Consider the following 144,179-nt stretch of genomic DNA (forward strand, 5'->3'; position numbering starts at 1 on the left):
AACTCTTACGTCAGTGTTCACTGGTGCTAGGGAAGCTCGAAAACTTGGGCGACCTTAACACAGTGGATACCATGGTAATGCTGGCTGCCAAGTTGCCGATGGAAACGCAGAGGGGCTGGAGGCGCCGCACTGCAAACATTATGCTGCAGTCAGGGAGGCAAGCTACATTTAACGACTTTGTAGGGTTTGTGGAAGAAGAATCGAGAGTATTAAACGCTTTTGGAGGTTTACTGTGCAGGTCGGTGAAACGAGATCAAAGGGTCCCAGCCAGCCCCCGATATACCCAGAAGAGCTCTTGTTCTGCCGTTGAAGCGACGGTTGCTTCATGGCCGAGGATGGCATGCTACCTTTGCAACGGACCGCATCCAATAGGTAGATGCAATGAATTTCTGAAAAAGTCAATTTCTAATCGCAGGGACTTTATCAGATACAAAGGAAGGTGTTACAACTGTTTCAGCGACAAACACGTTGTCAGGTTCTGTGATAGACCACCGGCCTGCACTGTAAAGGGTTGTGGACGTCGCCACAACACTCTGCTGCACGAAGAAATGAGACCTACTGGCTCGAGGCAGCAGATTGACCTTTCACGAGGTCCCAGTAACAATGATCAAACCATAGGAAATAGCAACAATGGCAGGCCAGCCACCATTGCTAAGTGTGAAACGCTGTCTGAGGGACGGAAGAATTTCTTTTTCTGCGTTATCCCGGTCAAGGTTTATAACGGAAATAAATGCTTGACCGTTAACGCATTTCTAGACACAGGAAGTGACACCACGTTTTGCACCACGTCACTGGTCAAGAGATTGGGTTTAAGAGGTCAGCCAGACAGAATACAATTGACAACTGTAGGTCAAATGCCGAGATCGGTCGATTGTCGAAAATTAGATTTTAGAATTCGGCCACTAGATGACACTAATGAGCTGGATATAAGAGAAGCGGTGTCGCTGGACGATTTGGCGTTCAGAAACAATCGTCTTTTAACAGATTCAGATATAGAAGCATGGCCTCACCTGAAGGGTATTCAGTTCCCTCACCTGGATACTGAAGAGGTTTCATTACTAATAGGCACTGACGTTCCATATGCTCATAGGCATCTGGATTCGAGGTATGGAGGGAGAAGAGATCCCTGTGCATTAAAGACTCCTTTAGGATGGAGCGTGATTGGACCCGGAATCAAGCGGGAAAACTCAAAGCAGGCAATGGTTAATCTAATAAGCCAATATCAGGTACAGAACTTTCCGATAATCTTCAGGGACGTAAATTTCCCTACTTCAGTGAAGGACAGAAAGGTCCGTGATAATGAACGCGCAGATGCGGCACGATACCTCCCTCATGACCCAGTGCTCGACCAAAATAAGTCAGACGCAGAACAAATTGTTTCCGATGGTGTGGCCCAACATAGAGGAATGCCATTAGACAATGTATTGATGCAAGGGCCATTGTACCAGCCTGATGTAGACGAATGGAGGGAGCGGTTCCCTCAACTCTTTGAATTGCAGAGTTCCACTTTGCAACATTGTTTAAAGCCATTGCAGTTAGGTAGGGTGAGCATAGACCGACTGCATTACTTTTCTGACACTTCCAGTCAAAATTACGGCGCGATTTCGTATCCGCACATTGTTAATGATAACTTTACAGACATCTTGAGGGTAGAAGGACGCTTGGAGAATACAGCGAGTCCTTGCAATGTCAAACATCCAATCATTCTTTCGTATTCAAGTCAATCTAAAATTTCGTTTATTTTGAAGCAGAGTCTCCATGTTGGTCATGCAGGAATAGCACACACTTGGACGTCTTTGCATGAGCGGTTTTACTTCTTCAAGGATTCCGCCGCTGTGCGGAAGATCGTTAGCAGCTATGTGACAACAGGAGAACAGAAGATGGCTGATCTACCTGCTGCTCGTCTACGCTCTGATGAACCTCCTTTCAGTTCTGTCGGAATCGACTACTTTGGACCCTTCATGGTTAAGCAGGGAAGGAGCATGGTAAAAAGGTATGGATGCATTTTCACTTGCTTAACTATGAGGGTTGTCCACTTAGAGATTGCCTATGACATGTCTACTGACACATTTCTTAATGCTTTTGGACGGTTCGCTGCCAGACGGGGAAATCCTAAAGAAGTGTTGAGTAATAATGGCACCAATTTTGTGGGTGCATATCGCGTATTAAAGGATTGTTTGAGATCTTTACAGGACCCCAGCATTGAACAATACTTTCGACGAAAAGCAATGAGGTGGAATTTCAATCCACCAGGGGCGTCTCACTTCGGAGGCGTTTGGGAACGAATGATCCGCTTGGTTCGACGGATTCTCGACTTTATGCTCTCCAAGTTCGGCACACTGACGGACGACACGCTGAACACCTTCATGATTGAAGTGGAGAACATCCTGAACTCACGACCGCTGGTTCCAGTAAACTACAATTCGACGGATCAACAACCACTGACACCAAATCATTTATTACGACACAATTAGGAGAGTGATCCTCCATTGCTTTCCGTGAAGGCAAACGAAAAAGACTGCTATGCGCGACGACAATGGCGAAGAGTTCATTTCCTAGCCGATGAGTTCTGGCGAAGGTGGAAAAAGGAGTATTTACCGACAATCGCTTTGAGACAAAAATGGCCGGACAGAAAATGCAACTTCGAGACGAATGACGTCGTCTTAATTGTTGACGATAATTTTCCACGACGACGTTGGACTATGGGAAGAATCATTCATACATATCCAGATAAGCACGGAGTAGTTCGACAAGTAGATGTTCGAGTCGGTACCAGCATCCTGAGAAGGCCGATTGCAAAGCTGTGTCTTATCTGCAAGCCAGCCGAGGCCTCAAATGATACTGCAATCAACGCAAATTCTGTATAGATCGAAGCAGTGCAAGAACTGCATTTTCATGTGCTTCTACGAAGCAATTGCCTGGATTCGAGGGCAAATAATAGACGCTTTGCTGAATTTATGAACACTCTGCTGATCCGTTGCTGCGGGGAACCCGATGTACCGGAAGTCAATTATGGATTGTATTTTATCGCGGTATCTAAGCATTGTCGTTCCTGCATGCGATGCGGAGACAACAATGCGTAGATACATAATGTTTTGTAATGTTTCGTATTTGTGTTTTATGGCTCGCTTCGGTATTGCAGCCGTAGAGTTTTTGCCTTTAACCTTTGTAATTGCGAAAATATCTTGTTTCACGTTAAAAATAGGCTTGCATAGTTTTCCTATTTTTGGAGGGAGTGTAAGATATTTATATAGAAATATATATAGAAATCCCTGTGATAGAAATTTACCGGGCTTTTTAATAAACAATACATTGTTATTGTACGGGAACCCGGAGATTCTGGACAGAATGAGAACAGCAAAAGACAGAATGGTGTGGAAACATATGTGGAGGCTATCTGCCAGCAGTGGCATGACCGGCTGATGATGATGATGTTATTGTACATTTTTAATTGTTTTGGCAGCCATCTTGGATTGCCATATTGAATTTATAGGCTATCAGATAATTTAACAATTCTGAGAATGGTCTCATTGACTTCACAAGGTATAAAAACCTAGATATAGGGGAAGACGGGGCAAAGCGGGACACTTTTCGTAAAAACGTAATTTCAGCAACAGTGATGGTTGGATTTAGTTAATTTCTTTTTTAATCGAAAGCCTTAGTTGGTCAGCATATTTGGTTCGAAGATCAAGCGGAATCTTTCTACTGTTATAGTACAAATCAAAAAAGAATTTTTTTTTAAATGTCCCGCTTTGCCCCAGCCGTGGGACAAAGCGGGACACTTCATTTTTGCATGATTTGGTACTGTTTAGCCGCTTCTCTCAAAGACAACTTCTTGCTTTTCACATCTTCTATTGCATTCTTAATATTGATAGCCTATCCATTTACCTATGTCAGTTTTTCTCTTATAGCGACGAACCATTGTCAGAATTAAATTGTGTAGGTCTACCGGTACAATATAAATGAATGCTGATAAATATTTTACAATCTTGAAGGCTAAAAGAGGTAGGCTATAAACAAAAATTCAATTTACAGAAGAACCACAGATACAATCTAGACTCTCATGTAGCCCTAATGCACTGTCCCACTTTGCCCTAATACAGCTGTCCCACTTTGCCCCAAAGTATAGCCTTTAGAAAATAACATCTCTGCTGAAACCTGTAAAGTTTTAGGTACGGTAAAAGTTGCTTTTGTTACCAACAAATACTGTCTCAATGTCTAAAATAAAAACAAAGCTACCAACAAATTCGCTTATGCTAACGAATGCGGTAGCTACTTTTCCATCTCTTTCTTATAACAAACCATGCCAAAACACATTTTACTTCCTCACGACACGCGTTGTGCTCTGTCAGTCGCCATTTTTTCACACCAAATACAGTTTATAGTTGGCTAACTAGTGCTTCCGGTTAGAGGGAACCAAAGAATACAAAACGTGAAAAATCGCGATGTCCCGCATTGCCTCGTCTTCCCCTAGACACCAAAACTACACGTTTTGGTCGTATGATAACCTAGTTATGGTCAATTTACTGTTATTTTAATATGGTTTGGCGGCCATCTTGGTTTGCCATATTGAATTTATAGGCTATCAGATAATTCAACAATTCTGAGAATAGTCTCATTGACTTCACAGGGTATAAAAACCTAGATATAGACACCAAAACTACATGTTTTGGTCATATGATGACCTAGTTATGGTCAATTTACTATGTTATTTTAATGGTTTAGCGGCCATCTTGGATTGCCATATTGAATTTATAAGCTATCAGATGATTTAACAATTCTGAGAATGGTTTCATTGACTTTACAGGGTATAAAAACCTAGATATAGACACCAAAACTACATGCTTTGGTCATAGGATGACCGAGTTATGGTCAATTTACTATGTTATTTTAATGGTTTAGCGGCCATCTTGGATTGCCATATTGAATTTATAAGCTATCAGATAATTCAACAATTCTGAGGATAACCTCATTGACTTCACAGGGTATAAAAACCTAGATATAGACACCAAAACTACATGTTTTGGTCTTATGATGACCGAGTAATGGTCAATTTACTGTTTTGTTCAATGGTTTGGCGGCCATCTTGGAAGCTATCTTGAAAATAACCACTTTCCGGAAGTTGGATTCCTTAAGATATTGAATATGTTAGTACTGACACTCAATACTAATCAAATCAGTTGAAAAACCATTGGTAACTTATTGTAACCAAAAAAGTAACACCAACAACAAATAAGCGACTACAATAAGAAAAAAACAAGCAAAAAATTAATACATGACGTCATTAATAACATAATTTTGTGTCATTTTTATCTTGTGTATTTTGTAGTGGCAGTCAGTCCAAATGTAAAAAAATAACTTGCATTGCGCTAATAGCATCAGGCCTGGATAGCGGATGCTCAATTGCTCATGGTTACTCGTTAATAACTACCAGTATACTTGCTTTACACCTAGCCTACTGCAAAGGCTTTAAGAAAAACAGCTTACAGGTAACTTTTCACCTGTCTTTTCAAACAAGTATTCTTTAAATATGCTCTACGTAACATTTACTAAATGCAATTGCTGCGAGCCTTCGTATCCCTTTCTTTAGATATCCCTAAGTGATACCCAGGTCATGATTCGTCAATAAGCGACACCTTGAGTAAAATCTATTGACAGAGTAAAACAATTTTACTAAGTATATGATTTATAAATGAAAGAAAATATCAATAAAGTAGATACGATGAACTCACTTTTAAAGTTAACTATTTGGCAAACTACGCACCATTTTAAATATGCCGTTGCCAGGATGTTACAACTTAACTTTCAACTAAACTACGAAATCCATCGTTTTTACATTGATTCGGCAACTGCATACATGAAATCAATGTTAAAATGACGGATTTAGCTAGCTAGGATAGGCGTAATATCATTATACAGTTCAGTGCAGAGAATGAAACTTGGAATGATACGCGATTGATGTGTAACATCCAGATTCATATGTGATAGCTCGAGAGATGTTACAGATATTTCCCAAAGCATAAATTAACTTTGAAAATCATCAAAGCGCATACATTGAGTAATGCTGCAAATACAGAAAGCTAACACATGAAACAATTTTGTGGCAAAATTGCAAACTTTGAGAAAGACTGTGAAATTCTTGTTGTTGAAACAGTGTTGGAAAACGCAGAACGGTTATCTGCTGAACGATAATCAACTTTTTAAAGATTAGTTCAATAAACGTTGAGTTTTTTATGTAAAACGAACAAAGAACATGTATAGCCGGATAATAGCCGAGAAAGCTTTGCTTCATCTTGAAACATCAGCAAAAACACCAAGCATTTCACCATAACATGGAGTAGTAGACAGCGACACAAGCGGAGTATAGAGCTGAGAGAATGAAACGTGTTCTCGCTACTGCATAGTGCCAAACACGGGGTTGTAGCGGCAAATGCTAAGACCACGCTCGTCATAGTCCGCTTTGGTGTGGCAAACTTTGTAGAACTCGGCCTGAAATAATTTCATTAAAATATTAAAGCAATGAATGTAAAACAATTGACAATTACAAGACTGTTTTAAGCTCTTGAAGTTTGGCATCTTTACACTTTAGTTCTTAGCAGACAACTGTCCCTTCACAAAAGGCTGAGACCATAGCGACCTATGTGCAAGAGGTCGGCATTTCAACATCGGCCAGCTGCAGTACCGTTGGGTCACATAGTCGTAGAAAATTCATAATTTAATTCCGGTGTAAAACAAAACTCAGTAGCATCATTAATCAGTCATTGGATAGAATATTGATATCATGATCCTTCTTTTCTGGCATTGCGTAGGCATCAAGTTGATAGCTATGCACAATTGCACATAGTCCACCGAAAGACAAGGAAGCCTTTGCGCTATCTACACGTAAATTATCATCTTACAATGACGCGACCGCGTGCTCTCGATGAGTGTCAAACTAATGACATTTCAGCCCCACAGAAGTTATAAGGAAATAATGCAAGAGATTTTAAGGCTACGAAGATGTGCAACTTTGCTTACTGCATAACGGTCCGACCAACACAATAAATTCAATAATAAACTATAATCCTGATCCCTCACTGTCGAAGCCAGCATAGATCCACCGAACCAGACCGCATATCGCTGCATGCTGTGAGACACAACTTGAACTTCCATCGGCTTGGGCTGAAATAAAAGCTCTTGGTAAATAATTAAATATGAACATTTAAATTTTTATGAGATGCTTCACATCGATGCGAGTGATCTGGACATTCTGTAAACGTTTATATTACAAGGTTTACGACTTCATAAACTATAGAGAAGCCTTATGATAGAATTTATCTGGCAAGAAGTTTCTCTCAAAAACCTTTTTATTGTGAAAAAATCTCGTTTTATACGCGCAAACTGAGTCACCAACAAGTCCGATAATAAACTAACACGACGTAAACGCAAAAAGGATTAGTCTGAGAAATCCCAACACCCACACATCGATTCAATGTTCCGGTCAATTTGTGTCAAGTGCAATCAAATACGGACAGGATTTGGTCGATTTCCACTCCAATATACACAAGCGGTGTTTGGCCCCCTCAGCGCTCTGCAAATGTGAGCTGGAAGAACAAATTACTGAACTTGTTATACTTGACTCTACCATCTACACTGCACGCACTAAATGGAGTCTAAGAATAGCAGTACTGGGCGAAGCTACACGTATTTAGCTTTTCACTACCTGTCTGAGCAGGGCCTGATTAAGGCTCACGGGGGCCCGAGGCACAGCTAAGTTTAGGGGCCCCTATTGGCAATCGCTTTCGATGCAATGCCATGTACTCTCTGCGAATAATGAAATATGGGTTAACAAATAGTTCAAGCAAAACTATAACTTCATAAATATTAATTGAGCCAATTTACCTACAACTTTCTAACAGTATGAACACTCTTATACTTGTTACAAAAATTATGGGATGAAAAATCTCTCTAACAGATTGGAAATTGAGCGCATTTCATACTGGAAACATTAGCAAAATATACACTTGAATTTGAACTAGCAGAGCTTATTAATGGTTCCTTGAAACTTATCAAAGTATTGGCTTTTTTATATAATTATGATGGAAGGTTGGCATATTAAAATTCTATAGCAAGTATAATTATGGTTGTCTGGTTTGGCACTAAACATCACTTAAATCACTAACACCAGTAGGCAGTAACACCTTGTAGTACTGTAACACAAACAAGCTAACCAATTAAAAACGAAAAGCAGTAGTCAACAAAGAAATAAAAAACAATGTTTTTCACATCACACAATAATTGTGCCAGGCCCCATTACGTAAACTGTTCAGTCATCATAACTCTTGTTGACTTCATTACTATTTACTGTTTTTGAAATGTGAGCTGGTTGACAGCAGGATTCCAGGATTGTACAAGAAAAAATACAAAGTTTTTATAAAAATATTATGGCAGGCTATTCCAGAAATTATTAATAACCTATGTAACTAAAACTAGTTCCATTTCATTGTGGTACCAGTAATAGAATGTTAAAAAACACACCTCTGTGCAACGTTTTACATGTTTTGCTTTTAACTGAATAGCCTACCATCAGTAGAAAATTGACATAGCTACTGGCACAGAAATAACTTTTGATTCAATTTTTATTTTTTATTCTCATTCCTCCTGCATGGGAAAGCGAATTGTATCGCTATATACTGAGATGTGTGAATCATACAAAACATGGCCTACCTTATGGTGCTGAAATCAAAGATCCAGAAAGAACAATACTGTACTGAATATGCGGCATATTCATTAGTGATTTATCGCTTATTGGCATAATGCCCATAAGCGATAAATCACAAACAACAGGTATAAGGACTTCTTAGGCCAATTGGTTCAGAAGCATTCAGGCTGCATGCCATGTGATGAAGAAGAAATTTCATAACAGTGAAATCATCTCAGTTGTAATCACTATCACTAAATCACTATCCGGCATGGCTGACATAGCATTGCATATGTGTGCAACTGTGCATACAGCTTTACATTAACATACAATACCATTTCTGACCATGAAATCTGCAGAGACTAGGGGAGCAAACTTAGGATGAATGTATTGCTATTATTCACGACATTAAGAAATACCAACTTCATATAAGAAATACCAACTTCAAAATATAAAAACATTTTATGCAAAATTGACCTTAACACGCAAATTTAAACATTTTATCGGGCCCCCTGAACAAAAAAAAACTGAAAATTTTGTTGTTCTAAAAAAGGACATACCCATGAGGGGGCCCAATCAAAATACAAAACTAATATAAAAAACACTATTTTATGCAAAATTGACCTGAGCACGCAAATTTAAACATTTTGTCGGGCCCCCCTAAACTCAAAAAATTGAAAATTCTGTAATTTTAAAAAAGGGCATAACCTAGGCCAGTGCTACTCAAACTTTTTTATGCCGTGTACCAGCTGAGCACTTTCCATCACTTGGCGTCCCAGGCAATTTGCGAAAAAAAGACAAGAGCAAAGTCATTATTAATTTTGCAACAAATACACAAAAAAACAAGTAAAAAAAAACACTTTTATTAATGGTCTTTCGAATTTTGATGCGAAGTATGCGCTTGCTTATTTGCAACCAGCTTATCCAATAGCGGTTCAATGGAAGACAATGCTACTCGAAGAGGAGCATGGATATCCAACGCGTTTCTGTGTTGTCCCTTTAATAGTCTGGGAGCGAAATGCCATTTTCCCCCTTAACCTTGCATTGCTGTATTAAGTTTTTTTTACTGTTGATTGTGGTAGCCAAGGGTCTCTATTTTCAGAAACTGCTTGATGACATGTTGTCACATTTGAGCAATTTGAGAAATTCAAGATGGCGTCCAAGATGGCCGCCATTACCTATAAATGACTATAACTCCCTACCCATTCACCTTAGGAAGGTGATTTTTGTCTCTATATCTAGTTTGTAAGGGTTGAGCTATCCATTAGAACTATGAGCATTAGTATATTAGAGCATTAGTATTATGTTAATGTCGTATTACATACTGGTAATTTCCAAGATGGCCGCCATTACCTATAAATAACCATAACTCCTTGTAAATCCCATGTAAATATCATACAGTGTATTCTAATAGACGGGCGCTAATAATTCACTATTGTCTTTTCTGGTATAGACTATAGTATAGTATGACGATCACCAATAGTGAAATATGAATAGAGAACAGTGCTTTTTCGTGTCCAAATTTGGATCTTCTTCTTCGTTTGAACCTTCTTCGCCACTTCAAGGGTCGAGGGGCTCTGCCTTTTACCACCCTTGGGCAGTGGCGGCGATGCGGTCTAGATGTTTGGGCAGGTGTCGAGCAGCCATTTAGTTGATTCGTCATCCAGTTCACGCAGACCACGCACACCATTTGGCGCATGGTAGATGGCGCAGTTACAGATGGTGTAGTCTGAGGTTTGTTCCTCCATGCCACACTCACATATCGCGCATGGAGCCATCCCCCATTTGTGCATGTTGGAGTGGAGTAGTCAGACGCCGGTACGCAGGCGGTTGAGCCGCACCCAGGCCTTCCTTGGCAAATGCATTCCGGTTGGGTGGGGACTGGTGTCGGAAATGAAACTTTGAAGTCTTGAGGAGTTCTTCTTCCACTCCAAGCTCCATTGGTGGTCCGCCCAGGTAGTTGAATAAGACTGAACCGTTGAAAGACACTGGTCCTGTCAGGATTCAAAACTTTATCAAGCATAGCAAAATCTACGGAGACAGGTATCATGTAGCTGAAGTAGCTGGTAGCTGAAGCTGAAAGAGTATTAATGGTAGCCGAAGAGGCACTTCGCGGCATCATTCAAGCTAGACCATTGTATTGCAGTGGTGACCTCATGCAAATTTTGGAAACCGAAGCCAGCAAGAGTCAACTCAAACTACCAAACTTTGGGTCGATGTCTTGATCAAACCTGTCCTGCTCACCATGATGTTCGTATACGGGCTGAGCGCGAAAGCGACTGGCCACTTCATTTGGCAACCTACAAGCAAATGTTACCATACTTCTTTGCTGCGGGGCATGTGAACTATGCGAGATATGGGTTGTGCTACCTTCGTGAGATGGAACGGCTACCACAAGAGGTGTTGTCACACTTTATGAAGAGTGAGCATGTTATGCACCATTCTGCTGGCTTATGGAATGGCATCTGGAGCGATATGATGATTGAAACGACCTTCATGCGGTATGGGCATGCTTCTGGGGGATAGTTGGCATTACGCTTAAGCCAGAAACGCTGAAGGTATATGGGCCCTTAGTTTGCATGCACGCAGCAGGTTGGAATCTGATCTGGATGACATGATGGATGAGGACACTCAGAGTAAGGTGGTGACAACACACAAAGAAGAGGAAAAAGCCAGGATTGCTAAAGACAAGAAAGACCGAGATGGAATCAAACAAAAACTCGACACTTGCATTAATCCTTTAGATTCTGTGGCACACCCCAGTGGTATAGTCAATGTAGTTAGCGGCCAGATTGGTTCAAGTAAAGTCAATGTTCACAATACTGTTACAATCGGGACTGAACAAATGACAGTTTTCGAAAGTCGGTTACCGCAGGAACTTTGTGAATCCATCACGAAAAAGGTTGTTACTATAGATCATGCAAGGAAGCATGTGAAGGTCGGGGCTGTGAAAGTATTTGATATACGCAAGGGTGATTGGCTTACAGGTTATTGGGTGGGACATTAAGGATGTGCTTGGTCATGAACTTGCGCCAGTTCCAACGTCTATGTTTGATGATATTGGAGATATGAGGATTGCGAAGTCTAAATCTACTTGAAGAAAATTCTCCAAGTTGAGGTGTCTGATAGAGTTGCTGGTGGTGCTAATGTTAGTGTTCTCGATGGCTCAGCAATACTTTGGGTAGTTTCTTGGCCTACTGATGGGTCTGTGAAAGACTATATAGCAAACTTTAAATATGCTATAAGAAAAAGGTTACGGGTCGAGAACGTGTATCTGATATTTGACAGATATTATGATTACAGCACGAAGAGTGTTACGAGAGAATCTAGGGCGACTGATGTCAGTAGGGCTCATCATTTGCAAGTCAACAGTCATCATCATCATAATCCATCGTCGGTTTGTTCCCCACTAGTGGGGGTGGCCGATTGTTTCCGCGCAGCAATTGTTTTAATCCCTTTTCTCCATTTCACCCTGTCCCTTGCATCTTCCTCCTTCAGTCCGACTTTTTTAAATTCATCCTTCACTTGTTGTTTCCACGTTCTTCTTGGACGACCGCGTTTCCTCTTCTCATCCACCTTTAGATCTAGTGCCTTTCTAAGAAAACTTCCTTCCTCCCTCCTTATCACATGTCCATACCATCTTACTCCATTTGCCCTTGCCATTTGGTCTATGGTCTCTCTCATCTCAAGCATATCCAACAATTCTTCAGTCCTTTTTTCCTTTCTCGTTTTCACCCCACACATTGCTCTCACCATTGACCTTTCCGTTCTTCTCAGGATTGCCAGTTCACTCTCTCTCAATACCCATGTCTTGCTACCATATAGCATTGCAGGCCGCACACAGCTCCGATATACTTTTCCTTTCATCCTTAGTGAAAATTTTCTGCCATACAACATTTCCCCACATTCCCTGAACTTTGCCCAGCCCAATCTTACCCTTGTTGTCACCGCTGCTTCACATCCACCACTTCCATTTATCCGATCACCCAGATAACAGAAGTCTGTCACCATTTCGATGCTATGGCAGAACTCATCATCATGGCCTTCCACTTCATTCCTTCCTTTACTGCATTTCCCACAAACAAAACACTTCGCCAATCTTGTTGCGGCTCTCTTGACATTAGCACATCTTGCATGTACCCACTTTCCACATTCCTTGCATTGCATTGAATTTCTCATCACTCTCTTGCCACATATTCCACAGGGATCTACTTTGCTCTCAACAACTGTTCCTTCTGCTCCACTCACCATCACTTTCGTTTTTTCAAGATTCACCTTCATACCCTTGCTTTCAAATGCTTCTTTTCATTTCTCAAACTTTCTCTCCAGTCCCTCCATACTATTACTTGTCAAGACCAGGTCGTCTGCATACAAAATTTCACTCAATAAGCCCTCCCTCACTCCTTCAGTTACAACGTCAACCACAATAGCAAGAGTCAGAGGTGTCAGTCAGAGGTGACAAAACTGTTCCTTGGTGTACACCAACCTTCACAAAAAACTCGTTTGAATAATTTGATCCAACTCTCACTTTTGTTCTTGCATCCTCATACATAGACATCACAGCTCTCACTAATACCTCAACAGCTCAACAGTAAACTTCCTAACCTCTACTAACCTCTTCCAAAAACAAGAAGCAACTAATGCAACTGATAGTTGAGGATTTTGTCCAGGATAAGAAGTTTCATGAGGACAACACACAGCATAATAAGTTAGTGGTAACAGGAGCAGATCCGGTGCCAATCGAAATTAGTGAAGGTGGAGTTGTCATCTCACGGGCAGATCTGTCAACTTCACACGAAGAAGCAGATAACATCATTGTCCAACAGGTCTTGAGTTGTTCCGCGCGAAATGAGAAAGCAAAATCTGTTGTTGCTGATGACACTGACGTCTTTGTACCGTTGCTGCATTATCATCACATGGCAAATCTCAAGAATGTTTTATTGATGGAGTCCCTCATCAAAGGAAGGGCGGTGCTTGATATAGGAAAAATTGTGCAGAAGCATTGTCAGATAGTCGAAGGAATACTCCCGGCACATGCACTTTCTGGCTGTGACACCATCGCCTCCTATTTTAAAATTGGAAAGGCTACTGCATTCAAAACACTTCGACCGGGGCCTATAAATAGTGAAAACCCTCCAAGATTGAATAGTGTAGGCCAGGGGTCACCAAACTTTTTTCTCTGAGGGCCAGATTGCTGCGAGATTAACAGCTGCGGGCCGGATGCAAATTGCGAAAAGATATACAACTACTTAGAATCTCCATTGACTTGAATTGAGCACAATAAATAACAAAGTCTAGATTATTACAACGAAGATAATACTCTTTCAGAACAGCAACAATTTCGTTACATATCAGGCAACTAGCTGTAACATTATTGGCTTTCACAAAAAAATAATGTTCTTCCCATTTTTCTTTAAACACCCGACACTCAGAATCTACTTTTCTTTTTTTAGTACTCACTTTAAAGAGTAAAGTATGCAACACAACCTAAAAGTTAATTATTTAGCACTGGTACTGTCCAAATCCTTCTGTTTATGATGTCTAGTCTAGCTGGTATGATTTGCCTAATTTAGGCATTTAGGCAGCCTAAACAGAGATATCGCACTGATGAAACATTGGTGTTTGGAACAACAAAGTTTGTGATGTCATAACTCATAAGAAGAAACAATATGGAAAAATCATTAGCAGGTTATGTGTAGCTCAACAGCAACGTCAGTCCTTTACGAAAAGTTTGATAACTTTTTTCCTTAACAGTTGTTGTAGTGCAGCTGTTATTTCCGCAGCACGTGGCGGGCCGGATGAAATCAGTCCGCGGGCCGTAGTTTGGTGACCCCTGGTGTAGGCTATAGAAGATATTTTAGTGTTACGGCGGCCATCGTGAAAATTACCATTATGTAATCCAATATTAACATAATACATAGTTCTAATGGATAGCTCAAGCCTTAAAGCAGCTGGCGGCCATCGCGGCCATGGCCACTAAGTAGTGCTTGAATGACCGCCGGTGCTACCTTCTTAGTCGGCCAAGTTTGGCGGCCGGTTTCTTCTAGCCAATTATTTAATTTTGCAATCGAATGAGCGTGGATTAACTGTCGAAAATATGTAGTATCAAAAAGTGACGCAGAATTAGGGCAGCGCGTTATAATCACCACTGTTGTATTGTGAGGGAACATTTGCTATTATGGAATATATCCAGCTGCGACCACCAGCTGTAGCCTACACGCGCATTTGGCCAACGCGCATTCATAAATTGTGCGCGAGTAATGGCGTTAATTACTGTGACGCGAAACCGCAAGTCCCAGGTTTGCGATTTTTTGCATGATTATAAAGCAGTACCACAAACATAACTGAACAAAAACAAGACGAATTTTCCCCTTGTTAAATGATCTGGAATAAAAATTTTAAAAAAACTTTCGCTCATTTGCCTGTTTGATTAAGTCTTGTTTGTACTGTATTTCCCTACGTTTATTTTAACAAAGTGTTAATCCGAAGTGCTAAATTACATAAGCTGGCAATATTGTCGTTTTTATGTCGATGCAATGTTGTCGGACATTGAATCGTTGTTAAAAAGAAGAACTAGGTTAGTTGACATCCGAGGGGAAAACACGTGTCTTCATAGTTGAGAAATGTTCCCACTGTGAGTTAGTGACTTCACACCCTCACTGGTGACATCATAACGGTATAAATGGTCAGATTTCATGAAAGGCGGTATTCGGTAATGCAATTGAAACAATTTACTGAGCAGCTGAAACAATTTAGTGTCGTTAGATGGTCCCGCAATACCGGATTACAATCCCGATTAAAGCAGTTATTGCGTGGTACAACGATTCTATTGCAGGACGTCGCCGAGACTTCAACAACGCTAAGTGATCATTTTAGCATTGTTGCAAGTTTAATTCTATTTACTTGTGCTATCGTTATTTGTATTTTGGCCTCCAAGCGTGCAGATTTGGCCGCCGAGAAGGAGCTCCTGATAGGCCACGATGGCTCCAGGAAAAAAAACGAGTTTTAAGGTCTGTAGCTTGACCCCTACAACCTAGGTAGGCTTATAGAGACAGAAATCACCTTCCTAATGCGAATGGGTAGAGAGTTATGGTCATTTATAGGTAATGGCGGCCATATTGGATGCCATCTTGGAAATTACCAGTATGTAATACGATATTAACGTAATACTTAGTTCTAATGCAGGGGTGTGCAACCTTTGTTACAGGAGGGCCAGATATAAATAATTGGGTGAAACCGCGGGCCGCACGTTTATTTAACATATGATTTCTAGTAGTTGCAGGCACAAAAGAGTAGTTTTTCTTGTTATTCATGTTATTCGTATGGCGTTATTAGGGGTTATCTCTTTGCAGAAATAAAAAGTTAGGACGCGTAAATTTCTGAAGAAAACTGCTATTCAAATTTATTGTCACACTGTCTTTAAACGAGCTCAGTGAGAAGTTTGCAGCTGGCTTCTTTTCCTAACGGCTTTTTCCAAATTTACTTTAATGGAAGTGATCGCAATTCGAAGTCCATTTTCCAAGTGTTGGTCTGTCAGAACCGATCAATAGGGAGATTTCATGACGCCCGTTTTAGAAAAAAATGTTTGCACAAATACGTTGAGCCAAAAAGTGCCATTTTTGAAGCCATGGATTTTTGAAATGTGGAAAGTCATCTTAGTTGAAATGTTTTCGGTAAAAATCGCCAAGATTCATTTTTAAATACTTTGCTTTCAAATCCTTTTTCTCTTGAAGATCAATCAGTTCAAGTTGGATATCAGCTGGTGCTTTGTCAATGTCCGTGTTGAATGGCGAAGAGAATATATCAAACAAATGTTCATGAAATTTGAAGTCCTTGAAACGAGCCAAAAATTCATACAACAATTTTTCAAATTTAGTTTTCTTCTCCGGATGCATTCCATAGTCTTTCAAAGTTGGAAAGTGGAAAAGATGTCCTGTCTGTATGTGAGCTTTCCAAAGTCGTACTTTGTTCATAATGCCTTTTATGTGACCATACATTTTTAGAAATAATTGATTAAACTACCATTCAACGTTTTATAGGCAGAGAAAACTTTTTCTCGAACCGTAGAAAATTTCATGATCAGATCACCGCTTCAATGCGTGATGGAAAGCTACAGATAAATCTGCATCTGGCATTACAGAGTGCAAAAAACAGTGTTGCAGAACGCGTTTTCGAATATTAAATTCGCATCAGTGCAACTACGTTAATAACAACGGTTAACTTTAAACTCAATACAATACATTACAAACATTATAAGGACATATTCTCAGTGTTCAATTGAATATTAATAAATCCAAAGACATCAGAATAGAAAATTAAATACAATGGATTGGCGGTGGCCGGTGGGAGACTTCTAAAATGGTTAACAGAAGGTGCGAAATCTACAATATTCCACTCCACAATGAATTGTTCAAACGTACCAGATTAAACTAAATTACCGTATAAACATGTTTTGCGGGCCGCACACAATTCAAAATTGGCACATCTTCGCGGGCCACATTTGGCCCGCGGGCCGCACGTTGCACACCCCTGTTCTAATGGATAGGTTGACCCCTACAACCTAGGTATAGAGACAAAAATCACCTTCCTAATGCGAATGGGTAGGGAGTTATGGTCATTTATAGGTAATGGCGGCCATCTTGGACGCCATCTTAGAAATTACCATTACTTAATACAATATTAACGTAATACTTGGTTTTAATGGATAGCTTGACCCCTACAACCTAGGTATAGAGACAGAAATCACCTTTACAGGTGACTGGATAGGGAGTTATGGTCATTTATAGGTAATGGCGGCCATCTTGGACGCCATCTTGAATTTCTCAAATTGCTTAAATGTGACAACATGTCATCAAGCAGTTTCTAAAAATAGAGACCCTTGGCTACCAAAATCAACAGTAAAAAAAACTTAATACAACAACGCAAGGTCAATTATCTTCGCTCCCGGACTATAAACAGCTCATGGTGGAAAAGCCGGCTTCACATAGATATGTAGAAGGGAATGGAAGCAGTGTTTTAAACTTTTAATAGCCATGGTATACAGTCTCGGTTATTCTGCTTTCAATAACTCTGAATACTCGGATATTCTGCTTCATTTAATTCAATAATTCAATGAAGCCAAATTTTAAATACGATGGATCATATTTTCGAACAAATGTTGAACGACTTCTTTTTACAGTCAACACCTCAGTCACCTCAGTGCTTCCAGCATTACTTTTGTTTGAATCAGAATCATCATGTAGGTCTGAAACTGATTGTCTCTGCTTCATATATTTGTCCATAGGACCACGCTTTGCCATTTGTAAAACTTAGCTGAAACTATACTTTTTATAGGCTAATAGGGCTAACAGCTAACTCACTTTTTAAAAAAGAACAAGGTTTATAGCTTCAACAAATCTATGTAAAAACATGCTCAACTCACTACAATCATCTGATATTTTGAAGTCAGAGTGTGGCCGATCGATTGAGCCTCTCACTTCTCTACTCGTTACTGGACGCTACTGGACGTTACTGGACGCTCGTTACTGGACGCTCGCATTCCCTGTCTGCGAGGCAATTGGACAAAGGACGCCTCAAGTCGCTTTTCCTAATGGCTAAGAAGAGCAAGAAGTCGAAAAAAAGGAATCAACAACCTTCGTCGTCCTTGGCCGTACAAAGGAACAACGGTAGTAGCGCAAATTGTTGTTCTTGTAATTTCTTGTTTAAGGTAACTTTCAGTGGATACGCCTCCTAGCTCTTATCGTCTTTCTCGAGGTTTGCTATATGCATTAAATTACAGTTTATACTGGTCCGCAAAGACGTTAAACTAGCGCAATGAAATTCCACGTCGATATTGTTAACGCAAGTTTCTCCACGTGTTAATTTTATTCGTAGGCCTTTATCCATTGTTAGTTCAACCGTTTCGCCACTGTCCAAATTGTTTGCTCCACGTTGGCAGTGATTGACGTTGTTTTTGCAATGCCATCGCTGTCAACGTGGAACCTTTTTCGCTATAAATACCAGTTCATTTGTAGTGTTGTTCATTCGCAATTCAAAAGTTGTACTGAAGAGAGCTAAATGCTCGAAATCCGGATATACAACAAATTTATGTTGTGTATGAATTGGAATTAAAAGCGAATTGAAGTTCATCTGGTCCTTTGTCTCCATTCATAGAATTTGAGCATACGCTGACGACTGGACGCTGCAGGTATAGTCAAGCACGTGGACACAGCACAAACACACAAAAAGGGTGATCATCTCGCATCGACCATTGCGATACTTTGTTGAAATAATGGACAACAATTACGAAACAACACTTCTTTGTGACTGTCACAATCAATGTGCAAGGCGTCGCGTCGGGCTGCTTTGCGTCTTGACAGAATGTGCTGTTTTCATTATAAAATTCTTGAGCGGTATGTTATTATCGGTCAATGACCAGTAGTAACCTCTAATTGTGAAGTCGTTGTTATGTAACGTAATTCTAGATCATTCTGTATCTGGAACGTTCTGTTGTTTTCACAATTGCCAATATCGTTTGTCATGATGTCACAAGGTTGTTTACGAATGGACCTCTGATTACGAAATCTGTATTATGTAACAGTCCTCTACTCCTACGTGACATTCTTTAGACTTCTTTAAGCTTCTGCTTGTTGACATTTATTACAACTTGACAGAACAATGTGACATTACGTAACCTTCTCGATGTTACTAGACCGAAACAACTTTCTATAAATAGTGGTGTAGTTTGCGGAATGATTATTATTGAGTTGATTATGTGATTATGGGAGTTGTGTTATGAGTTGTGGATTGGTAGTTGATGCAGAAATTATTGTTGATTGAGAGTTGAAGAAATCGAATACAAGTAGATGAGAATTGGTGCTGATATAAATTGTGTTCGAAATTAGAGTTATTTGAGAAGCCGTTCGTTAAAGTCCTTCAAGAAGTTAGATTATCATTTCACTAGTGGAACCTTTCGACATTTAATTGACTGCTTTTCGGTTTGACCCATTAAACTACGTCATTGAACCTTTCCAAGTCTTTTTCCTGGTAAGAGATAGAAAGAAATCGTGACAGTGACGTAACTGGAAGTTTAGCGGGCCCCGTAGCAGCGGGCCACCAAACAGTCTATAGCTGGGAAAGCAGATTGAACATTATCGTTGCCTAAAAATTATTATATAGACGTTCTGATCAACATAAAACAAATTACTCAATTGACGATTTCTCCTAACTGACCGCGTACCAGCAGCCAAGTGCTCGCGTACCGGCGTTTGAGTAGCACTGGCCTAGGCAACCCATAAGGGGGCCCATTCGACATACGGATCTAATATAAAAACAATATTTTATGCAAAATTGTTGAAATCAATCCGTTTATCGTGTGAATTTAGACATTTTGTCGGGCCCTCTTGAAATCACCGGCCCGATGCAATGCACCGGTTGTCCTCCTCTCTTGTGGGCCCTGTCTACGGTACTAATGTAAAAAAATTGGGGGGCCTCAAAACCAGGGGGCCTGAGGCCTGTGCTTCATGGTTAATCGGGCCCTGTGCCTGAGTTTTCAACAATCTGTCTAATAAATACAAAAAAAGTTCCACGGCATCATGTCAATGCTGTTGCTGACTGACATTTTCCGACCTCGCATGCTTGATTTAATGTCCGTTCAGGCGGCGCATACGGTGAATTTTTGTACAAGATAAAATTTTTCTCTTGAAACTCCCTGGCTCAATTTGCTCATATGACTTTTAACAAACTACGATTTAGCAAATTTAGCAAACCGTTCGACAATTTCAGCATACGCAGCGATTTCCTACGTTAAATTAGGCTTGCCAGCCTGCGGACCCCTAAACTTGTAAGAGTAACTTTGAGTAAAAGTTTTGCAAAATTACTGAAGCATAGAAATTTTGGTACTTTTTCCTAATATCTATACACAGTGTTTTTTTTAAGGTGTTTTGGGGACCGCAGCGGTTTTCCAAAATTTGGACTTGCAACTACAGTAGAAAAGTAATGGTTGTTTCTCGCTATGTCTTAAGCAAATATGGCTATTTTTTGGTATTTAAATGAAACACTTGCGGTCTCTTAAAACTACTTAGCGGTCACCCAAACCAAACCTAAAAAAAACCCTGTCTATGCACTCACGGACTTAGTGAAACTTTCTGAAACGAAAACGGACCCAAAAAGGGTTCGTAGAATCCAGCTCGAAAACCACAGCCTTGACTGGTGACTACAGGGACAAGAAAACACCGACTTGGATTTGCACTCGTAAGCACAACATGCAACAATGGAGATGGTGTTATTTTCGGTCCTATGTATAAATGATCAATGAACATACAAGCCTGAACTACAGTTTCAATTGGAAGAACATGTGCAACAGTTTGATTGCAAAACGCATATGACCAATTGAACATCAGTAGCCAACATTGCTACATATGTAGCCACATGACACAGACTAAGGTAAATGGTTCACAATATAGAATATAGATCCATGCATTTTGATCACCTTGACTCTTCCTTGGCTAAGTTCTTCAGATATCCTTAACCTGGCATCAACGATCCTCTTCAAGTCTCTCTGCACACGTCGTCCGAAGTCCTTGAACATGGTGGAACCACCAGAAAGAACGACGTTCTATAACGGAAATAAAAAATAAATGATTAAATGTGTGAATGCAGATAAACACCGCAATAGTTCACGATTTTGTGCAATTGTTCATACATGCAATCATGCATACAGTATTACAGTATATCAGGGCTTCTCAAAGTGGGGGTCGCGTAACGAACTTTAAGGGTCGCAGAGAGTATACAACTTTTAGACAAAGCACTGCATATTAACACTTCTGTTCAAGATGCTGTGAAAGTTGTTAACTTTATTAAAAGTCACGCACTCAATAACAGTATTTTAAAAATTTAAGTGGTGAAATGGAATCGGAGTTTAAAACTCTTTTTGCTGCATTGTTCGTACACGTGGGTTTCAAAACTGAAGCCAAAGCTTTAAAAAAGCTATTAGTGTTAAAAATTAGGTCGTGATTTTTCAAAAGAAAAAAAGTTCAGTCTTTGTCCCAATTGTCCGCCGTTTTTGTAAAGATAGTTAGCTTTTCAAATTATACTATTTGTCAGGTTTGCTTGAAAAATGGAAACGAGTTTAATTTGTCTTTCCAAGGAGAAAACATCTATGCCTTTACATGGAAACCTAAAGTTGGAGCGTTCATCAAAAAATTAAACATCTGAAAACAAACATTGAAAATGATTTATTTGAAATGTTCTCATTTACTGAAAAGTTGTTGGCTAACAATGACGTAGAATCAAACGTTATTAAGCCTCCGGTTATCGACACTTGTTAAGTCTGTTCAAAGAGTTTAAAAAGTATTTTCTTCCCAAATTGGACAATACCGATTTAGATTGGACCTAAAAACCCATTTGCAATGCAAAAACAGAGTATCGAGAACCTCTCTTTTAAATCTCAGGAAGAATTTGTAGAGATCTATCTAAGTTGTGGCTTGAACTTTCTGGAAAAAAGCTTCACAGTTTTTGGCTTAGCCTAACATTAAAGCGGAATATTCACCATTATGTGGCTCAGTACTCAGCAGTAACCGCACTCCTGCCGTTTGTCTCCACGTATATGAGCGAGTTTTCAAAGTTGATAAAATACCGTTCCAGCCTAAGCAACATTAAAACCGCCTTGAGACGAGCATTGGCAAACATCGAGCCAAGGCTAGACTTGCTTTGTAGCAGTGACCAGTCGCACCCATTACACTAAATAAGTATGTTTGCTTTTTGGTTTTGTTTCCAGTAGGCTACAAGTAGTAAAGTAGTAGGCTTCGAGCAGGGGTAGCCTGTTTTTAGTTTTCGTTCAAATTAAGCTTTTCAAGAAATACCACAAACGTATATCTCGCACTGTGTATTATTTTAACCGTGAAGGGCCGGGGAAAATTTTAGGAAATTTAAAAGGGTTGCAAGCAAAAAAGTTTGGGAAGCCCTGCAGAAAGGTGTACCTTTCAACTACGATTTCAACTCTTGTACCTTTCAACTACGATTTGGATCTCCTTTAAACACCAGACGTACCTTGTAGAGAGGCCGCCTTACATCAATGGGGCAGTTTTGGATGACTTCGTCGACCACCGTGGATATCGGAGTGGTAAATTCGGGATTTGAAAACTGGAACAATCATTGCACGAGGTCAGCATTGAACACAACAGATGAGGTTTATATGAAGATGCGCAATTGTGGAGCAAATGAATTTGAAATCAGCTGAATGTTGATAAAATCTTCACAAAAACCGCTGTAAATATTTATTTTCACGAAATTTTATGTTTGTCGATTTTCGAAATACTTTATCATGCAATAAAACTGAGAAAAAGTGCTTTAGTGAGGACGGTTTGTAGGAAGGTTGCTTGAATTCGGAACGAACTAAAAAATACTAAGAGAAAAAATGAGTGATAGAAACCCTTAACCAATAAGCGTTATTAAAAGGCAAATACCTTGGTCAGTCACACGCATGTTTCACAAAAGAGAAAGAAGTTTAAAACAGAAGCTATTCAATATATCCAATTTAACCTCAGAATGGAAAAATATCTCTGGTCCCAGGAATCTCTCGTGACCAACGTCAACATTAAACTTCTCCCGAGTGACGGAATTGAGGCCTTCGTAGAGTTTCACCCATTTTCCAGGATCAGCTTCGTACTTAGAGAATTCTTTCGCGATGTCAGGACAAATGTAGCAGAAACGCTCCTGAAGTGGTCCACAAAGAGATATGTTACTTGATGAATGGGCGTGGAGCGCGAAAGAAGTTTAGCCAGAATAAATTTTATTGCAACACACAACATAGGATTAAATCTAAATGAGAGAGTATTTACTAGAACACTCCAGGCATGTGGTGCCATGAAGTCGTGCAACCCTTATGGCCAGAAATACGCATTGAAGCCACAAGCTCACTGAACATCAGGTTAAGGAAAACGAATAAGAAGCACTCAGATGGCCCCTGTGCACAATGTTATTCATCAAGTCAATAACATCAGCTCTTGCTAGTGCAACTCATCACTGTGCTTCTAGATCACGCAGTTAACAATCAAAATGTAATCGGGTTTAACTGGATGACTTTTGGGCACTTACTTTGATGGCTTTCGCGACTTCCATAGATTGTTCAGGAGGAATACCGGTTTCTCGTTCTCTAAGAAGTTGTTGGATGAAATATGTGATGTCACGGCCAGCGATGGGGATATGTTTGATGCAGCTTCCGATGACATAACCTTCCGCTTGAAATAATGGCATGTATCTCTTGCTCCAATACAAAAGCATCAAACTGAAAAATTTAATTGCTTTCTAGTCAGCAAATGACGCTGTATGACATAAAACCATGAGATTTAATTTCGTTATCCCGAGTGTTTCCTTGAACTTGACAATCCGTTATTATTGTTTTTTCGTTCATGTCCAGCATAACATCTCCGTCGACACTTTTACCATGAGATCAAAAAAACTCCCACTTGTCCCATCTTACCCCAGTATTTAGTTTAAATTTCGGGATCGAATGTACGGGATTTCCCTGGATATTTTTGATTAATATCGATATAGAAAAAAATTGTCTAAGATTTTTCAAATTACGAAATTTTATCGTCAACTCGAAAATATTGCTGCAAACTTTGTAATGTTTATATATATCAGCATGGCATATGGACTCAAGATCTTTATAAAAAAAAAAACAGTGGGGCAAGTTCACATTGAAAAACTTTAATAATAGTTTTGATGGTACAATATTTCAGCTTCGTGAAAATAACACTTTTCTCAATAGAGTTTTTTTCCGACTAATCAAGATTTACCGAAAAATCTTGAAAATTGAAAGCTCTACCTACTATACAGGGTGCGGACAAAGTCCTTGGACTGCTTTAAAGTGTAATACTTCTGTAAATAGTGAATAAAATCGCAAAATATTTAATGGTGTATTGCCAAGACAGTAACTAACAATCGTACAAAGTTTTATTCAATATGTTCCCCTATGGCCTGAACAACGGGCTCAAGTCTACTTCTGAAACTCCCTACCGCTTTACGTTGGGCTTCTTGGGGTATTTTGCCTCATGCTTTTTTGAGAGAGCACTTCAACGCCTCAACTGAGTCATGGGATGAAGCACGGGCATCTGCCTCCAAAATGAACCAAACACAAAGGTCCATTGGATTCAGGTCTGGAGACGAGGGCGGCCAAACTTCCTTGCTCCACAAGTGAGGAAAATGGTTCTGGCACCATTCCTGGGTTTTCTTGGACGTGTGGGATGGCGCACCGTCTTGTTGGAATATGAATGGCTTCATTTTGAAGTGTTTCTTAGCCTCTGCAAGGGCAGGAGTCAAACTTGTCTCAATGTATGAATTGGTGTTAACTTTAGTGCCTTGTGGAACAAAAATGAGGAGAGACCTCCAGGTTTTGGAGACAGCAGCCCACACCATGACAGAAGACGGTTTCTGGCGCATGAAAACTCTTTTCATGGAGTCAGGAATGTCTGCAGAAGATTTAGCAAGGATACGATCATTTTGTCGGTTACAACTGCTTCGAGATTGAACAACTTTTCATCTGAGAAAATGATCTCTCCTGTGTCCGTACCTGACTTCATTTTGTCAGATGAATTTTAGCTCGATCGAGTCTCTTTTCTTTTTGGAGGTCTGTGAGGTGTTGGCAAGTTTGCGTTTTGATGGGGGGCAACTTCAGATTAGTTTTAACGATCTTCCTGATCATCTTTTCATTCACATCTATTTCACGAGCCATTTTCCTCACGGATCTCTTGGGATTGCGGCGGATTCTGGCTCGAACCGCATTAATGATCCTTGGGGTACGAGAAGTTCATGGTTTCCCACTTCAAGGGCGATCTTCGGCACTGTTCAGTTCTTTACGCCTGCTAACAGTGTGATAAACTGTTGATTTTGATGCTTCAAGAAGCTTTATTATCTCTGAATTGGGCTTGCCTGCTCGATGAAGCTCAATGATAGCTGCACGTTTATCGCTCATACTTCAAAATAAAGCTAAATTATGATAAACTGATGACACATTCTAAAAGATAAGGTTTGATACTATAAATATGCACTATCAAACACTTACTAAATGTATTTAAGGACATAGTAAATTAAAATTTAATTTTAGTCTAAGGACTTTGTCCGCAGCCGGTAACTTGACACCTACCACAGGTATGACGTGAGTAACACCATCACCACTATCAATCACCGTTCCCGTGAGGACTCTCTCTCCTACGCACGTGACGTCCACGATGCAGCGAGAGCAAGAACAGCCTGAAATGTAAAAATCAGCTGTTATCCAGAAACATCAATATGAAGTTGAGAATAGTGAGTTTGGTTGGAATTTAAGGCAATAAAAAATTTTCAAACACTCCATTTCTTGAATAGTGGGAATTGTTCTTTATTCTTCTGGGTGAGCGAGAGAAAGCCAGAACAATGTTTCATCCATTTGAAGGCTGCCGAGCGAGACAGGCAATATTTTAGGACTTGCGTATTAGCAAACTGGAAACAAATGTTCATGATGCCATCACAAATTCTCAAAGAAATACTTCCCGAGTCTTGATAAACTACAGCACTACACTATGTATACAACTACCGCGCTGTCAGACAGTGCTTTCAAAACCTCGCATTCTTATTACCCAACTACATACCTGCATGGCGATATACAAGCCAGGCACATTGAAAGACTCAAACATGATCTCAGCTAAGTATTCCCGGTTTTCTGGAGTGTTCAAGGAATAGGCGGCTCCGTCTAAAAAATCGAAAAAGTTGTATGAAACTACCACACCATACAACATGGAGTGGGCAACATTTTTGCATGAGCGACCAGATGAAGTAGTGATAATGCGGGCCGCAACGATGCTCATTCAATAATATAAGAGTAGGCAACTTAACGTCAAGTAATTTGACTCGTATTTTTTCAATATGAAACCTATTCTCGTATTGTCTTTTTCGTTACATTGAGTTATTCTTTTAGAGTCCTTTAAACTACCTCACATTCACAGATATCTTCAATTTGTCTTGTAACTGCCCTTAAAAAAGCTGATGGTTGAAAATAACGGCTTTTTCTCAGGACAAACGATCTTTGCAACTGCTATCAAGTATTCCTTTATAAATGCTCTTTCAACACATGTTTTTTGCTGTCAGCTTTGACACTGTGTAACTCGCTTGAACACTTGTTTCACCTTCTATGCCAATCCTTGTAAAGAATACAAACTATTGCTGCAAAGATTTTGCGAGTCAACAAACTTTATCTTTTCTAATCTGCCCACACAGCACAATTCTATACGTGACACAGTTCTAATGCACACACACACGACACGCACAATGATTTTATAATATAAATTGTAATAGTTTACATAACACGTTCATAAAACTAACAACTGCGTCTGTAGGCCTATCAGTGTCAGTGATTAGTTTGAAAAGTCGTTTCGTAACCTAAAAAACACTTAGGTGCATATTAGCATAAATTGCATCGGTCCGTTCAGCAAAAGCACCACTCATTTTTGATGCGGTCACGCCGGATACATGGAGAAGTTGTGAATGTTGTCGCGGCCGCACAAAAGCTGCACGCGGGCCAGATCCGGTACGCGGGACGTAGGTTGCCCACCCCTGCCACAGAACATACTGTAAATACTAAATGAAACAAAGTCTTGATATCATATGTAGATTTTAATATTAAACTTAACGCGATATCATGTGGCTCCAGTCTGGATGTTTAAATGTTTTTTTGGAGGTTTGATATATATGGTGATTCCCCTAACCACGAATTTTTGGTAAAATAACCCGAAACACGAATTTCAAAATAAACAGGCTAATATTTGTTCAAACTCAAAAACTGAAATGGCACAGGCATAAAGATTGCTATCCCTATTTCTGCACTAAAAATTAGACCAAAACCGCTTTTCAGATTTCAGCAAATGTTTGACCTAGTCCCAAAACCCTGTCTCTAATAAAATTGAAAACTTTTTGACCGTCTGCACTAACTTTGCTGCTAAATCTCTTCTGGTGAACCTAGAATTGCCATTGAAACATCAATAAAATCGAAAAATAATACTCTAGCGTCATGTGGCAAATAAAAGTTCAAAACAGCAACCACTAGATGGCGATAGTAAATATCGCGCATTCGAGCGATTTTACCAATGCGCAAGAGCGGCCATCCTTTTATTATATCCGTTTTGATCTGGTCATTGAAAAGGTAAGGAAGTGTTATGAAGAGTTAGCCTTTGCCTAGGATGCAGATATAATTCAGATATGTGCATTAGAGAACGTAGAAACTTATTTAAACATGTTTATTATACAGGCTAGTGTGGGGGTGTTCAGAGCAGGAGACAAATTTACAAATGTCAATCAATCAATGGTTTATTTGTCAGAAACATAGTACATGTTTGAAATATGCAAGTATATTAATATAGGCTGTGGATATGCCAAGGTCTTCTCCGGTCCAGGTCGTGCTGACACAACAGTGTTAGCTTCTTGCAGTGCTGCCGGTGAAGCTCTTCCATCCTTGATCGTCTTCCAAGGCAAGAACCTCCCAAACACGTGGAAATTAGTGTTGGGCGATACATCGAATTTTCGATATGATATCTTTTCAATATCGATATTTATTTCAATTTCGTTCGATATTTTAACTATTACAGCCCTAACTCGTAACTGCAAACCCCTACAAAAACGTTGTCAAGGCCAAACGGCAAAAGTTGAAATTGCCTCGGCAATTGCTGTGAACGTTCATAACAAAAAAAATTGTACCAAGTGAAAAATATACGGTACTAGAGTAGTCTATCACGACCGCACTGTTTGATTTGTTGTGATGTAATAATACCAAAAAGTAGCGATAAAGCGAGCAACGCGATACGCACGCTGTTACGTTAATTCACGTTGAATAACTCACGGGTAAAAAATTAAGTTAATTTTGGGTTGATTCAACATTCGAGTCAGTACAAATCGATTTCTTTTTCCCAGCGGGTTATATTACGTAACAAGAATGCTCAATAAGAAATTTATGTTTGTTTTACATTAATTCGACGTTGAATTATCATCCAATAACGTTAATTGCTCAACCAGGTACCAGTAACAAACCAATAGCTCCCCGCGAGAAGATTGCCTCGATTTACGTATGCACTAACATAATTTCGGCACAATTGGGATACTGCGAGCAACACAAAGTCTGTTTGATAGAACTAGCTGTCAGAATCGGAATCATCAGATGCTGCATCGAAGGATGGGTTGTCGCGTCATCACTGGAATCGGACACATCAAAAGGCTCATCGCTTAGCTGTAAATTTACACTCTCTTCACCGTTCGCAATGAAGCGTCCACGTTTTGCCGTTTTCGTACTTTGATACCCATCCACACGCCTCTTTCGCAGAGCTCCATCAGGGTGTTGACTAAGGAGCAAATCTATGGCTGTGGCATAACGACTGGAAGGAATGTCTAACCCTAACCTTATTTTTATTGCCGACGCTAATACTCGAGGTCCACTGCTGCGTGAAGGACGTGGCAACTAACCCGGGAATTTTGATAAATGTCCCGGATCGTTTAAATCCGGACATCTCCATTTTTCCAGCATGTGACATAATATCTGTTGCAGCCATGCTCCCTCTATTAAAGGCAACAAATGGCAATGTACTAATTATGATGTCATAGTACGTCTCGCCCGCACTCGTCATTCACAGGGAGTCAAAACATTTGAAGACTTTGTCAAATCATTTTAACTCCTCCGTGTTGTTTTCGTGTTTCTTATGCTGTGTTGTTGATCTTAATTTCTTTGATAAATTTCTTTTTTCCACTGTTGCGTTGTGTAATGGCGTCCGCCATGTTAGCTCAGTTGGTTAGCGCGTGACTTCTGGAATGAAGAAGCTTCAAGATCAATCGGCGCTGGTTCGACTCTCGGGGTGTGCGCTTGAGCAACGCACGTTAAGAAATGCTCTCCATTCAGCGGCATCTAATGGATGGAATAATTCCCTGGCAACAAGACTTCAACAATCGGAAACTTCACTCTGTCAATCTCGGCGACCGGGCCTGCGTCAGTGATTCAAAGCCTCTACAAGTATGCGAAACTGCCAGGATTAAGCTCTGCAAGAAGCTTTCCCAGTCCGAGGATAAAGATTCAATCAATCAATTGATGAGTAATGTCATCACTGCTATTGTGTTCTCAAATCTTTAAAATGTTTGGATTGATATTTTTTCACTAAATAAATAAGAATCAGGAAAATTGCGGATACATGGTAATTTATACATATTTTCCTACAGACCAACATTGTTTTCGGGATCCATTACGCCAAGGTTTTTTTTTGGATGAAACTATGTGAAAATAATCAGTAGGTATGCAGGAGCTAACCATGTCAAATGGAAGCAAATTTATTCCAAAATAAACGTGCAATTGAAAGATTTGTTGTATTCACGAATTTCCCCAACTGCGCATTTACGCATTAGGGATTTTTCCCCTTCCACGAAAATCTTTCTCCTATATCACGATCTTCTTCCGTATTTCCGAAGTTGATGGAATTTTCGCCTGAAATAAATTGTTTTGTAAGGTAGACGCAAGTAGCTAAAAGTGGAAAAAAATATATCTTCAGAATTAAAGAGTGGGTGATGAAAAACATTTCGTGTTCAAAAAAAAAATTCGTGGTTAGGGGAATGACTTATACATAACACAAGCAAACACACTTTTTGTGTCAGCATAGTAAATACCATTCTAGGGTATACTTTGGGTGCTGAATTCAATAATCACATCAGATTTTTTGTATCACATCAGGATTTTATGATATCTGAATGCTGTTTTTGGTAAAAATTGGTAAAATAGACTCCTGATCTATATTGGTAGACTATGGCGTTTCAAGGAATTTGAACCCTTTTTGTCAACAAAGTCTGCGATAAAGTCAAATTCATCACAATAAAGTCTAAAGTCTACACAAGAGATACAAACATAATATTAATGAAAACACTGAGGTATTTCAAGACCTGTTTTTTTTTCAATTTTAAATTTTATTGAAGTATGGTAACTTGAACCCAATTCTTCAAAGTTTATCTGCTAACACTAAACGTTCAACGTCCTTTTTTTACAAGAGTACATTGTTATATTTGTCGTGTTAAGAGGTAGGTTTGGTAGCTGTGCAAATCTCCAATGCATATTTTAAACGGTACACGACAACTGGGCGAGACAAAGTGGGCGATACCCACTTGGGCGAGACCAGGTGGGCGACGGACCAAGTGGGCAACGAGTCAAGTGGGCGACGAGCCAAGTGGGCGACGGAAGCGAAAGTTTAGCCGTTCGGAAAAAAAATATGACTTTTAATTTTTACTTTAAAATACAATGATTGATTTGTGGAAGGGAGGCAATGAGAGTTCTCACGCTGAGTTTCACGAAGCATTGGAAGCAACATTTTCATTATTTTTTATAGTCTAGTAATAGCGCTTGCAGTTTGATGTTAATTTGCATTGTGACATCATCTTGACACATTATTTTGCAATTTGCGGCGTCAGGGTTTATCGTGAAGCTTAAGAGAAACCCCTCAGAAAAGAGACAAACGAATGGCCAAAGAGTAGTTGAAGTCAGTTATGAACGCTCCCTAACCGTTATCAAAGCTTGTCAGTATAAAATATGACTTTTAATTTTAACTTTAAAATACAATGGTTGATTTGTGGAAGGGAGGCAAGGAGAGTTCTCACGCTGAGTTTCACGAAGCATTGGAAGCAACATTTTCATTATTTTTTGTAGTCTAGCATAGTCTAGTAATAGCGCTTGCTGTTTGATGTTAATTTGCATTGTGACATCATCTTGACACATTATTTTGCAATTTGTGGGGTCAGGGTTTATCGTGAAGCTTAAGAGAAACCTCTCAGAAAAGAGACAAACGAATGGTCATAGAGTGGTTTAAGTCAGTTATGAACGCTCCCTAACCGTTATCAAAGCTTGTCAGTATGAAATATGACTTTTAATTTTTACTTTAAAATACAATGGTTGATTTGTGGAAGGGAGGCAATGAGAGTTCTCACGCTGAGTTTCACGAAGCATTGGAAGCAACATTTTCATTATTTTTTGTAGTCTAGTAATAGCGCTTGCTGTTTGATGTTAATTTGCATTGTGACATCATCTTGACACATTATTTTGCAACACACAATCCAGTCTCTGAATATTATAAACATTTGCGGTAGGTCACTAGGTCAGCCAGTGCTGAGATCTTAACTACTAAGTAGCTGGTTTGGCAGGTACATGCATTAGACGTTGGAATGTTTGTAGTGATTTTCAAGCGAAACAGAAGTTTTTGTTAGTTATTCGAGTGTGTTATTGTTTAAAATACATGTAAAAACTTACATACGAATCATTAACTACGGAGATTAGCATAACTTTGATGCTCTAAAAATAAAGTCATATTTTTCAATTTTTAGGTCATAAACAAAATGGCCCTAGTAATGACTGTCAGTCACAATGTGTTCTGTAAACTGCTGATGCGGCTACGCAGCGTCTCGACTAGAGCATTCGGATTAAAAATATCAGTTGACTTTTAAGTGCCCAAGTTAAAATTATGACTTATGCCTCTTGAGAAGTCCCACATAGTCTGTGGTGGATCCTGTCCATTAAAGTTTTATTGGTACTTTCACATACAACATTGTAAATGTAAGTTAATATCAAGTCTCTATGAGACATTGGATTTTCCGCGCACATACGATTTATAGCGTCAAGAACACTAATTGTGCGCTGTTTTTATTTTCCGAAACAAATATAGTCAATTCGATCAAAATGTCCAAAAAATATATAAATCAACCATTGTATTTTAAAGTAAAAATTAAAAGTCATATTTCATACTGACAAGCTTTGATAACGGTTAGGGAACGTTCATTACTGACTTAAACCACTCTTTGGCCATTCGTTTGTCTCTTTTCTGAGAGGTTTCTCTTAAGCTTGACGATAAACCCTGACGCCGCAAATTGCAAAATAATGTGTCAAGATGATGTCACAATGCAAATTAACATCAAACAGCAAGCGCTATTACTAGACTACAAAAAATAATGAAAATGTTGCTTCCAATGCTTCGTGAAACTCAGCGTGAGAACTCTCATTGCCTCCCTTCCACAAATCAACCATTGTATTTTAAAGTAAAAATTAAAAGTCATATTTTATACTGACAAGCTTTGATAACGGTTAGGGAGCGTTCATAACTGACTTAAACCACTCTTTGGACATTCGTTTACGTCTCTTTTCTGAGAGGTTTCTCTTAAGCTTCACGATAAACCCTGACGCCGCAAATTGCAAAATAATGTGTCAAGATGATGTCACAATGCAAATTAACATCAAACAGCAAGCGCTATTACTAGACTATGCTAGACTACAAAAAATAATGAAAATGTTGCATCCAATGCTTCGTGAAACTCAGCGTGAGAACTCTCCTTGCCTCCCTTCCACAAATCAATCATTGTATTTTAAAGTAAAAATTAAAAGTCATATTTTTCCCGAACGGCTAAACTTTCGCTTCCGTCGCCCACTTTGGCCGTCGCCCACTTGGCTCGTCGCCCACTTGGCTCGCCGCCCACTTGGCTCGCCGCCCACTTGGTCCGTCGCCCACTTGGCTCGTCGCCCACTTAGTCCGTCGCCCACTTGTCTCGTCGCCCACCTGGTCTCGCCCAAGTGGGTATCGCCCACTTTGTCTCGCCCAGTTGTCGTGTACCGTATTTTAAACCTTTTTGTATTGCCATCTTTTCCTTTTGTTGGTGCTATAGTTGTGTGTTTGTAATGTCATTCACTATATGTTTGCGCCAGCAAAAAAAAAAAATTTGAAGAAATTGAATAGAATAGACACATAAAAATACGTTCAATTCTACAGAAAAAAGGAAATTCACATGCACATTGCACGTTTGGGAAACGTTACTCTGAGACAAACTTTCGCTTGCATGATTTTCGTGAGTGTTCTGAGTGGATTTAGGATTTCCATTGATCTATCGTCTTAGGTTTCCACACAAGCTTTACATGCAGTATGTGGAGCCCATGATTTATCCTGATCACCCAGGCGAATTTTAATGTATGCAAGATATGCTTGTTTCACAAAACTTGTTATGGTTTGCCTTTGGTTAGGAACAGTATAACTGCCACATATGTAACAAAAAACATCAAGGTCATTTTCACACTTTCTCCTTGAAGATGCCATCCTGCTACTTATTCACACCCAACGAGATATAACACAATGAGTGGAAACTCCTCTTTTTGCTCCGTTTTACGTGGCGGCCGTCACGCTTCACTACAGAGACTTGCGCAGTAGATTAAACGGACATCACAAGAGTTTTAGATGGGATGTTCCTTCGATTTTATGTGCGTTGAGCTCTACCACTGAGCTATCTCAACGCCTAAGGTGCTTGGCTAATTAGTAATATAGTTTTGTACCATGGGTAAGGTGCTATCCACATGTTAGGCTATTTTCAACCTATTATTTAACATTATGTTATTGTCAGAAGCCTAAAATTAAACTCTAGTGCAGCCCTAAAGTTAACCCAGCCAGGCTACTGTTAGCCTGTCAGCAACTTAATCAATTTTGAAGGACCTGAATTTCTAATAAGCCGTCTAGACTAGCGTCGTAAGTCTTACAATGTTTTTAAAACCTTAGGCTATAGTCTTGCACTGTTGCTAGTTGAATCGTGAAATTATAATAATGATAGCATTTATATCCCGCTCAGATTAATGAATGATTGATATCAGAGCGGCTCTCAATTTAATGTTTAGGTATAGAATAGTAGGTAACAAATAAAACAGTGAAAAGGCAATAATTGATAGGTAGAATCACAAGTAACGCTTTACTGTAACGCTTTACGCAGACTGATGTTGTTTTTCTGAACATCACCACTGACTTTGAGCTTTAAAATCTTCGTTTTTTGATAGGTACGAATTTTAAAATATAGCTTGCAAATGTGGTTTACAATATATGACACAATGTCCCAGTCGTTGGTTAATAAATACAAACTGTTTATATCAATCTCCTTAAACACAGTCTGCATTGTATTACAAAAGCTGAAATGTTTTCGAAAATCCACTTCCAGCCTCAGCAAAATTTTCATCAGAGTAGGACTTGGCTTCAGTAATGTTCCGTATTCGTCGTTTTGTAGTGTGTCAATCATAGATGAACCCGCTGTGCAACTGGTGTCACTTTCTAGTTTAGACAAAATGCCTTGTTGTTCATCTGTGGCACTGCGCTTCAATTTTCGTAACACGTATCCCCCAATATATTCTATTATGTGTATTTCATCAGTTGTAAGCACCGTATTAGTCGTTTGTTGTTGTTGTGAAACTTTGCTATTTTCATCTCTGAAATGTAAATTTCAAAACGTTAATGTTTGTGTATTGAACATAGATGCTGGCAAGAGTGTTTAATGGTATACAAATCGTAAATTCGTGCTATTTTTTACGGTAATGTAGGCAAAGTTAAAATATGCATCTTGCCCCGTTTTATGCATCTTGAGTATGTCTCATTTACTGGCTGGTATAGACAATTGCGTTATCTATTTGGCGACTTTATATGAAGTTTTTGGATATCGACCAATAAATACAGACTGAATTAAGACAAGTTTCGTACTTGAAGATAAGACGGAGAGATTGGGATTGGCTCAGTCAACAGCAATCCCACGAGATCACTGGATAAGCATATTAATCATTGAAGGCAGTTTCTGAAATCTGGCAGAACTGTCGTTCGTCGTACCAGACATGATTGAAATAAATGTAAATCACTGTTGATAAGCTACATTGGTTAAACAAGCTATAGCATCGGTATAGAATGAAAATGCCACTATATGTTTGGTTTTTACCTCAGAAACACATCAAACAATTTTCTTGTTTGCTCCACTGCTTCCATATGTTGAAGTTTTCCGTGAAATAAACCTGGGATCACTTCAATTGCATCACAGCTAAACTTGTGAAAAAGTTCGCTCCCATTTGTGGTGGATTCGAATGCACGAATGTAATATTGAAGAGCTGCATCAGTGAAGTTATCAAGTGAACCACCAATTTGTAACCACATCTTCTGTACTGTTGATTCAGACACTAAAAAAATACAAAGTGTGTAATGAATACTACATGTAGTGGCGGATGTCCCGGTAGCACCTTTTGAAAGTGTACCACAATACGTTTCCTAAAAGGAAACTTGTCTACAAATTCCCAAATCAAAGACATCTTAACCAAAATAGAGGATTCAAACCAACGACCTCCAGTTTTTTGGCCAATAGCATACTCTCTACGCCATGTTGGTTGGTCGAAAACTAGATCTTAGCAACTATATTATTACTATCCTTTTCCCTAACCCTCTGATTGGTTCATTCCCTCTATACACCTATGTAATGGTACATTTTCAAAAGATGCGTCCCGGTAGCTTATGTTTCCATTATATATTGGTGTAATGACGCTATTCAGTAGAATCAGGGCTCCCGAGAGGGGGGTCAAGGGGACCAATGCCCCCTCTGCAAACGAAAACGCGATATATGATGTCTTAGTTGCAACCTGAAGAGGTATGGGCCTCCGTTTCAAGAAATTAGGGGCCTCATTTTGCTATTTTGACGTCTGGAATGTGGTCTACCAATTTCCCCTTTTTACGTCGATTCGACGTAGGCAGGTGTTGAATAGATGCAATATTTGCGATATGTTTTAATTTGGCAGACTGGATATGCCTACCACAGCAATTGTTACACACAAGTGGCTGACTGCAGTCAGATTTTAACGTTGATCCGTCGTCGCCAGACGTAGAAACAATGTGTAAATGGACGATTCAGGCTATAAAGTTGTCTTGCCGGTCTACAGGCAGGTAATATGCGGAACTGTAGTACCATACCTTTTCTGGTGTTATTACATGTGTTTCCAGCGTGCTTTGACTTGACATGAAAACGCAATCCCCCGTTGGTTTTGTAAGTTTTCGGACATAAGTGACATCTGCAAAAATACCGGATAATATATCCAAACAATTTTATTCAGCTTTCAACACACAACTGCACAATTTAATTAGAGGTGCGAGGTCCTTTGAAACGCTTTCTTACCAAAATTCACGTTGCACTGTAGACGCGCTCGTTGAAATGGGAATACTTTGAAATTCTTCATCTTCGATTATTTCCACAAGATACTCGACGGTTAAATTATCAGAACTGTTTTCCATTGCACTGTTATAAAAAGCCAAACTTCTTCTAGCCCTGTTGGTTGTTTATAGCTGGATAAGATAAACTTTGATAACCATATAGCCTACAGTCAGTCGTTTTGTATCGTATTTCGTAGACCTTTGCTACACTATACTAATGTTGTTAGCAAGAGCCTATGTATTTACCCTGCTTATTGACCTGTAACATCCTGATTAACCTACTTCAAAATTTCACACAATAATCTGAAAAGACAAGCGGTAACGAAAATAAACTTTTAAACCACCTAACAATAATACTATGGTCGGAACAGTCCAATTGCTTCGTGGTATTCGCCGTCACTTTAGCCTTGCTTTAGTGCATTCTTAGCACGCCGTACACCCGTACGGTCGCAGTCTGTAGCCTTCCATGTGCAAACAGTGAACCATGAAACGAACGACGTAGAGAAACGAGAGAGATAAAAGAGAAACACTAAGAGAAGAGTGAGTTTCCACTCATTGTGTTATATCTCGTTGTTCATACCACAAACAGAATTAACACCTTGCTAATATGAAAAAATCTGAATATATGAAAATTCAAATAAGAATGAGTTATAGTCAAGTTTCACATAAGCTTAAATCTCCACGTTCAACAGTAGCTATGGTGAACTCTTCACAAAATGAAAAATATCAAAAAGTGGAGTGGTACTAAACATTCAGGCGAAAGTGAATGTAACCCTGCCTGTAAGGGGTGGTTTATGGTCAGTTCTCAGAAGGTACATAAGTTGGATGGTCTACCATAGACAGATGGTCCACTAGCCAGATGGTCTAGGCCAGGGGTTCTTAAACTTTTTGAGCCGCGCCCCCCTTTGACGTGCCATCCAAACTTGCGCCCCACCAAACTACAAAATTAGCAAACATTAAAGTGTAATGACTACAGGAATTTATATTTAGCTTTCATCAATGTGAGGGATGTAATTGTTTTTCGGAAATCAAAAGTTTAATTTGAGGCTTTGTAGCTGATAATGCACACTTCAGATCGGCTTCACAATCAATAAGTTTGTTTCGATGTTTTGTTTTTATGTTCAAAATTGTAGAAAAGCCACTTTCGCACAGATAAGTGGACGAAAACGGAAGAAGTGTGCGTATCGCCACGCTACCCATTCCCTTGTATATGTGCAAATATTTAACCCAAAAATCAGTTAGTGGCATTGCTTCATAATCGTCTTTTGCAGTGGAGTTACACTTTATTTCCAAAAATTCCTCTTGCAAACCGTCGGGAAGAATGTCCTCGTTAGCACGAAAGGGATTTCTTGTCATCTTCCATTCTGGAAGGTCGGTGTCACCCAAGTCTGGGAAATAGCGTTCGAATTCTTGTTTCAAAAGCTGAAGGTGAGCCTCCATTTCAGCCTTAAGCTCACCTTTCAGTTCAAGTTGCTTTTTGTCAAGTGCAGTATCTAGGTTGGTAAATGAAGCTGCATTTCCTATTTGTATTCGGCGGTGCCACAACCCCAGCTTTGCCACAAATGCTCGAATGGAATCATAGCTAATAATCCGGTTAGTATTTCTGCCCTGCAAGAGCAGATTTAAGTTATTGAGGGCCTCGAAAATGTCCACGAGGTATGCCAACTCCAGCTGAAACTTCTCTGATGAAAATGGCAGAAAGAGATCTTGCTTCCCATGAGCTTCCAAAAATAGCATCAGTTCATCTTTCATTTCATACACGCGGGCTAACTGATTACCTTTCGATAACCAACGAACAGATGTAAGAAAGAGGAGAGTCTTATGGTTCGAATCCATATCCTTGCACAGCTTGGTAAACAGTCTCGTATTGAAGGCACTGGTTTTGACGAAGTTGACGGCTCGTATGATTACTGTAAGCTTATCTTTCATTGCAGCTGGTAGAGTCTTGGAGGCCACAGCCTCACGGTGAATCAAGCAGTGAGATCCAATGGCATTGGGACTTTTTTGCTTTATCCTGGCAATAAATCCACTTAGTCACATGCGTTTAGTCACATAGTTTGACATCGCTCGCGCCCCCCTTGTGAACCTTTTGCGCCCCCCAAGGGCCCCCCAGTTTAAGAACCGCTGGTCTAGGCAGTGCTCTTCAAGCTTTTTGTCCGTGGTACACCTTTTTTTAAACTTTTAACAACTTCGTATACTTCACAAATAGCAATGTTTAATTGTCCACAGGAAGTAAAAAAATTACTAATTAATTAATTGTTTGTTATAAAGTGATTACAGTAGTCTTGAACTGGGCACAAGAAGGTACGCATGCCAAAGTGCAAAAAACGTAAAAATTGAAGTTGATTCAATGGCTAGCTTGTTGTTGCATTGTTTTGGCAAGTTGGACATTGCTAACGTGGTATTAGTCTGGGAGCCAACTGCCATTTTCCCCCTTAACCTGAGTTTTTTTACTGTTGATTTTGGTAGCCAAGGGTCTCTATTTTCAGAAACTGCTTGATGACATGTTGTCACCTTTGGGCAATTTGAGAAATCCAAGATGGCCGCCATTACCTATAAATGACCATAACTCCCTATCCAGTCACCTGTAAGAAGGTGATTTTTGTCTCTATACCTAGGTTGTAGGGGTCCAGCTATCTATAAGAACTAAGTATTATCTTAATATCATATTACATACATAATAGTACTTTCCAAGATGGCCACGATTACCTATAAATGACCATAACTATCTAGTATCTACCCATTCACCTTAGGAAGGTGATTTTTGTCTCTATACCTAGGTTGTAGGGGTCCAGCTATCTATTAGAACTAAGTAATATGTTAATATCGTATTACATACATAATAGTAATTTCCAAGATGGCGTCCAAGATGGCCGCCATTACCTATAAATGACCATAACTCCCTATCCATTCACCTTAGGAAGGTGATTTTTGTCTCTATACCTAGGTTCTAGGGGTCAAGCTATCCATTAGAACTAAGTAAATTATTATCTTAATATCGTATTACTTACATAATGATAATTTCCAAGATGGTCGCCATTACCTGCAAATGACCATAACTCCCTGTAAATCCCATGTAAATATCATATTGTAGTAGACGGGCACTAATAATTCACTGTTGTCTTTTCGTAGCCGGTCGTTTGGTCGGCAGTCATTTGGTCGACAGACATTTGATTGACAGGAGGATTGGTCGACAAGACATTTGGTCGACAAGACATCTGGGTTAGGGTTAGAGTTAGGGAACCCTGGGTTAGGATTAGAATTAGGGTCAGGGTTAGTTAACTCTAACCCTAAAAAGAATCGTTTTGTCAACCAAATGTCCTGTTGACCTAACGTCCTGTCAATCAAATGTCTTGTCGACCAAATGACTGTCGACCAAATGTCTGTCGACCAAATGTCTGTCGACCAAATGTCTGTAGTATAGTATGACGATCACCAATAGTGAAATATGAATGGAGAAGAGAACAGTGCTTTTTCATGTCCAAATTTGGATGCGAGAATAAGACTGAACCATTGAAAGACGCTAGTCTTGTCAGTATTCAAAACTTTATCAAGCATTGCAAAATCTATGGGGACAAGTATCATGAACTTCTTGAAGAAAAAGTTAGTGAAAATCCTGAATGCATAGTTAAACGTCACAGAAACTGTGCTTCAACATACACTTCAAGCCTCCAGGTTCAAAGGCACAAAAGGAAGAATCCAGAATACTCGTCTTACATTCCGCCTAAGACCAGGAGATGGTCATTACTATTAGGGTTTATCTTCAAAGTGCATTGTTTGTTTTGTGGTGAAACTTGTGTGCTTCAAAAAGATCCGAAACACCCAAAACGTTGGCGACCAGCATATTCATGTCGGAAATAGGCAGCGCAGGTGGCAAAAAGTCACTCAAGCAAACTATACGTCGTCGTCGTGTGAGCCTTTGGGACCGAGGGTTCATGAATCTGGGATGGTAAAAGAATAGACTCTATCCTTTTACCACCCCAGAATCACGATGTTCCCGGACTACACTGGAAGGCTACTAGAGAGCAGCCAGTGTTTCGTTTCATTATCCATGACATGCAGACCTTCCACTGTGTTAGGTGGCTTGAAGATGGTACAGTCATTGATGATGTGGTCTGCGTTCTGTTCCTCGGCACAACATTCACAGGAGGAGGAAGAGACAATTCTCCATTGGTACATGCAGGCCCGGATTTAAGGGGGGGCAGAGGTTGCAGGTGCCCCGGTCCCCCCTTTTGAAGGGGCCCCCAAACGTGGAAAAAATGTGGTTTTGTGTTATTTATTTTTCTTTCAGCCTTTGAAGTTTCTGCAAAATGCTGTGCAGTGCAGTGCTGGATTAATGCTACTGAGGTGGTTTAAAAAATGTTTTTGCACCGGGGTCCCCCGATCTAAATGTGCTCCGGGCCCCACATCAGCTAAATCCGGCCCTGGGTGCATGATTGAGCGGAAACACCAAGGCCCGCACGGACACGGTTGAGGCAAAGCCATGCCCGCCTTGGTAGTGTCAGGCCAATGGGGCATGTGTCGGCGTCAGGGATGAACAAATAGTCTGGTGGTGCCCGACCTCCACTCAGAATTCCATCCATGGTCCGCCCAAGCAGCCGCAAAGATGTTCCGTTCATCAGCTTCGTTGATCAGAAGTTGAGCGGCTGGCACGAATGGGTGTCTTGATTTCAGTCGACGGAGTGCTCGTTTGGGAGAGCAGAGATCCGCATTGGTGAAGGTGGTTAGGCTCCAGTGCCGGTCGACCAAGGGACAGAGTGGCTTCTGCGCGACGAAGCTCAGCAGGTTGGATGCCAGCGAGAATGGGGAGATTGTCCAATGGTGTGGGTCTGTTGGATGCAGGCATCCAGTCACTGTGCTCAGGGCACTGTTTATAGCAGTATCAATGTTATGGTAGTGAGCACTGCGGCACCAAACAGGTGCACAATACTCTGCTGAAGGGTATACAAGGGCTAAGGCTGCTATACGCAAAGTGTCAGCCCTCGCTCCCCAGCTAGAGCTTGCCAGGCGCTTGAGTAGCGCAGAGCGGGATGTCAGTTTTTTGAGCAGTGACACCAAATGGTGGTGGTATGTGAGCGATCTGTCCAGTGTCATCCCAAGATACCTTGGTTTGGGGCAGAAGGACAAAGATTTTCCGTTGTTCTGGACGTGTAGCTCACGATCAGCCAGAGGTGAGCAGTAGCGCGCAACTTTTGTAGCGGCGCTACTTTTTTGGTAAAAGCAGCGGTAACGGCACAACTTTTAGTTGGAGTAGCGGCGCTATTTTTTTTCAGAGTAGCGGTAGCGGCGCTACTTTTTTTTAGTTGCACTCCCGCTACTTTTAAATTGAAAAAAATGCTTGTTTTTTTACGATACTGGCATGGTCAAGCAGCTATATAATCGGCTTGGTTGCAAAGTTTCGGTCTTTTCTAGCTGACATCAACTTCTTCGGCGAATATCTCCGTGTGATGAAGCCTATCTGCCAGGCTTTAGACATTCTCCAGGGTGAGTGCAAGGCATATAACGGAGTCTTGCTTCCAACCATCACAATTTGCGCAAAGAAGTTGACCTAGGTCAGTGATCTTGTTACCTGTGAGGAGTTAAAAGTGAAAGTCCTTGAAGGGGTTAAGAAACGATTCAACAAGTGCTTCAACAACATGAATTGCGTTATGGCATCATGTCTTCATACCTCCTTCAAGACGTCGTGGCTACAATTTCTGCACTACGTTTCCACGGATGATGCTGCCGCACTGCGAGAAAAAGTCAAGACAGATGTAATTTGACTGTTGCGGGAGACATCAAGCCAGGTTGATACCGAGAAGAGTGACACCAACACCAGTCATGACTCCGAGGATGTATTTTTTGGAATGTTTCCACCATCCCGTGAAATGGTCAACCATCTCTGCCCCCGGACTATATTAGCTCTGTCTCTGTTGTGACTTCCACTATCACAGATCTAAGCTGTATACCCTCCGTATACCCTTCTCCAGCTGTATACCCTAGTTTTGATCTGGTATACACTTGGGTATACAGTATACCTGGTTGAATAGCACTGGTCTAGGTGACCTTTTTGACCAGTGGACCATCTAGCTAGGGGGTCTTCTGACTAGTGTGTCTTCTGAACATAGGTCGGTCACGCCAATGGCCATGGTGTCATCATACATCTCTGTTACAAAAAAAAAAAAAATCATTTCCATCATTATGACAAATTTTCAAACACTATTGGCTCATAAGGTCTGTATAAAACGGTAACAGTAAGAGAAAAATCGGCTAAAAAGCCAATGCAGTAGACACAAATTTTTTTATTATTTTTGTTGGCCTGTGTAATAGTTTACTAGGCTGAATACGAGAGTCGGGAATGGGTGGCTCATGAGTTCTTTTTCAGGGGACAGCACTGGTTCAAGCAAAGATCCCATCAACAAGGTCTATCCTATCTAGGAGCACCAGTGATTGAGAATTATTCACAGCTGAAATGTAGTTTTACAAAAAAATGCTCAGGATTTCATACACAGGCCATATTCTATACAAATACAGAAGTTCTACGTACTAGAAAAGGAACAAGCAAACTCAAAGGCAACTAAAGTTTATCGGACAGATCATCAGATGAGAATGTGAAGATGTCTAGATGGTCGCTACCTTGGAATGCGTGCTCACAACAGACAGCAAATAGCTCATTTATTTAATTTCTCAAAAATAAATCACTAAGCCCACTAAGAACACTTAAAGACTCTGCACGACATAGGAAATGCTGGCAAAATTATTAAAGGCCACATAAGCTATGATACTGATACATCACAAAATTGCAAGTATATATAAAATGTATTTATTAAAAAACCTTACAAAGTTAGATTACTGTTAATTATGCAGAAAAATACATCAGCACGCCAGCACATAAGTAGTGAAGCCTACCATAAGGAAATGGTGGTCTTCAGGTTCCGCCCGGAGATATTTGAATATGATCTGCTCCATAAACTTTTCCATTAGATCCTAATCCTCGACGATACCGTGACGAACAGGCCACTGTGAAAGATTCAGTAGAATGCTAGTTTTCAGTGAATTATGTGACATGATTCTATGCCGCAAACAGTATCAGCAGGAAGTAACATACCAACACGTTTGTTGGATATGACTAAATGCCAGTGCCAAGTATAATTATGTAGCCAAGGGTCTGCTACTATTCGGCTAGTCCGATTCGGCTAGTTCCCTATTCGGCTACAATCTTTTTCGGCTAGTTCCCTAATCGGCAATTTTTTAAAAATCCAATGATAATTAATTTAACGACGCCTTCTGTTTATTTAGAGAATTTTGTATTTTATTCCAGTAATATCGTTTCTTTTGCATTCCGACAAAGAAAAATACATTAAGATTAAAGCAAAGTCATATTTTTTTTGGTATTGCAGAAAGTTGTCAAACCGATAACGCTGAAACAACGACATTTCTACGGGGTCTATAAAGTCATAAAAAGTTATATTTTCTGTTTTAGATCATAAAATATGACTTCATTTTTACTTTAAAATACAAAGATTGAACCCGAGTAACTTTGTAAATGCAGTTCAAACAGCTGCTGTAGACATTGAAATTTGATAATTTGTCAATAAGGGAGGCAATGAGAGTTCTCACGCTGAGTCTCACAAAGAATTGGAAGAAACATTTTTATTACTTTCTGTAGCCTAGTATATATTAGCGCTTGCTGTTTGATGTTAATTAGCATTACAAGTGACATCATCTTCACACATTATTTTGCAACACACAATCCAGTCTCTGAATAATATACACTTGCAGTAAGCCACTAGGTCAGCCAGTGCTGAGATCTTAAGAGCCAAGGGTACTTTTCGAGTACAGAGCTTTGACTCTTACTACTAAGTAGCTGGTTTGGTAGGTAGGCCTACATGTATCAAACATTTGAATTTTTGTAGTGATTTTTAAGTGAAACAGAAGTGTTTTGTTAGTTGTTCGAGTGTGTTATTATTAAAAATACATGTAAAAACTTACATACGAGTTAGCCTATTAATTACGGAGATTAGCATAAATTTGATGCTCTAAAACAAAGTCATATATTATCATATATTTCAAAAAAAAAAGTCATATTTTTCAATTTTTTAGGTAAAAAAATGGACCTAGTAATAAGTAATAGCACAACGTGACTATCAAAGCAGTTGTAATTACTAGGGTAGGCCATTCCGTGGTGCATTCCCATTTCCAGCGTCAATGCAGGTAAACAATGGTTGCGATTATTACAATTCAAGTACTTGACCTTTCTTGGCACAACATTTTCTCAAATGATCAAAATATAATCATCATAACACACATTATTACCTAATTAGTTGCCGCACAAGTGTGGATGCGAGCCTTGCATTTCTCATCACGTCGAGAACAACGCCAGTATTTTTTAAGCCTGTCTGCACTATACTGAGCTAGTTGAAACCTGTTGCCAGCATGTAGAAAAACTTCACTTTTGCTTTGCGTACTAATCAATTCCTTTGCCATGATAAAGTAACATCAACTGAGAGTCAAACAAAAGAAGTCAAACAAAACAACCAAAGGAATTCCAGGTCATGTAACCCCGAAACCCAGGTTTATTCTAAACTGCCACTTAGGTTTTAACTTCATCTTTTATGTCAAATGCTATTTGGCAACTGTCTTTTTTTCGTTGACACGTTTTCGCTGAAACTTTATCTCATTAACCTCTATTGTTAATCATGAAAAATGTTGTTTTGATGTAAAACACTTACTTTGAACGAACCCAGACAACAAAATTCATCATTTTTACATTGATTCAACGTCTGCAGACGGATTTTGCCGGCTGGGAAGGCACTCAAAGGTAAACGCTGGATAATATGCAAGAATGCAAAAGAAACGATATTGTGGAATAAAATACAAAATTCTCAAAATAAAAAGAAGAATGAGACATACATCTCTCTGTTAGTGTTATCATTTTTAATGTAAAAATCCTTTTGTGGTCCCTTTGTCTGGAACAAATCCAAACTGTGCTGTTGAAATTTCCGATTTTAGTTTTGGTCTCAATCTCATCATCATGATTCGGAGTAAGATCTTTGTTAGATGATTCACAAGGCTAATTGTTCTGTGGAGTGAGCATTCTGTTGCTCCGGTTTTCTTTGGTAAAGTTATGAATATGGAACGTATCATATCACTAGGGATGTTTCCGGTGTCATTAATATGCTTTAAGATCTCAGTGGTTAGGTCTAAATCCCACTCATCTAAAGCTTCGAGAATTTCAACTATAAAAGAAACGATATTGTGGAATAAAATACAAAATTGTCTAAATAAACAGAAGGCGTCGTTGGATTTGGAATTTTGTAATAGTTGAGGATTATTCTAAGTTTGCATGCAGACGGCGATGCAAGATACATGTCAATTTTATCTGAGGAAACATTAATAGTTCAAAAATAAATTTAATTTGCTTTTTAGTTTTAAGATCTCAGTGGTTAGGTCTAAACCCCACTCATCTAAAGCTTCAATAATTTCAATTATAAAATAAACGACATTGTGGAATAAAATACAACATTCTCTAAATAAACAGAAGGCGTCATTGGATTTGGAATTTTGTAATAGTTGAGGATTCTAATATATTCTAAGTTTGTATACAGACGGTGACGTAGGATACATGTTGATTTTATGTAAGCAAACATTTCAATTTAATAGTTCAAACATTTTGAGCTAAATTTCATTTCAATTTTTTTTTTTTTGTTGGAATGCAAAAGAAACGATATTGTGGAATAAAATACAATTCAAAACTGTAGCCGAATAGGGAACTAGCCGAATCGGGAAAAATAAGTGTTTTGTGTAGGCTACACTTATTTAGAGGAATTTTGTATTTTATTCCACAATATCGTTTCTTTTGCATTCCAACAAAGAAGGCAGTCAAAGGTAAACATTGGATAAGATATATTTGAAATATCATATAAAATCAACAAATAGGCTAGCTTATTTAAAAAATGAATGATATGACGAATGACATAAGTTACATGACGCAAAGAAGGTGGATTTGTGTCACGCAAACAACTAAATTTATACACCACATTCGAAGAAAGAGCAAAGGGTTAGGCGACTTCAGTTGAAAATATTGATGCACTTTAAATGTTTTATACACAGGATGAATGTCACATGAAAATTTCTTTTTTATAAGTTTAGCTAGTTTTTTTGCAAAGCTTGTTGAATCTTTTCATAAAAAGGGTATACTGATAAAATAACTAAAATCTACTTCTTCAGGCGTGTCTTTTGGTTCATCAGCCATGAAGGTGTTTAAGACTTTATTGAAAAAGTGGGAGGATATATATCCATTTAAATAAAACATATTTTTCAATTTTTTGATTTCTTTCTGAAGCAACTGATTATCAGAACACACCAAACGAGCACGAGACAACAGACACAAAATTAAACCAGATTTCCATTTGTTAGGGCATAGAGCGTTATAATTTAAAAGCAAGCCAGTGTTGGTAGGTTTTCGCCAAATCCAGGTGTCAAAAGAATAGTGTTTAATTTCAATTTCAACATCAAGAAAAGCGATGGTATCATTAGATTTTTCAAGTGTAAATTCGATATTGTTATGCTGCGAGTTTAAGAGGTTTAAAAATTTTGAGCACGATTCATCATCATCAATAATGGCAAAAATATCATCGACATAACGTAAATACAGTTTGGGATAAAAATCACGATAGAATTCAAATATTTTGGTTTCGATGTGTGCCAAGAAGAAGTTTGCCAGTGTTGGGCCCAATGGGGAACCCATGGTGACGCCATCTATCTGTCGAAACAAACTATTGTTGTACAAGAACATGCCTTCTGTGGCTAAATGTAAAGAAATAAAACATAGTAACTTTAGCGGGTTTAGCATACTTTATTTCACACAAAATATAACATAATTAAATAAAATAAACTCAAACGTTTTCGACACGTACGTGTGTCCTCATCAGGAATTAAATCTGCAATACATAAAATGAAAAATCGTAAGATAAATTTGACTATGCACTGTACCGTATTTTACGGACCATAAGGAGCACCGGACTATAAGGCGCACTGTCAATAAATTGCTTTGATTAGTTTTTTGTTCATACATAAGGCGCACCGGACTATAAGGCGCACCGGACCATATATAATAGTATATTGGTACTGGTTTTGAGTGTAGGCAATAAAGCACTACCGCACTTGATCCATACATAAGGCGCATCGGACCATAAGGCGCACGATCAATTTATGAGGAAAAAAAAGAATTTAAAGTGCGCCTTATGGTCCGTAAAATACGGTAACTGTAACGACACTCTGGACTGAAAGCACAAACTGAACAAATGATACGAGAATGATTGCGAGTAAATTATGATCTTAGTCTGAAAATCAGATCTGCATCGAGAGATGATTTTAAATTGGTCGATCGAGACATTGTCAGTGCATGTTGCACAAGAGGCGATGTGCTCTTTAATTGCACTTTTAGTTGTTAGGTTTGGGTTTAAGTGCTCCACGGCCCTTGTCAACAAATGTCTGGTTGACATACCAATGTATGTCTGGTTTGCGTCACGCAAACAACTAAATTTATACACAACATTTGAAGAAAGAGCAAAGGGGGTAGGCGACTTCAATTGAAAATATTGGTGCACTTTAAATGTTTTATACACAGGATGAATGTCACATGAAAATTTCTTTTTTATAAGTTTAGCTAGGTTTTTCGCAAAAATTGTTGAATCTTTTCCTAGGTAGGGTATATCAATGAAAATGTCTCGATCGACCAATTTAAAATTATCTCTCGAGGCAGATCTGATTTTCAGACTAAGATCATGGAAGCCTTAAGAATCAAACGTAACAATCCATCTCTCAGCCGGCAGTTATTCGCCTGTGGCTCATCGTTCCTTTTGTGTGTGTTCTAATTGCTTTGTCCAATGCCTGTAGTCTACACCTCACGTGATCTGTTTCCCACCGCATAATTTACTTGCAATCATTCTCGTATCATTTGTTCAGTTTGTGCTTTCAGTCCAGAGTGTCGTTACAGTTACAGTGCATAGTCAAATTTATCTTACAATTTTTCATTTTATGTATTGCAGATTTAATTCCTGATGAGGACACACGTACGTGTCGAAAACGTTTGAGTTTATTTTATTTAATTATGTTATATTTTGTGTGAAATAAAGTATGCTAAACCCGCTAAAGTTACTATGTTTTATTTCTCTATGGTTCAACAAAGCAAACTCTCTACCAAAGCTTTAAATGTAATAATTTTATGAATTTTTTTTTCTCAATAGGCGGTCGTTTAGGCTGGTTTTCATTAAAAATATGGTCAGCAATTATAGTAATAGGCACGTTGGTAAACAGAGATACAACATCAAAACTCACCATGAAACTATTGGGTGGACACTTGAAATCTTTTAACTTTTCCATAAATTGTTTAGTTGAATTAAGCATGTAGTTATTAGATATGTACGGTTTTATAATTTTGTCTAAAAATTTAGCCAGTTTGTATTCCGGAGTGGCATAGGCGTCATTTCAGGGGTGCGAAGGGTGCTTGAGCACCCCAAAATGAAAATCTGAGGTAACAACATAAATGCGAGAGCACCCCTGGGCCCTGGTTTGCATACAAAATACACCGATTCAAATGGAACTTTGCATTGCTAAATAACGTTTTTTTTTTTCTTTCTTGAAAGTCGTTTCACCAAAGCGCAATATTTTCAGTGTTTTACATTTGTGGGTGGCACGCAGCGCCACACATATCAAAGGCAGACATGATTGTACTATTGCGTACCAATTAAGCACAAACACGCGCACTGCGTCAAGAAGTGCCGTTCGAGAGAAAACAATTTGTCTGGCTCTGGCTGGAAAATCGATTGGTCTCCCGTCGATGCAATATGTAACGGCGAAGCGACAGGGGTTCATTTGTGACGCAACAGATAGTTAATGAAGGAAAGTTCAACGATAAAGGAGTCAGAGTCGAATAAAATCTCATTTCAAGCTAGTTGTAATCCAAATCAGTTGCATCAAGAATCAGAGATTGTATTTCAGATACCAAGTGTTATTAAGATGAAAAAAACAAATCAGACAAGCATTGCAGGTTTTTTTGCGCCCAAGCGGCCTCGCCCAAGCGCTACAAAAGTAAGCAAATTTTATGATGGTGACTGGGAACGCAAGGATTTGCTGCGTGAACGCAAACAGTGGTTCGCTTGTTACAAACGTGACGGTGATGTTGTGACAGTGAATACGCTACGTCAGAAATTCATTGCACAGCCGTCAATGGTCGATATAATGCCAAATATATATGCAGCTTTGGTAACTTACATTGTTATGCCGACTTCTTCCTGTGAAGCCTAACGTTCCTTTTCGTTATTACGACGCTTGAAGACCTACCTTCGCAGCACTCAAACGCAACAACGACTGAACAATTTGGCCGTTATAGGTAGTCATCGCGAATTGGCGGAGAAATTTAACATGGAAGAACTTGTCACGGAGTTTGTTTCCAAGACAACGACCCGCAGAAACAAATTGGGATGTGATTAATTTATAGCTAGCCGCATTATAAGACAGACGTGAACAAATTAAAGTCGAATATATTTCAATATTCAATGTAAGATCACTTTCGCCTCGCATGTTATACTTGTTTTCATTTCTATCTGATCGTTTGACATACCGCCGCAGTCTATTCGATTACACATATGACAAAACTATCTTCTTTTATGTTGATTCGACGTTTCATGACGTAGGCTAAACATGGTTGAATTTACTATTAGATAGAGTCATTTGTTTTAACATTTTCCATCGGTCAGGTTTTCAATTGATTAGCCTATATTGACAATTTTCATAAGATAACTTAGAGCACCCCTAATTTCGTCAAATTAAAAAAAAAATTACGCCAATGCGGAGCTGGGTTTTTTTTTTGCTGAGACTTTTCGGTCATTTGTCCGAAATGACTTGAAAAAATTCGGTCAATTTTATTTATTTCGGTCATTTTTAGTCATTTTTGGTCATATATAGTCAATTGACTACATATTTTTTCGGACATTTTGACCGAATTTACTATATTTTTTTCGGACATTTTACTACAAAATTGGTCAATGACCAATAAATGAGCGAAAAAAAAAACCCAGAATTGCGGAGTGCCAATCATGGAAACGACTGGTCTGGCAGGATTGCCTGGCTTGTGCACTTTTATTAATCCATATAATTTGCCAGGACAGCTTTAATTTTGTGTCTGTTGTTTCGTGCTCGTTTGGTGTGTTCTGACAATCAGTTGTTTCAGAAAGAAATAAAAAAATTGAAAAATATGTTTTATTTAAATGGATATATATCCTCCCACTTTTTCAATAAAGTCTTAAACACCTTCATGGCTGATGAACCAAAAGACACGCCTGAAGTAGTAAATTTTAGTTATTTTATTAGTATACCCTTTTTATGAAAAGATTCAACAAGCTTTGCAAAAAACCTAGCTAAACTTATAAAAAAGAAATTTTCATGTGACATTCATCCTGTGTATAAAACATTTAAAGTGCATCAATATTTTCAACTGAAATCGCCTACCTCTTTTGCTCTTTCTTCGAATGTTGTGTATAACTTTAGTTGTTTGCTTGACACAAACCAGACATACATTGGTATGTCAACCAGACATTTATTGACAAGGGCCAGCGAGCACTTAAACCCAAACTTAACAACCAAAAGTGCAATTAAAGAGCACATTGCCTCTTCTGAAACGTGCACTGACAATGTCTCGATCGACCAATTTAAAATTATCTCTCGAGGCAGATCTGAATTTCAGACTAAAATCATGGAAGCCTTAAGAATCAAACGTAATAATCCGTCTCTCAACCGGCAGTTATTTGCCTGTGGCTCATCGTTCCTCTTGTGTGTGTTCTAATTATTTGTCAAATGCCTGTAGTTTGCACCTCGTGTGATCTGTTTTCCACCGTATAATTTACTTGTAACCAATCCTGTGTCACTCATTCAGTTTGTGCTTTTCAGTCTGGAGTGTCGTTAAAGTCAAATTTACCTTACAATTTTCATTTTATGTATATTGCAGATATGTAATTCCTGATGAGGACACACGTACGTGTCGAAAACGTTAGACTTTATTTTTAATTATGTTATATTTGTGTATGTAATACATCATGTTAAACCCGCTGAAGTTACTTTGTTTTATTTCTCTACAGTAGATCTCTGAAAAATAAAAACCTTTTGAGATCAATACTTTCTAAAACATTAGGAAATAATATAAAATCATAAATACCAAAACATAAAATGGAAAATTTCTCTTGAAAACCTCAACTGTTATTCACTATAATTTCCTCTGCTTGGATTTTTTGTGGGGCAGTGATCACTCGTTTCAAGTGTTGCGAGTAATTATGATAAGATTATAAACCAGTGGTTCTCAACCAGGGGTCCGCAAAGCGATTTCAGAGGGTCCTTGAAAGTTTCCGAGTTTGCAGCATAATTGATAAATTACAAAATTTGAATTTTATTGTGCTGTATTTATGTGTTACAGTGATTCTCAAACTGTACGTCGCAACGCAATTTGGTGCGTCGTTTAAAATTTTAAAGGACATTGGACAAAAGTTTGGTTTTTTTATAAAATATATATATTATATATATAAATAAATTAATTTTTTAATGAGGCTATGTTCAACTTAAATTTTTTGATCAATGCAACAGTTCTGCTGCTGAAAACGAGTTAGCTCGTGCAATTGTGATGTAATTTAACGTCACATGACGTCACAATGCCCCAAAAATCCTAATGTGTTGCCAGTCTAGGGGCCTGACAGGTTGCTTCAATTTTAAACCAAAAAAAAAATCGATTTTTAACCCATTTTCCCGCCAAATTCTTAAAATTAAATAAAAGTCAAAATACCAATCAGTGTGAACAAAGCTTGAAATTCAGCTTTGTTCACCATGACTTCGGGGTCTAGAGATTCTTAGACTGGGATCATGATGCCAGGCTACTAGTATATTGATCAATGCACATAGGTCATGTAAAGGAGCTTACTTTTTATGCAGCAAGGTAATTGAAATATTCTATTATTTTTTAAGGTTTAGACTAATTTACCTATTCATTTAGAGTCACTAAACTAGACTGCTTACTGGTACTAGCTAGAAGTCCTGTAGGCTATCTAACCCTAGTCGCTAAAAAAATCCAAGCAAGCATTTTCTTATGAATATAGGCCATGACTATGCTATGATGTCAACAAAACTTTTGAATGTAATGTAAAGGCAAACCAAACGTGGTAGCCTATAGGTTTCATCGAAAGGAAATATGTTTGCAATCGCCTAGTTCAGCGTTTCTTAACCTTTTCTGATTTTAGCACCCCTGTAAACAGGCCCGACCAGTCTAGCACCCCCTAACTATTATTGACATTAGACTACTACAGTACCGACCAAAAGTTTAGTACAGGCCGAAATTTTAAAATGCCTTCAGATCGCTGGAGATATATTTTGTAATGAAGTCTCTTGTTGTTTAACAAACTGAGCAGTTGTTTTAACGAAGTTGATTCAGGATTTGGTGTTTGGCTTTCATTCACCAACAGAAATTCAATTATAACCATATGTAGGTGAATCAACTCTCTTAAAACAACAGCACCGTTTGTTAGGCGACAAAAATATACAAAATATACCGCCAGTGATCAAATAGCATGTCAAAATTTCGACGCCGCCATTAAACTTTGGCCTGCACTATTGAAAGGAAAGCGAAGTACAAATTGATCATTTTGTTTATTCTTCAAAACTACTGTCGTCATTGGTGATAAAAGAAATAGGAAAACCCGAGAATAGTAAAAGAACATGGACAAACTTAAGCATATTTAAGTTACCCAGCTGGGTATCTAGTTACACATGTATCAATGTGATTTCTGTTGTTGCTTATGTGTGACCAATTTCTCTATTCGAGGCTTCGTGTTTGTCAAAGCCACTCTCATATCGTGGAGCAACCCATGTTGAAGGCGGCTCCGGCCAATTGTTTTCATTTGGAGCATGGTGCAGAACGCCTTTTCACACAGGTAGTTAGTCGGAAATGGGACGATCAATTCCATTGCTGCTCGTGCCAATGCAGGATGTGCTGTCAACTGGTCACACCAGAAATCAGCAAGCGGAAGGACGAAAGTTTGTCCCACAACTCTGATTCACCTGCATGTCAATCATAGCTCCTCCTTTAGTCTATTAGCCTATGATCACTCATGTCTGCCAAGATGGCTGCTGTATCCACTCTGGATACTTTGCCATGGTGGTTTCTAGAAGCGAGAGGTGAGCAACAATATTACAACAAAACACCCACCAGATAAGTTCGCACAATCTACTCAGGATCAATTTGAGTATTTGACTGGGAGATGACTACAATGACAGCAAATCATGTAGGCTACTTCGAAACAGCAATCATTGATATGACAACTGCTGATACTGGCAGAATAACAAAAAATGCAGAAAATTAAAATGGCATTTTTTGATATTATACTGCATGCATTTAGCACCCCCTACAGTCTATTCCAGCACCCCCAAGGGGTGCTAGCACCCCCGGTTAAGAAACGCTGGCCTAGTTGGTTAAGTTAAACTTCGGTACCGTACAGTAGCCTAGCTACCGACCAGACGTTGAAATCGTGTAAAAAAGGAACTTTTGCTGACCAGGTATAAGTTGCAACTGAGAAATATTTACAAAAGCCATTCAATTTGTTCAAAGAACCGAATTAGCCTAACAGTTCGTATTTACATTGATTCAATGTTTGAATACGTTGAATCACTCGGCCTATCGTTTTTCTTTACATTAATTTCATGTCTGAACAGGTTGATTCAATGCAAAAAAAACTGTTTTACTGACTGGCGCGCTTGTAAATGCAATGGTCATTTCGACGATCAATTGCAACACCGATTTGCTCCAAAATTTCAAAGTGCGTTTCAATAGTTTGGCAACCTATTTTTTCATTACCATGGCAACCAGAGAAAGAGGAGAACTCCTCTCACTTTTTCAAAACGCTGGCAGCTAAAGTGTTAACTTAGAAATGCAAATGTTAATCAGCAGTCTATCACCACTCACCGTTTTGCTATGACTGTAATTATAACTAATTAATATCGATTAGAAATGAAAAAAGGGAGAAATTCTTTGTAACAGTTGCAAATCTATTAATTTTTTATAAAATTCATAGAAAAACATTATAGATTACTGATTTTTGATCCTGTGTGCCAACATTGTGTCGATTCGAAACTTATGAAACATTAGACTCTATTGGGAGACACAACATAGGCTACCAACATTTCAGATAAAATTTGATGGGGGTCCGCAACCGCTTTGAAAGTAACAAAAGGGAGTTGCCAAGACAAAAAGGTTGAGAACCACTACTATAAACCTTAATCACATATATCTACCTTGATTGCATAATTCGGTTTGTCTTGTGCATCATCTCCAATGAAAAAATCCAAGTCATCCACTCCCTTCGCTAGTTTATTTCCTACTTTAGCAGTCTCTTTTACGGCAATGCCTAAAAATCGCAACATATATTTTGAATTGCAACAAATTGAAGAAAATTAAACTGTTGATAACAAATCTCCCAAAAATTTTCTGAACCAATAGATCGTGCAGCTGAAGTGGATAGTTTACACAAGGATTTTTTCCTGTATTAGTGAGACAAGATAAAGTCTTTATTAAAGTTGTCAAGAAATTTAATTATGGTTATATTTTGATCTTGTGATCATACAACATATCATATACACCGGCTCGGTGACTTAGTGGTAGTGCGCCTGCCTCTCAATCGGTAGGCATGGGTTTGATACCCTGTCGTGTCATACCAAAGACTTTTCAAAAACAGTACGGAATCTAATTCCTGCTTGGCACTGAGCAATGGAATGGATTCGAGCAATAATGTAGGCTACTCTGTAGGCTAGCTCAAAATCTCGAAATTTTTTTATTTTTGTTGGTTTGTAATAAAGTTCCTTTTGGTAAATGTATGTATCTCCTACATTACATTTCACAAAAAAATATTAAACTTTGAGCCTGGTTTGAAAATGTTCAAACTATCGAATTTTAGCTTATATATCCCTGAAAATGCTCACTCGCTATCTTCTAATGCACTCTAGCAGCTTAATGGACATAGTAAGAGGCAGTGACACAAACTTGTGGCAAGCAAAGTGGTTTAATTAGCAACTCCGTGAACAGTGAACACTGACACGTATCTTACTCTCAAAATATCGAATTCTACCACATTTCAGACATGATTTTCTTTGTGCACCGCTCTGAACTCGGTTTCTGCAAGAAGCTGTTTTTTTTTCACGGAGGTCTTTCACCACTTTATAGAGAACTTGTTTTTGATCTTGTGATTTCATTACCGTAGACCAGTGTTTCTCAACCTTTTTTGGCCCAACGCCAACGCCATCTTCATGAACTGGCAAAATTTTACCGCCCCCCCCAACAAAAACGATTAATTATGAAAAGCAAATGTAAAACAAAAAATGCTATTAATACTACAAAAAGTGCTCTATGCCAAGCAAAAAGCCAAGCAGAGCGAATTACATCAAATATAGGCTGGTTACCAGTCTCTAAAACCCTTACAGCCTGTTTTACCCTAAAAAGGGGACCATCAGAAGGTCCTTATTCAAATAGAATTCTATTTCTATTAGAATAAGGACCTTTTGATGATTCCCTTTTAGGGTGAAACAGGCTGTAAGGGTTTTAGAGACTAGTAACTATATTTGATGAAAAGCAAATATATATTTGCGAGCATGAAAACAGTAGGCCAATAGGCCTACTGGTAGTCAGTGTGAACCTTGGGTTTGGTGAAAAAGTGCCAATTTCTCCACATCCGGTGTAAAGCCAGTGAGAAACATTCGAAGATCACCTCTTATGGATATGTCAAGTGGGTTGGTATGTAGCAGAACAACACAGCTGAATCCCTCTTCCACCAGGTATGAGGTAGAAAATGCTATCGCGACGATACAAGCTCTTTGACGAAATCATTACGCTGGGTTGTAGATGGGTTAAACCAGAATGCACCCTAATAATCAAAACGCCCCCCTTAATCCGAAGTAATCATACCGCCCCCGTGAAAAACCAAAACGCCCCCATTGAGAACCACTGCCGTAGACTGATGGTAGTCTGTGACAAGCCCAAGCACTCGTTCTGAAGAGTCATTCACAACCTTGAGATGAGAAAGTCATCCTTTGATGCGGTTATAATCCTCATCTTTTTCCCAGAGAGAAGCTCGTTTGGACAGAAAGATAGGCTCCTCAATAACGTTGAAAAGCAACCAAGACTGTGGGTCAAACAAGTCTTTCAGCTGCGTGGAAAATGGAATGGCAGGCATCCTGCTGCTCAGCACCTTTCAAAGAAGATTTCTTGCTGTGTCTCTTGATAGGATACTAAAAGCCATACATTGCTTTTGTTGCACACCAGCGTCACTGAAAAGAGAAAGGACATCCAAACGCTCTGTAGGATACCAAAAGTGGTTATCGAATTTGCTAGCCAGTAGCCATGGCTTGGCTGAATTGTCAAAATCTCTCAGATTTATGTTCTTCTACATTGGTGAGCAACATTTTGTATAAGATCAAATCCTCGACAGGAGCTAGAAAGAGTAAAGCTGCTCTTGACCAGGGTCTGCTACTATTCGGTGAGTCCGATTCGGTGAGTCCCTAACCTCTAACCCCTAACCCTAACCCCAAACCTTTAACCCTAAAACGGCAATGATAATTAAGCTACGGTACCCGATAATTTAAAAAAAAATTTGAAAAAATCTCCCGTTAAGGGATCGGACTCACCGAATCGGACTCACCGAATCGGACTCACCGAAACGGGCCATTCCGCATGACCATGCCTTGACATAGAACAGGCATAGAAACTTAGCAAGGTCCACAATTTTCATCAATTGAGACTATGGAATATCTTCTTTCAACCGGTGCTGTAGCATGGCAATCTTAATGGTGTAGATTACCTTCACCATCCAGCGTGCATGACGCCTTGCATCACGTACCTTCATTCTAAATACCTTTCTTTCTGGCAACACTCCCCTGCAATAAAATGTGATATTTCCGCATTGTAGAGGGGCGATTCAGTGTCAATTCACACAGTCAAGAAAATCAACCTCTTCGATTTTCTTTAAATTTTACACACCCTTTTGCTATCCTATATAATGAACAACTGCAAAATTTGAGTAAAATTTATTGAGAAACACGAGAGTTATAAAGCATTTAGTTTGGGGGGGTCTGCCGAGGGGGCACATTTTTTTAATTTTTGGCCATGTTTGAGGCCCTATTACTGCTAAACTAAATTAGGTAAGAACCCAAAATTTTTACATGTGATAATACTTCTGCCAAATATTGAAAAAACAACATCGTTCACATTGTCACTCTGAAAGGTCAAAGGTTATAGACATTCAAAGTTGGTCGTTTCCAGCTCTCGGCTAAAATTTTTCAAAATTTTAAAACCTTACCAAGACCCTATTTTTGATTGGTTTTGGCTGGAATTTAGTAGAAGTGTTGTTTATAGGATTCTCTATGAACTGAGAAAATTTTAGTATAAAATATTAAAGGGGTTGGGAGGTATTTAATGTGAAACATGGGTCAAAATGAAAAAAGCAAAAAGTGGGGTCCTTTTAATACCCCGGTTACCCATGACTCCAGTGAAAATTTGCACTGAAATTTTTTTCACATATTCACTAAGATATGACAAGTCTACCATGCAAAATTGATCCATGGTTCTCAATGTTTTCTTATAGAAAGTATTCGTCAAAGTTTGGACAAAAACGCTAAAAATTAGAAATGAAAAATTCAAGGGGAGTAGGGGTGATCATTATTTTTTCTTGCTATTGGCTATATAAAGTGTTCTTGATGACAGTAGAAATATTATGTGCTTGACAAATGACAATGTAGACCTATGAATAATTTTTGCAAGACGTTTTACGCATAAAGTTTAAGACAATATTATCTTTATATGTGTGTTTTGGTTACACTGTCCGATATCGTTTTGTTCGATCTTTTGGTATTAAATTTTTTTTAATTGCATGAAGAAGAAGTATATAACATCAAAATGCCATGTTAATGCAAGCTGTAGTACCTGGTAAGCTGACATACACAGACTATTTGGAAAATTGGTGTGTTCCATAATTCTAACAAAGAATGCATGATGAGTTTGTGCAATAATTGCTCTTGCAGAGAATGTTTGAAGAGCTACTTAATTGATACATTCAGCAACGAATATGATCTTGATGATACTACAGTATAAGGGACAAGCAATGGGCTCATACTGATAGAACGACAATTAACTGAGCAGCTAAAAGGCCAGGATGACTTTATCGAATCATTGTGTGACACCTTTCTTGCTTTTATTTATTTTTGTTTATTTATTTGCATCAGGCTCAACTCAAGATGGTCAATATTACAATCAAACATAAAAAGTAGAAACAAAGCAGATACTCAACTCCGTAGAGCTGAGTTGTAATGTACCAAATACAGCTTTAAAGACCCATCACTTCATTAGCAAATCACAATCAAGTTACTTGAAACAAAATTTAGCTGATGATGAAGTCGTAGTACTACTTGATTTTGCTGAGAACTACTCATTTAGTGTCCAAGATGCCATGCAAGGGTTCCATTGGGACAAAACTCAGGCAACCCTTCACCCTTTTGTAATATACTACAAAAAAGATGGAGCTTTAACATTAAAAAGTTTGGATGCAATATCAGATCAGTTGGAACATTCAACAAGCACAGTGCATGCATTCATTAACCAAATAATTCCAATTATCAAATCACTTGGTAATGTGAAAAAAATACTCTATTTCAGGGATGGTGCTGCTTCACAATACAAAAACCGTAAAAATTTTATCAATCTTTGCCATCTGATTTTGGAATTGATTTCATCAGATTTTGAAATTGATGCTGAGTGGCATTTCTTTGTTACATCTCTTGGCAAAAGTCCATGTGATGGAGTTGGTGAAACCACCAAAAGATAAGCTGCACGTGCAGTCGTGCAAGTCTTCACGCAGCAACCAACAACCAAATTCTCACACCACAAGATCTTTTCCAATGGGAGCAAGATCACATTTCTGGGTTTGAATATATTTGGGTTTCTTCAACTGAAATTCAAGACCTCAACACAAAATTTGAATCGAATATGCATTGTGTAAAACAATAACAGGCACGAGATCACATCATAGTTTCACTCCACAATCATTTCAGTCTTTGAAAATGCGTCGACTGTCAAATGATATTTCACATACCCTTGTGGATGTGGCACGAGGTCAATCACAACTCCAAGAAGATGATGCAAGTATAGGCCAATGTGTAGCTTGCAGATATGATTCTGATTGGTACATTGGCATTATTAGTGAAAAAGGCTATGAAAAGCAAGACTTCAATGTTCTGTTTATGATACTTAACAAAAGCAACAAATGTTTAAACTGGCTCAGACATCAATAACCATGCTGGATTCCATTTCATGACATTGTTTGTTCAATTGCTGTGCCGAGTATCCATGGTTCTTCTGGACAACAGTACAAACTGAGCAATGAAGATTATGACAAAATTTTCCATTTTGTCCACTGACAATGAGGACCACGTCCACATGGTACATTACAGTTGTCAAACGTATAACAATTGCTTTGTGAACAATTGCTAGAAACACAATCAAAAATACACTTCAAATGTTTTCTAGTGTATATAGTTCAATATTGTTACATTTTTTTTTTAATTTTTCGTTTGTAACTTTTAACGTTTTTCTCCAAACTTTGACACATACTTTCTGTAAGAAAACACTGAGAACCATGGATCAATTTTGCATGGTAGACTTGTCACATCTCAGTGAATTTGTGAACAAAATTTCGGTTGCTGTGTATGTCAGCTTATCAGGTACTACGGCTTGCATTAACTTGGCATTCTGATGTTATATACTTCTTCTTCATGCAATTAAAGAAAATTTAATACCAAACGATCGAACAAAAAGATATCGGACAGTGTAGCTAAAACACATGAAGACAATAATGTCTTATAAACTTTTTGCATAAAACGTCTTGCAAAAATTATCCATAGGTCTGCAATTGTCATTTGTCAAGCACATAATATTGCTACTGACGTACTGTCATCAAGAACACTTTATATAGCCAATAACAAGAAAAAATAATGATTACCCCTACTCCCCTTGAATTTTTCATTTCTAATTTTTAGCGTTTTTGTCCAAACTTTGACGAATACTTTCTATAAGAAAACATTGAGAACCATGGATCAATTTTGCATGGTAGATTTGTCATATCTTAGTGAATATGTGAAAAAAATTTCAGTGCAAATTTTCACTGGGGTCATGGGTAACCAGGGTATTAAAAGGACCCCACTTTTTGCTTTTTTTCATTTCGACCCATGTTTCACATTAAATACCTCCCAACCCCTTTAATATTTTACACTAAAATTTTCTCAGTTCATAGAAAATCCTATAAGCAACATTTCTACTAAATTTCAGCCAAAACCAATCAAAAATAGGGTCTTGGCAAGGTTTTAAAATTTTGGAAAATTTTAGCCGAGAGCTGGAAACGACCAACTTTGGATGTCTTTAACCTTTGACCTTTTAGAGTGACAATGTGAACGATGTTGTTTTTTCAATATTTGGCAGAAGTATTATCACATGTAAAAAATTTGGGTTCTTACCTAATTTAGTTTAGCAGTAATAGGGCCTCAAACATGGCCAAAAATTAAAAAAATGTGCCCCCTCGGCAGACCCCCCCAAACTAAATGCTTCATAACTCTCGTGTTTCTCAATAAATTTTACTCAAATTTTGCAGTTGTTCATTATATAGGATAGCAAAAGGATGTGTAAAATTTAAAGAAAATCGAAGAGGTTGATTTTCTTGACTGTGTGAATTGACACGGAATGGCCCAGAGGCAACAAAGTAAAAACAGGATACTGACCAAGAAAGACGAGAGTCAGCTCCAAAATTTCTTGATAATCTTTTTTAGAAGTATCGTCAAGTAGCCTAATGCAGCTTGACAAAAGAAATGGTGTTTTCACATGTAGTCGTTTCCTTACTGTATTTTATTTCACACACTTGGAGTTGGAAGTCATGTTTGTCAAGGGAAGGCCAGCGGTCGAGAAGAACTTTAAAGGCTGCCTCATTTGGTGATTTTGTGGTGCTATTAGTATACACCAAAGCAGCAGCTGCTCCACACAAAAGTTCCACCACATGATGTTAGTTACAATAGACTACTTAAGTACTACTACATAATAAGCCCCTTTGTCGCTCAAGCACAATCCTTGCTGGAGCACAACACCAGTGCCTCATCCTGGATCACCAATACCTGGCAAGAGGAGTGGACAGACAACACCTCCAGACTCCACACCTTCGTCCCCGACGCTGGACCCATGCCACCAGGAAAGGAGCTCAGACGACCTGCCTGGGTACGGTTGAATCGCCTCTGCATGAGTGTCGGCCTTGTTGGGCGCTTCGCTTCCTTGATGCACAAATGGGGCCTATCAACATCTGCGGCATGCAAGTGTGGTGCAGAGGAACAGACAGCAGATCACATCTTCTACCACTGCCCAACGTTTACTCCTCCAAGGGCAGTTGGCCTGTCAACGCTGGAGGACTCGACAATCAAGCGGCTGCTCGAAGAGTGCCCGGACATTTGACCCCAATGAAATGTAGTCCAAAAAACCAACCTATCATACAAAAGAAGAAGACTACTTCCAAATGCTTTTTCCAGGCACACAGTTACTCCTTTATGAATTCCTGTGTTGTGTTGTATCAAACACCAAACCGATGGTTGCATGTCTATCAATATTAAACTTGTCGAAAGTGTCCAGAAATACAGTATCCCAGTTAGCTCTGCAGCTGTGCTATGACCATTATCCACTTTTCAAATGTTATTGTTAAGCAAAATTTCACTGTTTTCATGCGTTGCAGTCAAGAGAATGGCAATGACTTCTTGGGGTGTCATTGATGTGATGTGAGGGCTACCGCTACAGCCTCTCACAAAATCAATTTCCTATAGAATATTAAGACTGTTGACCGAACCTTTGGTGCTGAGGTGCAGACAAGACTTCAGACTTCCAGCTTTTCAATACTTATAATTATATATTGGTTTCTTTTTCCAGTTTTGTATATAAAGATAAAACGACTGTCTTGTGTCATTTTCTGGACAAAAAGCCCAACAGATGGCCTAAATATAATGTGCATTTGCCTCAAGACATATCAAGTAAGTCCATAAATTTCTTATTTGCCTAACCCGCAAAACCACTATCTACCACCTTGTGACTAGCTACTAACTCCTCATACAAAACCACAATACTTTACTGGCCGCAAAAAGGCTGTAAAATCAACTAAAATGACACTGAAATCATAAACTATTAGTGACTCTCAGACTTGGAGCAGGATGAAGAATGAAGATGTTCCACGTGGAAGGTAACAGAGGAAATGACATCAAAATCATGTGGTCAAATTTTGGGAAATCCGCTGATCAGATACTGCTAAACCACTTAGAAATTGACTAAAATTTTTTTGGAAAAATTCAGAATTTCTCCCTGGGTGAACCAGGATCAAAGGTCAATCCAACAAAACTTTTGGTTTGCAAATATCAGTAAGCAAAATGGAACATTATTCCATCAAATAAAACGAGTCACCCTAGTACTCAGTTGCGCCTCTAAACGACTGCATTGACACTGTCTGCTTTGTAAAGCGATGAGGAGCAACACATTCTGCGATGGATACAGCCCTATATATAAAAACAAGAATGACTATTACCAGTGGCGGCTCGTGACTTTTGCTCATGGGGGTGCTGCAAATAATGTTGTTAAGTGTGACGTCATAGAATGGCAGGAACGGACGAGCGCCGAAGGCGCGAGCCTCCTAGGGGGGTCTGGGAGCATGCCCCCCAGAAATTTTTGCACTTTTATATGCTCTAAAATGCCATTCCTGGTGTTTTCAGGACAAAAAATAAAAATTTGAAGCAGTTGAAAATGTGGATTTTTAGAACTTTGAAACAAAAAATTGTTTTTTCTTAAAATGAAAAACCTGACTTGGCGATTATACAGCACTTGCAACATTTGCACTTAGAACACTTGCACATAATCATCCTGAAAGCAGATAATCAATACCATGATTGGTTTGAAGGTAGGTGGCAAGTTCAACTACTGCTCCCATGGACTGAATGCAAGCTGTGAGTGTCTTGTTCAAAAGCCCAGCCGTTTCACATCCACGCAATTCTTCAAAATTTTTGTTTCCTCCTTCATGAAAATGCGCCCCAACATGATTTTGTTCATGGCTGATGCTCATCATCGGCATATGAGCAGATCTTTCCAGGATAGATTGGAGGGCAGGAAATCACCAGCCACTCAGCAGTCTTGTCGTCCAGGACATGGCTGATGCTTAATAGCATGAACACAGGATGTCTTTCTTTCTCTCCTGAACAAAGTACCAAAATTTTATAGGCTTATCATATCTGCACTATACTGCTTGTTTCTTTGACATCCACAGACTGTACAATGTACATACCTTTAAAGCAAGTTGTAACAGATATTACTTTTCAAACATTGGTGATAAAACTGATGTATCGAGCAGTTTCTGAAAATGCTGAACAAGCTGTGCTGTTCCAAGCCACGAACAGTTGATTCATTGAAAACACCTGCATGCCAAAAAATAACTAATTAGTGGTCACACAAAAAAACTAGTAAAGCATTGACATGAACACAAACCTTGCACATGAATACACAAAAAATTTTCACCAACTATAGTTGTGTAATGCAGAATTAGGCTCTTTGCACTTGATTACATGCTCTTCAAGTTTTTGAAGAAGTTACATTGAATGCATTTTCTACCATTGTACATTTGTACAATAATCCATTTATTAGAACGCTAACTAAAAACCTACTGAAAGCATGCAGTGGAAATGTCCGTGAAATGTTGCTTGGATTTAATGAGGATTTCTTTAGTTTGTTTGCAACCTTTAATGGCGTGTCTTCTTCCACAGCATACAGGCGAGACACATGATGAAATTCTGCAATAGCCTACATGACTGACCAAGCAGGTGCTCGTGGCCAGCACAAGGGAGATTCATCCGTTTCCTTTTTCCAAAATTGTTGTAAATATTTTTCACATTATGAGTAAAATCAAAAAATAAAAACAGCTTTTCCTCTTTTCTCAATGGATGCTCTATGCTGTGCGAAAGCTTTCCACCACACAGATCAACAAACAATTTCCTATAAAACAAAAAGTACAGTTTAAAGTGGTGACAATGGTACATGTAGTCATAGATGGGACTTTTTTGAAATAACATTTATAAAAAGTTACAGAAGCAACAGGAAAAAATTTGCCTTCTGTAACTACAATATCAGGTCAAGAAAAACAAAAATAAAAATCGTAATTCATTCTATATTAATCTATAAATTTTAACATGTAGAATAGCCTACTTGTAGGCTACTACCGTTTGGCAGAAATACGCTGTTTCACAATAATTCTATTTCACAAACCAACGAATGTGCACTTTATAAACTGTTTGCACAGCAAATTAGTGTTAAATATTCCTTACTTTTTTAAGCTTTTTTGGGCTTAATTGTAGCTTGGCATCCTTTTGACAGTAAAACACCAAAATCCGATGTGTTATATTGTGTTGCTACATCACAAGTCACTTTGGTTGCTTCACACTTGTCAGTTTGACAGGATATGTCAGAATGAAGAAAAACCTAATAATGCAACAGTTAACATTCTGCAAGAATGCGTAGAATGCCAAACACTGCATTTTTCTCTTCCACCAATTAGTGAGCCCTAATGAAATGCTCAGCTTCAAGCATTTTGACAACATGGTAACAATTTTATGGTATCATAATAGCATATACTCAGATTGCTCACATAACTAGGCAGACTCGTTACTCTATCATTTACTTTGTTCCACAACTCTTGATGTGTCCACAACGGCATGATGTCGGTGTAGATTATGCTATGTTTATTATTTGTTCATAAGAAATCAACATTACGTCATTTACCAACAACGTACCGATATTTCATGTATATCTAGGTCAGCATTCATTCTCACAGAATCATGTGCTTCACTATCACCATCTGTACTCGCAGTATTCTTGTGAGCAGCAGTGTCTTCAGCTATCCACTGAAGCAAAAATACCAAGTAGGATTAGTAAAATAATTTGCTACCTTGATGTTTGATATGCAGTTTACAGATTCATAGCCTATTCACTGTTGGCATATACCAGTAGCCTAGTTCAGTTCAGTTTATTTTTCATCATTAACGTTTCTGGAATGAAAATGGTTGTGCAAGCTGCAATTAGGCCTACCATCAATATACCAACATGCCAATAAACAGGAAAAGTTGATAAAACCATGGCGGTTCAAAACATGTCATGCAATAGCTGGGTATCGGATGTACAGTAGGCCTACGGTATACAACTGCAGCCAGCTAAGCTGTCAGCTACCGTACTAAACCTGTTAAAGTTAAAGAAAATAAATGTAGCCTATGCTGTAAGCATAGCTGTTATTAGTACAACATCAACATCATAATTGTCTAAAACACTGACGTCTAACTCTACAAAAATACTTAATCTATACTAGTCTAACTCTAAACAGGCAAAACATCTCAAAAAGCACTGCAAGTTAGCGAGGGAAAACACACTAAGCTGCCTGACTAGCTTCGACTGACAGGGTTGCCAATAGTAATATCGCTGGCTTACAGTCCAGCAGTTTCTGTCGTAACAGAAATTTCAAGACTACAACATGGCAACATGGTACTGCAAAAAACGCAGCACCCTCTCCCAGCCAAAATCGCCGCTTCCAAGAGATTCGCGCATGCGCAATACAGCACAAACAAGCTGAAACTGGGACTGCAGGGAACTGCAGTACCAGAGTTTCCGTACCAAAATTTATTTAATGCGGTGATTTGTGCTATTGTTTTCTAGATATGACGAGGGGTTTGAGTAGACTTTCAAGAAATACACATACATTAGGCTATAAAATAAAAACTATTTAGCTAAAATTAACGCTAATAAAAAGTGCTCAATGCCTAGCAAAAATTGCTAAGCAGAGCGTTATCAAAGCAAATACAGAAATTACGCCAGGGGGTGCTGCAGTACCGCAGCACCTTCTGACGAGCCGCCACTGACTATTACTATATAAAAGCAGGTTAGTTCAAACCATGGTTACCACTACGGTACTCTACAAGTTTACCAACTTACCAGAGGTGGGCAGTAGCGCGCTACTATTTTGGTAAAAGTAGCGGTAACGGCGCTACTTTTTAGTTGGAGTAGCGGCTGTAGTAGCGGCGCTATTTTTTTCCAAAGTAGCGGCAGCGGGAGAGGCGCTACTTTTTTTCAGTCACACTCCCGCTACCCGCTACTTTTTAATTTAAAGTGAAAAATACTCGTTTTTTTCACAACACTGGCGTGGTCAAGCAGTTATATTATATCGCCTATAATCCTGGGTCTGCTACTATTCGGTGAGTCCGACTCGGTGAGAGCCTTTTTCGGTGAGAGCCCTATTCGGTGATTTTTTTGAAATTTTGTTTGAAAATTATCGGGTACCGTAGCCTATTTATCATTGCCGCTTTTACATCGTTTTAACGTCGCTAAACGTTGAAATAAGACCCTAACCTGTAACCCTTAACCCCTAACCCTATAACGGCAATGATAATTAGGCTACGGTACCCAACAATTTAAAAAAAAAAATCACCGAATAGGGCTCTCACCGAATAGGGAACTCACCGAATCAGACTCACCAAAACGGGCCATTCCGTATAATCCTATATGATCGGTTTGGTTGCAAGTTTCGGTCTTTTGGGAATCTCGTTTTCTGGTGTGGAGCTGCGATACTGCGATCAAGGTATGAAATCAATAACGTTCATTTTAATTTTAATAATAGCCGAAAAAAAGTTGTATATGGTTCATATAGAATATAGACTACATGCAGTGAGCATGGCCTCATCAGTCATCACCTATGCTAAGATGTCCAAAAATAAGGTTTTATCGTATTGGTTAAAGTAAAACTGTTGACAAATGGATAGCTAATATATTTGTTGTGATAAAATTTTCTTACACGATGGTTTTTGTTTTTGTTAAAAGAAATCATTACAGGGCAATTTTGTGTTGTTTGTTTTGCTTAAAACTTTGAAGTTACAACGTAGTTTGTCTTAAACAGCTCATTTATTTTTAGCTGACGTCAACTACTTCGGCGAATATCTCCGTGTGATGAAGCCTATCTGCCAGGCTTTAGACATTCTCCAGGGCGAGTCCAAGGCATATTACAGCAGGGTTGTTGGTATTTTACCCGACCCAAAAAAACCCGGGTGGGTTTTTTTAATAAAACCCACTTAAAAAAAAACAAAAAAAAACATAAAAAACCCAGAGCATCATATTTGTCCAGTTTTTATTGGAAAATTAAAAAAATGAACAAAAACACTACAAGGCACTTAAAACAAACTTTAAATTAGGACTTAAGGATGTGATTGTGAAGTAAATTTCCAAGAATAAACTGAAAACGCAGTGGATATTGTACAGTGCACAAAAATCAAGTAATGTCACTTTGTGTATACTACACTAAAACTCATTTATGCAAGAAGGCATTATAGTTAAACTGGTGAAAGTACTACTCTACTGTAGTCTGTATATATGATGTGAAATGCAATTTAGGAGGCTATTTACCAATTACAGATTCTGGATTCTAACGCATGGCTGTTTCAGAGCATTTGCCTAAATGGCCATTGGCCACGCAATCGCTCAATGGCTCATCCATTACTATATATAATATATATATAAATGATAAAAAATATTTAAACATGATGGCATAAATGCTCCTTGCCTTCAAATTTAAAGCAAATGATGCAATAATGTGATTTCTACCACAGTAGCATCAACTTGGTATAGAAATCAGTGGATGATGCAACATCCAACTTGATAGTAAAAACAGAGAGAGACTGTTCACCAGGCATTTGATAATAAAAGTAATTTGCGTTCTTCTGGTGACTATTTACTAGGTTACCTCCTGATGTTAAAGATGATAACTAGCTTTTGTATTTCCGACGTTTCGTCAGTCAGCACGACTGACTTTATCAAGGTGGCTAAAACAGGTTAACACAACCTGTTCAGCAACGATGGCACAACACAAAAACATACTGATAAAATGAATAAAGTAAGCAGCAAGAATCAGAATTAAAACACGCAACAAGATACCTAGAGGTTAAACTGAATGCAGTGAATGCCTATGTTAGGCATTCACTGCATTCAGTTTAACCTCTAGGTATCTTGTTGCGTGTTTTAATTCTGATTCTTGCTGCTTACTTTATTCATTTTATCAGTATGTTTTTGTGTTGTGCCATCGTTGCTGAACAGGTTGTGTTAACCTGTTTTAGCCACCTTGATAAAGTCAGTCGTGCTGACTGACGAAACGTCGGAAATACAAAAGCTAGTTATCATCTTTAACATCAGGAGGTAACCTAGTAAATAGTCACCAGAAGAACGCAAATTACTTTTATTATCCAACTTGATCTTGAAATTAATGGAGGATGCAACATTCAAGCAACAACAGCCCTAGTGCATTATTTTATTGAGTTATGCAAGCATGTACTGTGAGTGAAAGGCACTTCATTCGTAAAAGGTAGTTTTGAGGTGAAATAAGCATGAATCTACCTTTTTTTTGCATCTTTTTTAAAAAACCCAATAAAACCCAAAAAAAACCCGGGTTTTTTCAAAAAAACCCGGGTGGGTTGGGCTTTTTTAAAAAAACCCGGGTTTTTCTCAACCCTGTATTACAGAGTCTTGCTGCTAAGCATTACAATTTGCGCAAAGAACTTGACCGAGATCAGTGATCTTGTGAGCTGTGAGGAGTTGAGAGTGAAAGTCCTTGAAGGGGTGAAGAAACGATTCAACAAGTGCTTCAACGACATGAAATGCGTTATAGCATCATGTCTTCATACCTCCTTCAAGATGTCGTGGCTACAATTTCTGCACTACGTTTCCACGGATGATGCTGACGCACTGCGAGAAAAAGTCAAGACAGATGTAATTCGACTGTTGCGAGAGACATCAAGCCAGGTTCATACTTAGAAGAGTGACACCAACACCAGTCACGACTCCAAGGATGAATTTTTTGGTGTGTTGGCACCATCCTGTGAAACGTCGGTGCAGAAGGAAACAGCAATTGTGGACGCCTTTTTTTCGAACAGGAGCAAGTCCTTGACCTTTTCGAATACCGAGTTAAAACATTTGTTCATTAAATACAACACCCTCATTTCTTCCAGTGCTGCGGTTGAGAGACTTTTCTCTGTTGGAAAAGATGTGCTTAAAGCGAAAGCGGGCAGGACTCAATGACTCTCATTTTGAAATGCTTGTGTTTTTGAAAGATGCGTATCAATAAATTTCCCTTAGAATGTGTTTTCTATAACGACGTTAAAATGACAGTGTAAACAAATGATAACATTCGTTTTCAAGGTCATTTTCGGGTCATTAGGGGCTGGAAGAGTGTTTCCTAAGTTAGTGTCATTTTAAAAAAAAGTAGCAGAAGAAGTAGCGATAGCGCGCGCTATTTTGGTCCAAGTAGCGGTAGCGCACTACTTTAAAAGTAGCGGGTGCCTACCTCTGCAACTTACAAATAATCAAAAATTCAGCCTTACTCACATGATGGCTGTATAAACTGTGGTTCTGTATTTCCAGCAAAACCAAGCTTTGAATATCTGCAAAATTCAAACAAATGAAACCAGGTACATCACACCATGATGTCACAAACACTTGCTCACAACTTTTGCAGATTAAACGAAAAAATTTGCAACTAGAGTTATAGATATTGTATATTATAGGCCTACTTCCTTATTTGGTTGTATTTCATTGGAGCTCTGCCTCTAACTCAAGGGTTCTTAAACTTTTATTAATACGGATTTAAAAAAAAAATTGGTTTGCGTGGACCCCCATTGTGGCCTAGTCCAAGAAGCTTTTTTGATCAGCATGAATTGGACATAACGCAATAAAATTATAATGAATTGGTAACAAAATTTAAGTTTTATTAAATGTAAGAAATAGCGAATGAGGATTGTTTTTCAATATATTTGATTTGATATCATTAATGTGAAGAATGCTGAGCTGTTTGTCTTCAACAAGAACATGAAATTGTGGCTTTGTGTTTGATAGGGCTGATAGGATAGTTGTTTGAACTTAATCTTTTTTCTTTTAAAAAAATTTATTCAGTTTTAGAAATTATACACTAAGATTTCCATTGGGCCTTCACTAGGGTGGAATGAAAAAAAAATTTTTTTTCAAATTAAAAAATCAGATTTACCAAAAGTGGCATATGAACTTAAAACCAACTTCTGAGAAGGTTTTGGGTTTGTGCCACCTACACCTAAGGTGGCTCATAATTTTTAAAGGTCATCCGAGGGTCAAATTTCATGAAAATCCCATAACTTGGAAACCGGTTAAGCTAGAATGTTGGTTCTTAGCTTAAAACATTCGGAAGGTCCATGTTTATATCTGTTATATTGCAACTTTTTTCTCTATTTCTACCACATAAGCCAAAATGAAGTTTTTCCTTATCCTCATGAAAAACGTAGCATCCATCATCACATTCAATTTTCAAATGGAATCTTTAAGTTAACAATAGAATATTGTAATAGCAGTGATCAATGATCATCCCTCCCTTTCCTTTGCCAATGCACCATGTGATTTCTATGGAACTACACTGCTCATTGGTGCTTAGTCATCCACAACATTATGCTAGGTGCATATGGCTCAGTGCAGTTTGCAGTAACCTAGTGTATGTGTTACTGGTAAGTTTTAGTCTGTCAGCTAATAAACCAATCATATAGAAATGCACTTGAAATAACCTAGAATTGTTATGTTGAGATTGCTGGCCCATATGCTGTATTTCTGTCAATGGGCATGTTTGTTTGAAAAATTATGACAGTGCAAAAGTCTGGTTGTACCATCCTGCCCAATTGTATTTTGAAAATGTGAACTGTATATTTTGAACACTGGACATTTTTTTTGTAAATTTCAGACCGTGAAACTATATCATTGAGTTTTGAAATAACCTTAACCCGTTGTTTAAAATGCTTACAAGAAAGGCTGTGACAAGGATTTGTGAACGTCAAGGAGAGTATAAGTTTAGGAGTACTGGTTCATTCCCTATGGGTGTTCTTCCACAAAAAGAGATGTACTACAAAGATTGTTGCATGAGCGGAACTGGAGAACAAAAGCAGCAATTGTTAACATCGCTTCCGAACTTATTGAGCGTTGGATTCACTGCAATGTTTATTGCATCACTGTAAATGGTGTACTTTTTGGACTTCAAAAGGTTGTTGAAGATTTTAGATACATGAAATCTCAGCCTAAAAAAGGAAAATAGGCAGCTACAAAAAGTGCAAATTTGGCAATTTTTATGTCAAAAACTAAGTAATTTATCATTAAAAACTCTTGCGCTGGTTTAATTAAATTGATTTATACCGATACAACACAAAATAATCCAGAAAAGTAAAAAAAAAAATGAATTTAAAACAAAAAATTTAGGACAAACTTTAAACTGATTTGACAATGGGCTGCAAACAAGATGCTACACAATAGAATGTAAAACAATGACCTTTAAAAATTATGAGCCACCTGGGTGTAGGTGGCACAAACCCAAAACCTCCTCAGAAGTTGGTTTTAGGTCCGTACGTCACTTTTGGTTAATCTGATTTTTTGATTTGAAAAAAAAAATTATGCATGTAAACTTCAACTATTACAACTATTACTATTACAACTATTACTATTACAACCTATTACAACCTCAACTATGGCGCCTGCTGGTTTTGTTGGCTCTTTCTTTGTTTCCACAAAGATAAGAGTTAAACTGACTGGTAAAGCGGTGGTCGAATAAATTTGTGGCAGAATACGGTGCGATACTGATGAGCCCAGCCTCATGGGCGAAACACGTGTCTATCGCTGTCAATTCTTGCTACAAATCGGCTGCCGAGAAACAACGACGCCTTCTGTTTATTTAGAGAATGTTGTATTCTATTCCACAATATCGTTTCTTTTATAGTTGAAATTATCGAAGCTTTAGATGAGTGGGGTTTAGACCTAACCACTGAGATCTTAAAACTTAAAAGCAAATTAAATTTATTTTTGAACTATTAATGTTTGCTCAGATAAAATTGACATGTATCCTGCGTCGCCGTCTGCATGCAAACTTAGAATATATTAGAATCCTCAAATATTACAAAATTCCAAATCCGACGACGCCTTCTGTTTAACATAATAATACATGTTTAAATAAGTTTCTACATTCTCTAATGCCAGTGACGTGCGGTGAGGTTCCTAGATGGTGAGGCACTGATTTTTTCAATTCACTTTTACAATTAAATTTTTTAACAATAACAAAAACGGTATAATACTAATCAAAAAAATTAGCAGCATGCTTTCACATTTATTAAAAATAAAATCCATGCGCCTATCCTTTTGGACCAGTAGTTCCCAACCTTTTTTGGTGTCAGGGCCGAATTTCAAACTTCAGAGTACGTATGGAGCCGCATGAAAACACTCAAGTAATTATAACGAAAATTTTAAAGCATGAAAGCATGTACCAACGAATAGCAACACTAACAAGAAAAATAGCACAAATCAATTTTAAAATCAATTTAATGTCCAACTTGGCATTGGCTTTGAGCTTTAACAAGTTTGTTATTTAAAGCGGTGCGCAATTGCAGAGGATGCAGTATGCAGTAGCTGCTTGAGGTGGTCATCGGTCAACCGATATTTATTTTTGATTCTGATCATTTTGCTGAAAAGTGCTTCACATACGTAAGTTGATCTAAATACAGAGGCGTTTTTCTGGGCATTGGTTTTCAAGTTGGGATACTTTCCCTCTGGAACTCGACTTCAAAATACAAGTAGCCAAGATCTTCACTTTGAAATAATTGTTTGAGCTCGATATCTGACTGCATGTCTAGCAACTCCAATTGAAAATTAGGCCACATTAACTGCAATAGGATTTGCAAACATGTTCAATTGTTCATCATTGGCAAAAATAAATTCATTCCGTTAATGCGGCGGTTAAACAACAGTATCAATTAAATTAGCCTACTGATAAGTCTGCTGTATGCTTCAAATGATCCATTGGTTCGATGGTCAGATAGCGTGGGGAAATGTGTTGTAACACCACCGGCAAGCTGCGTTTTCCAAAGACAAAGCTTGTTAACAAAAGCAATTGCTGTGCTGTACAAATTGTGACAAAACTTGCTATTGCCTTGTTGTAGAGTTCGATTTAGAGTAGAAAGGTGTGTAGTGATATCAACAAAAAACGCCAAATCAGCAATACAAACTTCATCGCCAAGCTGAGGGATATCTTTCTTTCCTTCAGCACACGTTTTAATCTCTGGAAGAAGGTCATAGAATCTTTTGACACATGTAGCGCGGCTTAGCCATCGCACAGCTGTGAACATGACTAGGTCACCATACTCAGCATCAGTATCTGCGAGAAAGTTTTTGAACTTCTGATGGTTAAGTGCGTTAGCTCTAATCCAGTCTACGGTTGTTGTTACCACATCCGCCGAGTTACTGTAGTATTACTCAGCTGCAACTTTTTTGCCTTTTGTTGTATGGCTCTTGAACAGCATTCTGTTGCAAACGTAACTATCGCCTGCTTCATAATTTCACCATCCGAATATGGTTTCATATTGCGAGCAAGTAGATAGCTCACCTTGTATGATGTTTTAGTAATATCTTTAGATTCATTACTAACCTTGAACATATTTGTTTGCTTATTCCGTGCCGACTTAAAACATTCCAACTTTCTTTTCCTTGATTCTCCTTGGTAGCAATCATATTTTGTAGAATGAGTTTTGTGGGTCTGCTACTATTCGGCGAGTCCGATTCGGAGAGTTCCCTATTCGGAGACAGCCTTGTTGTATTTCCAGACGTTTAATATAAAATAAACAATAATAATTGTAGCGATAGCCAACCAAGTGAGAAAACCATTTACCTCTTGTTACTTACTGATTCAGTGTATAAAAGCAACGCAATATATAGTAAGAAAGAAACGCAAAACAATCAACTAAGGAACGTGGTACAGAACGCTCAATTGATTACACGCGCAGTGCGGTAGTAATCAATTCCAACGTCTGTACCAGAAAACGCTGAACTGTGATTATGTAGTGACGCTGGTCACGAGTTACATATATTCAACGTAAATAAAATGACGACTATAACACCTCCCCCGATAATTTTTATACACAAAAAAAAATATGAACAAGACACCGAATTAAACAATAACTCTCAAAGTCCGAAACGGGCCGGAGGTCTTCGGCGACGGCTCGACCTTCGTGGGTTGTGTGGCCCGAATTCCGGTACAGTCGGTGTGTCGTCCGAATCCGTTCGAGCTGAGGTGGAGACAGCGGAGGAGTCGACTGTTGGTGCAGGAGTTTCTCCCGGCTCCTGGTCCTCCGATGATGCATAGCGAGGTTGCAGTTGGTCCATATGGCGCCTCCACGTCGGACCATGTGGCAGCAGACGTACCAGGAAGATTCGGCTACCCTGTCGCTTAATCACCTCGGCTGGAACCCAACGAGGATCCTGGCTCCGTCGTGGAGTGAATGATAGCGCGTAACAGGGATCTCCCGGTTTGGACTGTCGTTTTGTAACTTCAGAGGCGTCCATGTTGTGAGGGTTTTGTCGGGGTACCACTTGAGACGGTGTGGGGAGAAGCGTGTCGATCTTGGTTCGAATCTGACGATTGTTGAGTAATTGGCTTGGAGAGTAGCCACTCGGAGTGGGCGTGCGTCGATACTGCTGTAGGAATTCCAAAACTGCTTGTTTCGGGGGCAGGGAAGATTTGCGAAGTGCTTGCTTGAACGTACGTACGAGGCGCTCCGCTGCTCCATTGGTTTCCGGATGGTAAGGGGCACCCGTGATGTGCACCATACCCCTCTCCTTACAGAAAGTTTGGAATTCTGTGGATTTAAAAGTAGTAGCATTATCGGTAACTATAGTATGGGGATAGCCGAAATGAGCAAAATCTTCTTCTAGCAGGTTGATAGTAGCTGTTGACGATAAGGAAGTAGTAGCATGAATACATGGGTATTTAGAAAAAGCATCAATGCTGAGTAACCAATGGTAACCCATGAATTCTACCGCATGATCTATGTGCAAGCGACTCCACGGTGCTTCTGGAACCGTCCATGATTGGACCTGGGTTTTAGATTGCGGTTGATATTCGCCACAGGTACTGCACTTGTGACAAAGTTCCGCGATGTCTCGATCGATGTTTGGCCAGTAGACGGACGTCCTTGCCAACTGCTTCATTCTCTCAATGCCGAAATGTCCTTCATGAAGCAACTGAAGGACGGAAGGACGAAGTTTGGAAGGGATGACCACTCTGGAACCGTAAAGTAGACATCCGTAACAAGTAGAAAGAGAGTCTGCGTACTTACGGAACGGTTCGACCGGGCCTTGTGGAGAAGACTTGGCCGGCCATCCTTCATGAATGAAACGCATTACCGTGGAAATGATAGGATCTTTAGAAGATTCTTTACGCAGTGAGGCGGCATTTGGGGTCTGGACCTGCAAATCCAAAGCATCGATAGCACAGACGATATCAATGTCATCCGCACTTTCCTCTTCATCGAAGACTTTATCCCCTCCTGCTGGTAAGCGACTCAAAGCATCAGCGTTTTGATGATCCTTCGTCTTCCTGTACTCAATAGTGTATGTAAATTGCGACAAAAAGAGTGCCCAACGAGCCAAACGATTTGCTGCCAAAGATGGTGTCGATTTGGTCGGGCCAAAAAGACTAAGCAATGGTTTATGATCTGTGACCAAAATGAATGATCTACCAAAAAGATATTGATAGAATTTCTTTAGCGCAAAAATTATCGACAAAGCCTCTTTCTGAATTTGACTACAGCTTCTCTGAGAGGCTGTTAATACTTTTGAAATGTTTGCTATAGGCCGTTCTGTGCCATCTGGGTAACGGTGAAACAAAGTAGCACCGATGCCCACACTAGAAGCATCACATGCGATACCTACCGGAAGTGAAGCATTGAAATGTGTAAGAACCTCATCAGTAGAAAGATAATGCTTCAGCTGAACAAAAGAGTTTTCCTCTTGTTTTCCCCATCTCCAAGGAATGTCCTTTTTCGTGAGATGGTATAGTGGTTCTGCTACAGTAGAAGCGTTCAACGGTAGAAACTTCGAGTAAAATTGTAAGGAACCTAAAAATGAATGAAGAGAAGATACGTCAGTGGGGGCAGACATCTCCAGTACGGCGTTTACCTTGGGACCTTTGGAGATGCCCTGCCTGGACAAAATGTGTCCGAGATACTCTACCTGAGGTTGTGCAAACTTACACTTGTCTTTCCTACACCTCAGGCCTTTTGAGTGAAGTCGATCGAGGAGCCGTCTAAAATTCTGGAGATGCTCCTCAGCAGTAGTGCCACTGACAAGAATGTCGTCTAGGTAGACTGCGACCCCTGGAAGGTCGGCTGTAAGGTCGTCCATGATCTTCTGAAAATAACCTGGAGCAGAAGATATGCCAAAAGGTAAAACATTTTGTAAAAGTACGCCACGGTGAGTGCTTAATGCGAGTCGTTTTCGGCTGTCAGGACCAAGTCGAATCTGATTGTAGGCATCAGCCAAGTCTATCTTGCTGAAACCGTACCCACCACCCAACTTTTGCATTAAGTCTTCTGGTAAGGGTAACGGGTGACGATGGGTCTCCAGGGAAGGGTTCACCGTGACTGAATAATCGCCACATATGCGTAACTTGGCCTTCGCTTCTGAAGAGTTTGAAGGCTTACGGACTGGAACAACCGGTGTGCCCCAATCGCAAAACTGAACTGGTGTCCATACACCACGTGCAATGCCCGAATCATAGGCTTGTGCTAAGTCCTCTTTTAGCGCGAAAGGTACAGGCCTAGGTTTGAGAAAAACAGGTTTAGCATCAGACTTAAAATCTATGTCTAGTTCATAATCTCGTAAGCACCCGAGTTCAGGCTTAAAAACATCTTTGAACTCGTCACATAAGAGGGAGCATACTTTCTCCAGACTCTTATCACGCTTGTCGCATGACTGGATACTCTGTAAAGTAGAATAGTTAGACAGAAGGAATTTATCGATAGAAATTCCTAAAGACGAAATTGCATCACGACCTAGCAAGTTCAGTCCTTTGACTGTCGTGACTACAAAAGGAATATTTTCTGACCTTCCCGTGGAAGGACAAGTTACCTGGGCCGTGAAAGAACCCGTGATTGGTACTAGATGCTTGCTAGCAGATTGGAACTGCGACACTGGTGCTTGCAATTGAGGTGCGCCTACCCGAGTCCAGACGTCGTTGGAAAGGAAATTTCCATTTGTAGCAGTGTCCAGTTCTAAGTGTGTGGTTACCGAATTAATGGAGATCGGTACTTCCAACTTTGAATTTCGAGGTTTTCTGCAAGAACTAGAAAGCATGTTAATTTCCTCGATACAATTTACCTTAAAAGGTTTGAACTGTCTAGCTTTCTTTCGACAAACACTCTGTAAGTGTCCCGTAATATTGCAGAAATGGCAAGTGGCTTTCTTAAACCTACAGTCATTGGCGTTGTGGTTGGAATTACCACAGCGATAGCATTCTTTATTTTTAGAAGAAAAGAAAGTACCTGTAAGTTGCCTAGTTTTTGGAGGTTTGCTGATGGTCCTTACTTTCGCAACTGGTACTGGTGGAGTGCCGTAAACAGTTTCTTTGGCCACCTTGGCTGCCTCTTCGGTTTCTGATGCAACCTCCACCGCACGTTTGAAAGTAAGTTCATCAGCTCTGATTTTGAATAACGCCTTAAGCACCGCCTCGTTACCTATTAAACAAATAAAACGAGTACGTAAAGCTTCGTCCAATGGATTTGAAATGGACGAGAAGTCACAGGTGGCAGCTGCCTGGCGTATGCGGATGGCTAGTTCTTGAGCTGTTTCACCGGGCTTGCGCTTCATTTCGCTCCAGAAACGGAATCGCTCCCTCACGATGAAGCGTTTTGGGTCGAATTGTTGACCCATGTAATTTGTAATTTCCGTCATGGTGAGATCATTGACTTCTTTTGGGTTTGTTTCCTGCGCAGCCAAATGTGTTAACATTTTGTATATTGTAGGTGATTGATTGGTGAGAAAAACCTGCGGCATTTTGTCTTGTGCGACTGAATGTGCTGCTACAAAGGTGTTAAACCTCTTCCAATAGTCTGCCCACAATTCAGTGGTGGCATCGAACGTTACGAATTTAGGTAAAGATACCTGCTGTTGTATTGTTGTTGGTTGTGGTCTTGAAGTTTGGGCTCGTATTTCTCGTAGTTGTTCAAGGTGGCGCTTTTCTTGGTTGGCAATTTGATCTTGATGACGTTGTTCTTGTTCTCGTTGACGTTCTTCTTGTCTGGCAATTTGTTCCTTCGTCTGGAGTTCTTGGTTGGCAATTTGTTGTTGCAGGACTTCGATCAGCTTCTCCATGTTTCTAAAATCCTGTAGAAATTCTGTAAAGATCCTGCCGGCGACGCCAGTTAAATGTCTGTTGTATTTCCAGACGTTTAATATAAAATAAACAATAATAATTGTAGCGATAGCCAACCAAGTGAGAAAACCATTTACCTCTTGTTACTTACTGATTCAGTGTATAAAAGCAACGCAATATATAGTAAGAAAGAAACGCAAAACAATCAACTAAGGAACGTGGTACAGAACGCTCAATTGATTACACGCGCAGTGCGGTAGTAATCAATTCCAACGTCTGTACCAGAAAAACGCTGAACTGTGATTATGTAGTGACGCTGGTCACGAGTTACATATATTCAACGTAAATAAAATGACGACTATAACAGTTCCCTATTCGGAGATTTTTTGACATTTTTTTTTTAAATTATTGTTAATTTTAAAAATTAATTATCTAAAATTTATAGGTTTACTCTAAACTGCCACTTAGGTTTTAACTTCATCTTTTATGGCAAACGCTATTTGGCAACTGTCTTTTTTTAGTTGACACGTTTTCGCTGAGACTTTATCTCATTAACCCCTATTGTTAATCATGAAAACTGTTGTTTTGATGTAAAACGCATATTTTGAACGAACCCAGACAACAAAATTTGTCATTTTTACATTGATTCGAACGTCTGCAGACGTTGAATCAATGTAAAAATGACGGATTTTGCCGGCTGGGAAGGCACTCAAAAGTAAACACTGAATAAAATGCAAGAATGCAAAAGAAACGATATTGTGGAATAAAATACAAAATTCTCTAAATAAACAGAACAATCGGACATACTCTGTTATCATTTTTAATGTAAAACATCCTTTTGTGGTCCCTTTGTCTGGAACAAATAAAAACTGTGCTGTTGATTTCCGATTGTAGTTTTGGTCTCAATCTCATCATCATGATTCGAAGTACGATGTTTGTTAAGTGATTCACAAGGCTAATTGTTCTGTGGAGTGAGCATTCTGTTGCTCCGGTTTTCTTTGGTAAAGTTATGAATATGGAACGTACCATATCACTAAGGTTTTTCCAGTGTCATAAATATGATTTAAGATCTCAGTGGTTAGGTGTAACTGTAAACCCCACTCATCTAAAGCTTCGAGAATTTCAACTATAAAAGAAACGATATTGTGGAATAAAATACAAAATTCTCTACCGTAAATAAACAGAAGGCGTCATTGAATTTAGAATTTTGTAATAGTTGAGAATTCTAATATATTCTAAGTTTGCATGCAGAAGGCGACGCACGATACATGTCAATTTTATCTGAGCAAACATTAATAGTTCAAAAATAAATTTAATTTGCTTTTTAGTTTTAAGATCTCAATGGTTAGGTCTAAACCCCACTCATCTAAAGCTTCGATAATTTCAACTATAAAAGAAACGATATAGTGGAATATCCTGGTATGCGTATCCTAGTCAGCTAAAGTTCTCTTTTCTACACGATTTCAACATTTAGCGACGTTGAAACAATGTAGAAACGGCAATTTCTGCTGGTCAGGATAACTAGGCTACAGTATTTCAACGTTTAGCGACGTTAATACGATAGGCCACACATTTGGTTATCTGTTACTACAATGTAAAAATGAACTGTTAGGCTAACTGGGTTCTTGGAACAAATTTTTACTGGTTGGGATAACTAGGCTACGGTACCCGATAATTTCCTTTCAATCCAAGCTGTAGGCCACACATTTGTTGATCCAAACTACCGGTAATCATTTTAACTATTCAAAAGTACTAACTTATGATATAGACATAGACATGATTTTTTTTTTGTAACATCTTTTTTTATTTTCCCTTTATATCTTAAATTTTTCTGAAGGTGTTGCGGCCGTGCCAAATTTCTTTTAACTCAATCACTTACTTTGGTCACAAGCATGTTTTAACATTCGCGTTTTGTCGCTTGTACCTTTTTCTCGACCTTTGCTATGTTGACGTGTATTGTTTTTGATATGATGGTCACAAATAAAAACAACTCAACTGAACTAACATGACGAATTTTCATTTAATTGTTCAGACATTTTATTTCTATTTTTTCTGCACGATTTCAACGTTTAGCGACGTTAAAACGATGTAAAAACGGCAATGAATTAGGCTACGGCACCTGATAATTTTCAAAAAATCTCCGAATAGGGAACTCTCCGAAAAAGGCTATCTCCAAATAGGGAACTCTCCGAATTGGACTCTCCGAATCGGACTCGCCGAAACGGGCCATTCCGGAGTTTTGTAGTGCCTTTCAATGATAAAAGATTTTACACTACTTATCACCATAGGACATAGAAGGCAATGCGCTTTGTTGTCTACCTCAATTTGAAAATACTTTTCTTCCCAAGCGCTTTGAAAGACCCGATTCTCCTGCTGAAGAGTACGTGCTTTTTTTGAAGGCTGATTTGACATAATTTTTGGCTGAATATAATAAAACTTAGGCGAATGGTTGATTATCCTATCACAGTTTTATAGCGGCAATAACTTACTGCTTTTCTCAGTCTGTTGTTTTGAGGTGTGTTGAGCATCACACCATATCAACCTAATTATTTCACTTAATGGTTTATGATTCACAATAAGTAGACAATGGGCCATTCACAACAGTATAAAGTAGGCTACAATGTGTAAGATGTAAAATAAAAATTCAATGACAGTGCAACCTCTACGACACGACAATGCAGTTTGTAAACAACTTTGACTTCGTAAACAATTTTGACAAGTAAAAAAATAATCGCCCTAATTATTGTAAATAGATTTTTTATATTTTTGTGGGATTTTCAGGGGTCAATGAGAGCCGCAAGAAGGCTAGCTTAGAGCCGCATGCGGCTCTAAGAGCCGCGGTTGGGAATCACTGTTTTGGACTAAAACATTTGTGACTTTGTTGTAGACTGTAGAGACCTTTCTTTAGTCCAAACATTATCACTAGATAATGAAAACAAGAGACAGGGAAAGCAGAAAAGGCGATTTTTTAAAGCATAGCCACACAGCCACTTCTTTTTTGAGTACCAATCTATTTCAAAGTTGCGAGTTATTTTTTTTTTGTTCAGTCGTCTGATACAAACCTTATAAATTTGGAACAGGTTTTCCTTTATGTATGACTTCAACTTTGGATTGAAAGTTTAGTTTTTAAAAGTCTCTGAGATTTGATACTAAATCTTCCTCCATTTTAGTTAAATTTTATAAGAAACAATCCTTTACACTGCAAGAAATCACACACAACATAGTCTACTATGCAGGCATTCCAGCTTGACAAAAAAGGTTTCATAGCTGTGACGTCACATTTGAGGCACACCTCAAATCGTAGCTAAATCGTTCATGATGATTTCTGGGCAACTTTGCGAAAGAAAAAGGCATGCATAATGCAGTGTATGGAAGTTTTCTGATCTGAAGTGAGGCACAGCTTGGCGCTGCCTCTCCTCGTGTATTTCAAAGACTTTGATCAGTGAACGCTCGATATGAATATCGTCACAAAAACAGAAAAACTAAAACACAGTTTGGGTGTCGAAACGTAAAATTTGTGGGAAAGGGGGCACGGCTATAGCACTTCACACAAATTAAAGCATCTAAAAACGTGCAATAGTTACTACTTTTAACAAATAATATTTATTCTGTGATAACCACTTCTTTGATATAACTTTTGCTTTGCCAGATGTTGGCAGGTGAGCCACTGCCTACCCTGACTGCACGTCTCTGTTAATGCATATATCTGAAATATATCTGCATCCTAGGCAAAGGCTACTCTTCATTACACTTCCTTACCATTTCCACGACCAGATCAAAACGGATATAATAAAAACATAGCCGCTCTTGCGCAATGGTAAAAATGCACGAAACACGAAATTTACTATCGCCATCTAGCGGTTGCTGGTTTGAACTTTTATTTGCCACATGGAGCTAGAGTATTATTTTTCGATTTTATTGATGTTTCAATGGCAATTCTAGGTTCACCAGAAGAGATTTAACAGCAAAGTTAGTGCAGACGATCAGAAAGTTTTCAATTTTATTAGGGACAGGGTTTTGGGCCTAGGTGAAATATTTGCTGATTGCTGAAAAGCGGCTTTGGTCTAATTTTTAGTGCAGAAATAGGGATAGCAATCTTCTTACCTGTGCCATTTCAGTTTTTGAGTTTAAACAAACATTAGCCTGTTTTATTTGAAATTCGTGTTTCGGGTTATTTCACCAAAAATTCGTGTTTAGGGTAATCACTATGTTTAGAGAATTTTGTATTTTATTCCACAATATCGTTTCTTTTGCATTCTTGCATCTTGTCCAGTGTTTACCTTTGAGTGCCTCCCCAGACGGCAAAATCCGTCATTTTTACATTGATTCAACGTCTGCAGACTATTTGACAACTGTCTTTTTTCGATGACATGTTTTCGCTGAGACTTTATCTCAATAACCTCTATTGTTAATCATGAAAACTGTTGTTTTGATGTAAAACACTTATTTTGAACGAACCAAGACAACAAAATTCGTCATTTTTACATTGATTCAACGTCTGCAGACGTTGAATCAATGAAAAAATGACGGATTTTGCTGTCTGGGAAGGCACTCAAAGGTAAACACTGGATAAAATGCAAGAATGCAAAAGAAACGATATTGTGGAGTAAAATACAAAATTCTCTAAATAAACAGAAAAAGCGGACATACATCTCTGTTATCAATTTTAATGTAAAAATTCCTTTTTGTGGTCCCTTTGCCTGGAACAAACCCAAACTGTGCTGTTGAAATTTCCGATTTTAGTTTTGGTCTCAATCTCATCATCATGATTCGGAGTAAGATCTTTGTTAGATGATTCACAAGGCTATTTGCTCTGTGGAGTGGGGTCTGCTACTATTCGGTGAGTCCGATTCGGTGAGTCCTATTCGGTGAGAGCCTTTTTCGGTGAGAGCCCTATTCGGTGAGAGCCCTATTCGGTGATTTTTTTGAATTTTTTTTTGAAAATTATTGGGTACCGTAGCCTAATTAAAACCCCAAACCCCCTAACCTCAAACCCAAAAACCAAAACCCCAAAAAAAACCCAAACCCCCTAACCTCAAACCCAAAAACCAAACCCCCAAAAAACCCCAACCCCCCAAAAAGCCACAAACCCCCAAAAAAAAACCAAAACCCCAAAAAAAACAAAAAACTCAAAAAAACCCCTAACCCCTATAACGGCAATGATAATTAGGCTACGGCGCGCAATAATTTAAAAAAAAAACTCACCGAATAGGGCTCTCACCGAAAAAGGCTCTCACCGAATAGGGAACTCACCGAATCGGACTCACCGAATCGGGTCATTCCGGTGGAGTGAGCATTCTGTTGCTCCGGTTTTCTTTGGTAAAGTTATGAATATGGAACGTATCATATCACTAGGGATGTTTCCGGTGTCATAAATATGCTTCAATAATTTCAACTAAAAAAAAAAACGATACTGTGGAATAAAATACAAAGTTGTCTAAATAAACAGAAGGCGTAGTTGGATTTAGAATTTTGTAATAGTTGAGGAGTCTAATATATATATTCTACTGTAAGTTTGCATGCAGACGGCGGTCGGCGAAGCAGGATACATGTCAATTTATCTGAGCAAACATTAATAGTTCAAAAATAAATTCAATTCGCTCTTTAGTTTTAAGATTTCAGTGGTTAGGTCTAAACCCCACTCATCTAAAGCTTCGATAATTTCAACTATAAAAGAAACGATATTGTGGAATAAAATACAACATTCTCCAAATAAACAGAAGGCGTCGTTGGATTTGGAATTTTGTAACAGTTGAGGATTCTAATATATTCTAAGTTTGCATACAGACGGTGACGTAGGATCAGGGTTGTTGGTATTTAACCCGACCCAAAAAAACCCGGGTGGGTTTTTTTAATAAAACCCACTTAAAAAAACCCCAAAAAAAACATAAAAAACCCAGAGCATCATATTTGTCCAGTTTTTATTGGAAAATTAAAAAAATGAACAAAAACACTACAAGGCACTTAAAACAAACTTTAAATTAGGACTTAAGGATGTGATTGTGAAGTAAATTTCCAAGAATAAACTGAAAACGCAGTGGATATTGTACAGTGCACAAAAAGCAAGTAATGTCACTTTGTGTATACTACACTAAAACTCATTTATGCAAGAAGGCATTATAGTTAAACTGGTGAAAGTACTACTCTACTGTAGTCTGTATATATGATGTGAAATGCAATTTAGAAGGCTATTTACCAATTACAGATTCTGGATTCTAACGCATGGCTGTTTCAGAGCATTTGCCTAAATGGCCATTGGCCACGCAATCGCTCAATGGCTCATCCATTACTATATATAATATATATATAAATGATAAAAAATATTTAAACATGATGGCATAAATGCTCCTTGCCTTCAAATCTAAAGCAAATGATGCAATAATGTGATTTCTACCACAGTAGCATCAACTTGGTATAGAAATCAGTGGATAATGCAACATCCAACTTGATCTTGAAATTAATGGAGGATGCAACATTCAAGCAACAACAGCCCTAGTGCATTATTTTATTGAGTTATGCAAGCATGTACTGTGAGTGAAAGGCACTTCATTCGTAAAAAGTAGTTTTGAGGTGAAATAAGCATGAATCTACCTTTTTTTTGCATCTTTTTTAAAAAAAACCAATAAAACCCAAAAAAACCCCAGGTTTTTTCAAAAAAACCCGGGCGAGTTGGGCTTTTTTAAAAAAACCTGGGTTTTTCTCAACCCTGCGTAGGATACATGTCGATTTTATGTGAGCAAACATTTTAATTTAATAGTTCAAACATTTTGCGCTAAATTTCATTTCAACTTATTTTTCTTTGTCGGAATGCAAAAGAAACAATATTGTGGAATAAAATACCAAATACAATTCAAAACTGTAGCCGAATCAGACTGTAGACGAATAGGGAACTAGTTGAATTGGACTAGCCGAAATGGAACATTCCGATATTATATACTCTTATAATTGGTAATATTCCATTCAGTAGGCTATATCGACACTGAATCTTAATTGGATACTACTAATCGAATAAAATCAAGCAAAATAAAACTAGTGTTTTCCTAATACACAATTAAAGAGTGTTTATTGCAGTGCATTTGATCAAAAACTTTTAAATCTCCATTTACTAAACATGATTGTAAATTGATGTCAGTTAAGCAGTATATACGTGTGTGATATTTATAGAATTTTGCAATAGCTTCTAAATCAAAAAATGTGAACCAACTTTAGAGATAAACTAAATATATATATACACATTTTTCGAAAAGTGTAATGCATGTAGGAGTGTTCAATTTCGATTTTCGATTCGATTTCGATTAAGGTGATATTCGAAATTCGTTTTTCGTATTGGACATATTCGAAATTATAGCCGCCCTTTCGGCTGAACGCGGTTGAAAGTAACGCGAGTGGCGCGAAATCTGTCTTGTCGCATTTTGCAAGCGAAAAAAGACTTCAACGCATGCGCATCGTCGATCACCACGTGACTATCACACGCTCTCGCGGGTCCAACGGCCAGGGATGCCAGGTTGGCATTTTTAATGCCAAATTTCACAAATTTCTCAAGAATGAATATAGCTAGGTTGTGCAATAGCAGAAAGTGTAGGGTGAGCTTTGTCCCAGTTTTATCCATTTTTTACCGAATCCATAGGCGCCTAAGCCGTGGGGGCAGGGCCGTAGCCAGACCGCAGAGCAAGGGGGGGTGGCAACTTTTTTTTAGGGGGGCCCGAAAAAATTTAAATGGGCAAAATCATTATAATTGTAGCTGTTGCTCGAGAATGTTGAGATTTTGCCAAGGGGGGGCGAAATTTTTTCCAGGGGGGGCGAGGCCCCCCTTGCCCCCGGATGGCTGCGGGCCTGCGTGGGGGCCAAGCCCCCACGCATATTTCTGTGTGGGGGCAACTTTTTATGCTGTATTGATACATAAAACAATAGATGAACTAGCGATCGGCAGCAGGAAAACACTTTTTGAATGCAAACCGCAACAGCTTCGCGATAAATAATCACTAGAACGAGTTGCGATGCTAAAATCCAACAGCAGACAACAAAATCTGTCATTTTTACAATGATTTAATGTCTGCAGACTTTGAATCAATCTAAAAATGACTGATTTGCTGCCTGGGACATAGCAAAAATCTACCATTTTGTGTCGATTCAATGTCATCAGATGTTGAATGCACCCAAAAACAACATAATTTGCTACGTAGACAGAGCGTGCGTTTAGCTTTATGTGCTTGCAAACATACTCGATGTCGCTTTCGGGTCGAAACCTCTGCACTCTGCAGTGAAATGTCGCGGCAGTGAATCGCTCGCTGTGAAAATGAACTTGAAGTGTTTGGGATCCCAGCGACCTCGGCTCCAGCGGAGCGATCGTTTTCAAAAGCTGGCCTGACCGTCACGAAACTGAGATCCCGACTGACGGGTGACCATGTCGATCAGCTTGTGTTCATGAACACCAACATGGGCCTGGAGCTGTAGACGTTATTTTGTGTTCTTTTTTCGCAAATTTTCATGGCTTTTTTTCGCGTTTTCTAGCGAATTTTCATGTCGTTTCTTTTAATAAAATCACATTTTGCAGTTTGGTGAATAGTTGTGATATATTCGAAATCGAAATTCGAAAATAAATTGAATTTCGAATATTCAAATAATCGAAATTGAACACCCCTAAATGCATGTCAATAAAAAATAACACAATTTAAGGAAATAAAACAGCAATTTTAGTTGAAGTGCTAATTTTTACATAACTGTTTTTACATTACATAACATAACATTTTTTACATAGCTGTCACTGCTGCTTGCTTGTGTCATAAATTGACAAGATGTCAGAAAAATGCATGGAATACCTTCTGTGTAATGACTGTAACCTAACCTGATCAATCAATTGTTTATTAAAACATACCGTACACAGTACACACCCAAATATTCACATTGAAACACCACTGAAATTAAAACATTGAAATAAACTGAAATATTCATTCACACTGCAATATATGTTTTCTGTAGTTTTTTAAAAAGAATGCCCATGATGGGCCCAATCGAAATACAAAACTAACATAAAAAATAATATTTCATGCAAATCGACCTTGGCACGCAAATTTAAACATTTTGTCAGGCCCCCTGAAAGTAAAAAATTGAAAATTCTGTAGTCATAAAAAAGAGCATACCCATGAAGGGGCCCAATCAAAATACGAAACTAATATAATATGAAATAAAAAACATTATTTTATGCAAAATCGACCTGAGCACGCAAATTTAAACATTTTGTCGGGCCCCTTGAACTCAACAAATTGAAAATTCTGTAGTTTTGAAACAGAGCATAGGCTAGCCTACCCATGAGGGGGCCCAATCGAAATATGAAACGACCGGTAATATAAAAAACAATATTTTATGCAAAATCGACCTGAGCATGCAAATTTAAACATTTTGTCGGGCCTTTTGAACTAAAAAAATTAAAAATTCTGTAGTTTTGAAAAAGGGCATATCATACCCATGAGGGGGGCCCAATTGAAATATGAAACTACCGTTAATATAAAAAACAATATTTTATGCAAAATCAACCTGAGCATTTTGTCGGGCCCTTTGACTCAAAAAATTGAAAATACTGTAGTTTTGAAAAAGGGCATACCCATGAGGGGGCCCAATCAAAACACAAAACTAATATAAAAAACAATATTTTATGCAAAATTGACCTGAGCACGCAAATTTAAACATTTTGTCGGGCCCCATAAACTCAGAAAATTGAAAATTTTGTAGTTTTGAAAAAGGGCATCTATAGGCTACCCATGAGGGGGCCCAATCGAAATACGAAACTAACATAAAAAACAGTATTTTATGCAAAATCGACCTGAGCGCGCAAATTTAAACATTTTGTCGGGCTCCTTGAACCCAAAAAATTGAAAATTCTGTAGTTTTAAAAAAGAGCATACCCATGAGGGGGCGTAATCGACATACGGAACTAATATAAAAGACAATATTTTATGCAAAATCGTTGAAATCAACTTTAACGCGTGAATTTAGATATTTTGTCGGGCCCCCTTGAACTCACCGGGCCCCGGTGCAATCCACCGGTTGTCCCCCTCTTATGTGGGCCCAGACCATCAGCATGGCAGAACAACAAGGCAGCAACATACCGTACGCCAGGGTGGGTCGATTTCTCCATTTATCATATAAATTTGAACATAGGTGCAGCTTTACCTTCTGAACATTTCCTCAAAGTTTAAAATTGTTTTGTGCACAGCAACCCATTACCCCAATGACCCCTTTTTTTTTTTTTTTTTTTTTTTTTTTTCCCGCGCTTTTATAAAGTAAACAGCAAAGATTTTGCTCTCCAGGTCTAAATATATAAATTGGACTCAAGAAAAACTAAGACCTGGAGAATAACTAAATTCGGACAAAATAAGAAAGGTATTTAATTGTGATCATTTCAGTAGCAAAACTTTCGAAATTGAAAAAGAACTCGTAGAAAGAGGTCACTATAAAGAAACCTTGATTTAGGCAAGCTAGAAGCTATCAGTGAATTTGGCAGCCATTCTGTTAGTTGCATTTTCTGAGTTGGATTGCTCAGAGTTAATTGAACTTTGAAGAAAAGTAACAAGAAATCTTTTCGGACGTCTTTATATTTTACCTAACCGTTGTCAACCTTCATTCTCACCCAGCACAAGAGAAAACCCTGTCCAGGTTTGGTGCTGTAACCATTGACTCAGAAAAAGGTTGTTTATGACCTACCAAATCAATTTTCTAAAGGATTAAATCTGGACTTTTTCATTGTCGCCCTACTATATGTTACAACTCTGCCTTTTCTTTAATTTTCTTTTGTTGGCCAATAGTTTGTAGTTCACCACTAACTTTTTATTGTAAATTTCTACTTAAATAACACTAACTTGGTACGTACGGTAGAAGGCTGATGTTTTAACTTCCTTGTTAAACTTGTTTATTATGACGTATTAATAGTGATTTTGTTTCTAAGTTTTTTCTCACACTACTTCGACTTGATTTGCTGTACGTTCTATTTAGTCTTAATTAATTGCAAGTTCTTGCATTAAATTGTCTCTTTTGTCACCCATAGCCTAAGTAATTTCTCAGTTCTGTTATATTGATTATAAGATATAAATGCAGGTGTTGGTGGTTTATTCACTTATTTGTTTTGTTGTACAATCATTCCGTTATCTTTTGTATCCTATATCATTGGTTGTTTGTTTGTCTATTGGAAACATTTTCTTTCTTGCAATGTCTGCTGACTACATAAATTCTTACTCAAAAAACTCCCTCTCTAGTAACAAAACATATTCTCATGACCAGAACACATTTACTACGCCTGCAAATTTTGCCACTGAAAACACGTCAAAGAAAACCATCGTCACCACCTCTGAGTATGCAGACGTTGCTGAAATACGTACAAAACTAAAGCATGGATCAAAAAAAAAATTCTCAATATTTCACTTCAACATGGTTAGCTTAATAAAAAACAAATTTAAATTAGAAGAATTAATGACTCAGTTGGATTTTAAACCTAATATAATGTGCATAACGGAAACAAAATTAAAAATGGAAAATCCATTAGTTAATATTGCTGAATACAAATTCATACAAGCTGATTCTCCAACCACTGCTGGTGGCGTTGGAATGTACCTTCATAACTCAATCATTTACTCTGAAAGACAAGATCTACAATTTATAATCGAAGACTGTGAAAACATGTGGATAGAGCTGTCTCATACCAATTCTAAAAAAATTATTATAGGCGTTGTATACAGACATCCATCTTACAGAAATTATGAAGTTTTCTTGGATAAATTCAGTGATACTTTACACATGATTCAAAAAGAACGTTGTGACTTCTTCGTTTTGGGTGATTTCAACATTGATTTAGCCAAATCTAATAAAGAATCCAAAATTTCTTCTTATTTGCAAGCTGTAACTGCTTTGGGATGCTCAAACTTGATTAATGTGCCTACCAGAATTACTGAAAGTTCGTCAACATTACTTGATCACATTTATACTAATAACAGTGAAAGTGCACAAACTAATGTATTGACTTATGATATATCTGATCACTTACCAACATTTTTATTAATCAAAACTGTACCACGCAAAATGAAAAAACGTCCGTATTTGACAAGAAAAATTGAAGAAAATAAAATTGATGCTTTTTTGAGTGAACTTTCAGATCAACTTGAAAACCTAAAATTAACCACAAGCTATAAAAATATTAACGACAGCACTAATAAATTGATACTTATTTTGCAAACACTAATCAACTCTCATTTCCCATTAAAAAAACTCAGTAGGAAAAAGTCTGGATTGTACAACAAGCCATGGATCACAAAAGGAATTCTGGTTTCAATCAAACACCAAAATAAATTATTCAAACTTTGCTACAAAAAAAATTGTCCTGAAAAAGTATCTTTTTACAAGAAATATAGAAACAAATTAACTCACATTAAACAAATCTCAAAACAAAACTACTTCAAACAACGCTTCAATGAATCGAGACACAACTCATCAAAAACATGGAAATCTATCAATGAACTTCTTCAAAAAAAGAAAGCTAAAACGAATACTCTTCCCAATGAACTTATTGCAGAAAACATTTCATACAAAAAACAAGAACAAATATGCAACCAACTTAACTACCACTTTACACATATTGGCGAAAAATTAACTTCACACTTAAAGCAAAAGTCAAACTTTGATTCATTCATGGGGCCTGCTTTAAAACAAACATGTGCGGTATATGAAACTGATGAAAATGAAGTCGAATGCCTAATAAACAAACTAGATGTTAAAAAATCGGATGGACCAGATGACATCTCTTCTCGAATGTTAAAGTTATCAAAAAGTATTATTGCACCTCATTTAACTAAACTTTTTAATGCATGCTTGAAACAAGGAATATTTCCTGACGCTCTAAAAATTGCAAAAGTTATTCCTATTTTCAAGAAAAAGGCAAAAGCAGATCCAACTAATTACCGTCCTATTTCCTTGCTTTCAAATATCAGCAAACTTTTAGAAAAAATTATTTACAAACGCTTGATGAGCTTTCTTGACAAATTCAACGTGATTAATGATCAACAATTTGGATTTAGGGAAGGTCATTCTACAACGTTAGCATTAAGTAATCTTTATGAAAGACTAATTGAACTCAAAGAAAAAAATCATTACGTTTACCTGTTATTTCTTGATTTAGCAAAAGCGTTTGACACCGTTAACCACCAAATACTTCTAAAAAAGCTGGAGTTTTATGGCCTGAGAGGTTTAATGGGAGGCCTTATAAAATCTTACTTACACAACCGCCAACAATATGTTTCTGCTGATGGCTTCAAATCAAAGCATGAAAATATCACATGTGGTGTTCCTCAAGGATCTATACTTGGACCATTGCTTTTTCTGCTTTACATAAATGATTTGCCTCTTATAACAACTTTCAATTCTCAGCTATTTGCTGATGACACTGTTTTTTTTACTTCAGCAACATCTATTTTGCAATTGCAGCAACACACTGAAATTGAGATGCAGCGTATCACTGATTGGTTCAATGCAAACAAATTATGTATCAACTACTCCAAGACATTTTACATGTTACTTGAACGAAAAGGAGGGTCAACTTCAAAACTAAATGTAGTCTTAAACAACACAAAAATTCAAAAAACAAACAACATCAAATATCTTGGCATATTTCTTGATGACAAACTGAGTTGGAATTATCACATTGAAGATCTATCTGGGAGATTGGCAAAAATATCTGGAATATTTTATAAAATTAGAAACTACACAAACAAACAAAGCATGTTAACACTGTACTATGCTCTTGCACGATCAATAATACAATATGGCATTTTATGTTGGGGTTCAAGCACACAAAAACTGCTCAAGAAAATTTCGACAATGCAAAATCGAATCATTCGCACAATAACCTTTAGCAACAGAAGAGCAAAACTTTCACTACTGTACCAAGATCTCGACATACTTCCCATCACTAACTTGCATCAATTAGAAATTTCTAAATTTGTCTTTAAATTTAAAAATATGCTATTGCCAAGCTATTTTGAACCTTACTTTAAGGAAATTACTGAAGTACATTGCCATGGCACTAGAGCTTCTCAAAAAAATAACTTTCACTTACGTAGTGTCAGCTCAAGAAAAGGCCAAGGCAGTTTGAAATTCTTAGGCCCAAAAATATGGAATGATTTACCTTCTGAAGTAGTAGGGGCTACGAGTGTAAAAACTTTCACAAAAAAATGTAAAATTTATTATATGAAAAAACTTTGTCTGTGACTGTTTTTATTGCCACAACATTGACGAGTGTTATCGCAAATTTTTCGGATTGAACATTGTTGATACTACGTAGACCTAGGTCTACTACTCACGAACTAGTGCTAAGTACTATTTATTAACGGCTGTCATCTTATTAACTGTATTCAAGTCGGCCTATAAACTGACTGATTTTGTTAAGGTTTAAAGTTATATACTATGATTAGGCCTACTTTTAGTGTTTCTGTTTCGTCTTTTATGCTAGCAGTTAGAAGTTGTTGTTTATGCATAGTTTTTTGTTTGTTTTTTTTCTCATAACTTACTACTTTTGTAGGGCATGATATTTTTTGATATTTGAATAAAATCACAGCAATTCACTTGACTGTCGCAGCAGTAAACAACTTTTTGTTTTCATTTTTTACGGAACTTAAGCTTATCCTATTTTAACGCATATCTTGGTTTCAACGTAATGCCGATGTTTGACATTTGTCACATTAAAAACACGGGAAGCAGCTGACTCGATGACTAATATAGTCTTTCGCTGCTTCCTGTCTGTTGTAGATTCTAGTTATGGTGCTATTTTATTTGCATTGTCTATATTTTGTACCGTATACTTTTCTCGCAACAGACAAAATAAAAGCTTTCTCTCTCTCTCTCTCTCTCCCCCGTTTCTGTAACAGGGTTGCCAGATTGGGCGAAAAGTTGCGGAAACTGGTGCTGGTTAAGCATCGACCGCCTTGGTCAGTGACGTCATAAAAATGTGTGACGTCATGCAAAAAAACGCAATTACTTCTAGGAAGGGTGCAAAAACGCGGAATAGGAAAAAAAGCGGAATTGCTATTGATTTTTAAATATTTGTAGGGAATAGTGCCTCCAGCTTTCTCATTTTTGCTTATAGTGCCTCCAGTTTTCTCATTTCTGCTTAGATCATTGGAAAGCACGATGCTTCATCTACCCGAATGAATTAATTGCCAAGGCGATTCGATCATTGTTCATCATAAGCCGCCACCCGTTTGCTGTGATCGATGAATAGTGTCTCCACCAAATATGCTGTCATTAAATTTATGTAGCGCTAACTTAAACTTTACTATTTTGTACCAATTCTTAGCAATTCAATTTTTAAAATAAAAATACCAAACCAACACAAATTAAAAGAGTATGTCTTGCTTTATTCATCTAACAACTTTCACGTTTATATGTTATCTACCAAACGAGAAATCGTTGTTTAAACGTAACCGCTCGACGAAGCTTTTTACCAAAATAATGCAAACACAAAGCGATCAATTTCGAGTGTTCATTATACGCCGCCCACAGTTTGATGTGATCAGTGAATACTGCCTCCACCAAATATGCTGTAGCTTTCTCATTTCTGCGCGGATTTTAACAATTTTACCATCGTTGGAAAGCACGATACTGCATCTATCCGAATTCATTGGTTGCAAGTTTAAAGTATGCATTATATTGATCTAGTGCTAATTTAAACTTTACTATTTTGTACCAATTCTCAGCAATTCAATTTTTACAATAAAACTACCAAACCAACACAAATTAAAAGAGTATGTCTTGCTTTATTCACCTAACAATTTCACGTTTATATGTTATCTTCAAAACGAGAAATCGTTGTTCAAACGTAACCGCTCGACGAAGCTTTTTTCCAATGCATTTTTCAAGGCGATTCGATCGTGGTTCAGTATAAGCCGCCCACAGTTTGCTGTGATCAGTGAATACTGCCTCCACCAAGTATGCTGTAGCTTTCTCATTTCTGCTCGGATTCTAACAATTTTACTATCGTTGGATGGCATTATGCTTCATCTACCCGAATGGATTAATTGCCAATCTAAAATAGGCATTATATTTATGTAGCGTTAACTTAACCTTTACTATTTTATACCAATTCTCAGCAATTCATTTTTTACAATAAAAATACCAAACCAACACAAATTGAAAGAGTATGTCTTGGTTTATTCATATGTTAACTTTTACATTTATATCTAATCCACAAAACGAGCAATCGTTGTTCAAACGTAACCGCTCGACGAAGCTTTTTTCCAATGCATTTTTCAAGGCGATTCGATCGTGGTTCAGTATAAGCCGCCCACAGTTTCATGTGATCGATGAATACTGCCTCCACCAAATATGCTGTAGCTTTCTCATTTCTGCTCGGATTTTAACAATTTTACTTTCGTTGGATGGCATTATGCTTCATCTACCCGAATGGGTTAATTGCCAGTCTAAAGTAGGCATTATATTTATGTAGCGCTAACTTAAACTTTACTATTTTGTACCAATTCTCAGCAATTCAATTTTTACAATAAAAATACCAAACCAACACAAATTAAAAGAAGGGGAGACTGGGGTAAAGTGTGCAATGGGGTAAGATGAGCAACCCTTGTTTTTGGAAAAACGAGTTGGCGGAATTTTTTTATTTTTATTCTGGATGTATCACTCATAATGCCACTTCACTCAATGTATTTGTTATGTCCACTGACAATTGCATTTTACAATGGCACGCAATTATATCAGATTATATGGCATATGTCGAAAATTCGAAATTTTTATTTTTTTGCCAAAAACTGAATAACTTTATTGTTACACTATGTAAATCAAATCTGTTTTTTTGTATTGGTAAGTATAAAGTGTGAGGATATTCAATAAAACGTTCAGGTTGGGTAGTCATGTAGTTTTTGAAATATTTGTAATTTTGTCACAAAAATCAGGATGGGGTAAAGTGTGCAATGCTAGTTGAAGTACTGTATCTTGGAGCAATTGCTCAACTTACCCCAAAATAAATAGCCTTAGCTTATTTAATGTTTGAACTGATGAATTTGTGTCTTTTTAGGTTCGTATTGGATAAAAAAAACAGTGTTGTGTTGTGAAGCATAATGCCTCGCAATTATACAAACTAACTGACAGGGGAATGCTTCAACTTAATCGAATTGCTCAACTTACCCCAGGTCATTGCTCAATTTACCCCATACAATTTATGCCGGGGTAAGTTGAGCAACACGCGAATAAGTATCAATATAAAAAAAAATAAAAATCGCAAGGTGATAAAACTCAATCTAAAATGTAGCTGATTCACTAGTGCTTTAAGTTTACCCTATTAAAATTTTCCAAAACAAACCGTTCTTTTGTAAAAGCGACTTAACCAAAAGGGTGCTCATCTTACCCCACCCTCCCCAATATGTCTTGGTTTATTCATACGTTAACTTTTACATTTATATCTAATCCACATAACGAGCAATCGTTGTTCAAACGTAACCGCTCGACGAAGCTTTTTTCCAATGCATTTTTCAAGGCGATTCGATCGTGGTTCAGTATAAGCCGCCCACAGTTTCATGTGATCGACGAATACTGCCTCCACCAAATATGCTGTAGCTTTCTCATTTCTGCTCGGATTTTAACAATATTCCTATCGTTGGAAAGCATGATGCCTCACCTACCCGAATGGATTAATTGCCAGTCTAAAGTAGGCATTATATTTATGCAGCGCTAACTTAAACTTTACTATTTTGTACCAATTCTCAGCAATTCGTTTTTACAATAAAAATACCAAACCAACACAAATTAAAAGAGTATGTCTTGGTTTATTCACCTAACAACTTTCACGTTTATATGTTATCTACAAAACGAGAAATCGTTGTTCAAACGTAACCGCTCGACGAAGCTTTTTACCAAAACATTGCAAACACAACGCGATCAATTTTGAGTGTTCATTATACGCCGCCCACAGTTTGATGTGATCAGTGAATACTGCCTCCACCAAGTAGATGCTGTAGCTTTCTCGTTTCTGCGCGGATTCTAACAATTTTACTATCGTTGGATGGCATTATGCTTCATCTAGCCGAATGGATTAATTGCCAATCTAAAGTATGTGACTTTGGCCACTTTTGTATGATGTTAATCCACTTTTTATCGTTTATTACAGGATATTAGTTGTGTTAGTGATCCATTTTCTTCAATTTTGGCTTGATGGAGTGCAGATTAATAGTTCAAAAATTGACATGCCTATAGGAAATACAAACGGAAACCAGGTGCCAGGCCATATATTAGTGGTACATTTTCGTTCGAACTTGATATTTGATACATAATCACGAGTGCTGATTGTTAAAAGGATTTTAAAAACTCTAAAAGGGGCCAGTGACACCCGTTTTTGGGGTTGGCAATGAGCATGTCTTGTAAAAAGATTACTGCTTATATTTTTTTTTAAAACACTGGAGTGAAAACCACTTATAGTTTTTTTTTTGATACTCTACGCATGGACCAAATGACTTCAAACTTGGTAATATGTAAGGGCTCTTGATAGCCCTCAATATCAGTCATAATTAAAGTTTTCTCCCAGAACCATTGTAAAATTAAAGTAAGCAGTGTCTCATAATTGGACCAAAGTCACCCCATTTTACTTCTCGTATTAAAATAGGCGATGTTAAACTGCTTCAAGACGTAAAATTTGATGCTGTTATGATTACTGATTTCTGCATCATTAAAGGGTTTCTATTGTTTAATCTTGAAAACTGGTGTTGCTGCGTTTGGCTAAATGTGTAGCCTACTATTTTTGCTTGACCAACTGAATCTTGACTTCAAAAACTGCGTAGGCCAAGCACATTGATCCAACATGTCTGGAATAATTAAAAATGTTCAAGCAAGATTCAATTAAAGGGAATTAGTAAACACTTTTTGCCTATTGTCTGCTTATGGATATCATTGCTTAAGTCTGTTTGGAGTTCATGGTGTTGTCCAAATGTCATATCACTTTCGGAGTAATTGATGTTATAATAGTGAAGTTTAAGTTAGCACATAAATATGCTGTATACCTTGGACATGCAACCAATTGATTCGGGTAGATGCAGTATCGTGCTTTCCAACGTCAGTAAAATTGTCAAAAATACTTCGTCGAGCGGTGACGTTTGATCAACGATTGCTCGTTTTGTGGATTAGATATAAACGTGAAAGTTAACATATGAATAAACCAAGACATACTCTTTTAATTTGTGTTGGTTTGGTATTTTTATTGTAAAAAATGAATTGCTGAGAATTGGTACAAAATAGTAAAGTTTAAGTTAGCGCTACATAAATATAATGCCTACGTTAGATTGGCAATTAATCTATTCGGGTAGATGAAGCATAATGCCATCCAACGATAGTAAAATTGTTAAAATCCGAGCAGAAATGATAAAGCTACAGCATATTTAGTGGAGGCAGTATTCACTGATCACAGCAAACTGTGGGCGGCTTACACTGAACCACGATCGAATCGCCTTGAAAAATGCATTGGAAAAAAGCTTCGTCGAGCGGTTACGTTTGAACAACGATTGTTCGTTTTGTGGATTAGATATAAATGTAAAAGTTAACATATGTTTAAACCAAGACATACTCTTTTAATTTGTGTTGGTTTGATATTCTTATTGTAAAAATGAATTGCTGAGAATTGGTACAAAATAGTAAAGTTTAAGTTAACGCTACATAAATATAATGCCTACTTTAGACTGGCAATTAATCCATTCGGGTAGGTCAGGCATCATGCTTTCCAACGATAGGAATATTGTTAAAATCCGAGCAGAAATGAAAAAGCTACAGCATATTTAGTGGAGGCAGTATTCACTGATCACATGAAACTGTGGGCGGCTTATACTGAACCACGATCGAATCGCCTTGAAAAATGCATTGGAAAAAAGCTTCGTCGAGCGGTTACGTTTGAACAACGATTGCTCGTTTTGTGAATTAGATATAAATGTGAAAGTAAACATATGAATAAAGCAAGACATACTCTTTTAATTTATGTTGGTTTGATATTTTTATTGTAAAAAATGAATTGCTGAGAATTGGTACAAAATAGTAAAGTTTAAGTTAGCGCTGCATAAATATAATGCCTATTTTAGACTGGCAATTAATCCATTCGGGTAGGTCGGGCATCATGCTTTCCAACGATAGGAATATTGTTAAAATCCAAGCAGAAATGAGAAAGCTACAGCATATTTGGTGGAGGCAGTATTCATCGATCACATGAAACTGTGGGCGGCTTATACTGAACCACGATCGAATCGCCTTGAAAAATGCATTGAAAAAAAGCTTCGTCGAGCGGTTACGTTTGAACAACGATTTCTCGTTTTGTAGATAACATATAAACGTGAAAGTTGTTAGGTGAATAAAGCAAGACATACTCTTTTAATTTGTGTTGGTTTGGTATTTTTATTGTAAAAAATGAATTGTTGAGAATTGGTACAAAATAGTAAAGTTTAAGTTAGCGCTACATAAATATAATGCCTACGTTAGATTGGCAATTAATCCATTCGGGTAGATGAAGCATAATGCCATCCAACGATAGTAAAATTGTTAAAATCCGAGCAGAAATGAGAAAGCTACAGCATATTTAGTGGAGGCAGTATTCACTGATCACAGCAAACTGTGGGCGGCTTACACTGAACCACGATCGAATCGCCTTGAAAAATGCATTGGAAAAAAGCTTCGTCGAGCGGTTACGTTTGAACAACGATTGTTCGTTTTGTGGATTAGATATAAATGTGAAAGTTAACATATGTTTAAACCAAGACATACTCTTTTAATTTGTGTTGGTTTGATATTCTTATTGTAAAAATGAATTGCTGAGAATTGGTACAAAATACTAAAGTTTAAGTTAACGCTACATAAATATAATGCCTACTTTAGACTGGCAATTAATCCATTCGGGTAGGTCAGGCATCATGCTTTCCAACGATAGGAATATTGTTAAAATCTGAGCAGAAATGAGAAAGCTACAGCATATTTAGTGGAGGCAGTATTCACTGATCACATGAAACTGTGGGCGGCTTATACTGAACCACGATCGAATCGCCTTGAAAAATGCATTGGAAAAAAGCTTCGTCGAGCGGTTACGTTTGAACAACGATTTCTCGTTTTGTAGATTAGATATAAATGTGAAAGTTAACATATGAATAAAGCAAGACATACTCTTTTAATTTATGTTGGTTTGATATTTTTATTGTAAAAAATGAATTGCTGAGAATTGGTACAAAATAGTAAAGTTTAAGTTAGCGCTGCATAAATATAATGCCTACTTTAGACTGGCAATTAATCCATTCGGGTAGGTCGGGCATCATGCTTTCCAACGATAGGAATATTGTTAAAATCCAAGCAGAAATGAGAAAGCTACAGCATATTTGGTGGAGGCAGTATTCATCGATCACATGAAACTGTGGGCGGCTTATACTGAACCACGATCGAATCGCCTTGAAAAACGCATTGAAAAAAAGCTTCGTCGAGCGGTTACGTTTGAACAACGATTTCTCGTTTTGTAGATAACATATAAACGTGAAAGTTGTTAGGTGAATAAAGCAAGACATACTCTTTTAATTTGTGTTGGTTTGGTATTTTTATTGTAAAAAATGAATTGTTGAGAATTGGTACAAAATAGTAAAGTTTAAGTTAGCGCTACATAAATATAATGCCTACGTTAGATTGGTAATTAATCCATTCGGGTAGATGAAGCATAATGCCATCCAACGATAGTAAAATTGTTAAAATCCGAGCAGAAATGAGAATGCTACAGCATATTTGGTGGAGGCAGTATTCACTGATCACATGAAACTGTGGGCGGCTTATACTGAACCACGATCGAATCGCCTTGAAAAATGCATTGGAAAAAAGCTTCGTCGAGCGGTTACGTTTGAACAACGATTGTTCGTTTTGTGGATTAGATATAAATGTGAAAGTTAACATATGAATAAAGCAAGACATACTCTTTTAATTTGTGTTGGTTTGGTATTTTTATTGTAAAAATTGAATTGCTGAGAATTGGTACAAAATAGTAAAGTTTAAGTTAACGCTGCATACATATAATGCATACTTTAGACTGGCAATTAATCCATTCCGATAGGTGAGGCATCATGCCATCCAACGATAGGAATATTGTTAAAATCCGAGCAGAAATGAGAAAGCTACAGCATATTTGGTGGAGGCAGTATTTATCGATCACAGCAAACTGTGAGCGGCTTATACTGAACCACGATCGAATCGCCTTGAAAAATGCATTGGAAAAAAGCTTCGTCGAGCGGTTACGTTTGAACAACGATTGCTCGTTTTGTGGATTAGATATAAATGTGAAAGTAAACATATGAATAAAGCAAGACATACTCTTTTAATTTATGTTGGTTTGATATTTTTATTGTAAAAAATGAATTGCTGAGAATTGGTACAAAATAGTAAAGTTTAAGTTAGCGCTGCATAAATATAATGCCTACTTTAGACTGGCAATTAATCCATTCGGGTAGGTCGGGCATCATGCTTTCCAACGATAGGAATATTGTTAAAATCCAAGCAGAAATGAGAAAGCTACAGCATATTTGGTGGAGGCAGTATTCATCGATCACATGAAACTGTGGGCGGCTTATACTGAACCACGATCGAATCGCCTTGAAAAATGCATTGAAAAAAAGCTTCGTCGAGCGGTTACGTTTGAACAACGATTTCTCGTTTTGTAGATAACATATAAACGTGAAAGTTGTTAGGTGAATAAAGCAAGACATACTCTTTTAATTTGTGTTGGTTTGGTATTTTTATTGTAAAAAATGAATTGTTGAGAATTGGTACAAAATAGTAAAGTTTAAGTTAGCGCTACATAAATATAATGCCTACGTTAGATTGGCAATTAATCCATTCGGGTAGATGAAGCATAATGCCATCCAACGATAGTAAAATTGTTAAAATCCGAGCAGAAATGAGAAAGCTACAGCATATTTAGTGGAGGCAGTATTCACTGATCACAGCAAACTGTGGGCGGCTTACACTGAACCACGATCGAATCGCCTTGAAAAATGCATTGGAAAAAAGCTTCGTCGAGCGGTTACGTTTGAACAACGATTGTTCGTTTTGTGGATTAGATATAAATGTGAAAGTTAACATATGTTTAAACCAAGACATACTCTTTTAATTTGTGTTGGTTTGATATTCTTATTGTAAAAATGAATTGCTGAGAATTGGTACAAAATAGTAAAGTTTAAGTTAGCGCTGCATAAATATAATGCCTACTTTAGACTGGCAATTAATCCATTCGGGTAGGTCAGGCATCATGCTTTCCAACGATAGGAATATTGTTAAAATCCAAGCAGAAATGAGAAAGCTACAGCATATTTGGAGGAGGCAGTATTCATCGATCACATGAAACTGTGGGCGGCTTATACTGAACCACGATCGAATCGCCTTGAAAAATGCATTGAAAAAAAGCTTCGTCGAGCGGTTACGTTTGAACAACAATTTCTCGTTTTGTAGATAACATATAAACGTGAAAGTTGTTAGGTGAATAAAGCAAGACATACTCTTTTAATTTGTGTTGGTTTGGTATTTTTATTGTAAAAAATGAATTGTTGAGAATTGGTACAAAATAGTAAAGTTTAAGTTAACGCTACATAAATATAATGCCTACGTTAGATTGGCAATTAATCCATTCGGGTAGATGAAGCATAATGCCATCCAACGATAGTAAAATTGTTAAAATCCGAGCAGAAATGAGAAAGCTACAGCATATTTAGTGGAGGCAGTATTCACTGATCACAGCAAACTGTGGGCGGCTTACACTGATCCACGATCGAATCGCCTTGAAAAATGCATTGGAAAAAAGCTTCGTCGAGCGGTTACGTTTGAACAACGATTGTTCGTTTTGTGGATTAGATATAAATGTGAAAGTTAACATATGAATAAACCAAGACATACTCTTTTAATTTGTGTTGGTTTGGTATTTTTATTGTAAAAATTGAATTGCTGAGAATTGGTACAAAATAGTAAAGTTTAAGTTAACGCTGCATACATATAATGCATACTTTAGACTGGCAATTAATCCATTCCGATAGGTGAGGCATCATGCCATCCAACGATAGGAATATTGTTAAAATCCGAGCAGAAATGAGAAAGCTACAGCATATTTGGTGGAGGCAGTATTTATCGATCACAGCAAACTGTGAGCGGCTTATACTGAACCACGATCGAATCGCCTTGAAAAATGCATTGGAAAAAAGCTTCGTCGAGCGGTTACGTTTGAACAACGATTGCTCGTTTTGTGAATTAGATATAAATGTGAAAGTTAACATATGAATAAAGCAAGACATACTCTTTTAATTTATGTTAGTTTGATATTTTTATTGTAAAAAATGAATTGCTGAGAATTGGTACAAAATAGTAAAGTTTAAGTTAGCGCTGCATAAATATAATGCCTACTTTAGACTGGCAATTAATCCATTCGGGTAGGTCGGGCATCATGCTTTCCAACGATAGGAATATTGTTAAAATCCAAGCAGAAATGAGAAAGCTACAGCATATTTGGTGGAGGCAGTATTCATCGATCACATGAAACTGTGGGCGGCTTATACTGAACCACGATCGAATCGCCTTGAAAAATGCATTGAAAAAAAGCTTCGTCGAGCGGTTACGTTTGAACAACAATTTCTCGTTTTGTAGATAACATATAAACGTGAAAGTTGTTAAGTGAATAAAGCAAGACATACTCTTTTAATTTGTTTTGGTTTGGTATTTTTATTGTAAAAAATGAATTGTTGAGAATTGGTACAAAATAGTAAAGTTTAAGTTAGCGCTACATAAATATAATGCCTACGTTAGATTGGTAATTAATCCATTCGGGTAGATGAAGCATAATGCCATCCAACGATAGTAAAACTGTTAAAATCCGAGCAGAAATGAGAATGCTACAGCATATTTGGTGGAGGCAGTATTCACTGATCACATGAAACTGTGGGCGGCTTATACTGAACCACGATCGAATCGCCTTGAAAAATGCATTGGAAAAAAGCTTCGTCGAGCGGTTACGTTTGAACAACGATTGTTCGTTTTGTGGATTAGATATAAATGTGAAAGTTAACATATGAATAAAGCAAGACATACTCTTTTAATTTGTGTTGGTTTGGTATTTTTATTGTAAAAATTGAATTGCTGAGAATTGGTACAAAATAGTAAAGTTTAAGTTAACGCTGCATACATATAATGCATACTTTAGACTGGCAATTAATCCATTCCGATAGGTGAGGCATCATGCCATCCAACAATAGGAATATTGTTAAAATCCGAGCAGAAATGAGAAAGCTACAGCATATTTGGTGGAGGCAGTATTTATCGATCACAGCAAACTGTGAGCGGCTTATACTGAACCACGATCGAATCGCCTTGAAAAATGCATTGGAAAAAAGCTTCGTCGAGCGGTTACGTTTGAACAACGATTTCTCGTTTTGTAGATAACATATAAACGTGAAAGTTGTTAGGTGAATAAAGCAAGACATACTCTTTTAATTTGTGTTGGTTTGGTATTTTTATTGTAAAAAATGAATTGTTGAGAATTGGTACAAAATAGTAAAGTTTAAGTTAGCGCTACATAAATATAATGCCTACGTTAGATTGGTAATTAATCCATTCGGGTAGATGAAGCATAATGCCATCCAACGATAGTAAAATTGTTAAAATCCGAGCAGAAATGAGAATGCTACAGCATATTTGGTGGAGGCAGTATTCATCGATCACATGAAACTGTGGGCGGCTTATACTGAACCACGATCGAATCGCCTTGAAAAATGCATTGGAAAAAAGCTTCGTCGAGCGGTTACGTTTGAACAACGATTGCTCGTTTTGTGAATTAGATATAAATGTGAAAGTTAACATATGAATAAAGCAAGACATACTCTTTTAATTTATGTTAGTTTGATATTTTTATTGTAAAAAATGAATTGCTGAGAATTGGTACAAAATAGTAAAGTTTAAGTTAGCGCTGCATAAATATAATGCCTACTTTAGACTGGCAATTAATCCATTCGGGTAGGTCGGGCATCATGCTTTCCAACGATAGGAATATTGTTAAAATCCAAGCAGAAATGAGAAAGCTACAGCATATTTGGTGGAGGCAGTATTCATCGATCACATGAAACTGTGGGCGGCTTATACTGAACCACGATCGAATCGCCTTGAAAAATGCATTGAAAAAAAGCTTCGTCGAGCGGTTACGTTTGAACAACAATTTCTCGTTTTGTAGATAACATATAAACGTGAAAGTTGTTAAGTGAATAAAGCAAGACATACTCTTTTAATTTGTTTTGGTTTGGTATTTTTATTGTAAAAAATGAATTGTTGAGAATTGGTACAAAATAGTAAAGTTTAAGTTAGCGCTACATAAATATAATGCCTACGTTAGATTGGTAATTAATCCATTCGGGTAGATGAAGCATAATGCCATCCAACGATAGTAAAACTGTTAAAATCCGAGCAGAAATGAGAATGCTACAGCATATTTGGTGGAGGCAGTATTCACTGATCACATGAAACTGTGGGCGGCTTATACTGAACCACGATCGAATCGCCTTGAAAAATGCATTGGAAAAAAGCTTCGTCGAGCGGTTACGTTTGAACAACGATTGTTCGTTTTGTGGATTAGATATAAATGTGAAAGTTAACATATGAATAAAGCAAGACATACTCTTTTAATTTGTGTTGGTTTGGTATTTTTATTGTAAAAATTGAATTGCTGAGAATTGGTACAAAATAGTAAAGTTTAAGTTAACGCTGCATACATATAATGCATACTTTAGACTGGCAATTAATCCATTCCGATAGGTGAGGCATCATGCCATCCAACAATAGGAATATTGTTAAAATCCGAGCAGAAATGAGAAAGCTACAGCATATTTGGTGGAGGCAGTATTTATCGATCACAGCAAACTGTGAGCGGCTTATACTGAACCACGATCGAATCGCCTTGAAAAATGCATTGGAAAAAAGCTTCGTCGAGCGGTTACGTTTGAACAACGATTTCTCGTTTTGTAGATAACATATAAACGTGAAAGTTGTTAGGTGAATAAAGCAAGACATACTCTTTTAATTTGTGTTGGTTTGGTATTTTTATTGTAAAAAATGAATTGTTGAGAATTGGTACAAAATAGTAAAGTTTAAGTTAGCGCTACATAAATATAATGCCTACGTTAGATTGGTAATTAATCCATTCGGGTAGATGAAGCATAATGCCATCCAACGATAGTAAAATTGTTAAAATCCGAGCAGAAATGAGAATGCTACAGCATATTTGGTGGAGGCAGTATTCATCGATCACATGAAACTGTGGGCGGCTTATACTGAACCACGATCGAATCGCCTTGAAAAATGCATTGGAAAAAAGCTTCGTCGAGCGGTTACGTTTGAACAACGATTGTTCGTTTTGTGGATTAGATATAAATGTGAAAGTTAACATATGAATAAACCAAGACATACTCTTTTAATTTGTGTTGGTTTGGTATTTTTATTGTAAAAATTGAATTGCTGAGAATTGGTACAAAATAGTAAAGTTTAAGTTAACGCTGCATACATATAATGCATACTTTAGACTGGCAATTAATCCATTCCGATAGGTGAGGCATCATGCTTTCCAACGATAGGAATATTGTTAAAATCTGAGCAGAAATGAGAAAGCTACAGCATATTTAGTGGAGGCAGTATTCACTGATCACATGAAACTGTGGGCGGCTTATACTGAACCACGATCGAATCGCCTTGAAAAATGCATTGGAAAAAAGCTTCGTCGAGCGGTTACGTTTGAACAACGATTTCTCGTTTTGTGGATTAGATATAAATGTGAAAGTTAACATATGAATAAACCAAGACATACTCTTTTAATTTATGTTGGTTTGATATTTTTATTGTAAAAAATGAATTGCTGAGAATTGGTACAAAATAGTAAAGTTTAAGTTAGCGCTGCATAAATATAATGCCTACCTTAGACTGGCAATTAATCCATTCGGGTAGGTCGGGCATCATGCTCTCCAACGATAGGAATATTGTTAAAATCCAAGCAGAAATGAGAAAGCTACAGCATATTTGGTGGAGGCAGTATTCATCGATCACATGAAACTGTGGGCGGCTTATACTGAACCACGATCGAATCGCCTTGAAAAATGCATTGGAAAAAAGCTTCGTCGAGCGGTTACGTTTGAACAACGATTGCTCGTTTTGTAGATAACATATAAACGTGAAAGTTGTTAGGTGAATAAAGCAAGACATACTCTTTTAATTTGTGTTGGTTTGGTATTTTTATTGTAAAAAATGAATTGTTGAGAATTGGTACAAAATAGTAAAGTTTAAGTTAGCGCTACATAAATATAATGCCTACGTTAGATTGGTAATTAATCCATTCGGGTAGATGAAGCATAATGCCATCCAACGATAGTAAAATTGTTAAAATCCGAGCAGAAATGAGAATGCTACAGCATATTTGGTGGAGGCAGTATTCATCGATCACATGAAACTGTGGGCGGCTTATACTGAACCACGATCGAATCGCCTTGAAAAATGCATTGGAAAAAAGCTTCGTCGAGCGGTTACGTTTGAACAACGATTGTTCGTTTTGTGGATTAGATATAAATGTGAAAGTTAACATATGAATAAACCAAGACATACTCTTTTAATTTGTGTTGGTTTGGTATTTTTATTGTAAAAATTGAATTGCTGAGAATTGGTACAAAATAGTAAAGTTTAAGTTAACGCTGCATACATATAATGCATACTTTAGACTGGCAATTAATCCATTCCGATAGGTGAGGCATCATGCTTTCCAACGATAGGAATATTGTTAAAATCTGAGCAGAAATGAGAAAGCTACAGCATATTTAGTGGAGGCAGTATTCACTGATCACATGAAACTGTGGGCGGCTTATACTGAACCACGATCGAATCGCCTTGAAAAATGCATTGGAAAAAAGCTTCGTCGAGCGGTTACGTTTGAACAACGATTTCTCGTTTTGTGGATTAGATATAAATGTGAAAGTTAACATATGAATAAACCAAGACATACTCTTTTAATTTATGTTGGTTTGATATTTTTATTGTAAAAAATGAATTGCTGAGAATTGGTAAAAAATAGTAAAGTTTAAGTTAGCGCTGCATAAATATAATGCCTACTTTAGACTGGCAATTAATCCATTCGGGTAGGTCGGGCATCATGCTTTCCAACGATAGGAATATTGTTAAAATCCAAGCAGAAATGAGAAAGCTACAGCATATTTGGTGGAGGCAGTATTCATCGATCACATGAAACTGTGGGCGGCTTATACTGAACCACGATCGAATCGCCTTGAAAAATGCATTGAAAAAAAGCTTCGTCGAGCGGTTACGTTTGAACAACGATTTCTCGTTTTGTAGATGACATATAAACGTGAAAGTTGTTAGGTGAATAAAGCAAGACATACTCTTTTAATTTGTGTTGGTTTGGTATTTTTATTGTAAAAAATGAATTGTTGAGAATTGGTACAAAATAGTAAAGTTTAAGTTAGCGCTACATAAATATAATGCCTACGTTAGATTGGCAATTAATCCATTCGGGTAGATGAAGCATAATGCCATCCAACGATAGTAAAATTGTTAAAATCCGAGCAGAAATGAGAAAGCTACAGCATATTTAGTGGAGGCAGTATTCACTGATCACAGCAAACTGTGGGCGGCTTACACTGAACCACGATCGAATCGCCTTGAAAAATGCATTGGAAAAAAGCTTCGTCGAGCGGTTACGTTTGAACAACGATTGTTCGTTTTGTGGATTAGATATAAATGTGAAAGTTAACATATGTTTAAACCAAGACATACTCTTTTAATTTGTGTTGGTTTGATATTCTTATTGTAAAAATGAATTGCTGAGAATTGGTACAAAATAGTAAAGTTTAAGTTAACGCTACATAAATATAATGCCTACTTTAGACTGGCAATTAATCCATTAGGGTAGGTCAGGCATCATGCTTTCCAACGATAGGAATATTGTTAAAATCTGAGCAGAAATGAGAAAGCTACAGCATATTTAGTAGAGGCAGTATTCACTGATCACATGAAACTGTGGGCGGCTTATACTGAACCACGATCGAATCGCCTTGAAAAATGCATTGGAAAAAAGCTTCGTCGAGCGGTTACGTTTGAACAACGATTTCTCGTTTTGTGGATTAGATATAAATGTGAAAGTTAACATATGAATAAAGCAAGACATACTCTTTTAATTTATGTTAGTTTGATATTTTTATTGTAAAAAATGAATTGCTGAGAATTGGTACAAAATAGTAAAGTTTAAGTTAGCGCTGCATAAATATAATGCCTACCTTAGACTGGCAATTAATCCATTCGGGTAGGTCGGGCATCATGCTTTCCAACGATAGGAATATTGTTAAAATCCAAGCAGAAATGAGAAAGCTACAGCATATTTGGTGGAGGCAGTATTCATCGATCACATGAAACTGTGGGCGGCTTATACTGAACCACGATCGAATCGCCTTGAAAAATGCATTGGAAAAAAGCTTCGTCGAGCGGTTACGTTTGAACAACGATTGTTCGTTTTGTGGATTAGATATAAATGTGAAAGTTAACATATGAATAAACCAAGACATACTCTTTTAATTTGTGTTGGTTTGGTATTTTTATTGTAAAAATTGAATTGCTGAGAATTGGTACAAAATAGTAAAGTTTAAGTTAACGCTGCATACATATAATGCCTACTTTAGACTGGCAATTAATCCATTCCGATAGGTGAGGCATCATGCTTTCCAACGATAGGAATATTGTTAAAATCTGAGCAGAAATGAGAAAGCTACAGCATATTTAGTGGAGGCAGTATTCACTGATCACATGAAACTGTGGGCGGCTTATACTGAACCACGATCGAATCGCCTTGAAAAATGCATTGGAAAAAAGCTTCGTCGAGCGGTTACGTTTGAACAACGATTTCTCGTTTTGTGGATTAGATATAAATGTGAAAGTTAACATATGAATAAACCAAGACATACTCTTTTAATTTATGTTGGTTTGATATTTTTATTGTAAAAAATAAATTGCTGAGAATTGGTACAAAATAGTAAAGTTTAAGTTAGCGCTGCATAAATATAATGCCTACTTTAGACTGGCAATTAATCCATTCGGGTAGGTCGGGCATCATGCTTTCCAAAGATAGGAATATTGTTAAAATCCAAGCAGAAATGAGAAAGCTACAGCATATTTGGTGGAGGCAGTATTCATCGATCACATGAAACTGTGGGCGGCTTATACTGAACCACGATCGAATCGCCTTGAAAAATGCATTGAAAAAAAGCTTCGTCGAGCGGTTACGTTTGAACAACAATTTCTCGTTTTGTAGATAACATATAAACGTGAAAGTTGTTAAGTGAATAAAGCAAGACATACTCTTTTAATTTGTTTTGGTTTGGTATTTTTATTGTAAAAAATGAATTGTTGAGAATTGGTACAAAATAGTAAAGTTTAAGTTAGCGCTACATAAATATAATGCCTACGTTAGATTGGTAATTAATCCATTCGGGTAGATGAAGCATAATGCCATCCAACGATAGTAAAATTGTTAAAATCCGAGCAGAAATGAGAATGCTACAGCATATTTGGTGGAGGCAGTATTCACTGATCACATGAAACTGTGGGCGGCTTATATGGAACCACGATCGAATCGCCTTGAAAAATGCATTGGAAAAAAGCTTCGTCGAGCGGTTACGTTTGAACAACGATTGTTCGTTTTGTGGATTAGATATAAATGTGAAAGTTAACATATGAATAAAGCAAGACATACTCTTTTAATTTGTGTTGGTTTGGTATTTTTATTGTAAAAATTGAATTGCTGAGAATTGGTACAAAATAGTAAAGTTTAAGTTAACGCTGCATACATATAATGCATACTTTAGACTGGCAATTAATCCATTCCGATAGGTGAGGCATCATGCCATCCAACGATAGGAATATTGTTAAAATCCGAGCAGAAATGAGAAAGCTACAGCATATTTGGTGGAGGCAGTATTTATCGATCACAGCAAACTGTGGGCGGCTTATACTGAACCACGATCGAATCGCCTTGAAAAATGCATTGGAAAAAAGCTTCGTCGAGCGGTTACGTTTGAACAACGATTGCTCGTTTTGTGAATTAGATATAAATGTGAAAGTTAACATATGAATAAACCAAGACATACTCTTTTAATTTATGTTGGTTTGATATTTTTATTGTAAAAAATGAATTGCTGAGAATTGGTACAAAATAGTAAAGTTTAAGTTAGCGCTGCATAAATATAATGCCTACTTTAGACTGGCAATTAATCCATTCGGGTAGGTCGGGCATCATGCTTTCCAACGATAGGAATATTGTTAAAATCCAAGCAGAAATGAGAAAGCTACAGCATATTTGGTGGAGGCAGTATTCATCGATCACATGAAACTGTGGGCGGCTTATACTGAACCACGATCGAATCGCCTTGAAAAATGCATTGAAAAAAAGCTTCGTCGAGCGGTTACGTTTGAACAACGATTTCTCGTTTTGTAGATAACATATAAACGTGAAAGTTGTTAGGTGAATAAAGCAAGACATACTCTTTTAATTTGTGTTGGTTTGGTATTTTTATTGTAAAAAATGAATTGTTGAGAATTGGTACAAAATAGTAAAGTTTAAGTTAGCGCTACATAAATATAATGCCTACGTTAGATTGGCAATTAATCCATTCGGGTAGATGAAGCATAATGCCATCCAACGATAGTAAAATTGTTAAAATCCGAGCAGAAATGAGAAAGCTACAGCATATTTAGTGGAGGCAGTATTCACTGATCACAGCAAACTGTGGGCGGCTTACACTGAACCACGATCGAATCGCCTTGAAAAATGCATTGGAAAAAAGCTTCGTCGAGCGGTTACGTTTGAACAACGATTGTTCGTTTTGTGGATTAGATATAAATGTGAAAGTTAACATATGTTTAAACCAAGACATACTCTTTTAATTTGTGTTGGTTTGATATTCTTATTGTAAAAATGAATTGCTGAGAATTGGTACAAAATAGTAAAGTTTAAGTTAACGCTACATAAATATAATGCCTACTTTAGACTGGCAATTAATCCATTCGGGTAGGTCAGGCATCATGCTTTCCAACGATAGGAATATTGTTAAAATCTGAGCAGAAATGAGAAAGCTACAGCATATTTAGTAGAGGCAGTATTCACTGATCACATGAAACTGTGGGCGGCTTATACTGAACCACGATCGAATCGCCTTGAAAAATGCATTGGAAAAAAGCTTCGTCGAGCGGTTACGTTTGAACAACGATTTCTCGTTTTGTGGATTAGATATAAATGTGAAAGTTAACATATGAATAAAGCAAGACATACTCTTTTAATTTATGTTAGTTTGATATTTTTATTGTAAAAAATGAATTGCTGAGAATTGGTACAAAATAGTAAAGTTTAAGTTAGCGCTGCATAAATATAATGCCTACCTTAGACTGGCAATTAATCCATTCGGGTAGGTCGGGCATCATGCTTTCCAACGATAGGAATATTGTTAAAATCCAAGCAGAAATGAGAAAGCTACAGCATATTTGGTGGAGGCAGTATTCATCGATCACATGAAACTGTGGGCGGCTTATACTGAACCACGATCGAATCGCCTTGAAAAATGCATTGAAAAAAAGCTTCGTCGAGCGGTTACGTTTGAACAACGATTTCTCGTTTTGTAGATAACATATAAACGTGAAAGTTGTTAGGTGAATAAAGCAAGACATACTCTTTTAATTTGTGTTGGTTTGGTATTTTTATTGTAAAAAATGAATTGTTGAGAATTGGTACAAAATAGTAAAGTTTAAGTTAGCGCTACATAAATATAATGCCTACGTTAGATTGGTAATTAATCCATTCGGGTAGATGAAGCATAATGCCATCCAACGATAGTAAAATTGTTAAAATCCGAGCAGAAATGAGAATGCTACAGCATATTTGGTGGAGGCAGTATTCATCGATCACATGAAACTGTGGGCGGCTTATACTGAACCACGATCGAATCGCCTTGAAAAATGCATTGGAAAAAAGCTTCGTCGAGCGGTTACGTTTGAACAACGATTGTTCGTTTTGTGGATTAGATATAAATGTGAAAGTTAACATATGAATAAAGCAAGACATACTCTTTTAATTTATGTTGGTTTGATATTTTTATTGTAAAAAATGAATTGCTGAGAATTGGTACAAAATAGTAAAGTTTAAGTTAGCGCTGCATAAATATAATGCATACTTTAGACTGGCAATTAATCCATTCGGGTAGGTCGGGCATCATGCTTTCCAACGATAGGAATATTGTTAAAATCCAAGCAGAAATGAGAAAGCTACAGCATATTTGGTGGAGGCAGTATTTATCGATCACAGCAAACTGTGAGCGGCTTATGCTGAACCACGATCGAATCGCCTTGAAAAATGCATTGGAAAAAAGCTTCGTCGAGCGGTTACGTTTGAACAACGATTGCTCGTTTTGTGAATTAGATATAAACGTGAAAGTTAACATATGAATAAACCAAGACATACTCTTTTAATTTGTGTTGGTTTGGTATATTTATTGTAAAAAATGAGTTGCTGAGAATTGGTACAAAATAGTAAAGTTTAAATTAGCACTAGATCAATATAATGCATACTTTAAACTTGCAACCAATGAATTCGGATAGATGCAGTATCGTGCTTTCCAACGATGGTAAAATTTCTAAAATCCGCGCAGAAATGAGAAAGCTACAGCATATTTGGTGGAGGCAGTATTCACTGATCACATGAAACTGTGGGCGGCGTATAATGAACACTCGAAATAGATCGCTTTGTGTTTGCATTGTTTTGGTAAAAAGCTTCGTCGAGCGGTTACGTTTGAACAACGATTTCTCGTTTTGTAGATAACATATAAACGTGAAAGTTGTTAGGTGAATAAAGCAAGACATACTCTTTTAATTTGTGTTGGTTTGGTATTTTTTTTTTTTTTAAATGAATTGCTACCCAGCAAACATTGATTGCTGGGCCAGCATTGGCTATATGCTGGGTATGTTGGCACAAGGTCGGCAATTTCGTCCAACATTTTGCCAACATTGGCAACAATACGCCAACAATTTCAATACTTCTTATTAAGCGTTGAAAAAGGTCTCAAAGATTTTATTTCAGGTTTATTTGTTTTAAACTTGAAAAATATTAACACAAACCTCTTTTCATGTGGTATTGCTTCAAAACACAGTTGTGTGATTGGTTAACATCGGTCAGAAGCATTGCCAACGTTGTGCCAATTCATAACACTTTTGGTGTTTTCTTTCAAATTAAGCAAATGTATGCCATCATTTTGCTACAATTTAAAATTTTAATAATAGGCTATCAATGCTGTTATTATTTTCTGATACCGTACAAGTATATTATGAATATTTAAGACCAGCGTTGGTCAGAAGAGTAGCCAATGCTTTGCCAACAAAGTAGTTTCATTTCAGTTTGTTTATGCCAAAATGAGCAGAGGTCTAGAAAAAAGTAGGAGCAACAAAACGCGAACGCGATAACGTGCTTGATACCAAAACAGTTTAAAGTTTCCATTAGCCTACACGTTTCCACAAAATAAACAATTGCAACGTTGGCTATATGCTGGATGTGAGGGCACAAGGTCGGCAATTTCGTCCAACATTGCCAACAATACGCCAACAATTTCAATACTTCTTATTAAGCGTTCAAAAAGGTCTCAAAGATTTTATTTCAGGTTTATTTATTTCAAGCTTGAAAAATACTAACACAAACATCTTTTCATGTGGTATTGCTTCAAAACACAGTTGTGTGATTGGCTAACATCGGTCAGAAGCATTGCCAACGTTGTGCCAATTCATAACAATTTTGGTGTTTTCTTTCAAATTAAGCAAATGTATGCCATCATTTTGCTACAATTTTAAATTTTAATAATATGCTATCAATGCTGTTATTATTTTCTGATACCGTACAAGTATATTATGAATATTTAAGACCAGCGTTGGTCAGAAGAGTAGCCAATGCTTTTATTACTTATTTCCATTTTTAAAAATATCTGTTGTGTTGAAAATGAATTCTTAGTTCCGCCCGTGAACTCACACCCATAGATGAGAAGTATAAAATAAATGATAACTTTAATGTACAAACGATACCACCCAGTATATCGTGGACGCGTGAAAATAGCAAGACAGTCCGACCCTGGTGTCGTTATCTTCTATCGTTGATCACGGTCTTTCTGTATACGAAAAGACCTTGGCTACTAACATGAAATAATTGCGCTTAGAATTATGTTATAAGCACGTTCAAATCAAAACAATCTACGATATATAAGAATCAAAGGAATCTACAAAACGGCAAACAAATCTACAAATCGATGGTACGTCGGAAGAACCGAATTATTAAACATTTTATCGAAATGTGCTCTGTTGATCAATAACTAAAACACAATAATGAAATAGCAACATACACTCACCGAAATTTTGTCGGACGATCCTTATAACTACTAAATCGATTCTCAACAGAATTGGTACGTTCATGTACTGTAGTTAACTAATGTAACATTAAAATTATGAATTTCGCTAAGAACAGACTTCATATATAGTACGAAAAGAGAAGAGAAATGATTCCAATGATAGCGTCATACTCAAAAAGATACAAGCTGCCTTTGCCGGCGCAAACTTCTAACTACGTTGGTTCAACGTCAAGATACACAGAGTAGACAAAATGTAAGATTTTGCTGACGCTCAAATAAACCGCTAAACGAAGCAGCATTCACAATAACAACACATTGGGCATTACGTAGCGGGTTTAGCATCAAAACAAACCAGTCAGTTGAGGTCAGTTGCCTAAAAAACGCTGTTTATGGCACAAATTATCAACAGGGGTTATATCAATCAGTGGGGACATTCTCTTTAAATGCTCGAAACAAAGGAAATAATTTGTTTTTCTTATTATGACCCGAAGTTACTTAGACATCAACTTCCGATTTCGAAACTAAAAAACAATGATGTAATAAGGGTGCTAACAGTGAACGTAACACTCCCCCCTAAAATATGGAGTTGACAAAACAGCATATTTTAAAACACACTACGTTCACGTGACAACAAACACAGGCATCTTGTGATCGATGCAAACATAATGAAACCTAATGTTCGTGTTTGTGGTGCATCTGGTCGTAGATTTGCAGTTTTCTTCTTTCATCAGATGAACGTCAAACATTGTCCGCATGAGCAAGGCTCGTTTATTGTTTATAAAGTTCATATGCATCAAGCATGTCAGACTGTTTTATGTGTAATTCTATTTGTTGTCTTGTTTTCTGCCGGCTAGGGGTCGACGTCCTATTACCGTCGAACAGAAAACAGAGGACCGTTACTCGTGTCTATCTGCTTCACAGATTAGACAGAGCTTGGTGACTGGCCTTAGCAGCTCACCGCTGTTTGTTTTCAATCGAACTTGTCGTACAAGGCCGTCTTTTCCGGGGTAGCATTCTATGACTCGTCCGGTTTTCCATTTACTTCGAGGAAAGTGATCTTCCACGATTAGCACCACATCGTCGACCTTTAGATTGGGTTGTCGATCTGGCCATTTTTCCCGTACAGCTATGGTGGGCAGGTATTCTCTGAGCCATCGCTTCCAAAAGGAATTCGTCAGATATTGTACCTGTCGCCATCTGTTTCTTACATAGTTATCCTTTGGATCAAATAGCCCTGGTGGCATGTTTTCGATGGAACGATTAAGTAAAAGGTGGTTAGGAGTTAGTGGCACTAATCCATCAGTGTCTAACATCACAGGAGTTAAAGGCCTAGAATTTAAAATGCTTTCTACTTCAACAAGTAGTGTGTGTAAAACGTCTTCGGTGACCGTTTGATTTTTTAGTAGGACATTGAGAATGCGTTTTATAGAACGTATCATTCTTTCCCAGGACCCTCCCATATGTGGAGCAGATGGAGGGTTGAACTTCCAAATTATGTTGTCCTGTTTCAGACATTCGGCGATGACAGACTGGTTTAACTGATCTAGAGAACGTTTTAACTCCCTTTCAGCTCCAATAAAATTGGTACCGTTATCAGAAAATAATTCCTTTGGCTTTCCCCTTCGTCCGATAAATCGACGAAAGGCTTGAAGAAAGGAATCTGTAGACAAATCCTTCGCGACTTCGATATGCACGGCTCGAGTCGTGAGGCATGAAAATACGCAACCGTAACGTTTTTCAACGCTGCGGCAACGCTTTACTAAGAAAGGACCACAGTAGTCGACACCACAACAAGAGAAAGGCGGTTCATAGCACTGCAAGCGGGCTAAAGGCAAATCTGCCATTTTTTGATACAGACGAGGGGAACTTCTCTTCTTACACAAGAGACATTTTATGATTTCTTTTCTTACAGCTACACCGCCTTTGATTATCCAGAATTTTTCTCGAATTAATGACCAAGTAAAAGTAAATCCAGAGTGTCCACACAATTTGTGGAAGTGCCGAATATACAAGTTGGTCAAGTTATTGCTGTAAGGAAGAATTATTGGGTGCTTACTTTCAAAGTCGATTGTTGTGTTGCGCAATCGTCCACCGATACGCAGCAGTCCGTGTTTCATGCAGGGATCTGATTTGTAAAGTGGTCGTATGTTGGTATTTGCTTGAATTTTCTTTTTCAAGTGATTTTCTAGAGGTAAACCCTTTTCTAAAAGTTTAATAACAGGTTTAAACTCTTTTCCTTGCACGTACTGCAACAATTTAGTTTCGGAAGATTGTAACTCTTCGACAGTAAGGTCGGCAGTGACAGCCGCCTTTTTATCTTTTAGAAATTTTACAAAACGGATTAACCAGCAAGCAGCCCTTTTAAGCTTATATAGATCTGAGTATCTGTTAATTAAGTCATCTACTGTAGCATGCTCACTGACAGTTGAACATTGGACTGCCGCAACGCTTTTGTCTTCCAGCGGCTTGAATTTATCTGGAATCTCAGAATGGTTTGCTTCGGGAGCCGTTGGCCAGCAACTTTCGGGCGAGACAACATCCTTTCTCCAAGGCAGTGATGAATCGTACTGACCTTGGGTGTGGGTAACTTGATCTTCTAGCAATTTGAAGACATGCCTGTCTTCTTTGGACGTGGGACGTAGCGCATCATCCGGCTCGAAGTCCCGAAACCATGATCTTTGTATTGCTTTATCGACGTGATCGTCCATTTGAATAAAATAGGACTGCAATCCGTCCTTTCGATCGCTTTCTAAAGCGGGGCCCAGCAAAGACCAACCAAAAGGTGTGAGAACGGCGTTTGGTTGTTTTCCATCGCCCACTTTCATTTCCAGAATCCTGTGCGCGTTTGGACAGTCGAGCCCAATTAGCATGGAAACCCGATTTTTATTAATTTCTGGAAACTTTAAATTGTGCAGATGAGGCAGTTTCTCCAAGTCAGCTTTGCTTAACGTTTCGTTAGGTTGAATAGGCAATTGTTTTACACAAATTATGTTGTTTAGATGAAACTTTGACGTTTCACTTGCAATTCCTTCCACGGTCATGTCTACATTAAACCGTTTTAGTGGAGATAGTTCTTTTGTTAATGTCGAAACGCTCACTTTTACTGGTTCGCCACATATGCCAAGTTGGCGTATTAGCTGCTCATCGCAAAACGATGCTTCAGACCCGTTATCCAAAAAAGCATAAGTCTCGATCACCTTTTTTCCAGCAGCAACTTTCACAGGTACAACGGTTCGAAATCCTCTTGACGCTTGTTTGGAACAATAGAAGCTTGTCGTGTCTTGCTCCTTCTTCTTTAAAGAGACGTCAACGAAATTGCCTTCCTTGATGGGCTGAGACCTGTGTAAAATACGGCTGCGGCGTTTGCCGCAGTCTGTTACAGTGCATAAATAGTTACTTTTGCAATTACTGCTAAAGTGAGGGCCGAGACATACAAAGCATAATCTTTTTCTTTTGACAAATTCCATTCTTTTTTGGACAGGCAATTTGCCAAGATCTCTGCACTTGTATGTAGCGTGTCCTTTTGAGCAATACTCACACGATAAACGTCGTGGGAAATCATTGAGGGAGGATTTCCTATGAGCTTGCTGCTTTGCATCGCTGCCATGCGGGTTACCAACAGAGACTGTCGCACATAGCTTTCGCTTCGAGAAGTCATTGTCACTCCGTCCCTTGCTTGAGGCTGCATTTAAAAAGGTAAACTCTTCCGGGTACGCTTGAAGAAGTTTAGATTTTTCCTCTACGAAAACAACAAAATCTTTAAAGTTTGGTTTACGCTCTTCGTTGTTGTAAATAGTTGCATACCTAACCTTCCACTGTTCAAACATCGAAGAGGGTAACTTTTCCGCCAATTTTTGCAGGCAATCGATGCTGCTGAGATCGGTGTAGTCGCCTAACCCTTCCAACGTCATTAGACATCTTTTCAACCGATTAGAGAAATTTGAAATGTCTAATTTTCTCGCTTTCCTAATATTTGGCGCCTTCATTAGACTACGCTGAAAGGCCTCAGCGATCACTCTTGGTTTGCCAAACCGTTCGTACAACACTTTGCGTGCTTCTTGGTAGCCCCTTTCGGACGACAAAATTGAACTACAGTGTGCAACTGCTTCTTTAGCCGGACCCTCGGTGTGTTGCAGAAGCATAGCTAACCTTTGCTGATAGCTGTAGTTTTTACCGTCTACGTTTTCAGTAAAGAACCTCACAAAGGCACAATATGATTCTGGGTCCCCATGAAAGGTGGGACATTCCAATTTGGGCAGTACCATTAGTTCAGCAAATGTTGAGAGTAGAGAGTAGATCGATCGCTATATGCTGGGTATGTTGGCACAAGGTCGGCAATTTCGTCCAACATTTTGCCAACATTGGCAACAATACGCCAACAATTTCAATACTTCTTATTAAGCGTTGAAAAAGGTCTCAAAGATTTTATTTCAGGTTTATTTGTTTTAAACTTGAAAAATATTAACACAAACCTCTTTTCATGTGGTATTGCTTCAAAACACAGTTGTGTGATTGGTTAACATCGGTCAGAAGCATTGCCAACGTTGTGCCAATTCATAACACTTTTGGTGTTTTCTTTCAAATTAAGCAAATGTATGCCATCATTTTGCTACAATTTAAAATTTTAATAATAGGCTATCAATGCTGTTATTATTTTCTGATACCGTACAAGTATATTATGAATATTTAAGACCAGCGTTGGTCAGAAGAGTAGCCAATGCTTTGCCAACAAAGTAGTTTCATTTCAGTTTGTTTATGCCAAAATGAGCAGAGGTCTAGAAAAAAGTAGGAGCAACAAAACGCGAACGCGATAACGTGCTTGATACCAAAACAGTTTAAAGTTTCCATTAGCCTACACGTTTCCACAAAATAAACAATTGCAACGTTGGCTATATGCTGGATGTGAGGGCACAAGGTCGGCAATTTCGTCCAACATTGCCAACAATACGCCAACAATTTCAATACTTCTTATTAAGCGTTCAAAAAGGTCTCAAAGATTTTATTTCAGGTTTATTTATTTCAAGCTTGAAAAATACTAACACAAACATCTTTTCATGTGGTATTGCTTCAAAACACAGTTGTGTGATTGGCTAACCTCGGTCAGAAGCATTGCCAACGTTGTGCCAATTCATAACACTTTTGGTGTTTTCTTTCAAATTAAGCAAATGTATGCCATCATTTTGCTACAATTTAAAATTTTAATAATATGCTATCAATGCTGTTATTATTTTCTGATACCGTACAAGTATATTATGAATATTTAAGACCAGCGTTGGTCAGAAGAGTAGCCAATGCTTTGCCAACAAAGTAGTTTCATTTCAGTTTGTTTATGCCAAACTGAGCAGAGGTCTAGAAAAAGATAGGAGCAACAAAACGCGAACGCGATAACGTGCTTGATACCGAAACAGTTTAAAGTTTCCATTAGCCTACACGTTTCCACAAAATAAACAATTGCAACGTTGGCTATATGCTGGATGTGAGGGCACAAGGTCGGCAATTTCGTCCAACATTGCCAACAATACGCCAACAATTTCAATACTTCTTATTAAGCGTTCAAAAAGGTCTCAAAGATTTTATTTCAGGTTTATTTATTTCAAACTTGAAAAATACTAACACAAACATCTTTTCATGTGGTATTGCTTCAAAACACAGTTGTGTGATTGGCTAACATCGGTCAGAAGCATTGCCAACGTTGTGCCAATTCATAACAATTTTGGTGTTTTCTTTCAAATTAAGCAAATGTATGCCATCATTTTGCTACAATTTTAAATTTTAATAATATGCTATCAATGCTGTTATTATTTTCTGATACCGTACAAGTATATTATGAATATTTAAGACCAGCGTTGGTCAGAAGAGTAGCCAATGCTTTTATTACTTATTTCCATTTTTAAAAATATCTGTTGTGTTGAAAATGAATTCTTAGTTCCGCCCGTGAACTCACACCCATAGATGAGAAGTATAAAATAAATGATAACTTTAATGTACAAACGATACCACCCAGTATATCGTGGACGCGTGAAAATAGCAAGACAGTCCGACCCTGGTGTCGTTATCTTCTATCGTTGATCACGGTCTTTCTGTATACGAAAAGACCTTGGCTACTAACATGAAATAATTGCGCTTAGAATTATGTTATAAGCACGTTCAAATCAAAACAATCTACGATATATAAGAATCAAAGGAATCTACAAAACGGCAAACAAATCTACAAATCGATGGTACGTCGGAAGAACCGAATTATTAAACATTTTATCGAAATGTGCTCTGTTGATCAATAACTAAAACACAATAATGAAATAGCAACATACACTCACCGAAATTTTGTCGGACGATCCTTATAACTACTAAATCGATTCTCAACAGAATTGGTACGTTCATGTACTGTAGTTAACTAATGTAACATTAAAATTATGAATTTCGCTAAGAACAGACTTCATATATAGTACGAAAAGAGAAGAGAAATGATTCCAATGATAGCGTCATACTCAAAAAGATACAAGCTGCCTTTGCCGGCGCAAACTTCTAACTACGTTGGTTCAACGTCAAGATACACAGAGTAGACAAAATGTAAGATTTTGCTGACGCTCAAATAAACCGCTAAACGAAGCAGCATTCACAATAACAACACATTGGGCATTACGTAGCGGGTTTAGCATCAAAACAAACCAGTCAGTTGAGGTCAGTTGCCTAAAAAACGCTGTTTATGGCACAAATTATCAACAGGGGTTATATCAATCAGTGGGGACATTCTCTTTAAATGCTCGAAACAAAGGAAATAATTTGTTTTTCTTATTATGACCCGAAGTTACTTAGACATCAACTTCCGATTTCGAAACTAAAAAACAATGATGTAATAAGGGTGCTAACAGTGAACGTAACACTCCCCCCTAAAATATGGAGTTGACAAAACAGCATATTTTAAAACACACTACGTTCACGTGACAACAAACACAGGCATCTTGTGATCGATGCAAACATAATGAAACCTAATGTTCGTGTTTGTGGTGCATCTGGTCGTAGATTTGCAGTTTTCTTCTTTCATCAGATGAACGTCAAACATTGTCCGCATGAGCAAGGCTCGTTTATTGTTTATAAAGTTCATATGCATCAAGCATGTCAGACTGTTTTATGTGTAATTCTATTTGTTGTCTTGTTTTCTGCCGGCTAGGGGTCGACGTCCTATTACCGTCGAACAGAAAACAGAGGACCGTTACTCGTGTCTATCTGCTTCACAGATTAGACAGAGCTTGGTGACTGGCCTTAGCAGCTCACCGCTGTTTGTTTTCAATCGAACTTGTCGTACAAGGCCGTCTTTTCCGGGGTAGCATTCTATGACTCGTCCGGTTTTCCATTTACTTCGAGGAAAGTGATCTTCCACGATTAGCACCACATCGTCGACCTTTAGATTGGGTTGTCGATCTGGCCATTTTTCCCGTACAGCTATGGTGGGCAGGTATTCTCTGAGCCATCGCTTCCAAAAGGAATTCGTCAGATATTGTACCTGTCGCCATCTGTTTCTTACATAGTTATCCTTTGGATCAAATAGCCCTGGTGGCATGTTTTCGATGGAACGATTAAGTAAAAGGTGGTTAGGAGTTAGTGGCACTAATCCATCAGTGTCTAACATCACAGGAGTTAAAGGCCTAGAATTTAAAATGCTTTCTACTTCAACAAGTAGTGTGTGTAAAACGTCTTCGGTGACCGTTTGATTTTTTAGTAGGACATTGAGAATGCGTTTTATAGAACGTATCATTCTTTCCCAGGACCCTCCCATATGTGGAGCAGATGGAGGGTTGAACTTCCAAATTATGTTGTCCTGTTTCAGACATTCGGCGATGACAGACTGGTTTAACTGATCTAGAGAACGTTTTAACTCCCTTTCAGCTCCAATAAAATTGGTACCGTTATCAGAAAATAATTCCTTTGGCTTTCCCCTTCGTCCGATAAATCGACGAAAGGCTTGAAGAAAGGAATCTGTAGACAAATCCTTCGCGACTTCGATATGCACGGCTCGAGTCGTGAGGCATGAAAATACGCAACCGTAACGTTTTTCAACGCTGCGGCAACGCTTTACTAAGAAAGGACCACAGTAGTCGACACCACAACAAGAGAAAGGCGGTTCATAGCACTGCAAGCGGGCTAAAGGCAAATCTGCCATTTTTTGATACAGACGAGGGGAACTTCTCTTCTTACACAAGAGACATTTTATGATTTCTTTTCTTACAGCTACACCGCCTTTGATTATCCAGAATTTTTCTCGAATTAATGACCAAGTAAAAGTAAATCCAGAGTGTCCACACAATTTGTGGAAGTGCCGAATATACAAGTTGGTCAAGTTATTGCTGTAAGGAAGAATTATTGGGTGCTTACTTTCAAAGTCGATTGTTGTGTTGCGCAATCGTCCACCGATACGCAGCAGTCCGTGTTTCATGCAGGGATCTGATTTGTAAAGTGGTCGTATGTTGGTATTTGCTTGAATTTTCTTTTTCAAGTGATTTTCTAGAGGTAAACCCTTTTCTAAAAGTTTAATAACAGGTTTAAACTCTTTTCCTTGCACGTACTGCAACAATTTAGTTTCGGAAGATTGTAACTCTTCGACAGTAAGGTCGGCAGTGACAGCCGCCTTTTTATCTTTTAGAAATTTTACAAAACGGATTAACCAGCAAGCAGCCCTTTTAAGCTTATATAGATCTGAGTATCTGTTAATTAAGTCATCTACTGTAGCATGCTCACTGACAGTTGAACATTGGACTGCCGCAACGCTTTTGTCTTCCAGCGGCTTGAATTTATCTGGAATCTCAGAATGGTTTGCTTCGGGAGCCGTCGGCCAGCAACTTTCGGGCGAGACAACATCCTTTCTCCAAGGCAGTGATGAATCGTACTGACCTTGGGTGTGGGTAACTTGATCTTCTAGCAATTTGAAGACATGCCTGTCTTCTTTGGACGTGGGACGTAGCGCATCATCCGGCTCGAAGTCCCGAAACCATGATCTTTGTATTGCTTTATCGACGTGATCGTCCATTTGAATAAAATAGGACTGCAATCCGTCCTTTCGATCGCTTTCTAAAGCGGGGCCCAGCAAAGACCAACCAAAAGGTGTGAGAACGGCGTTTGGTTGTTTTCCATCGCCCACTTTCATTTCCAGAATCCTGTGCGCGTTTGGACAGTCGAGCCCAATTAGCATGGAAACCCGATTTTTATTAATTTCTGGAAACTTTAAATTGTGCAGATGAGGCAGTTTCTCCAAGTCAGCTTTGCTTAACGTTTCGTTAGGTTGAATAGGCAATTGTTTTACACAAATTATGTTGTTTAGATGAAACTTTGACGTTTCACTTGCAATTCCTTCCACGGTCATGTCTACATTAAACCGTTTTAGTGGAGATAGTTCTTTTGTTAATGTCGAAACGCTCACTTTTACTGGTTCGCCACATATGCCAAGTTGGCGTATTAGCTGCTCATCGCAAAACGATGCTTCAGACCCGTTATCCAAAAAAGCATAAGTCTCGATCACCTTTTTTCCAGCAGCAACTTTCACAGGTACAACGGTTCGAAATCCTCTTGACGCTTGTTTGGAACAATAGAAGCTTGTCGTGTCTTGCTCCTTCTTCTTTAAAGAGACGTCAACGAAATTGCCTTCCTTGATGGGCTGAGACCTGTGTAAAATACGGCTGCGGCGTTTGCCGCAGTCTGTTACAGTGCATAAATAGTTACTTTTGCAATTACTGCTAAAGTGAGGGCCGAGACATACAAAGCATAATCTTTTTCTTTTGACAAATTCCATTCTTTTTTGGACAGGCAATTTGCCAAGATCTCTGCACTTGTATGTAGCGTGTCCTTTTGAGCAATACTCACACGATAAACGTCGTGGGAAATCATTGAGGGAGGATTTCCTATGAGCTTGCTGCTTTGCATCGCTGCCATGCGGGTTACCAACAGAGACTGTCGCACATAGCTTTCGCTTCGAGAAGTCATTGTCACTCCGTCCCTTGCTTGAGGCTGCATTTAAAAAGGTAAACTCTTCCGGGTACGCTTGAAGAAGTTTAGATTTTTCCTCTACGAAAACAACAAAATCTTTAAAGTTTGGTTTACGCTCTTCGTTGTTGTAAATAGTTGCATACCTAACCTTCCACTGTTCAAACATCGAAGAGGGTAACTTTTCCGCCAATTTTTGCAGGCAATCGATGCTGCTGAGATCGGTGTAGTCGCCTAACCCTTCCAACGTCATTAGACATCTTTTCAACCGATTAGAGAAATTTGAAATGTCTAATTTTCTCGCTTTCCTAATATTTGGCGCCTTCATTAGACTACGCTGAAAGGCCTCAGCGATCACTCTTGGTTTGCCAAACCGTTCGTACAACACTTTGCGTGCTTCTTGGTAGCCCCTTTCGGACGACAAAATTGAACTACAGTGTGCAACTGCTTCTTTAGCCGGACCCTCGGTGTGTTGCAGAAGCATAGCTAACCTTTGCTGATAGCTGTAGTTTTTACCGTCTACGTTTTCAGTAAAGAACCTCACAAAGGCACAATATGATTCTGGGTCCCCATGAAAGGTGGGACATTCCAATTTGGGCAGTACCATTAGTTCAGCAAATGTTGAGAGTAGAGAGTAGATCGATCGCTATATGCTGGGTATGTTGGCACAAGGTCGGCAATTTCGTCCAACATTTTGCCAACATTGGCAACAATACGCCAACAATTTCAATACTTCTTATTAAGCGTTGAAAAAGGTCTCAAAGATTTTATTTCAGGTTTATTTGTTTTAAACTTGAAAAATATTAACACAAACCTCTTTTCATGTGGTATTGCTTCAAAACACAGTTGTGTGATTGGTTAACATCGGTCAGAAGCATTGCCAACGTTGTGCCAATTCATAACACTTTTGGTGTTTTCTTTCAAATTAAGCAAATGTATGCCATCATTTTGCTACAATTTAAAATTTTAATAATAGGCTATCAATGCTGTTATTATTTTCTGATACCGTACAAGTATATTATGAATATTTAAGACCAGCGTTGGTCAGAAGAGTAGCCAATGCTTTGCCAACAAAGTAGTTTCATTTCAGTTTGTTTATGCCAAAATGAGCAGAGGTCTAGAAAAAAGTAGGAGCAACAAAACGCGAACGCGATAACGTGCTTGATACCAAAACAGTTTAAAGTTTCCATTAGCCTACACGTTTCCACAAAATAAACAATTGCAACGTTGGCTATATGCTGGATGTGAGGGCACAAGGTCGGCAATTTCGTCCAACATTGCCAACAATACGCCAACAATTTCAATACTTCTTATTAAGCGTTCAAAAAGGTCTCAAAGATTTTATTTCAGGTTTATTTATTTCAAGCTTGAAAAATACTAACACAAACATCTTTTCATGTGGTATTGCTTCAAAACACAGTTGTGTGATTGGCTAACCTCGGTCAGAAGCATTGCCAACGTTGTGCCAATTCATAACACTTTTGGTGTTTTCTTTCAAATTAAGCAAATGTATGCCATCATTTTGCTACAATTTAAAATTTTAATAATATGCTATCAATGCTGTTATTATTTTCTGATACCGTACAAGTATATTATGAATATTTAAGACCAGCGTTGGTCAGAAGAGTAGCCAATGCTTTGCCAACAAAGTAGTTTCATTTCAGTTTGTTTATGCCAAACTGAGCAGAGGTCTAGAAAAAGATAGGAGCAACAAAACGCGAACGCGATAACGTGCTTGATACCGAAACAGTTTAAAGTTTCCATTAGCCTACACGTTTCCACAAAATAAACAATTGCAACGTTGGCTATATGCTGGATGTGAGGGCACAAGGTCGGCAATTTCGTCCAACATTGCCAACAATACGCCAACAATTTCAATACTTCTTATTAAGCGTTCAAAAAGGTCTCAAAGATTTTATTTCAGGTTTATTTGTTTCAAACTTGAAAAATACTAACACAAACATCTTTTCATGTGGTATTGCTTCAAAACACAGTTGTGTGATTGGCTAACATCGGTCAGAAGCATTGCCAACGTTGTGCCAATTCATAACAATTTTGGTGTTTTCTTTCAAATTAAGCAAATGTATGCCATCATTTTGCTACAATTTTAAATTTTAATAATATGCTATCAATGCTGTTATTATTTTCTGATACCGTACAAGTATATTATGAATATTTAAGACCAGCGTTGGTCAGAAGAGTAGCCAATGCTTTTATTACTTATTTCCATTTTTAAAAATATCTGTTGTGTTGAAAATGAATTCTTAGTTCCGCCCGTGAACTCACACCCATAGATGAGAAGTATAAAATAAATGATAACTTTAATGTACAAACGATACCACCCAGTATATCGTGGACGCGTGAAAATAGCAAGACAGTCCGACCCTGGTGTCGTTATCTTCTATCGTTGATCACGGTCTTTCTGTATACGAAAAGACCTTGGCTACTAACATGAAATAATTGCGCTTAGAATTATGTTATAAGCACGTTCAAATCAAAACAATCTACGATATATAAGAATCAAAGGAATCTACAAAACGGCAAACAAATCTACAAATCGATGGTACGTCGGAAGAACCGAATTATTAAACATTTTATCGAAATGTGCTCTGTTGATCAATAACTAAAACACAATAATGAAATAGCAACATACACTCACCGAAATTTTGTCGGACGATCCTTATAACTACTAAATCGATTCTCAACAGAATTGGTACGTTCATGTACTGTAGTTAACTAATGTAACATTAAAATTATGAATTTCGCTAAGAACAGACTTCATATATAGTACGAAAAGAGAAGAGAAATGATTCCAATGATAGCGTCATACTCAAAAAGATACAAGCTGCCTTTGCCGGCGCAAACTTCTAACTACGTTGGTTCAACGTCAAGATACACAGAGTAGACAAAATGTAAGATTTTGCTGACGCTCAAATAAACCGCTAAACGAAGCAGCATTCACAATAACAACACATTGGGCATTACGTAGCGGGTTTAGCATCAAAACAAACCAGTCAGTTGAGGTCAGTTGCCTAAAAAAACGCTGTTTATGGCACAAATTATCAACAGGGGTTATATCAATCAGTGGGGACATTCTCTTTAAATGCTCGAAACAAAGGAAATAATTTGTTTTTCTTATTATGACCCGAAGTTACTTAGACATCAACTTCCGATTTCGAAACTAAAAAACAATGATGTAATAAAGGTGCTGACAGTGAACGTAACAATATCAATAGCCTACAAACCTTTTTTATGCGGTTTTGTTTAAAAATATGTTTGTGTGAGCAAACATCGGTTAGAAATGTTGCTAACGTTGTGCTAATTGAACAACTATTCTAAAGTTTTCTTTCAATTTATGCAAATGTACACCATCATTTGCTACAGACCAGGCCAGTGAGAAGATAATTTGGGCCCGGTACCAATGAGATCTTTGGGCCTCTAAACAGTTTGAAGAATAACGCACTACATCTAAATATACGCGGTAGTTTGTTTGTTTTTCCGGACACCTTGAAGAAGTTACGGGCTCCTAACATTATCCAGGGCCCGAGTTCAAAAGTACTCTCTGAACTCCTCTGACACCGCTACTGGTGGGCAATTCCCAGCTTCAGGAGCAGTCATGTTGCGTCGAAATCTCTCCTCAATTTCTTGAAGCGAGATTTCACAAAACGATCGCTACTTTTACTTTCAACGATCCGCCGAATCGTTTTTTCTCCTCCCGCGGTGCATAGAACAACACTGCAGGCACAATAGTTGTTGTGAAAACTCCATTATGACGTCACTACTTAAACTTTAACTGGTCAATATGACGCGTTGAAGTGAAATAGGCAACAAAGCTTTAGAATGCGGCGATGTGTTATATCAACGTGAGGAGATGCAATTTAGCAGAAGAACTTGGTTTGTTTTGATGAGGGAAGACAAAGGCCATGATTTAATCCTTTGCTAAAGGGATTATGACGTCACTCGATTCACTTCGACTGTTCAAGCATGGCAGTTGTGCGCAATACACAATTACGTGGAGAGACAAAAGCACAATGCTTATGTGAACAGCGCTAAGAGGAATTTTTGCTTCTTGCATCGAAAATATAAAAAATCGAATTCAATTGAGATATTAGTTTTAGAAATGATCAATTAGAAATGAGCCAAAAGAAGTTTTAGAAATGATCAAAATGAAACTATAGGAATGACTTACGACAATGTTTATGAAAACCTGGTAAGTGAATGTCTTTTATTCATTGAACCTGAAATAATTGTGTAAAGTCGTTTTTGTCACTAGGCTACGTTTACACAATTTAAAGAAAGTTATAAAACTCAATTTAGAGAAAGTTATAAAACTCAATGACCAATGGAAAACTTTCATATGAAATATTCTCGTGACAAATTTAGTGCCAGTGCTCCTAGATGAGTGCTAAGAAGATATCAGCAAAGTAGCAGAGCTTGTGATGTCCCACAACATGTGTAGGGTTTTGCTCAATCTTTGATTCTGCTGCTCCGGCAGTATTTGCCTGACTGCTTGAATGTGTTTGTATTTTTATGTCGTGTGGATAGGTCTGTGATGGTTGTAGAGTATTTGCAAATGTAGCTTTCATTGCCGTCAACTGAATAATAATAATAACATGTTTTATTTTGCGCCCATTGCGACAACATAGCCTACAGTAGCCTACACTGCGACCTACATACGCAACACAACAGACGACTGAAATCCCAAATAAAACTTTAAACGTTGGCTGTCATTTGTAACAGTCGAAAATTTCTGTAACAAGTGCTGAAGCTTTTTAATATGATGGATGAAACCCCTGTCATTACATTCGATTTACATTTTGCAGGTGGCAAATTTAAGTCAAGTTGTTGGCAAAAATGCAAGCGATTGTATCAGTGGACTTATTCCAACTATTATTATCGAACACAACACAGTTCAAGTCATGTCGAGAACAAAGAAAGAAAAAAAAACATCGTGATGTCTAAGCACTCGTTTGATTGTTTAAAAAAGAATCTGAAAAAGGTTGTTCTTGGTGAGTACGGATAAATGTTTCTACTACGACTAAATGATTATGTCATAACTATGTCATTTTGCTCTTTTGATTAATGTATGATGTAATTGTGAAGAGTATTGAGTAATGTATGAAAATGTTTTAGTGGTGTACTCGCATTGATGTGAACAACGGACATGGTGGTTAGTAGGCTATGTCGACATTTATATACTGATTTAACACTTCTTTTTTTACTTTCATGATTAGACATGGTGATGGCGCACGACAAAGCTGCTGCCGTGCAGCAAATTGATGAAGAGTTTCAGAGTGATTTCGAAATTGGAAGGATAGGCAAGGTGGCCGAAAACGGCAAAAACTAACTTTTGGTGAGCTTGTTGTATGTTTGAAAGACAACTGCGAATGTGTTGCTTTAGTTGTTGAATAACTATCTGTACACGCAATTAGAATGTATTGGAACTTGATTATCGCTCTGCGTGGCGCAGAATCGAATGATAAGTTTTTTGTCACGCACGTTGGAGAGAGGGATATTACATTGATATTGCAGATTGTCAATTAATTTCGTATTATCCTGGACGACAACTGATCAAAATCCTACACTGTTGCCAAACAGCCCTCTTGAATTAAATGTTTTTATTCATTCGCAGGAATTCAGAATGATAAAGATACACAAGAAAAAGCTGCTGATGTGCAATGAATATCCATCTGTCAATACGATTTGATGTGGCTTGTTTCTAATAAATGTGAAAATATAAGAAGCTCGTCTGTTACTTTGCTTTGTCACAAAGGGAGTAGTGTTGCTTATAAATCCGTGTTGCTGCTGTTCTTTCGCCCAAGGATTAGCTAGGTTCAACAGTAAACTTTTGGTGATGAGCGAAGTTTAGGTACAGAGACGTTTGGCAAATGTAAATGCCAATGCTGTTCAGATGTTTTATGCACCAGCTTGCTTCGCATGGCCAACCTTGGTCAAAGCGCGGGCATCACAATAGTCAATAGGTCAGATGAAGCAGCGTCATGGTGCATAAAAGTCAACCAGAATTTAGGCGCCAGATGAAGCAAAATGGTGCACAAGCCATCTTGCCAACGTTGGCCAGATACAGATGCCAACGTTGGCAAGATGAAGCAAAATGGTGCATAAAACATTTTGCCAATGTTGGCAAGATACAGAAGCCAACGTTGGCTAGATGCAGAAGTCGACGTTGGCTAGATGCAGACGCCAACGGTGGCAAGATGCAGACGCCAACGCTGGCCAGATGCATCCAAATGGTGCATAAAACATTTTGCCAACGTTGGCAAGATGCAGAAGCCAATGTTGGCAAGATGCAGAAGCCAAGGTTGGCAAGATGCAGAAGCCAACGTTGGCAAGATGCAGACACCAACGCTGGCCAGATGCATCCAAATGGTGCATAAAACTTTTTGCCAACGTTGGCAAGATGCAGAAGGCAACGTTGGCAAGATGCAGTAGCCAGCGTTGGCAAGATGCATAATCCAATGTTGGCAAGATGCAGAAGACAACGGTGGCAAGATGCAGACGCCAACGCTGGCCAGATGCATCCAAATGGTGCAAAAAACATCTTGCCAACGTTGGCGTCTGCATCTTGCCAATGTTGCGGCCACCTTCTTGCCAATGTTGCCCCAACAATCAATGTTTACTGGGTAAAGAATTGGTACAAAATAGTAAAGTTTAAGTTAGCGCTACATAAATGTAATGCCTACTTTAGACTGGCAATTAATCCATTCGGGTAGATGAGGCATCATGCTTTCCAACGATTTGAAAATTGTTAAAATCTGAGCAGAAATGAGAAAGCTACAGCATATTTGGTGGAGGCAGTATTCACCGATCACAGCAAACGGGTGGCGGCTTATGATGAACAATGATCGAATCGTTTCAGATAATAAAGTTTCCGAAGCAACTGACAAGTTGGTTTCCATAACATATCACTTACGATGCACTGTAGCTTTGTAAAATTATCGTTTTGATCTCTTTTTTGAAACAATGAAATGATAAGTTTTTTAGCCTACTTGGAACCTCTGACCAGAGCATTGATCCCAATACCTGCATGGACTTCTTGCCAAATTCTGTGTTTGATCTGTTTATAAAATAATTGTTGCCTGTTTGATATCTTGTGTTATGCTGATGAATAGATGAAGCATTTGTAAATAAATCACAATACGTAGACGGATACTCATTCATATGAACTTTGTACATATGTTTTTTTATTTCAATGTTATGTATGTCTTTTAGTTTCAAGATGTTCATTTTGAAAAATAAAAAATTAGTGTGAGCATAGTAATTTTGTTTCGTAATTATTCTTATAACCTTTTCTTGTAATTTTATTAATGGATCCAGTGCACTGTCACAGGGCTTTCCCCAGCTTGAAATACAATATTGCAAATGACAGTAAATCAAAGCGTGATACACATCTTTTAAAGTGTCTGTGTTGACATAATTTCTGAGTTTAAGCAACGCCGATGAACCTTTTGCTACTTTTCCGCAAATTTTATCTATGTGATATTTCCATGTTAATTTGTTATCTATGTAAACGTCAAGGTATTTTATTTGATCTTTTTGTTGAATGCTTGTGTTACCAATGTTAATGTTAAAATTTTTTATGTGTTTTTTATTTGTTATTAGTATGTATTCAGTTTTTGAGAAATTTAATGATAATCTATTAAGCTTCAGCCAGTTGTAAACTTTTTGCATTTCGGCATTCACATTGTTCTGCAAATTTATTTCACATTTGTCGCTCATCGTAAGATTGGTGTCGTCAGCAAATAGTTTAACATTCATGTTTGTTGAATTTGGTAAGTCATTTATATAGAGTAAGAAAAGAAGGGGTCCCAATGTCGATCCTTGGGGCACACCGCAGGTAACCTGTCTTGAGTTTGAAGAGATTCCATTGACGACCGTGTGCTGTAGACGATTGCTGATATAGCTTTGTAATGGAAGGCCCCGAAAACCGTATGTTTGCAGTTTCTGTATGAGAATAGTGTGATCAACTGTGTCGAAGGCTTTAGCTAAATCAAGAAATACAGAGCAAGTTGTATCTTTATTATCTAGGTTAGTTAAGATGTTATCACAAACGTTTGACACAGCTAACGATGTGGAATATTGTGGTCTAAATCCATACTGATGTGGTGTGATCAGGTCTTTTTTTGTTAGATAATTGTACATTTGTTCATACAGGCATTTTTCGAATATTTTGGTGAAGGGGGACAATAGTGATATGGGCCTATAGTTGGAACAATTTTTCCTGGAGCCACTTTTGAAGATTGGGGTAACTTGAGCGACCTTTAGTACATCAGGATATACACCTTTATCGATACACTCATTGAATAAGTTGGTGAGGAAAAGCATCGTGCTTTCCAACGATCTAAGCAGAAATGAGAAAGCTGGAGGCACTATTCCCTATTTTTTCTTCTATTCCTCGTTTTTGCACCCTTCCTAAAAGTAGTTGCGTTTTTTTGCCTGACGTCACACATTTTTATGACGTCACTGACCAAGGCGGTCGATGCTTAACCAGCACCGAAAGCTAGAGGTATTGAATTGGGATCTTTCAATAAAACTAAACAAACACTGCTTTAATTCTTCTGTTGTGTGGAATTTTAATCAGCTTTCACGACGGTGTTAAAGGGGGGCGGCATTTCTTGCAAAAATCCAAGGGCGGTATATATTGCTTTGCCACGCCACTGCTGTGTCATATTGCATTGCCGCTATGACTCCTGCGGCAAATATCAAGTTAAACAGTTGCTCAAATAAGAAAATGAATGAATTATTCAAGAAATGTCAGCAGTATTTGAATATTAAAGTGACCCAAAGTGCTATGCCGAAACTTTTTAAACGTAAGCAAATTTAATGAGAGAAAGTAAAAAGATCGCTTTTCGTTTTCTTTTTTCCAAAATTCATCAAGGTAATCACGGACCCCCAAATGCTTTCTCACGGACCCCCAAGGGGTCCGCGAACCCCAGGTTGGGAACCACTGCACTAAACAAAGGTTCATTAAAAAAAGCTAAAAAAAGCCAAAAAAAAAAGCTAAAAAAAGCCTAGTCAGTTTTTAAGCAGGGCTGTCAGACAAGTTTGGATCAATCGCACTTAGCCTAACTCGACAAAAATGCTTTTTTTCTTGCTTTTATTTCAATGCAAAGTGTTTGATCTTTTTTTTAATTGAATTTAAACTTTGTTGCTTTATGTCAGTGGAAAAGTGACAAAAATTGTCATAAATTGTTATTTTGGGCTCAAACTGTAATAATACGTCACCTGGATTTGATTTGTTAAATTTTGTCTGAAAAAAACATTATTGACCTGTTGCGTTATTCGATTACACTCAATTATTTCTCATTTACATTCTATTCAATTTGTTTGTCAAATTATATGGTCACATTGCGCTAGTTTCATGCAGCCTAACAGGTCACACTGAGAGTCACTCAGCCATTTCTTTTATGACAGAACAATAGGCCTATACCTTTTTTTAAATTGTGATTATTTTTGTATTGTATTACTGTTGCTGAAAATGTATTTACTCGTAGCCTTGTACTATTTATTGGCTTGAACTTTTCTTGGTTGCACTGAAGTTGAAACGCCCTTGCTACAAGAGTTCATTGATTTCAAAAGTTTTTCCTATTTTTAATCACCCGGAATAAAGTTTATATTTGAATAAGTTCAGGCTTCACTTGAGGATCCCAGCAGCACATGGTTTCTTTTCTTTCATTAATATTACTGAACATCAGCCTATCTTGTTTCAACGTAATTTGCCGATGCTTGACATTTGTCACATTAAGAACTGGGAAGCAGCTGACTCGATGACTGATATAGTCTTTCGCTGCTTCCTGTCTGTTGTGGTATTTAGATAGCTATGGTACTATTTTATTCGTATTGTGTATAATTGTACCGTACTATTGTCGCAACAGACAAAATAAAAGGTTTCTCTCTCTCTCTCATTACTAGCCTCTTGTGTTTTGAAAGTAGTGTTGTCAGTGTTAATTACTTAATAAAATTGTACAGTATGCACGTTTTTGTTTTCTTGTAAAACTAAGAAAAAAAATGTAATAGGGCTATGTAGCCTATGTATTTTTTTAAATATTTAATCGTATTTTTGCTTTTTTTACTTTTTTTCTAAATTTGTGTGGTCACTCTGAGCCGGTTTCCTGTAATTTCCCTTGCTGAGTCTCTTATAGCATCACTTCTTTTTAATGCTTTTGATGACTCACAAAGCGAAAGTTCAGGAAACTTGTCATCTTTTGGATTTTTTTCTTTGTGTTAAAAAGTTTAATCGCCCTTGCACTTGTAAGTGTTAATTGTAATTGTAGGACTATTTTCCCAAAAAATAAAGTTTTTTTTTCTATTTCGCTTCTAGGTTTGGTGGCTGTGCAATTTTAAAGGGCTAGGAACATGAAAAACAAAAAATTTTCTACAAAAGTGATTTTCTGATTTTATACGTGGTCAATAAGAATGCCTGAAAAAAAAAAGTTTTTTTGAGCTGTATTTGGGGTGCTTTGAGGGCCTTTTATTTTCAATTTCCGAGAGTTGACGATCCGACACGCGTGACTGCGTTAAGGCGACTGTTGAGCGATAACGTTTCACCGGGAATTCTCTCGCGTAGATGTCAGATCGCACTGCAGAAAAAGTACAGTAATTCGGACAAACAGCAAGTCAAGTTATTTTGTTTCAACAACGTTGTATGTATGGAGGCATTACAAGATTTTAGCAGCGGTTCTGATGAAGATGCTGAAGTATTTTGTGACTTTGGAAATGAACATCTTCCGATGCAATCTGATTACGACCATGTTCAACCGTACATGTTCGAGCCTTTGGCAAGCAGCTCAGAAGAGGAGATTGCAGTATGTGAAGCAATGGATTCTGATATTGAGCTTCGAACGAACAGCTTAAACTGGTATGTTGTCAGCGTTTGTATTTTTACAGACTAAATACAATTAGGATACCAATTGTAAACAAACATTGGTCTGCAGCCTATACATGGCGTAAACTGTGGGAAAGGCAATAACTTTTTTGCTGTGAAGCATTGCGCAATAGGCTACTCAGTTTACTTTGAAGGTAATATTTAACAACATGTAGCCTTCTATAAATATTCCTTTTCAATCGATGCGGCCAGTACGGTATTCAGCCCAAGCAATTCTACAAGTAGCCTACCGGTAGTGGACTACGTTACCCACCAGGTTTGTCATGACCAGTTGTCAAATTGTGCATTTCGAGAGGTCTTTTAGCCTAAATAGACAAAGGGTAATGAAAAACTTACTTCAAAAATTATGAGACTGTTGGTTGAGAATGTTTTGTTTAAACAAGGCTCACAGCTTTTCCCTGGTTGAGACTTTGGATTGAAACAGACCACCACTTCATCGATATCAAAACAATGTTTATTTTAACACTACAGTACACACTACACAAGTGGCTACTGCAATTTGAATTTTTTTTCAAAAACTTACAGGTGCAAGTGCGACAACTGCGCCATCCTTCCAACAATGGCCGAATGCAGGTGTTGCACCGAGATAGAGTGTATTGCCCGAAAAGTGAGACAAGGACGGGAGACGTATGGCTGCGAAATAAAGTGCATAACAGAGCACCCTGGGTTTCAGGCAGCCTGTCTCAATGTGGATGTATTAGAAATTGCCTGGCTGCAATACAAGCAGCAGTATGGGGTTGATGGGGCTCCTGAGCATAAGCGCCATAGGCACATTGCATATAGGCAATTAGCCCGTTGGTGTTGGGGGTACCTTGGTCGAAACCTTAGAGTGGTTATCGATGTATATTTTAAACTTTTAGGTTTTGCCATCTTTCCCTTTTGTTGGTGTCAAATTCGTATGTTTACTTTGCCGTTTTGTACATGTTTGCGCCAGCAGCAAAAAATAAATTGAATTGAATTGAATAGTCTGCAGACTTTACTAGGAATAGCACCTAAATGACCGGGTGCCACAGTGTGCACGCCTATTTGACCGGTGCCTAACTGTCTGCACCTGAAAGACGTGCTGCCGGTCGGAGACAGATAGCCTAAAGATATTAAATCAATGTAAAAGATGGCTATTGTCCGCCAGCGATTGTTTAACTGAGGCAAAAACCATATCAAGTAGGTAACGTGAAGGAAAACTTGTAAAGCTCTCCTTCCATAAGTAGGCTAAGTGGTTGACATTATTAAAAACAACTGAAGTGCCGCCTTGAAAAAAAGATCAAAACCATTGAAGCAAAGGTAGCCTACCGTACTGTCTGAACATTAAGTGGAAAAATTATGGAAGAAAAGATGTTCAATGATGTGGTCAAAGATAGGCTATAACTTATATATATACAATTTTGACGTTCTCGACATTTATTTCTTCAATTTTTGTGCCAAAAAAATCACACAAATTAATAATAGTTATCTGCAAGTTACTGTTAAACGATAAAGATTGAATATTGACGTTGGTGGTATATGTCTCTCAGGTTTATATTCTGTTAGTATCTTGTTTGTATGATCAGTTGTCTGCATTGCATTTACGACGGCTATTACCGCCATTATTACCTAGCCAACCTAACATCCTTGTTGTATGCGGACGTTTAGGTTTGTGGTCGACTGCTGTTCGTACCCTGAACAGTTTGTACCTTCAGTTCGTACCCTGAAAAGATCGAGAAAAAAAAGTAAAAAACGCGGAAGTCGCTGATCGGAGTTTCCGCAAACATTTTAAAATTTTCCCCTGAAAAGATCGAGAGAAAGATAGCACAAAGCCGAAGTTGCTGATTGCAGTTTCCGCTAACCGTAAACCTCACCCTAACGCTAACCCTCACTGATCGCAGTTTCCGCAAACATTTTTCTGCACTTTTTGCTAACTCTAACAATAGACTAGCCTAATCTATGCTCTAACCCTCACTGATCGCAGTTTTCGCAAACATTTTTTCGTAGTTTCCGCTAACCCTTACCCTAACCTTAGAGCAATCTATGCTCTAACCCTCGCTGATTGCAGTTTCCGCAAACATTTACATAAGGGTGGCAAAGTTGTGAAGTAAGGACAAAGTTTTCACAATGATTTCTCCTATTTGGAGATTCTCCTTGTCGGAGTAAAAAGACGCACAAACTCACGGATGGTTGCTTGGAAGCAACACCATAACGCTTTGCAGAGCTGTGCCTGCACGTGTCGTGTACGTCTGTATAAAAAGTGAGATTGAGGCTCGAACCTCGTAATCTCGCATGCTAGTTGCATATAGGTTAAGGCAAAAAAAATATATATCTATTAAAATGAGCTAAGGATTAAAGTTACTTTTGACACTGCGATTTTTCTACAAAAAAGAGTTACATGATTATGTGTCCCTGCAAAGGCAACTTGTTGGCAATCAACATATCTAAGCAACGTTTAAAAAACGTTAAAATTGGCAAATGGCGCTTCAGCATAAAATTAAATTGTTGACATCGGCTGTTGAAATGAGTAGTCTGCCGTTGAACAATTCGCTTCATTACTTCCATTGAGCGAACGACAACAAACATCAGTTACGGTACGTTTGACAAGCAATAATTTGCTGGCATGGTGCTTTAAAAAGTAGGCTGCAATGAACTGCAGAAAAATTGTTGGCAAACCAACGCGTGAAATCATAAAAGGTGACATGTTTTTACAAAATAATTATGAGCTCGTATTTTTTTTTTTTTATTGACATAGAAATAAAATTTTGTATAATAATCCACTTACCAGATTCTTCATAGTTTGGTGGGTAGGCTACCTCTAAATACCCATTGTCAGGCATTGTCGGGCTTTTTGAGGCATGTCGGCTTTGTCGGCTTTTTGTGGGGTTTTGGAGCATTCCAGGCATTGTCGATTATTATCAGTGGTTGACAGGTTAGTTAGTCATTATAGAACATTTTCAGGCATTGTCGAACATTTTCAGCGGTTGTCGAGCATTTTCAGGGGTTGTCAGGCATTGTAGAGTAGCTACTTTCAGGCATTGTCTATAATTTAAAGGCATTGGCTAGGATTTCGAGGCATTGTCGATCATTATCAGTAGTTGACAGATTTTTCAGTCATTATGGAACATTTTCAGGCATTGTCGAGCATTTTCAGGGGTTGTCAGGCATTGTAGAGTAGCTACTTTCAGTCATTGTTGGGAATTTCCAGGCATTGTCTAGGATTTCCAGGCATTGTTGATCATTACTAGTGGTTAAAAAGCTTGTTAGGCATTGTCGGAAATTTTCAAGCATTGTCGAACATATTCAGGGGTTGTCGAGCATTTTCAGGTGTCAGGGGTTCTCAGGGGGTACGTCTAAATACCTATTGTCGGGCATTGTTGGGTATTGTCGGGCATTGTCAGGTATTGTCGGGCATTGTCGGCTTTTGGGGGGGTTGTGGAGAATTTTCAGGGGTTGTTGAGCATTTTAAGGGGTTGTCAAGTATTGTAGATTAGGATTTCCAGGCATTGTCGATCAATATCAGTGCTGGTTGACAGGTTTAGTAGTCATTATGGAACATTTTCAGGCATTATCGAACATTTTCAGGGGTTGTCGAGTATTTTCAAGGGTTGTCAGGCATTGTAGGCTAACTACTTTCAGGCATTGTTGGGAATTTCCAGGCATTGTCTAGGATTTCCAGGCATTGTCGATCATTATCAGTGGTTGACAGGCTTGTGAGGCATTGTCAAACATTTTCAGGCATTATCGAACATATTCAGGGGTTTTCAGGGGTTGTCAGGCATTGTAGAGTAGCTACTTTCAGGCATTGTTGGGAATTTCCAGGCATTGTCGATCAATATCAGTGGTTGACAGGTTTGGTAGTCATTATGGAACATTTTCAGGCGTTGTCGAACATTTTCAGGGATTGTCGAGCATTTTCAGGGGTTGTCAGGCATTGTAGAGTAGCTACTTTCAGGCATTGTCTATAATTTAAAGGCATTGTCTAGGATTTCCAGGCATTGTCGATCATTATCAGTGGTTGACAGGCTTATTAGGCATTATAGAACATTTTCAGGCATTGTCGAACACTTTCAGGGGTTGTCGAGCATTTTCAAGGGTTGTCAGGCATTGTAGAGGAGCTACTTTCAGGCATTGTTGGGTATTTCCATGCATTGTCTAGGATTTCCAGGCATTGTTGATCATTATTAGTGGTTGATAGGTTTGTCAGGCATTGTCGAACATTTTCAGGGGTTGTCTAGCATTTTCAGGGGTTAGTAGTAGTAGAGGGATGGTATTGGGAGTAAATGTACTAACCCTCAGTACGAACTGGTAAGGCCCCTCGCTTGGTACGAACCCTAGATCGCATCCTTTGTGGTACGAACCGAAGATAGGTTGTTTGGTCTGAACTTTGTGGTACGAACTTGTAAGAACGGATGTTATGACGTAGCCACCGGTACTAACCCTAGTCGGTACGAACGGATGTTATGATGTAGCCAGCGGTACTAAGCCTAGTCGGTACGAACGGATGTTATGATGTAGCCAGCGGTACTAAGCCTAGTCGGTACGAACTTGTAAGAACGAATGTTATGACGTAATGATATGTAAGAACGACCGGTAAGAACTCTATGAACGAACTTGGTATCGAACCCTCCGACCTAGGACGGATTCGGTACGAACGAGTGATGCTAATAGGTTATGTATTAAATCTAAGTACGAACTTTAGCTAGAAACTACAAGCTTACTTGCTATATAACTTGGTTTACTTATAAAAAGCAACAAATAAATATTTTTTCGTTTGTGGTCTGTAAAGAGTGATTTTTTTTTATGTTACATTGCTAATGATCAGTGACCTGGGTTCAATTCCCATGACTGAGGTTGTTTTTTGAATTTATTTAACTAGTGATAATGTGATCTGAGGAACTTTTTTAATCAATTTTACTAATGATGATGTGCTCTGTGTTCGATTCCCATGTCTGAGTTGTGTTTTTTTTTAAAGCAATAAAAATGTAAAGTTTCATACATTAGATGTCTTGTTGGTCAGTTTGCATACATGCATAATCACATTGGTTGGAATGACTACAAGATATAGAAAAGACTTTAAAACATAACCAGCTTATTTTTATTAATTCACAAAGCAACCTTTTAACCTGAAATTAAAGTTAACAAACTCATTTTTGATTTAACATCATTGTGGGTTATTTTAATGTTGTTCTAACTGTAGACACACAGCTGGGGACCACTGCAATAATCTAACTTCTACCAAGCAAATAACCTAACACCTCGTATGCTAGTCAATAGGAAAGTCATTTTTGATGTCACATTATTGTGGATTCTTTGATTTTGTTTAAATTTTATAACTGTAAACGATGTAAAGTTCATAGATCGGTTAATATACAGGGTTTGTTTATTAATGTGTGGGTTAATATGCGGGGTTAATTTTATAAACGTTTTGTTAACTTTTTGTCGGATTGGGTGTAGCTATGTTTTTCGCAAAGGTGTTTGCTTGTAAGAATAGAGTTTTCACTATTATAGGTAGGTCTATTCGCTCGATTCTAGATCTTTCCAAATGCTGTGTTTTGTTCTTGCTGAATTTCGGTAAATCAATGAGGTTTCACTGCTTTTTGGTTTGTATAGGTTAGTTAATTTCGTTATTCTTTGATTCTTTTAATCAGTGGCTTGCTTTTAGTTTATTGTAAGGTAAATGGTCAAAGGGGTGCTTAGTCGCTTATTAGTTGGTTATATATAAGACTTATTATAATCTATGACTGGTCTAAAAGCTTAATAAATACTGCATTTTAGCATTTTTATTTCGGTTAATCTTCGTTTCGGTTTATGTTGGTTTCGGTAAACCTTTATTCCGTTAGGTCTACATTTTGCTAAAGCAGTGTTTTTTTACTAAAACTTTATGGTAATGTGTATTAAATGTTACTAGTCTGAAAAATTAATTTTGTTGGTATAATATCACTTAAAGGTTGTGAGAATCATAGCTTGACCAAAATGACCTAACTTTAAGCTTGTCATGAAGGCATAACATTTACGGTTTTGTTTTATGATCTTTACAACAACTGCACTACTCCATGATATTAACATAAAGGTACAACTCAACACACAAGCAGTACTGTAAATTGAGACATAGAACCTCCTGTTTTGGTTGTGTTCAACTTAGATCCATGTATCTTATCGTGTTTATCTTATCATTTTGCTAAGCATCCATTTCATAAAGATCGTTACAGCAATGATTTTAGCTAAAACTTTATGGTAATGTTTACAAAATGTAACTAACTTGGAAATTATTTTTGTTGATATAGTATTGCAATGGCTTGGTCAAAACAATGTAACTTTTGTTATTTGTGTTTGCATAAACAACTTTTACGTTTTTTATATGATGCTAATAACAGCTAAACATTTAACGTTGTCTTTTATGGAATGAGAACAACCAAATGAACAGCTATGAAACCAATTGTTGCAACACATAATCACACTTGATGATAATAACACACAAACAAGATCCTGAACACAAGTTTTACTTTGTAATTATTAAACAGAAACTCGAAGGTTGTGATGTTTTGTTGTAGTTTCTATAAACTTGTAAAAAAAAACATAACATTTGTTAAACTATTTTTCAGTTTGTGAATTATGGAACATAAACTTTGTAGTTAGTTAATAATATTTTTTGATGGTTGGTTAGTGCAATAAAAACTTTGTGATTTGTTGAAATTATTGTTCAGTTTGTAAACAAAAATTTAAGTTGTGATTTAAAATAATTTTTCGTGTGTATGTTATTAGAATAAAGTTTTTAGTTTACACTTTGTCAAAACTACTTTTTAGTTTGTAAAACAAAGCTTAACTATTTTTGCATTTATGTTATTAGAATAAAACTTTTAGTTTAAAATTTGTCAAAACTACTTTTTTAGTTTGTAAAACAAAGCTTAACTATTTTGGTATTTAAAATAATTTTTCGTGTGCATGTTATTAGAATAAAACTTTTAGTTTAAAATTTGTCAAAACTTAACTATTGTTTTATTTAAAATAATTTTTCATGTGTATTTTTTTAGCAAAACTTTCATCATGTTTCCTTATTTCACATTTATTAACTTTACAAAATTTCATGTTATGTGAATAATTATGTATATAATGTAAACTTCATATTTGATTTAACTTATAAATTAATTAAGATAATAATAACTCAAATTGATAGCTTTTTTGTACATAGTTTTGTTTGAAACAACAAAAAATTATGATAATGTTTAGTTTACAATAACTTATTACTACTTATTGTGAATAAATGTGAGTTATTCTCAGATTGATATTTTGTTTTCTTATTTCTAAAAAATAATACATCGGCTTATCTATTTTTTATATGTTGCACAATTCAGTTTTTAAAGTTTTAGAGTAAGAAATCAAGATGAGGTATTCCAGCAACCATATCGGAGCGCCTGAAACCATAAAATGTAGCTACTCAAAGCGCACTTATAATTTGCAAACGCTTCAAACATTTTCGATGTGTCACATTAGACTTTTAAATGGCAACACCGTTTACTTAAGGTTTCACCTCCATTCTGTTCTGAAGTTTTTATTGTTGAGCTGTTGGTTCCGTGATCGATCCCATGCTTCCATTTGTAAGAAGTATTAGTTGTAAAGAAAGGAGCGTTGTTCCCGGCTATCAGCACAAGGCTGAGCACTCACTAGTACAGCGAGCAGTTGCGATTCGCCAGTGGGATGACCGGCTGATGATGATGATAACACACGACAAAAGAAAGTCTGAGGAGATGATTCAATGGTGAATGGTGAAAAGACAATAGAAATAGTTGCGGTAATGATGAACAAATCTTCACTTGATAGTTC

The 144,179-nt window shown here is 37.9% G+C and overlaps 3 protein-coding genes, 1 non-coding gene and 1 pseudogene across 5 annotated transcripts; all 5 read right to left on the reverse strand.

Annotated features, from left to right (window-relative positions):
* Positions 1-5,182: 5,182 nt before the first annotated feature.
* Positions 5,183-65,838, reverse strand: LOC145769428 (actin-related protein 3B-like; annotated as a pseudogene). The gene is made up of 15 exons (XR_014289008.1): positions 65,590-65,838; positions 65,125-65,278; positions 64,468-64,795; positions 64,092-64,221; positions 63,695-64,001; positions 54,994-55,106; positions 43,570-43,680; positions 26,290-26,390; positions 25,802-25,912; positions 23,756-23,898; positions 23,201-23,374; positions 22,709-22,801; positions 21,150-21,275; positions 7,078-7,161; positions 5,183-6,489 (listed from the first exon to the last, which is right to left on the reverse strand). The product of XR_014289008.1 is annotated as an actin-related protein 3B-like (transcript).
* Positions 23,608-23,691, reverse strand: LOC145769737 (small nucleolar RNA SNORD67). The gene has a single exon (XR_014289061.1). It is a non-coding gene; the product is annotated as a small nucleolar RNA SNORD67 (small nucleolar RNA).
* On the reverse strand, positions 34,324-37,168 carry LOC145769429 (uncharacterized). The gene is made up of 3 exons (XM_082581072.1): positions 36,445-37,168; positions 35,429-35,663; positions 34,324-34,931 (listed from the first exon to the last, which is right to left on the reverse strand). Exons 2-3 carry the CDS (start codon positions 35,638-35,640, stop codon positions 34,424-34,426), a joined length of 720 nt encoding a protein of 239 aa, XP_082437198.1. The 5' UTR covers positions 35,641-35,663; positions 36,445-37,168; the 3' UTR covers positions 34,324-34,423.
* A 50,574-nt stretch (positions 65,839-116,412) lies between the features above and the next one.
* Positions 116,413-119,427, reverse strand: LOC145768953 (uncharacterized). Its single transcript, XM_082580554.1, has one exon. It carries the CDS (start codon positions 119,425-119,427, stop codon positions 116,413-116,415), a length of 3,015 nt encoding a protein of 1,004 aa, XP_082436680.1.
* Positions 119,428-122,729: 3,302 nt separating this feature from the next.
* On the reverse strand, positions 122,730-125,744 carry LOC145768954 (uncharacterized). Its single transcript, XM_082580555.1, has one exon. It carries the CDS (start codon positions 125,742-125,744, stop codon positions 122,730-122,732), a length of 3,015 nt encoding a protein of 1,004 aa, XP_082436681.1.
* Positions 125,745-144,179: the final 18,435 nt, after the last annotated feature.

The sequence above is a fragment of the Aplidium turbinatum genome, chromosome 4 (assembly GCF_918807975.1).
Source record: "Aplidium turbinatum chromosome 4, kaAplTurb1.1, whole genome shotgun sequence".
Taxonomy (NCBI): domain Eukaryota; kingdom Metazoa; phylum Chordata; class Ascidiacea; order Aplousobranchia; family Polyclinidae; genus Aplidium; species Aplidium turbinatum.

Bases quoted from the DNA above. Each gene is read 5' to 3' on its own strand.
- LOC145769429 (XM_082581072.1), bottom strand. From the start codon at position 35,640: ATGTGGTTACAAATTGGTGGTTCACTTGATAACTTCACTGATGCAGCT. The intron at 34,932-35,428 runs GTAAAAACCAAA...TTTACATTTCAG, and splicing joins TTGTTTGATGTGTTTCTGAG to AGATGAAAATAGCAAAGTTT.
- LOC145768953 (XM_082580554.1), bottom strand. From the start codon at position 119,427: ATGACGTTGGAAGGGTTAGGCGACTACACCGATCTCAGCAGCATCGAT.
- LOC145768954 (XM_082580555.1), bottom strand. From the start codon at position 125,744: ATGACGTTGGAAGGGTTAGGCGACTACACCGATCTCAGCAGCATCGAT.